Genomic DNA, 121,896 nt, shown 5'->3' with positions numbered 1-121,896 from the left:
CAGAAGCTGTCCAGGACGCCAGGTGCCACTCACTTGAGCCTTAGGAGCTCAGGTGAGCACTGCCCCAGCCATCTCACAGAGGGGACAGTGAGGACCTGGCACTCAGGGGCCACGTGGAGGCTTTAAACTCCCTCTTCCTCCTGCTTCTCCCTGGGGTGCACTTAAATGTCCACACTGTGAACCGGTTTCCAAAACACCCTCACAGCATGACAGCCGCAGGCTGGACCCGTCCCACCCTCTGGAAATCCCAACCCTGGCGGAGTCTGCAGGACCGAGGGAGCTGATGAAATCCCCTCGCAAGAAACAGCCTCAGTCTCATGCTTCACATGCAAGCCAGCTGGGCTTGGGGAGGCCTGGCACCTTCCTCCTCCTGTGGAGGAACGCAGCCTGCAGTCCCCAGGACACCACAGCTTCCATCCACTGTCAGTAGGTAAACCAGACTTAGCTGCCCGCACCCACACAACCCAGGGGCACCAATCCTGTTTGCTTAACAGAAACGTCCAAAAGTGAAACCCATCAACTCCAGAGGAGACACCTGAAAAATTCTTTTGGGAAGTCCCTGTATGTATCTAATCTTGGCCCTTTATGCTTCATTTTCTGTTCATTTCTCCTTCTGATCTAGAAGAACAGAAAAACAGTCTCATTTCATCGACGCTTCTCTTCTCAGATCTAAAATAGCTGGGGTTTGCTATCAGCAACCTTCCTTGCCAACTTTCTCATTCAGAAGCAAAAGGTTTTTAAATCTAGGTGCAGCTCTGCTCCACGCTGTCATTTCTTTCAACTAAAGCCAGGGAAAGGAGCCCAGGAAAAGTCACGTCCAAGATCGCACATCCAGCAGGCTCTGGTTTTGCCAACAGCAGTCCCATGACACGGGAAAGACAAACTCTGCACTTCCCCGCTGTGCGCCCTTGGGCAAGCGGCGGCTCCTCTCGGGGCCTCAGTCCCTTCGTGTGTACCAAGAAGTGACTGGCCTTAGTTTTGCCGCTGGTTCCAGTTCCTACCGCTGTCGAGACTGCCCACCGCACGCTAGGCCTTGCTCTCCCTCCCTCCCGCTGCCAAAAAAGAGGAAAGGAAACTTGCGTTAGGCGTCCCGGGAGTGCGCGCTGCTCGGAGGCGCCAGGCTGCTGCGCGGGCTGTTGCCGGGTGAACCAACCTCACACAAATCCCGGAACAGCAAAGCCCCACCTCCCCAGTAACCACAGCGACCCGGGCCACGCCTCCAGCCCCCACAGTCCCGGCCCCGCCAAGGACCAGCCCCGGCTCCCTGGGGACCCCTTCCCTTCCCGCGATCAGCTCCAGCGGGAGGAAAACAGCCAACGCCCCCACTATGCGGAGGTGGAGACTGAGGCCGGAGGGTGGAGAGTGAGGTCGGAGGGTGGAGGCTGAGGCCAGAAGGTGGACATAAGGCCCCGCGCGGCGGCCGGGTCTGGTGCGGGCCCGAACGCGCGTCCCGAGCCTGCTCCCATTCCCGGGGCCGCAGTCCGTCTCCTCCCGGTGCGCGCGGGGTTTCCACGTGGGGAAGACCCAGAGCAGCGTCGGCCCTGGGGAGCGGAGCCCACCGCCGCCGTCCGGCCTCCCGCCCCATCTCCAGACCGAGAAACTGAGGCCCGCGAGGGGCCGCACCCCGCCGGGAGCCCCCGAGCCCCTCCCAGCGCCTCACCTGCTGGGCCCCGCGCAGGAGGTTTCCCGGAGTTGAGCGGCAAACAAAGGCCTCCAATCCGCGCGCGGGGTGGGGCGGGGCGGGGCGGGACGGGGCGGAGCAGCCGCCTCCTTGCTTCTTGCCCGAGGCGGCGGGAGGCGGGGTCATGGGGCGGGGCCTCGTGGAACTCCACCAATCACCGAGAAGCGGCTGCTGCGGCCCGCCCCCAGGGACTGGGACTCCAGGGCGCGGGCTCCGGCTGGGGACTGGAGAAGTTCCCTCCTGCTAGGCTGCTGCCTCTTACTGGAATCCCCTAGGAGAGACTGAGGCCCAGATCGCCACCGTGAGGAAGAAATCACAAATTTATGGCTGAAACAGACGACTTAATAACAGTAGTAAGAAACTTTTCTGGGCCGGAGAGGGACAAGAGCTGCCCAAGATCTCACAGTGAGTTCAGGACAAGAATACTGTACTGTTCACCAAAAGCACACCTTGAACAATGGCCGTATTGTGGGGTGTCAAGCGAACCTAGGATCTTGTGCCACTTGCTGCCACTAAATTGCAACAAATGGGACTCAACCCCTGAGACTCTCCACCATCCCCTCCCCGCCGTTGGATCATGAGTAAAGATGTCAGGACCACTGGTGCATGTGGCCTGGGTGGACCTCTGACACCTCCTGCCTCCCCAGCATATTGGGTCCCTTCAGAGACACCGGCGCAGGTGTTCGTTCTGGGACTTTGTGTTGTGGAAAGAGCAGGCCTCGGCCTCAGGCCACCAAGTCCAGACTTGTCCTTTGGAGCTGTGTGACTGGACCTTTCCAAACCACTTGAAATGCAGCTTTTTGGGCTTAGAGACCCACAGCAGGGGGAGACCCACAGGACAGAGGGTTGGACCAAGTGAGGAGCCAGTGGAGTCAAGGTGGGGTATCACCACCCAAGTTGGAGCTGATGGAGCAGGTCAGTGACCGCCCTCAAATTTCCATTGCTAGCCAGTGACTGCCCACCTTACAGCTCTCCATTCAGATCAGGTGGGCCAGGGCTTAGACCCTGGAAGCATGGCATTCACAAGGCCAGCAGCTCCGAAAGTGACCTCCCCAGGGCTGACCTCGGTCTAGCTGTTGGAGCCCCACACAGCATGCCACCTGCCCTGCAGGGAAGTGGCCGCATCCTCACGGAATCAGTTTCCTTCGGCTGCTGTGACAAACTACGACTTTTAGTGACTTGAATGGTACACATTTGTTCTCTTACAAAGACAGGTTAGAAGTTCAAATCAGGTCCTCTGGGTGGGTTTCTTGTGGCGTCGCTGCAGAGAAAACCATCTGGCTTCTGGCTTCCCTGGGGCCCTCAGCACCCTGTGTGCCCGAGCCTGCCCTTCATCTTCACAGGGTACCGCTCCACTGCTCCCCTCAGCCCTCCCCTCTCCTCTTGTGATGACATCGGGCCCACCTGGATGCTCCAGGATCTTCCCCCAACTCAGGACTTGAACTTCCTCATATCTGCAACTCCCTTTGGCCATCTGACACTCACAGGTTCCAGGAGTGGGAATCTGGTTCTTGGGCGGGGGAGTCTATTATTAGGCCACCATATATGTTGTAGGTGGGACACTTGGGGCTCAGGTGCAGTCACTTGCCTGTGACCACAGGGTGGGATTTGGGTCTGCAAAGCCCCTGCAGTGGGGCGGGACTACTACCGACAGTGTAACAGACCCTGTGGGGAGGGAGTCTTTGGCCTCAGGTGGTCTGCCCAGGTGGAAAGGGAACAAGGACAGCTAAGAGCAGGATTTAGAACAAGACCCTGGAACCAATGCCCCATAGCCCACCCCTGGCAGAGCTCTGGACAAAGGACTGGGCAAAGTAGGACTTCTCACACCCTTCCTTCAGCAGACAGTTCCTGGACAGGAGCGGTGGGCACTGGGCTGGCCCTGAGCCCCGACGCCATTTTCTTCGTCCTCCCAACCTGTACTTCTAACACCCACTGCCCTTGACTGCTGAACTGCTGGGCCTGAGCGGGTAGGGGAAAGCAGAGGTGGTTGGGGGCTCACTCTCTGGCCTTTAGGCCTTGCCCAAGGACCGCAGGCATGGAAGCCCAGTGCCTGCCTTGCGTGGGGACCACACCAGGTCTCCGCACACCAGGGGCCTGGTGGATGAGGTTGGAGCTGCCCTCTGGGGACTGATATGTCCCAGTCCCCTGGCTTCCTCCCACCCCTATCCGGCTTCCACGCTCCCTCCTGGCCTCCCTGCTCCTGGCCTCCCCCGGAGCAGCTCCCTAATGAATCACTTGCATATAAATCCTCGCCTCTGAGTCAGCTTCCAGGAGAACCCACCTTCGGCTGGCCAGTCTGTTTTAAAACTCCTGCTTGCTGGGTTCCGCATCGTACTATGCCTCGGGTTTATTCTGAAAACATTTCTCTACGTACTTAAGTTTTATCCTCAAACCTTCAAGTAAGGTGCTTCACGATGCGGTGAGGCTCAGGCGCCCCTGCCCACCCCACCCACCCCGCTGTCTATCCCAAACTAAGGCATGGGGTGCGGGGTTCCAGGGAGGCGCCGTGTGGTGCTTTGGGCACCCCGTCTGTCCATGCGCCCCTCCACTCTCCACATCAAGAACTCAAGCCCCAGCCGCCCAGGCAGACCACACAGCACGCTGGCCCTAACCTTGTTCAGATTTCTTTATTGAAAAATTAAAGTCATAAGCTCTGTATATAAATACACTGACACTGCTGGTCATCTGCAAGGCCTCCGGGACAGGCTGGGGGGGGAGCTGGGGCCGTGGGGTCCCCCGAGTGTGGGGAGGGAAATAAATAATAAATACTGTGGGGTAGGAGGCAGGAGGAAGGGGTTGAGTGGGGGCGAGCTTGATGCTTGTTTGTGGCACTGAAGGTCCTGCAAGATGCCCCGGCAGGACACCGTGTCCATGAGTCTCATGTGTCCTCACTCCAAAGGCTCAGGCACCTGGGGGGGTGGGTGCTGGCTGGCTGGGGGCAGGAATGCAACCCACCAGCCCATGGAAGCAGGCTCTGCCCTTCCTCTTTCCGTCTTCCCTTCCCAGAGCCCTCCAGCCTTGAGCGCCTACTGTGTCCCCGGCACACAGATCTGACCTGACCATCTGTTGGCCTTGCCTGGTTCTCTTCTCCCAGTTCTGTGCAGTGGGCCGGGATGGAGTCGGGGTGCCTTCCTGCTACCCTGGCCGGGCAGCTCCAACCCCTCGAGGAGCCTGAGAGTGCGAGGACAGGGGAGGGACTGGGACCAGGGGCTGGGCAGTGGTGGGGGGCCCGTAGGCCTCGGCCCCTAGAGCATCACATTGAATTCAGTGACCAGGAAGTCGACGTAGTCACGGTCCTTGGTCTTGAAGGCCTCGGCGATGATGCGGGCAGCTTCCCGATGCTCCTTGCCCCGCAGGGTCAGCCCGTTCACTTCCAGGATCACGTGGCCCACCTTGAGCTGTCCACAGTTGTGGGCCGACCCGCCTCGCTGCAGGGTGAGACACAGGGCAGGGGTCACAGGGCACCCAAGTGACCCCTGCCCGGCTCCGACCACCCCCTGGGCAGCCTGACACTGCCAAGCAGACAGCCACATCTGGGCTTCCAGGGTCACCAAGCACAGGTGAGATGAGCTTCCCAGGCCTGGTCCAGTGGTCAGGAGGGAGGGGTCCATGTCCTCCTGCTACCCTTCCCACCGCTGGAGACCTGAAGGAGTCCCAGGGCCAGGACCAGCGTGAGGGGCCCTTCTTGGATGCTGTCACTTCGAGGTAGCAAACCTGCAGGCATCCTGAGACATGGGCCCTTGGGAGCGGGGAGATGGTCAACAGGGACCCTCGGGTGTACCTGAATGGTGACAATCCTAGGCAGGGGCTGGCGCGTATTGGCGCCACCCTCGATGGCGATGCCCAGCGTGGCTGCGCTTTTCTTCACGCGGACCAGGGTGGACGTAGGCTCCAGGAGTCCAGGCTGCAGGCGGAGGAAGGGGACCACAGGCCTGGCCAGGGGACAGGGCTGGGCCAGAACACGCCCCTGGGCCAACAGGGTTCATCTCCATCCTGGGCGGGGAGCCTCAAGTGTGCACTGCGTGTCCCTCAGCACCTGAGTCCCTACCAACCCCGGGGCTGACCTCAGACTGCCCAGTGAGGCAGGGACTCGAATCCAGGCTGTCTGACTCCAAGGACTGTCCCACCTCACTACAAGTCAGAGCGGAGGGGCTCCCCCTCCAAGACTCCCAAGACCAGCACTCGGTCACCCAGGGCCGGCGCAAACTGGGCCTCCAGCTTCCTGCGATGGGGTTCACCGCTTCCCCTGGTGGCCACTGCGAGCTGCGCCCTGCTCTGCCTGGGCCCCTCCTCTTGACCTCTGCCCCCACTCACCGGTTTGTTGGCCCCCCCGGTGGCTCTCTGGGTCCCAGGTGGCTCCTTGCTGCTCTTGTTCTTGGTGGAGGGGGTCTGCCTGCCTCTGCCTGGGGCACTGGCCTCCACCTCACCGGCATCCACACCGCTGTCCTCGCTGAGAGTCTGCCCACTGTCCGAGAGCTGGGAGAGCGTGGAGGCCGCTGCGGGTAGGGACAGGAGGTTGGCAGCAGTCAGAGAGGGCTTCCCGAAGGCGGGGGGATTCCCCAGGCAAAGCTGGAGGGAGGAGCGAAGGGATGGAGGGGGAAGGACACGTCTCCCCGCTCCTCCTGACCCTTCCCACAGGCCTGGCCTGAGGCTGCTGCTTGGGGACATCTAGCCTGACTTCCTGGTTCTATAATGATTAAAGTAGAGGTCAGCAACAAATGCAGCCCTCGGACGTGGGTTGCTGGCTTGGTTTTGTTGTTCAAACCCACACAATGCTGTCAATTTGTAATGACGGACAACACATTCAAATGAGGAGATTTCAGCTGGGTGCGTTGGCACGCCTGTAACCCCACCGACTTAGGAGGCTGAGGCAGGAGGATCGGAAGTCCCAGTCCAGCCTCAGCAACTTAGAGAAAGCCTGTCTCAAAATAAAAATTTATAAAAAAGATGGGGTGGGGGGCTAAGGATGTAGCTCAGTGGTAGAGCACTGGCCTAGCATGTGCAAGGTCCTGAGTTCAATCCCCAGTGCCTCAAAAGAAAAAAAAAATTGGGGCATTTCATGTTAAAAATATAAATGTTGTGAGCTTCTCAAGAAAAAAATGGATGGTTTGCCACCCCTAGCCTGCATCCCTGCAGGACCCCGTGGGGCTTGAGCTAAGTGGCAGGAACATGTTCTCGGGCTCTTCAGGCCACCAGGCTGCTTCCTAGGTGTGCAATGCCTGGGCCCCGAGTCTGAGACTCCGGGTTAAGAACAGTGTGCTCTGGAGTCTGGCAGGTCAGGTCTGAATCCCAGGGACCAGCTGTGCAAGCGGGGGCCAGGATCCGAGCCTCTCTGAGCCTCCGCACTCCCATCCCACACAGGAGAAGGAGGCCTGCGCTAAGGGTTATCAAGAAGACTAAAAGACCCGGTCAGCAGAGTGGGCGGCCAGGAGCCAAGCCTCATGCCAGACTGCCCAGCCTGACGGCTGCTGGCTGTGCCTCAGTTTCTCCACATGTGACAGGGGGTGCCAACAGTACTCTCCTGCGGGCATCGTGGGGGCTGAGCGAGTTGACAGTATAACACTGCCCCAGAACGGCGCCTGGCGCAGGCAGAGGGCTCAGGAGCAGCCGTGGGCTCCCATCCAGCTCCGTACCAGGTCCCGTCCGAGCAGTGAGGCCACAAAGTTCCCGTTCCTCTCCCCACAGGCCCCGTTCTTCCTGAGCCGCCTGCCTGCCCAGGTTGCTGGTGCAGGGACCTTGTGCCTCACTCACTGGTCTGTGTGCTGCCCCGGACAGGGGCCCTCCAGTCCCCTACCTGGCCGGCCCCCTGCCCCATCTGGAGCGTGGGTTTCTCTCTAGCCACAAGATGGCAGCAGAGTCCGACAAAATGTGCCCCAGCTCCCTCCTTCTGGAGACCCAGAGCTCTCCGGAGGGGAAAGCCTGCTCCTCCCTGCCTTTCCCTCCTTGGCTGGATGTCCCTTGGAAAACTGGGGTCTGTGGCTGTCACCATCTTGCACTCTGACTCTTCAGGGCCAGGTCAGGAGCCCTGTCAGGGTCCAGAGACTGCGACACACACGGGGACTCCTGCACCTGCTCCAGGCCCGGCCCTGGGGACAGGAATAATAGAAGCCACCCCGTCCTCCACAAGCTGGGAGGTGAACGCAGGCAGCCCGGCCCTGGGACCACCCGGCAGGGCTGGCGGCAGCTTGTCCAGTCACACAGGGGCAGCAGCAGGATCCAACCCCAAGTCCCACACCACCAGGGCCACCTTACTACTCCCCGGGAGCCGGGGCACGTCTGGGCTCGCAGGCACCCCGGCGGCAGAGCACCAGGTGCTGGAGGGCCGGGTACTCACTGCGCGTCTGGGGCAGGGCCCGCACTTCGTTCACGTCGGGCTCGCTGTCCGGTCGGTGCACCTCCACCATGACGAAGTGCTGGTTCGCGCTCGTCTGGTCTGCGTGGTCCGAGGGTGAGGCTGGCGGGAGGCCGCCCCCCGCTGCTGGGGCCTCTGCAGAGGGGCTCTTCAGCTGTGGGGGTGACTGGACCCGAGGAAAGGGGCCGATGGGCTGCTGGTTGACCAGGGCCAGGTGGGCGTCCAGCGGCCTCTTGGAGCCGGGCTTGGTGGGGGAGACGGAGGCGTAGATGGGCGAGGAGGGCGAGTCCTGGGTGGAGGGAGGCCCTGGGGTGGGTGCAGCGCCCAGCGGCGGGCTGCAGGCCTGGGGTGCCGAGAAGACGATGCCTGAGTGGGGGTTCGCGGAGGAAGGAGGCTGGGGGTCCTCCCTCCCTGGCCTCCTTGGCTGGCCGAGCGGGCGGTCTTGGCCTGGGCCCAGAAGCGGTGGGGGAGGCGGCAGCTTGGCGTTAGGCAGCCCCTCGGAGTTGGACTTGACGTCGTCCTGCCAAAAGACCCAACAGGAGTAGAAGGAGTCAGAGCCCATGGCGGTCAGCTGAGGCGGCGGCCGGAGCAGTGAGCGGCGCCAGGCCCCTGCTGGCATTGGGTCCCTGCGCTCCCAGCTCCTGGCCACAGGGCTCTGAATAATGCAACGGCCCAGTGGAAAACTTCGCCCCGCATCTCGGCAGCTGAGGAGCGTGGGGACCTTGGCAGGCGTCTCTGGGGACTGCGCTGTTGCCTTTGGGAATTGGAGTTCTTGGCACCCGCCAGGGTTGTCACAGGCAGCAAGACTTAATTAGAGTCGGGACAGGAGGACAGAAACACACAAGAATGGTTTCTTTGGCTTTTATTTTTAGGGGATTGTCTTGGCCACTGGAGATGGAAGGCGAGATAGGACCGGAGAGAGGGAGAGGATGGACAGAAGGAGGGACACATGGGCTGTGGTGCTGTGTGGCCCTGGGCAAGGCGCGGCACCTCTCTGAGCATGTCATTGGTAATAGCAGAGTAGGCGGGGATGTGACCAGTGTCAGCATGGCGAGCAGCAGCAGTGGACGCCATGATTACCATTCCCCCTGCCTGGGCACCACCCAGCACTTGCATGGCACTGTTCCAAACATCTGGCTTAAGTCAATTAATGTCGCCACAAACTGATGGGGAAGGTACTGCCGTTATTACCTCCATGTTACATGTGGGAAAACAGAGGCACAGAGAGGGCAATAAACTTGCCCAAAGTCACCCAGTCCGTGGAAGAGGTGGGATTCCAACCCAGGCAATCTGGGTCCAGAGTCCAGGCCATTCAAAAGCCACCTGGGTCAGACTCACACCAGGTATCACGGTATATTTAGTGTCCATGTCCACCTAGGCAGAGGGCTAGGAAGGAGCACTCACCACGCTCCTGGGTGCCTGTATGTGCCATGACAATGTTCAGGTGACACTCAGAAACAAGGCCCCACTGGGCAAACCCACTCGCTCTGGCCAGTGACCACCCTGCCCACGGTGACCATGGTGACCCACCCTGGCCCTGCTGGAGATGGGAGAGGGGCACCCATGCACAGGCCTGCAGAGGTGTGAGGGCTCACGGCAGAGGCCCCGTCCTCCTGCCTTCCCGGTGTCCTCTCCCTGTGACTGTCACTGAGAGGAGTGGGGGGACACCTGAGAGACAGGCGGGGCAGACCCCGAGTCAGGGCCAGTGGGGCCTTACCACGGACACGTCTGGGAGGGTGTTGACGCTGCCCTGGACTGCCTGGCCCGTCTCCTCCAGGTCGAGAGTGTTCTGGAATGGACAAGAGAGCAAGCTGAGCCACCAGGAACCGGGGAGCCACGTCCACGGGCCTCAGTGATCTCGAGGCACCTGCCGGCCACATCCGTCTGACCCATGGTAACCGGGGCTGATTTTTCCACCAGTCACTTTGAAGCCAGTTTTCCTTGGGGACCTTCTGGTCATTTCCGGCCTCCCTGGAGGTGCTGGGGTGTACTGCAAAGCCTCTCTCAGCACCACCGACGGACAGAATCCCAGAACGGCGTGAGAGGGCTCGCTGTCAGCAGGAAGGGACGGGAAGCCTCTCTCCTTTTTATCTTTGTGGTTTTAATCCTGAGGGGGTGGCTTAAGGTTTAAATGGACCTTATTTAATTTCTTCCTCCCTTTCCTAATGCTCCCTTAAGTGACACTGTGCTGTCAAAAGGCCAACTCTGGGGGCCGAGCAGAGGTCCTCTCTGGGCTGGGCTCAGGGGCCTTTCCACCCACAGAGCTCAGGAGGGCCATGTGCCTCTGCCACCAACGAGTAATGTGGGCTGTCAACCCGCCTGGCATGGAGGACTGGTGGTGTGTTGGACGTTTCTGGAAGAGATTAGCTCTGACTCAGCGGGCTGAGTGCAGATCCTCCCCAGTGTCGGGGGCACCGCCAACGTGTTAAGAAGGTGGGGAAAGGCCACATTCACCCTCCGGAGCTGGGGCCTCCACGTTCTGCTGGCCTCACGCTCGGCTTCTTCCTTCGGTGCTGGGGTGGAACCCGGGCTCCTGCACACGCGAGGAGAGGCTCCCACGCTGAGCGACCCCCAGCCCTACCCCTGCCCTCAACAGCGGCATGCGGCACTCCTGGATTTTGGGCCCTTTGACTTGAGGCTACATCTCCAGCTCTCCGGGCCTCCAGCTTGCCAGAGGGCAGACCCTGGGACTCACCTCCGTCACGAGAGCCTAGCTTAGCAAGTGTCCACAAGTGCCCTGAGTAACACAGCCACCAACACCCGTGGTGGCTCAGGTGGCCGTCAATGCTGAGTAGTCTCTGAAGCTCAAGACCGACCCCTGGCTGGGCACAGAGGAGGTGAGCAAGAGCCGCTGCCTCGGGAGTTAGGAGACTGGGGTAGGAGGGACAGCAGAGGAGCAGCAGGGGGTGACCAGGCATATGACACCCTGAGGGAGAGCGTGACGGAGGAAGGCTGCCTGGAGAAGCGGGCAGGGCGCCAAGCCGGGCCCAGAGGACTTCAGACAGAGGGATGGGTGGACGCGGAGCAGGAGGGAGAGGGAAGGCGTTTGAGAATCTCGCAGCTCCTGAGTCAAGCACGGATGGGAGCCTGAGGGCAGTGGTTGCCATGGAGACAAGGTCAAGTTTGCCTGCTCTGGAGGTGCCCCCACCCCCTCAGCCACAGTGCAGCACCAGGGGCGGGCGCTGGCCCCTGCCCCTGCCTGGCTGTCATGAGGCACGTGCTACCCACTCACCTCCTTAAGATCCCACTCCCAGGTCCCCTCGGAAGGGTCTACCTGACCACCCAGGGAAAACTGCAGCCCACCCTCGGCCCTCCCCACTGGTCAGTGAGCTCCGCCCAGCAGCTGGACACCATCCTGGAAACACAAGTCAGGCAACGTCTCTCCTCACTCACGGGCCCTGGGCCTGTCCCCTGTGCCTGGAGGAAGCCCCAAGCACACTCACGCGCCCACCAGAGTGGCCCTTTGTGCTGCTCCTCCCGCACCACCAGACCATCGCTGCCCCCGGGTCTTTGCACTAGCTGCTCTCGCTGCCTGTGCCGCGAGCAACAGCTCTTCACTCAGCTCTGACCTCATGAGGCCCTCGCAGAGCGGCCCTATCTACCCGCTGGCTCTGTGGCTCTGCCTAACTCCTACCACCATGCGATTTGATTTTCTGTCTCTCCTGCTAAATACAAACTGAGAAGGCAGAAGTTCCTACGACCCGTCTCCCCTCGGTGTTCAGAACGGAGGCTGCTTGGTAAGTGTTCACTAGATAAATTAATGAATCGACGGGTGAACAGATGAATCGATCACTCTCGGGAAGAGGCCCCAGGCTGGAGTGGAGGCCGCCCGTGCTGCCGCGGGGAGCAGTAATAATGGCCTGAACGTGGGGAAGGCACCCCGACTCCCCCCGCGGCAGAAACCGCTGGCCGGGCCTCGTGGACTCCCTTCTCCAATGGTCTCCCTGAACCTCGACCCTTCTGGGGCAGGCCAAGGGCAGGAGATCACAAAGGCCAGTGACGAACCCACTGACTGACGAGACGCCGGGCCCTCCTGCCTGGGGACAGCAGCTCTGCCTTCGCCACCTGGGGTTTCTTTGAGAGGTCACTTCCAGTTCTGCCACTTGGGGCCCAGTGGTGGCAGGCGGATCACTCCATCTCTTCGTGCCTCAGTTTCCTCCTCTGCAAAGTGGGGTAACAGGGGTACCTGCCTCACACAGGCGACCTGTTAACACCTAAGAAGCTCCCATAACGGGGCCTGGCACAACATCCTGGGGAGGTGGCGGCCTTGCAAACGCAAAACACGCCCTGGCCTGGCCGGGTGAACGGCTCAGAGAGAAAGGACAGGTGGCCCTCTGCCTGACCCCTCCCCCAGACCAGCCCGTCCCAGCTGAGTGAGTTCAAGAGGTGTCAGCAAGGACCAGAGGAGCCTCTCCCTCGTCACACAGAGCCGCTGCTATTGGCCCACGGGAATTCAACCTGCAGGCCACCCTGGGCTACGTGCTGCGACCAGAGACACGGGACTGTCCAGCTCTGGTGCCCCAGGAGCCCTGAGAGTCACTCAGTCGCCGGGCAGACATTTTCCAGGCATCCCAGGCTTATGAGGGAAGCTGAGGGAGGGAGACTTCTGGAAAGGACACCAGAGAACCACAAACCCCGGAGGACCCCCCACGGGCCAGGCCCTGGGCTCTCTGCTACTTGCATTATCTCATCCACTCTCCCAAGGACCCTGAGAGGTGGCCCTGGCTCTCCCTCTGGTCACATTTGCTACACTTAAAGTTCAGAGAGGGAAGTGGCCTGTCCAAGGTCACGTGGACCATTCTACGGCAGGTCAGGCTTCTCAGCCAGGTCTGGGTCAACCCACAGTCCACGCTGCCCAGCACCCCCGGAGCATCATGGGAACAGAGGGTCTCTGAGACGAGAGAGAACACAGCCACTGCGGGCCCCTGGCCTCGGCCTCATTCCCTGCTATAAATGGCATCCTGGAGCCAGGACAGAAGGTGGGGATGGGGAAGCGGGAGGGGGAGGAGCACGGACGCCCAGCCTGGGAGGGAGGCGGAAGTGGAGCAAGCGGCAGACAGGTCGGAGCCCAGCCCTGCCAGACTCCATCTGCTGAATCCAGACGCTCAGGAGCCCCAAGTCCCCAAGCCATGTTCCTTGTGCATCTGAAATAGCTGCAGACAGCAGGCTAAGAACTCGGGGGAGGTGTCAGCAGCCCGGAGCTCAAAACAGGCTGGAGTGGAGGCTCAAGGTCGGAGCTCGTGCCTGGGCCCCAGGCACCCCCAACCACCGCCGGGGACCCTGCCCCAACGGCCCCTGGGGCTTACACCAAGAGGCACACTGAGTCCTCCCAGGTGGGACTCTTCACACACTCTACAGCTGAGGCAACTGAGCAGGGAGCGGAGGTCATCTGCCCAAGGTCACACAGCAATGGCAGGGTAGGAAGCCAATCCTTTCCAATGCCTGTCTCCACGTCCCAAAGGCCCTGCTTCCCACCAGGACCAGGACACCTCCAAGTCCTGTGCCACAGTCCCCCCCCACCTTGGCCAGTGGCTATACGAGGCTCCCTCCTTGTCCCAGGAAAGAACTCCTTTGTGCCCGACTTGGCCCAGTTAGAGCCCAGACCCTCAAGTCTGGTGAGGGGCAGCTGAGAGGGGACAAGGGCAGGTGAAGGACAACGGGTAACCCCTGCTGACCCTGCTGTGTGCACTCAGGGCCCCGGAACTGAAGCGGGGTAGGCCTTGCTTGGACAACGTCCCGGCCCCGGGGCTGCCAGGGGCCACCGCAGCAAGACGAGGCTGCTCTCCCCAGGCAGGATCAGCACTCCCCTCCACGGGGGCTCTTGGGGCCTCATACATGAAGGCGCTGTCTTCAGCTCCTTGTTCTTTGGTGTCATTACTCTGACATCAGGTCAGTGGGAACCCCCACTCCTACCCAAGGCCCGAGACTTGATGCCCTCTACCCCAAATATGGGGAAACTGAGGCACCGAGTCACAAAGTCTCTGGAAGGTCATCAGTGGGGAGCTGCTGACAAGGGACCAAGGAGTGGATAGGAAGCAATCAGAGAGGGTGAGAAGGGAAAGAGGGAAGTGGGGGAGACCCAGGAGAAGGTGGGGTGCGGGGTTGAGAGCAGCAGAGGAGAAGAGCCAGGTTGTGCCTGGGAAGAAGAGCCTGTTGCTGGGGAAACACGGGGTAGGGTGGCAGCAGGGTCACTCAGGGAACTGGGTAAAGACCTCCAGCTTCTGCAGCCAGCCGGGGGAGGCTGAAGGGCGAGGCTGAGGAGTGGGCAGGGGACAAAAGTGCCCAGAGCAGGGACCGGGAATACTCTGGCGGAGCTGCTGAGGCCACCCTGGGGACCCCCACGGCCAGCACCTTGCTCTTCTGTCACTGTCCTCCCTGCCATCACAGTCCACCAGCAAGTCACAGAGGCAGAAGGCTCTGCGCAGCCTCTGCCTGAAGCCTGGAGCCCGGCGGGCAGTGCCAGGGCACCGCGGCTGTGACGCTCAGACCACCTCCTTCTGCTGACCTGAAACCTGCCCCGCATGGCCCTCCCCGCGGCCTCAGGGAGGGATGTCGTCAGTGGAAACGGGGTGACCCAGAATCTCCAGAGATCAGGGCTGGAAGAGCCCCAGGCCAAGAGCTGGGAACCGGTCTCGGGAGGGAGGGGGCGCGGGGACTGGGGCCCGGCGGGGACGACAGTCCATCTTATTTTCACTGACCTCTAACCGAAGGGCAGCCTTCCTCCATTATGCATGGAGGCCACAACGCCTCATGGAACAGGCCACTGTCACCGCACAAGTCACAGGTCTGTCCCTGCAATCCCGGGTACCGCAGGAGCCACAGCCCCCGCTGGCCAACATGCGAGAAGCTTGTGCACAGTAAACCAGCATTTTTCCCGGGGTCGTTTCCGCGTGTGCTCACACTGAAGTAGGCACAGCGTCTCTCTGAGAAGGGCCCCAGCCAAACAGTGAGAGCCCCGTGCAGCGCCCCAGAGCGAGCTGGGAAAGTGGCGCTCGGCCGCAGGCGGGCTCAGCCACCCCCAACGGGCTCTGACCTGCCCAGCTCGGCTCTGCTGTGGAAACGGCTGCACCCCAGTCCTCAGGCAACCAGCCAGGTCACCTGCAAACCCCTGAGATCAAAGCGGAGTACTGGCTGGGAGCGACCGTCCCACGCGGCCCGAGTTGCCGGGTCACGGGTGATTGTGCCGGGGGCTCGGGGAGGGTGCGGAGATCCCCCGGCCAGGAGCGGTGTGTTCCCCTCGAGAGGGAAGAACACTGCAGCCTCGCAGGGCTGAGGCCGGCACTTCCTGACGTGGGGGAGGCAGACTTGGTCTACCTGACAGGGCCCTGCTCACCTGGATGGCCACCATGGTCTTTCTGGTTGCCCCATTCCCCAGCCGTGGGCACACAGGGGAGGCATCGCTCTCCTCCTGGAGACCCTTCGGGTGCGTCTCATCAGAATTCGGCTGGGACCCCAGCCCCTGCTGTCCCCACCTCTGCCCGTCCTTCCCCATACCCGGCCCTGACCTCTTCCAGTCTTTCCAGGGGCCACACGCCTCCTGGCCAGCTCCAGCTCTGAGCCTGCCTGGCCTCAGCGACTGCCCGGCTGATGCCCGTTTCCGGTCCTAGCTGGGTCCCCTGTCCTCAGGCTCCGGGCATCAGGCCAGGCTTCGGTCACACCCTGGGAGGAATCCAGGGGCGGGGGCGGGGAGGTGCTGCCTCAGGAAGGAGGGGCGAAGAAGAGGGAGCAGGCTGGACGGTCAGAAGGCAGGAGGGAGAAGGCCCTGAGTCGGGATCCCCGTCTCTGGGAAGACCTGGCGTGACAAGCAGGAGTCCTGCAGCTGCAGGGGTCTGAGGCGCCACGTCCTCGTGGTGCCCCAACTAGGAGGGTGACTCAGGCCGCGAGGGACCCAGCCAGTGCAGCCACGCCCAGAGGGGAGCCAGGACCAAGAGGGGAGGGCAGCGGGGCTTCAGGGCAGAGGCCCCACCCAGCACCTGGCAGGCCAGGTGGAGAAAGCCTGAAGTCCAGACCAGGGCTGGCCCCAGCTGCCCTCCCTGGCCTGCAGGGGTCTGCTGGGTGGTGCAGGGCTGGCCTTGACCTCCACAGCCCTCTGCAGGCCCTTTCCAGCTCCTGGAGTGGTAAGAGGATGTGCTCCCACGTGCTCCTCCCTCGTGAATCCACCTGACCTCACCCAGCAGCCCACAGGGGCTGGGTCTTCCTAGCCCAATACACAGATGTGGACACTGAGGCTCAGAAGGCTTATGTCACCTGCCCAAGGTGATCTGGCTACTACCGTGGAGAGCCAGACCTGGTTGGTAGCGTTCCAAAAGTTTGTGAGATTAAGCCCTTCTGCTAAAGGCCTGTTTGCCCTAAATGGAGAATTCTAGAAATGCTGGGCAAACTTCCTTCTCTCACTCAGCTCTCCTAGCCAACATCCTTTTTTTATTTTTTACATTTTCCATACCAGGTATTGAATGCAGGGCACTCAACCACTGAGCCACATCCCCAGCCTTATTTTGTATTTTATGTAGAGACAAGGTCTCACTGAGTTGCTCAGCACCTTGATTTTGCTGAGGTTGGTTTTGAACTTGCAATCCTCCTGCATCAGCCTCCCGAGCGGCTGGGATTACAGGCGTGCGCCAGTGCACCTGGTTTAGCCAACACGTTTATGGGGGAAAATGATATTGTTTGGAAGTTGCAATAAAATGCTCAAGGCTGACTCTCTCTTGACAAATGGAAAGTAAACACGATCCGTCCCTGGGGCAGCAGCATCTGATTTCCTGTGATCAGCGGCCTCTGCTCTGAGGGTGAAGGGCTTCGAGTGAATCACGTTTAACCCAGGATCGATAACTGTACCACACGACCCAGGGAAGGCAGGCTAAATGGAAACTGGCTCCACGTGGGGCAACTGTCTGGGCATCTGGGTCACAGTGGCCAGACACCCGATGCTGCCCTGTGCCTCTGAACACCAGAGCAAAGGGCATTGTCCTAGGATGCGGGAGGCGGGTGTGTAGAGGGCAATCCTGCAGGTGACCAGGACGTGAAAGATGGGGCCCTGCCTGCACTCCACGCTCTCCCTGTCCCCGGAGAAGGGAAACGTGCAGAAGCTGAAGCAACACGGCAGCGATTCAGCAGAGGCAGGAAAAGCGTGCGAGGGCCCCGAGCACAGGGGTCCGGACCACGAGGGAGGGGTGTTCAGCTGTCGTCCGTTGAGATCTGGGGTGACTTGTTAGTCAGCATTATTGCAGCCAAGAGCTTACCGGTACACAGTGATGCTGCAGACCGGAACCTGGCACTTGAGGAGGACTAAGTACGACCCCAACCTCTTTCTCTCCCACAGCAGAGCACGGAGAGCTGATGGGGTGCAGCTGCCACTCCCTGCTGAGCCTGCTCTGAATCTTTTCCAGCACCTCTTGACACAGAGAAGACTCTCAGACTAGAAGGGGCCCTAGGGTCTGCCTCGGCTGTATGGATGGGTAGTGAGTGGGTGAGGGGCTTTCTTGAGGGTCTAATGCACTGCAGGGACGGCGTAAAGTGATGCTCTGGACACCCAGGACAGGCCCTGGGTGCCTGCAAGAGGGGCTCAGGTGGAGGGAGCTTCCTCCCTGTGACCCCACGTGACGATGGCTGGATGTGCTGGGTATCCAATCTCAGGTTGGCTCTAGATGTGTGTGTGGTGGGGGGATTTTCCCAGGAAGCACCAAGGCAGGGACTGCCCAGGCAGCAGGAAGAGCTGGTGCCTGCAGAGCCCATGGTCACATCTCCTGGGGACTCGGGCTGCACAGCCTCCCAGCCCTACATGACCCACAGACCTCTCGGCCTGCTGGTTCATGGGAATGAACCTGTTCGTCTTGGGACAAACCCATCCTTGTCTATTCCTGATCCGAGAGATCTGGTTGAAACTATGTCAGGCCACGTCGGTCCCTGCTCTTACCTGCTCAGGGCTCTCATGTTGCTCAAAGTCAAAGTCGCCGGCGAACAATCTGCCCCTCTTCTTCCCTGCACACGCTGCTCCCACCTCACTGGAGTATGCTCGGTCACCCGGGCTCCTTAGGGCCCTTGCACATGCACTTCCTGCTGCTCAAACTGCTCTTCCTCCCGATGCGGGTGTGGCTCTCCCTCACCTCGTCTTACTCATATGTCACTTCCTAGCCCCACTGAGCCCCTTCCCTGCTTGAAGTCTCTCCTTAGGACTTATCTCATAACCTGCTGTGCAGTTCAGTTATCTGTCTGGTCTACTCTCTGCTTGCCTCTGAATTCTGTAGTGGCAAAGATTCCTTGGTTGCTGTCTACTGTATCCCCAGCAGCGAGGGCTGCATGTAGCACATGACAAGCACTCAGTCAAGATTTAACAGAAAGGAAGGAAGAGGAGGAGGAAGGGAGGAGACAGGACAGACGGACAGACAGACAGCTGGTGAGGCTGAGCCAGTGGCTGGCGAGATCCATCAGCGAAATGCCTCAGCTGGACACCAGGGCAAACAGCGCCACTCAGAGGCAGGCGGTCCTGGGTTCAAATCCTCACTCCACCTCTCGCTAGCTGTGTGACCTCAAACAAGTTGCTTTTCCTCTCTGGACTTCACTTTCCTGCTCTGTAAAATGGGGATCACAGTCATACTGGCCACTCTTGGCTCTTGAGAGGATGACAGAAGATACAGATGGAAAGCCTTGTACCACAGAGAACTCTCAACAGAGGTCAGTTACTAATATTAATAAAAAAGCCTTGGATTATTTACATGGGCCAGGCTCTGTGCTGGGCGCCAGGGGCTTAGTGGTGACCTCAGTCATGGCTGCTGCCCTCGAGCAGTTGGTGGTCAAGGGGATAATGGGAGACACCTGCAAAGATTAGAAAAAATACACAAAGGCCCATGACAGACAGAGGTGGGGGGCTGCAAGCCACCCTCTGGAGAGTATCAGGGAAGGCTTCCTGGAAGAGGTGGCGCCTGAGCGATGGGCTGAAACATGCACAGGAAACAGGCTGTGTGAGGTGGAAAGGAGAACATTCCAGCAGACAGCATCGCCCTGGGCAAAGGCTGAGGGGCGTCTGGACAGCAAGACCTCGCGGGGTCATCCTCACTGTTACAGACCTAAAGCTGAGCTCAGAGAGGCGGAACCACTTCCTGAGGTCACACAACGAGGTCGGGGTAGAGCTGGGATTTGAATGGAGGGACCCTCACTCCAGAGCCTGAGGACACCTGGTGAATGGATGACCAGGAGAGACAGTGAGCACCAAGAAGAAAAGCCGGTCCCCACCAGGGACGGGTGAGACAGAGGAGTAGCAGGAGGGGCCAGAGCCCCCTACCTCTGCCCCTGGCTAAGGGACTCCCACAGTCCCCACCCGGCAGGAAGGACGGTACCTCCATCAGGTCTATAAGCCACAGCAGCCGCTCCTAGGGAGGAAGGATGGGCAGGAGGCAAAAAGAAAAATACATCAAATAAATATGAGGGAACCAAGCGGCCTCGGCCACCACCCCCGGCCCCAAACACACACGCGCATGCAAACGTGATTCTCCCAAGCCCTTTCTGGCTCCCCGGACGCTCTGGGCAGAACGAAGGAGGAGAGGCGAGGAGAGGGCACAGCGCCCCACGCCCCTGCGCCCTGCCTTGAAGGCGTCCGGGACCACTGCTTTCAAGAAATACGCTTGTCCCTGACCAGGGAGCCGCTCCTTCCCCTGGGCAGAGCGGGTGGCTCTTCCCTTCTGGCAGATGCAGACACAGGCTCAGAGGAGGAAAGTGACTTGTCTAAGCTCGACCTGCTCATGACAGGCAGAGCTTCCCAGTGGACCCTGCCTGGGACCCCGGATCAGAGGAGGTCAGGCGGCTGGGGAGCCGTCAGAGGGGAATGGCAATCCCTCGCCTGCTGCCTTCCAGGACCCAAGGGTCGGCAGGGGCCTGGGTACGAATCCCTTGGTGGCTTTCTCCAGCCAGGTAGGGGGAAGAACCAGGTCGGGTCAGAAAAAGTCCTGGCTTCACCGGCCCTTGAGCGTGGGGGCCTTCCCGCCGGGACCTGGCAGGCCATCTACTCCCGTGGGCCCACGGGCGGCCTTTTGCTGAGTCCTCCCCACAAGCCGGGGGTGTGGTCTCAGGACCCTCTGCAGGGAGGACGCTGAGGCGCCGGGAGGTGAGGTGGCCCTCCCATGTCCGTGCAGCCTTCCCTGGACTTGGGCACTCGGCCTGGTCTGGGTGGCACGACCCTGGTGCGCCCACGCTCCCTGGCACGACACGGACTCAGAGTAACAGTCCCCAGAGTCATTCCCTCCTCCAACCAGGGAGGGAGAGCCTCCCGTTCACCCCTTCCATATGGTCCCCCAAACTCCCTGCCCAAAGCCATCCTGGGGCCTGAGATCCGCCAGCCCCAGGGTGACCCCATTGGCAGTGAGTCACCTTGTGGCAGGGAAGGGTCAACTGCCCCAGCTGGGGTCCAGACAGGCCGAGAAGTGCTTCGGAGTCGGGGACACACCCAGGCAACCACAAGGTCCCTGCTGGGTGGTGCTGGGCCGGGGCTGGGCGGGGCTCCTGACCCTGCAGGGCCCTCAGGCTCTCCTCCTGCCCTCCCGGTCTCAGGTTGCTATAGCCAGAGCCCCAGGACCTCAGGCCATTTATCCAGGGGAAACTGAGGCCCATGACAGCCAGGACCTAAGCCCACATCCCCTGCCCCCTGGACTTGGAGACACCCCCAGCCAACTCAGCGGAGCTCTGGTCCCTTTTAGAAAAAGGGACCACCATGGAACGATAGCCTGTGGTTCCCAGGTGTAAGAACAGTGGCTCAAAGCTGCCGAGGGCCTTGGTGACCATTTGTGTGGCTCATCTCATGGAGCCAGACTCAGAGGAAGAACGGCCCCACAGGCTGAAGTCTGTCTGCTTGAGGACACGTGTGCTCGGGACCAAGCTGGCAGCCCTGCCCCACCCGGGAAGGGCTCTGCTCCTCCAGAATCACACAGCAGCCACGCCAGAGCCCTAGGGGGCTGCGTGGCAACCTGGGGTTACCTGGAAAGGACCCTGGGGATGAGGCAATGAGGATGTTAAAGGTGGGGTACAGGAGCAGAGATACCCCAGAGCCCAGAGCTAAAGAAAGGCCACACTGGGCATCCATGAAGGACAGGGCTGATTCCCGGCAGCTGCTCACCCATGCCCCCTAACCACCCACGTCTACGACCTCGGATCCACTCCAAAGGGACCCATGGCCCCCGTGTCCTCGCGGTCTGAGATCCCCCCGTAATGGCTCCCAGCTCAGCATCTGGGAGCAACGGAGCTTAAGAAACATTCCTTTCCCTTCCGTTCCTAGAAGAGTGGGGACAAATCACCCGAAGGCAAGGAAGGCGCCTGTGGAGGAGAGAACGGAGTCACGCGGCCCCTGACCTGGCCTGCTGCCCCTGCCTGTGGACAGCAGTGACCGGTTGTCTCTGGGAGGGACAGAGACAGAAGGACTCTTGCCGTTTCTTGCAAAGGCCTCCTGGGAGTAATCTGCTTCTGAGCACTCTGGGCACAGAGCCAGGCCCTGAGGGGCTCCGGATGCTGTCCTGAGGGGCAGGCAAGTCTGTAAGCAGGTGGAGCTGGGCCTGGGGCTCCAGACAAGAGTGGCCCCTTGATCTGAGTCACCATGACCACTACCATTTATTGACTGCTCTCCCTGAGCCAGGGCACTGAGCTGAATGCTGTGTTGTCTCATTAGATCCCCCACAGATTGTAATCATGTACTTTTTTCTTTTTCTTTTTTTGGTACTGGGACTGAATTCAGGGGCACCTAACCACTGAGCCACATCTCCAGCCCATTTTTATATTTTCATTTAGAGACAGGGTCTTGCTGAGTTGCTTAGTGCCTCGCTAAGTTGCTGAGGCTGGCTTTGAACCTGTGATCCTCCTGCCTCAACCTCCCAAGCCGCTGGGATTACAGATGTACGCCACCATATTTTTCTATTTGCCTAAGGGCACCCAAACCGAGAGTCCAGTTAGGCGTGTCTCTTGTGTATCGGCTCCAGAGTGGCGCCTGGCATGCAGTATGCGCTCAGCAACCATCAGGCTCTATAGACAAAAGACCGAGGCTCAGAGCGCAGGGTGCAGCCGGGAAGCGGTGGGGCTGGGAGCGGAACCCGCCCGGTTCCCGCCCAGGCTATTGCGGCAACTCTGCCCTGAGCTTCGAGCCCGGCACGGGCAGGGGCAGCTCACCCTGGCCGAGCTGACGGTGGTGGAGGTGCCATGGCTGCCTGTGGAGGAGCCCGTGTCGCTGTAGGAGACCATGGAGTAGGTGTCCCCGGCCCCAGGGCCAGGGGGCTGGCGTGCCTTCATGGACTCAATCTCCCGCCTCAGCACCAGGTGGTCGAAGCGCTCCAGGTCTTGTGGGGAGATGGTGCCTCTCACCTCAGAGAGGACAGCAAACTGGAGGTGGGGACAAGGGAGCACTCAGTGGAGAACTCCACCGGCAGGTGGCACCAGTACCCCTAAGACTCTCAAATGGCCTGCATGAACCCTCCGTGGCTCCCCAGTACCCCCAGAACCCAGTCCAGACACCTCTGCCCAGACACCCGTCCAGCACTGTCTGACCTGCGTCCCTGTCTCCTCCTCCTCCTCGGCAGGCACACATGACTCTGCGTCCCTGGACACACCACGATGTTCCAGGACAGGAGGCCTGTGGCTGGTCCCTTTGCCTAGAGCACCCCCCACCTGCACTTCACGTCTGTCTGCCAATCACACTTCTTCTGTTACGTCTTCTCGAATGTACGCCCCCCACCCCGTGGACGTCAGCACGTCTCCTTTGTGCGGCTTCTAGGCCTCAGGCAGGCTTCCACCGGAGCAGGGCTCGCAAGCCCGCTGCCCGGCACGGTCACCTGCCGCTTGCCAAGGCTCCTGGCAGCTGGGAGGGCCAGGCACTGCTACGAGCACCCCAGGACACTCTAGATGTGCGCTCAGCCTTGCGGATCACTGCGGTGGGTCCCAGTCACAGGCCCTTTGTCTGTGTCCCCAGGAGCCTGTGAGCCAGCAGGAGTGGGGCTGCCTTGGTCACCAGTCTCTGTCCAGAGTTCAGTTCGGCTGGACTCCCGGTGGGTTCTGGGGGAAGGAGTGGGGACAGGGAGGCAGGTCACCTTGGCGTGGGTGTTGAGCAGCTCGAACAGGGCCATGACCAGGGCCTCCACGGAGACACTGCCGCGGCGGTACTCGTCCAGGTAGTAGGTCATGGTGGCGCGCTCCTGCTCCGTCAGCAGGTGCCGGGCCTGTTCCTCCAGCAGTGCGCGGGTCTGGTTCCCCAGGCTGCTCAGGGTCACCTGGGAGCCCGCTGGGCCCTTATAAAATCCTGGCTGAAAGACAGAAAGATGGAGGCCTGGGGATTCTGCAGCGCCGGAGCCAGAGGCCCCCGCCAGTGGTCTGCGTGCACACAGACACCGCGACAGACTCCCGGGGGTGCCCCGGTCCAGTGGTCTGCGCGCACACAGACACCGCAACAGACTCCCTGGGGTGCCCTGGTCCAGCTGCAGAGCCTGCAGCCCACTTCCCCTCGTCTCGCTCCTCATGCACGGCCCCCCGGGCTCCCATTTTCTTCTCCGGGTCTCAGACTCTCCCTGTATACTGGGGATGCCGGTAGTGCGTGTATTTCTAAAACGTAAGTCGGGTCTCCCCCGTCCCCAGTGAGTCCACGATGCTGCCGTCTCCACTCTGGTCCCCTGGGCGTCACCCTCTCCTGCTCAGAGCAGCTGGAACAGCCCTGCCACTGTGTCACTCCCTGCTTAAAAGGTTTTCAGGAGCTTCCCGTGACGTCAGGTGGGAAGCCACACCTCTCGCCATGGCCCAGATGCCAGGCAAGCCCTGGCCCGCCTGCCTGTGGCCATCTTGTCCCCCTCCCTTTCCTTCTGGTCTTCAGGCTCACCAAGCCCGCTCCCTGCCTCCGGGCTCTGGTGCTGCTGCTCCCTTGAGCCGAGTGCCACCCCTCCCCGCCGTCTGAGTTCGGAGTCTCGTCTGCGGCTCTCACGGGCTGTCCACCTCCTTGCCCTCGCGGTACCGGGCATCTCTTCTAACTAGGCATTCGTTTGAAGGTCTGCTTTGCTTTTACGTATGTCCCTACTCTGGTGTCCCCCCCTGGATGGCAGAGGCCTGGTCTGCTCCATTCCCTGCTGCTGCCCCTGGAGCCAGGGCAGGACCTGGGGTCCTCCAGACAGTCGGGGATGCCAGCTGAACTCGGCCTCCCCGATGCTCAGTGCAGAGGCTACTCAGCACGCCTGCCTCGCCCGGAGCTGCAAAGACGCCTGGGACCCCCCACGATGAAGAACACCCTACCTTGTTTGTCCCTTCTGTTGTGAGATCCCCAGGGAACCTGCAGAGAAAGACAGCCATCTTCAGCTGCACGTCCGAGCAGATGGGTCGGCCCAGCCAGGGCAAAGCTCGGAAGGGCGACGCTTTGGAGCACCGGGCATCATGGATTCTGGGGGCTACCCAGAGAGATGGGCAGCTTCCAGCCTCCCCATCAACATGGGCGCACTTCTAACCCCACGCAAGGTGGGCTCCTGATCTGTCCCTGCCCCTGCGGGACTAAGCGCTCCCAGCTCAGCATCTGGGAGCAACAGAGGAGAAGGAAGGGCTGGGACGTGCAGCTCAAGGCCCTGGCCCCAGGCAACTCGCAGGGCCACTCAGTTCTGGTCCGTGTTTTCGGGGGCGGGGGGAGAAGGCTCAAGCTGACATGTCCTGGTTTTTAATAGACAGAAATTCAGTTTTTTATGTGAAACCTGATGTCGTTTTGAACGTTGGTGACTGATTTTAAAAAATAAATAGAACATTAGGCAGGAAAAAGAAAGGAAAGGAGAGAGGAGCGCTGGGATGGGTCTGGCCGGGGGCTACCTGCCACCAGGCTGAGACTGCCCACGGAGACCAAAGGTGACGTGCCGCCTTATTGGCACCTCTGCAGCCACCTGGCAACTGAACCCCGTGTTGTGACCTCTGGGTTCCTGCACCCAGGTTAACTCGGGTATCCTCATTAGTAGACTGGGAGGGGTCGGGGTCACTGCTCGGATGAAGTACTAAACCAGGGACTGCCCCCTGGGTCTGCATGTCAGCTTTCCATGGGGAAACTAAGGCCGGGGGAGAGGGGTCTGCCCAAAGCCACGTCCTGGAAATACAAGGACCCTGGTGCTGGGAAGCCGGGTTCCAGCTCCAGCCGGAGCGCAGAGAGGAGGTGGGCGGGACGTCCCGACCGGGAAACCGCCCAGGGTCCCCGAGCCCCGTGTGCGCGTGCGCAGAGGCCAGACCCTGCCGAGCTGGTGGTGCTGTCCCCAATCCGGGAACTGGCGATCCACTTGGTCTCGTCCACCGTGGTGCGGGCGTGTGGCAGCCTCCCGACGTCCCTCACGGTCAAGATGAGGTGCCGAGATGACTTGAGCAGCTTGACCGCCTCGTCGTGCAGGATGGTGAGGAAGCTCCGCCCGTTCACCTCCAGAATCTGGTCCCCAACCTGTCAAGACCCGCGCACGGCTGTCACCTGGGCTGTCTGCAGGATGGGGACACATCCTGGGGGCCTCCCAGCTCTCTCCCAGTCTGCCGAGGAGGTGGTCGAGGCACAGAGAGGTGTGTGAATGTCTGGGGGTCACACAGCAAGGAATGGCAGAGCTGGCTTCCAATTCAAAGCCTGAGCCCAGGCTCCTGCTACTAGAGGGGCACCTGCTCACCCCAGCAAGGCTTTGAGGGGCAGGTCTGCAACCCCCAAAGTCTCCTGGCTGGGATGGGAGTGGTGGTGGGGGTGAATCTAGTGGTGAAATAAGGCAAGAAGTGTGAAGGCAGTCGGGGGTTATTTTCCTACCATGCGTCCACACTATTGAGATTTTCACCTTAACATGTAAAGAGCATTTTAATTTAAAGACAAAAGCAATGAATGAGACAACTAGCCTTTCACTGATTTTATATATATTTATATTATATTATTTTATGTATTATATATATTTATATAAAATCAGTGAAATATATACGTCTATATTTTTTGGGAGGGGGGTACAATGAGCCAGCAGTTTAATTTTGTGATATGGGAAAAAATACATTTTTTTGAGAGAATTAAAAAATAGAGGCAGAAAACCTAACCTTCAGATAAAAAATGCCTGACAGAACAGGAAGAGGCTGGTGTGTGGTGGGAAGGGGCTGCCTAGGGTCCCTGCGCCCTGGCCCCAGGGCAACTAGGATGCTGGCTGTTCTGAGCTGTGTCTCTTCTCCCTGGTGCCCCCGCCTGCTGACAGCACGTGGCTGACTCCTCGGATTTTGTCGGCATTTTTCAAAGTGAGGTTTGACCAGGGGAGCCGCGTGGGAGGTCCAGAGGAAAGATGTGAGGACGAGGCTGGAACCAACTTGTGGCCCCAGTTTCCCAGCACGTGCTCTGCACTGCGCGCCCAGCACCCCCAGACGGTACCTGCTCCCCATCCTAGGCCACATGCCATGCTGGGAGGCCACCTGCTCCTGCTGGTGTTGCTCATAGGTCAAAAGCAGGCCCAGAGCCGGACTAGGTGGTGCACACCTCTAATCCCAGCAGCTCAGGAGGCTGAGGCAGGAGGATCACAGTTCAAAGCCAGCCTCAGCAAAAGCAAGGCACTAAGCAACTCAGTGAGACCCTCTCTCTAAATAAAATACAAAATAGGGCTGGGGATGTGGCTCAGTGGTGGCCTGCCCCTGAGTTCAATCCCCCTACAAAAAAAAGCAGACCCAGTTTGGTGCTATAACTAGGTTCCCCATCAGTCTCTCCGCTCTGGATCCCCAGGGTGCCCACAGTGGAATTCGGTAAAGTCGTGGAATGAATAAAAGTGATACTGGTCTTGGAAGTCAGGATGGGGTCCTCCTTGCCCCGTGTGAAGATCAAACACCTGAGAAACGTGGAGGCAACGCAGAAAGCAAGTTTTATTTAAGAAAGGGACAGAGACAGACTTCTCGGTCCAGAGTATGTCTTGCTCTCTTACAGACCCGAGATTCCCGCACCTTCTCTTTCTCCTCTGTGTGTGCCCAAGGGCAGGACGGAGCGGCCTGGGGTAAGGGCCAGCCATCCCTGGAGCAGGGAGGTGTGATCCCGAGAGGTGGTGGCAACCCGGCGACGACCAGCCCTCGTCTTCTCTCGACCCCCATCATTCGTTATCCACGCTGACTGCCAGGCCTTCTGCCCCTGCCTCGGTTCGTTAAGGAATGTGACATTTCCTGTCCCCTCAGGCCAGGTGAGGCTGCGAGTGGGGAGCCAGCAGAGCGGGGTCATCTTACAGAATTATTCTCTTCACCTCGTGTTCCCACCATCCTCCATTTGTCCTCTTACGAAAGGACCCTCACTCCCATCCAGTCCTAGCTCCACACCCACCTCTGCCCCAGTCCTGCAGGACAAGCACATTCGCCAGTCGTGTTTGTCCCTTTATAAGCTTCTCCTCACTTCGGATCCCCAGCTTCCTACAGAGGAGCTGCGGTTACTCTTCATCCACTGGAGAGAAACAGGCTCAGGGGTCCTCAAGGCTTATCCAGAAAGCTTGGGACCAGAAGCGTTTCTGATTTTGGAGTTTTTCTGACTCTGAAAGAGTTGCGTAGATTTTCTGGCTGAGAACATCTGGAATCTGAAGTGCTCTGAGATCTGAGACCTTTCGCGCATCGTGTCAGGTCTCAAAATTGACAGGATTTCGGAGCACTTCAGATTCAAAGGGTGCTCAACCCGCTGCTGGTGGTCACCAGCTAAGGAGGAGGAGGAGCGGGAGGCAAGCCCAGGTCAGGTGGCCCCATGGCCTCTGCTGTCTACTAGTGAGCTGCTGCCAGGAGCTCTGTTTGGGAATCACAAGGTATCACTTCAAATCCAGCATGTTCGAGGTCCACCACCCTTCCCTGCCCTGCCTGCAGTGGCCACGTCTGAAGCTCTGACCTCCCATCAACTCTGCCCTGTTTCTCTGAGCAGCTCCTCTAGCAGATCCACCCTGCTGGTCGCCTCTCCTGGGTGCCCTCCGCCTGCTGACTCCTAGCGTCCCAAGGTGGTCACCCCTGAGTGCATTTACATCTAAACTGGCCACAGACACAGGGCCAGATGAATTTCATCAACTTCTTGCTTTCATGACATCTCACCCACTTGAAAACATCCAACGACCTCCCATCATCCAGGAGACAGCAAAGCACTATGGTGAAGGGCTTCACACCCAAGACCTGGGTTCAAATCTCAGCTCTGCTACTCGCAGGCTGTGTGAGTCCCCAGATTCCCCTGCTGGCTTTTGGGTTTCATTTGCCTCGGGGGTAACAACAAGCCCCTAGTCCAGGATCATCCTTCTCCAAGATTCTAGTCGCCAGCACTTGTCTTTCCATGCCAGATGCCACAGCCCCGACCCCTCCCACCCCCTTGCCTACAATTCTTCCTCCCTTTCCATGTCCTGGGCACCTGGTGGCGAAGCCCAGGCCCAGAGGACTTAGGCAGCCCCAGGATTCCTCGGGAAGGGCTTGAGATGGGAACAGGTAAGACGAGAAGCCTGGCTCCGGGCTTGGCCCCAGGCGCGCAGGGCTTTGCACCACGGTGTGGATTCTGCCAGTTCTGCCTCGCCCGCTCCTGGCCACTCTCCGGTCGTCCTTCTCTGACGCTCAGAGCAGAGCTGCAGCCAAGAACAGCTTCCCCAGTGACGCGTCCTGCCTGAGCCAGAGGGGAAGCTCACTTCCAGCCAGGCCCACTCGCACCCAATCCAGGCCGCCTACCCGCCGCAGGCCCACCTCGGTCTCTGGCCGCGCAGGCCTCGCTGGCTGCCGCCGCTGCTCAGGGCTGCAGCCAAGGGTGCACTTCTCATCCGCCCAAGTGCTCTGTTTTCTTAAGTATCTCCCTCAATAGCTCTGGCTTTTGTTGAGCTCAGGGAATCAATTTTAATCTAACTTTAATACATTTGATTTCATCCCCAGCAGTTTAATTAAGGGAACTTGTGTCTGACAGGCCAGATGGATAGGAGCATCCTGTGAGCCAGCCTCTCTCTATGGGTCCAGGACAGAGGGAAGGGGAGGGAGGGAACAACTCAGTGCCACCAGCATCTGGTGGAAGGTTGCCGGAAAAATACAGGCTGTCCAGTTAAACCTGAATTCCAGATAAACAGCAGACACTTTTAAAATACGTCTATGTCCCAACTATTGCATGGGACATACATTTACCGAAACAAGTGCTCATTGCTCATCTGAAACTCCAATTTCCATGAGCATCTTATATGTTCATGACCTAAACCGGCAGCTCTGGGGTAAGGGTGTCGTCATCTCTAGAACCAGTGGCTCCTGATGGGGGGTGGGGCGGGGGCAGATGCAACCTGGGCCTGTGAGCGACCAGCACACCCCCACGCTCAGCTGCAAACTGTGCCCTGCTACCCGCGAGATCTCGTCTCCGCTGGGCGAGCCCCGTTCCGCGTGCCTGTTAAATAAGTCTGTCCCTGCAGGACAGCAGATGCTGCCTGGGGCCTCTGTGCCGTACGGCTGGGGAACAGCCCTGAACTGAGCTGACCACCTCCCTATCTCTTTCCCAGCCCCTGCTGTCCCTCTTCCTCCAGGCCTAGGCCGGGTTGGTGTCCAGGGCTGCCACTGTCCCCCAGCATCAGAGGTGCTCTGAGCTACATCTACCGGGCCCGGCTCGCTCCCCTCCTCCACTCGTGGGAAACTCCCTGCCATCCAGGAGCCCTGCCAGGTCACTGGCCACACACCTTTCCCAGCAACGCAGGTGTTCCCTGCTGCACACGGCAGCCCAGGGGGCCAGCAGGGCATGGAGTTTTGAAATCTGGCAACTGTGACATTGTAGCCAAGTGGTCCCGCACAACCTTCAAGGAGGCTCAGTGTTCTCATCTGAGGCGGGTGTGGCAGGCCATCACTTCCCGGGAGCTGTGAGAACCCATGGGAGCACGCCACACAGGCCGGAGACGCGGGGAGGCTGGCCACAGCTCTTCATTCACTTCCTGTCCAGAGAAGACGGGTTCAGAGATGTCCAGCAGCTTGCTCAGGGTCACACAGCAACTCGGTGAATGAGCCGGCACTGGAGTCCGCCCTTCCGGCTCTCTTCCTCGCTCCTGTGCCTCCCTTCTCTAGCTCAGCACAGGTGGCAGGTGTTCAGTGGATGGTGAACGGATGGGGAGACTGGTGTCGGCTTCCATTCGCTTCCTCTTTCCCTTGGTCTGTGCCACCCAAAGTTGGTGGTGGCACGTGTACAGGTCTTAATCTCCCTCCTTCCCAGAGAAAGACCAGGAGCTCTTTGTTCTCTGAAAGGTGACTTGTCCTCACCCCCAAGGCCAGCTCGGGCTGAGGCCATGCGGACAAACCAGGGGGAGGATGAAGAGGTAATACAGCTGTCGCTGCAGGACCTCCGGGCCCTCCTGCAGACGGGAGACTGAGGCCCAGAAAGGATGGGCTCGCAGGGACAGGATGCAGGGCAGCAAGGACAGACGGGTGCCAGGTGTGACATGCGGCTGGCATTGCTCAGCTTGCCGCGGGTGCTGCCGGGAGGACAGGAGGATAAACAGTAGAAGTGGCTTACTTTATGTGTCACCACGATGTCCTGTTCATCGCCGTGACGCGGGAGTGGAGGCTGGACCACAGCAGTGCCCTTCATCTCCAGGCAGAGCCAGGAGTCCATCGCCACCCCCACAGGGTGACAGGCTGGTGTCCCGATGCCGTGAGCGTGGACATGGGCTGATGGCCCCGAACCTGGCTGCCCACCTGAAGGCTGGGGCTTCACACCCGCTAGTCCGAGGTGATGGCGGGTACCCAGCCAGTCTCCATGAGACCCAGGGAGAGGATGTTATTCTGAACCCTCTTCCCTCAGAAGGGGAACAAGACCACCACCTGTGCCGGCTGCAGGAGAGGCCCGGCAGGAGCCAAACCCAGGAGTCTGGGTCTACATCCAGACCCCGCCACTTATTTGCTGTAGAACCTTGGGGAATTTACTTAACTTCTCTGGGCCTCAGTTATCTCCTCTGGAAAAGGGAGATACTATCAGGACCCACCTCACAGGTGAGTTAATGCCCTCACTGGATCCCCAGCACCTAAAGTGGAACACAGTAAATGCTCAACAAATATTTGCTGAATGGACACATATAAAGCAGACCTAAGCCAGGTGGGGTGGCACAGGCTTGTCATCCCAGCAGCTCCAGAGGCTGAGGCAGGAGGATCGCAAGTTCAAAGCCAGCCTCAGCACCTTAGTGAGACCCTGTCTCAAAATAAAAAGATTTAAAAAAAAAAAGGCTCGGGATGTGGCTCAGTGGTTGAGCACCCCTGGGTTCAATCCCTGGTACCAAAAGAAAAAAAAGAGTGCCTAACATACAATAGGTGCTCAATAAATGTGAGCTGCATTTTTGGAAAACCATGCTTACCCAGAAGCCAGCCACTGACCACTCGCCAACCAGACCTGCCACCCCCACTCCCTGGGTCTCAAGGCCACATCCACCTCCCCTCCTCCCAGCTTCACTGACCCACACACTGGCCATACCCACGAAGCTCAGATACTGTCACCCCATCTTGCAGAGGAGGAGGTTGAAGCCAGGAGGGAGGTGACCAGTGGTGGCCTTTGTTCCACCAGTTGTCAAAGTCCCTGCTCAAACAAGTAAGTCCCCTTTAAGAAAAGCCAACTGCTCTTCCAGCTCCTCTTACCCTGCTTGGCCCTGGGATTTGGACCGTGCACACAGTAGGTGTTCTCTTCATGCCTAGTGATGGGAACTGAAAACAGACTAGCAAGAAGACTCTGTGCGAATCAAATCCAATGGCAGGAGCTCTGAGCTCCCTCCCCTGAGGCTGTCGGGAGAGAGATCTGAAAGAGCCAGATCCCTCCAGGATCTGGGATCTGGGAACTCATCCTTCCCGGACTCAGGTTGAGCCTACGGGACTGGAGGGGAGCCTGCTTCCTGGCCTCCTTCCCCACCTCCCCGAGGCTGTACTGAAATGGACTCTGTGGCTTCAGGCAAGGACCCGGTGGTTGGCAGCGTTGCCACAATGAAAATTCAAATTCTATTAAAGAGGTTTTTTTTTTTCAATTATGAATCTTTAATAGTTTTCCGTGTCAGGTATAAAACTTTAATGGTTTTTTTTTCCCCTTTCAGTACAAATGAACAATGCGGTTTTAATGAGACAACATTAGTTTTTCCCAACAGTTCAGAAGTCAGTAAACCTTGCCCATGTTTAAAAAAAGTAAAATCAGGAAGATCCAGATAAATGTCAAGACGGTTCCAGAACAAGCTCGGGGCCAGAGCTGGGTGGGGGACTCTGGAGGAGCCCTCTGAGGCTCAGCGCTCCCAAGGCAGGACCCAGCCAGAAGACCAAGGTCAGCACCGCAAAGCCCCCCACGCCCACCGTCAGTGCACTGCCCTACCCTTTCTGGATCCTTCTCTGGCGCCGGCAGATCTGCCGTCAGTCCTGCCTATTCCCAATGTGGGCAGCCCTCTGCAAGGGCTTGTGAGTGGAAAAACTGAGGCCAGAGGGGAAAGGACGTGCCCAAGGTTGGACCCAGAGTCAAGTTCAGAGCCAGGCATGTGAGAGGTTGCTCTTGAGTTCTTCCCACAGGAAAATCTAGCTTCCATAGTAAACATCCAGCAATGACAGGCATCATCAAACACAGGACAAATAATAACTAGAGACCCCAGAGTGCTTCACTGAGGCCGCCCACCTGGTAAAATTCAGTTTTAAACTTAGCACTAAACCAGGCAGGCAAGGCTTCCTGTTTTATAGATGAGAACAGTGCGGCTCAGAGAGGTGAAGTCACTTGCCCAAGGACACCCAGCGTAGAAGCAGCAGAGCGGGATGAACCCAGCCTGGCTGCTCTTCTGGGCCCCACCCAGACTGGCACCTGCCACTCAACCTTTCAACTCAGATGACTGAAGGTCCATTTTGATGACCAGAGGTGAACGAGGACTACTCTGCTGGACCATCTTTCACCCTCCCTAACCAGCCCCAGGGGCTCCCAGCTCCTCCTCCAGGGGTTCAGGGCCTGAGCTGCCTGCCCACCTCGGCCCCTCCCACTGACCCGGGCCCTCCCCCCTGGAGGCTGCGCAGATGCTGCTCCTCCCCCCACACACTTTCCCTCCCTTCTTCACCTGGGTGATGCCCATTCCGCCTTCAGCTCCCGACTCGAAGGGCACCTCCTCCTCCGAGACGGGTGTCCCCAGTCCCCCTGGGGTACTGTCACTGAGACCATGCTGGAGGTCAGCACTGAAGCCAGCCGGCTGCGTCCCTGCCAGTGGCACACAGAAGCGCCCAACAAATACCCGAGTCCACGAACAGGCAGTGAAGTGAACGGGGCGGCAGGGGCACCCTGAGCAAGCCGTCCCCGCGGACAGGCGGGACGCTCCGTTTGCGTGAAGATCGGGTGTGCGCGGCAGGGCGGGTGCCCACGGTCCAGCCCCTCAGAACGCCAACAAGAAGGAGCGTCCTACGGTTAGAGGATGCAAAGGGAGGGAAGCCCCATTTGCCACGGGGACAGAGGTGACAAGGCCCTTGGGAGTAAGCAAGACATCCCGGGTACGGAGAGACTCTGAGCCTCCAGAGAGAGGAAAGCCTGTCCTTGGAAGGGGCTCGGCATCACGGCTTACCGTTCCCTTCTGCGCTCTTACGCTCAACGTTGTGTCAGACGAGACCAACTCCCGCAAGCGGGTGTCAGACAATATGGGAGTTTGTGCAAAAGAAAAAAACAATCAAAATGTACTTAGAGGAGCCGGAAAGGCACATCGCTAAGCACAGTGACTACTGGACACAACGATCTGTGATAAACTGCAAAACAGCAGAAGCCTCAGCAAGCTCCCGGCACAGGCAGAAGTCAGGAGACGCAAGCCTCCCTTCCCGAGCTGAGGGTCACACTGTATGCGCCATCATGCCGGCCCCATAAAGATGTCCCATATGATGACTCGATGCAAAGTGACGTCAGAGGAAATGCGTATTGCTAGGGAGGAAAAGCCAGGCAGGAGAGCCAGCAGCCCCTGTGGTCCCAGCTCTGTGACATTCAGGAGGATGGAAACAGCCTGAAGATCAGTGCGTGCCTGGGGCTGGGCGGAGGCATGATGAGTAGGGCACGGGAATTTTAGGAAGTGAAACTACTCTGAATGGTGACGGCGTGCTGGCTCGGTGGCCTGCATTTATCGAAACAGAACCGTCCTGGGGCTTGGTGGCACAAGACTATGATCCCAGCGGCTCAGGAGCCTGAGGCAGGAGGATCGAGAGTTCAAAGCCAGCCTCAGCAACTTAGAGAGGCCCTAAGCAATGCAGCGAGACCCTGCCCCACAGCAAAGAATAAGAAGGGCTGGGGACACGACTCAGTGGTCAAAGGCCCCGTATCCAAAACAAACAAACAAAAAACCCCACGGAACTGCAAGCCCTGATGTCGACCACAGCTGTTAGTTAGTGATGTTACCAGTACTGCTCATGAATGGCGACAAAGGTACCCCTCCTGTCCCCACACGGGTGACTAGCAGGGGCGGCCCGGGGCGGGGGAACCGAGGACGATGGGGCCACTCAGTGCTGCCTGCTCAACTTTTCTGTAAACCCAAAACTGCTCTGAAAATACATCTATTAACTTTTAAAATAAAATAATTTTACTATCTAGGAATAATTTTTAAATAAAAATTATTTTTATTATTTGTGAATAAAATTAATTTTTGTTTTAATCTACAAAGCCCCATGAACGGTCCTGCAGCACCAGCCGGGAGGGGTCCCCGGGGGAGCCCTGGGGCCTGAAGCCGGGCACACCCAGCAGTTCCGCCTGTCGGCAGGGTAGCACTGCCTGGGGTCGAGCCCAAGGACACAGGAGGGTAGCATGGACAAGCTCCGTGGCAAAGACAGGCTTTCAACAGGCAGTACCGTGGCCACCCAGCTGTGTGCACAGAAGGATAGAACAGCTCCCGCCCTCAGGGAGGAGAAACGCCCACAGACCCGAGCTCCGGAGTGTACACGGGCGTCCCGGGGAAACGGGTACTTCCTCTACTCCCCGGCCAGAGAAAGGTATTTTAGCTAGTGCTCAAGTTCAAGGAAAGATTGACAGTTCATCTGGACACAACCAGACTTCGGCATTGAAGAAGACTCTATCGGGCTGGGGTTGTGGCTTGCCTCCCACGTGTGAGGCACTGGGCTCCATCCTCAGCACCAGATGTAAATAAATAAAATAAAGGTCTAAAGACACCTAAAAAATATCTTTAAAAAAGAAAACCATCAGCCAAAACCAGTGTGGTTCCCTGCTGCCCACCCACCCTACCAACCCTAAGCCGAGCGGAATGGAACCGTCTGTGTTTGGAGACAGGGCCTCTGGGGAGGTTACAAATGTTACTGAGATCAGCAGGGTGGGGCCCTGACCCTAGAGAGCTGGTGCATGGTAAGATGAAGAGACTCCAGAGTTCCCTCTCAGCCCTCGAGGGCACAGTGGGAAGGAAGCTAGCAGGCTGCTTGGTCCTGGCCTTCCCTGCCTCTAGACCTGGGGGAGAATTTCTATTGCTTAACAGTGGTCAGTGAGCCTGTGCTGAGAGACATGGCAGAGAACATCTGTGGTGTATGCCACAGATAAAGGACATTTTTAAATGTTATGGAGGATAAATCCAAAACACTGATTGAAAAAGATAACAAGAAGTCGTGAACAAGTTACAAGAAAAGAAAGACAAAAATGATTCTACAACATATGAAAAGATGTTCAAGTTGATGCATAGTACAAAAATTGCAAAATAAAGTTACAACAAGTTGCCAATTCTCACCTTTCAGATTGGAAAGAAATTTTAAAACTTCATGGCACTTGTCAGTTTTGGGGAAACAGCAGGCTCACACATGGCGGGAATTCAGGATGGTCCACTTAAACGTACCATGAAGATATACTTCCCAAAGAAAAAAAATGCATAAACACAAGGTTATTCATTGTTTTTAATTCAAAAATCTTGAAAATAATCTAAATGTCCATACAGAAGAGAAAGTTCAGATAAAATATGGTAAAAAAAAAAAAAAAATCACACAGTGGAATACTATATAGCTGTGAAAAGAATGGCAAAGATCTGTGTGTAGTGACATAATGAGATTGCCAAGATATTATGTTGAACAATTACATCCAAAAAATACCTATAGCATGCTTCTTTTTATATAAGAACTAAGGAAAAGTATACCTGAACCTGTTGACTTTGTAAAAAGAAGCCAGAAGGAAAAACCAGAAACTCATTTCTTTGGTTGCTTGTGCTGAGGGAGTGAGAATAAGAAGGGTAGTGGGGAAGCTCCGCCACTCTGAGTGTGACTTTTTGTATGGTTTTGATGCTTGAGTTACTCAGAAAGTAAAATTAAATCAATAAAGACAAGGGGAAACCCTATTGAATTCCAGCAGAAATACGTGAACCAGTTTCATATACATCACCACAACAGTAAAGGGGAAGAGGAAATACCTGACCCAACTCTCAGAGCACTCTGAGGATCAGACCCTCAGGTTAAAGACCAAACACCAACAAATCTCTCCCCAGCAGGCATTTGTCCCATGGTACACATGTGACCACGCCCAAACTACTTTTGTGTCTGGTAACACTGAGTACATGAGTAACTGTGTTGAAATTGGGATCTTGATCTCTCACTGTCGAGGAAATGGAAGAAGGCGGGAAGGACTCGGGGGTTAGACCCAAGGAGGGGGCCTTGGGGAGTGAGCTCGCAGCCTACGGAGACATCCAACTGCATGCACTTCATGTGTGTGTGCATGTGTATACTCACATGCACACGTGTGTTGCAGGATGGGACACGCAGGCGGGTGTGCAAACACGCATGCCTCCAAGGTTTGCCACTCGGAGGCCTGCAGGTTGTGACCCCCAGTAGCAACGAGCCCACCAAGCCTGCACATCTTGATTCCTAAACCCCACTCCTGTAGGTGAGGAGCCAGGGTCCCAGGAGAAGGGCCCCCGGGATGAGCCCGAACCATTTTCTTGAGCCAGAAAGTATGGAGATTCTCGAGGAACGACAGGCGCTTGTCAAAAGGGCACGGGAGCCGGTTGGAAGGGGCCACTATGCCTAAATCTTTGAGCATCAAAATAAACAGGGCTGATGATAAATGATAACTCCACAAATACAGCGAGAATACCTGAGCACAGGTTTACACTAAGCAAACAAGAGGACAAAGCTCCCCCGTGGGGAGATGCCCGCTGGGTTTTTACACTTTTATGAAACAAACTGAATCAGGCAAATCTCGGAGGTGAAGAGTGAGGAGGAACAGGGTATTCAGAGTCCCAAAATACCACCCACAAGCGAGTTACTAATTACAAAAAGGAAAACAGTCATTTCGTAGCCCAGGAACCTGGCCGACGTTACTTACTCTGGCGATCAAGGTTACCCTCCCTGATAACGGCACCAACTGACGTAGCAGGACCCAGCCAAGACCCGGCCACATGGCTGGGGTGTTCCTGCCAAAACAGACCCCGCCCCCAGCACTGGAGAAGACAGACAACCCAGAGAGAGGGACGCGTGACGACAGAAAGAGCCAGCGTTCTCCAAAAGTGTCCGTGTCACGGACGGTGCAGGAAGGCCGGGTAGCTGCTCCAGATTAAATGACACTCAGCAGTCACCTGAGCAAACCGCAAGGTGCGATCCTGGATTCGCTCCTGGACCAGAAGAGCAGCGGCTCTAAAAGGACAGTCCTGGGACAAGATGCAAGGCTGGGATGAGGCCCGCGCGCTGGACAGATCGGCACCGAGCCCAGGTCCCTGATTTTGATCTCTGTTTTGCAAGAACAAGAACGATGTCCTTGTTCTTGGGGCAAAAAGTATACTGAAGTGCTCAGGATTAAAAGGGCACAAGAGGTACCACTTCAGTGCATGGGGGAGGGGGAGCGGTGACAGAAGGGTGACAATGTCATCATGGCACATCTCGGAACAGCGGTGACGCAGGTGGAGTCACCACCTGGGAAGACTGAGATGACTTCAAAGAAAACACGTGAAGACGCTTCTTCCTTCCCAGCCTCAGTGGGGAGGTCAAGGCATCCAAGACAAGAGTGGCTTTCATTTCTGTAGTTGTGGTCAGAAAGGAGGAAGCCGACCTGCCTTCCAAATGCGTTAGCATCCTCCAGCTGTCAGCAGGAAGCCAGCAACGCCATCGACACCGATGCCAGATGATGGAGACCCGGAGGCGAGAACCAGTGCCTGCCAGGGTCAGAACTAGAAGAGGTCCAGGCGATACCACATGCCCCGTATGAGTATGCTACAGCTGCTGTGACAAGTTACCCCAGCTTAGGGGCTTGAGGCAACACAACTTATTTTCTCATGGATCTAAAGGTCACAAGTCCGATATTGATCCCATTAGGCTAAAATCAAGATGTCAGCATGGCCAGGTTCCTTTCTGGACAGTCTTGGGGACAATCCATTTCCTTGCCTTTTCTAGGCTTTTCAAGATGGCCCACATTCCTAGGCTGGTGGTCCCTTCCTCCATCTTCAGAGCGGGCAGCACAGAGCCACGTCTTTCTCACACAGCTGGAGTATCTTGAGTTCTTCCTGGTTCCCACCCCCACGGGGAAGAGCTCCCATGATTACACAGGATCCACCGGGTTAATCCAGGATCATCTCCCCAGCTCCAGGCAGCTGAGCAGCAACCTGAGTCTACCTTTGCGAGTCACCAAACATATTCCCAGGTTCTGGCGATTAGGCTGCAGATATTTTGGGGATCTGTTATTTTCCCTACCACATCTGAGGCGCCAAAGCCTGGCAGACACTCACGGTGAGCCAAGTAGAGCTGAACACAAGAGGGCTTCCACGGCCCCATCTGGGTGAGAAGGGATCGCAGCACCTGCCAAGGCTGCTGGCGCACCCCATGGTGACAACTCTTTCAGGGACACTGGACAAAATGATGTAAGAACATTTGCAACTTTACTTCTAGAAATTATCCCTAGGCAAACAATTATGTGTAAGCAAAAGGTAAATTTACAGAAAGAGTTTGAACCCCCTCCTAGAGACCAAGGAAGTGGAGAACAGGCACACACTGTGTCACATATCCATACAGCGAGTGCTGTAATGCCATTAAAAATGATGTTATTGAAGGACACATAATGATTTCTTTTAATCAAACTTCTTAAAAATTATAAAACCAATAAATCAACCATAGTACAAATAGTCAAATAGTAAAAAGCAGTGTAGACTGACTGTAAAATGCTTCTCCCCCACCCCTACCCGACCCCATCCTTAAAAATACATCTCAGGTCCAGAATTCTAAGTGTCAGGGCGGTGGCCAAGCAGTAACCTTGGCGGGTCATTTCTCGATTCGGGAACTGTCTACACAGATGTACCTACACACAGACGAACAGACCTCCCTCTTCCAAAAAGCGAAGCTGGAATTATATAACAGCACTCTGTGCCCTGCTTTTTTTTAACCAACATTTTGCAAGTCTTTCCGACATGGAAGGATCTAAATGCTGCACTGTTTCAGAGTGAAGGAAAGAAAATAGTTTAATCCCAATTTTGCTAAAATAAGTTCATCCTTCTTCTCCACCTAAGCATAATGTGTTAGAAATACATACACTGAAGTCATTGCACTAGTTTCCAAAGTGTAGGATTCTCTACGTGGTCTGTGCCGGACACATTTCATGTTTGAACTTGGACTTTGGGGTCATTTCCTATCTGATGTGGTCTTCAACGAGGCTGAAAGGACGGGGAAGAAATACGCCCAGCCATTCAACGGAGTTGCCCCAAATGGTAAATTCCAGGCAATTTTGATTGCAGGCTCTTCTTTCATTTTCTGTTTGCTCCAAATTATTTGTGAAGATCAGATTGTCAAGGACAAAAAGAAAAAAAATAATAATTCTAAAGAGAAGTGTAGAGCTGGTCATGGTGGCACACACCTATAATTCCAGCGACTAGAGAGGCTGAGGCAGGAGGATTGTGAGTTCAAAACCAGCCTCAGCAACTCGGTAAGGCCCTAGGCAACTTAGGGAGACCTTCTTTCAAAATAAAAAATAGGGCTGGGGATATAGCTCAGTCGGTAGAGTGCTTGCCTTGCAAGCCCAAGGCCCTGAGTTCAAATCCCCAGCACCAAAAAAAATAAAAAATAAATAAATAAATAAAAGGGACTGGGGATGTGGCTCAGTGATTAAGTGTCCCAGGGTTCAATCCCTGGTACCAAAAGATAAGGTAAAATAAAATAAAAAGAAGTCTAAAAACCTGCAGAGGTGTGACAGAGCATAGACTGCCATTCACATGCCCTGTGTTTGGGGGTCCCAGGACGAGGGGTTGGGCCTGCGGCTGATCTTTCCCCTCGATAGAGAAGAATCTTCACTAGGTCCCACCCCTGCCTTGCAGTCTTGGGAAGAATCACGGTCATGGTCGGTCGGGAGGGGGCTTATGATGCTCTGGAAAGGTCCTCTGAGGTTTCTCCCATTTGTTGCTCCTTCGAAAAACCTAGTTTCAATTAGAAACAGCTGAGCACCTGACTTCAGGGGAATGGCTGGTAATTGAACTCCAGCCCCAGGATGGAATGTTATTTTGCAACTATTACAAATTGTGCTTATGAGAAGTTTTTAATTACCGTGCAGGAGAAAATGCGAGTAGAGATGTGGAATGCAAAACAGTTGACACTGTATCCTACCGATCATGGGATCATAGAGGAAAGAAAAGAAGCAGAAGCTATAACAAGACGCGAGCAGATGGGAACGACCCGACGTCCATCAGCCAGCCGCGGAGCCAAATGTGGCACAGCCCACAGCAGAATTATATTCCACTATAAAAACAGATTTATCGATAGAGACGACATTATGTCAAGTGAAAGAAGCCAGATGAAAAGGCCACACAGTCTGATTCACTAAAATGCAATGTCCCCATGGGTCAACCGGCAGAGACAAGAGACTGAGTTTTCAGGGAGTGGAGGGCGGGAATAGTGCAGGGATTTAAGGGGCGCGATAAAAACATTCAGAAATCCCATAGCAGGGATAGCTGCAGAGTCTTGTGAATTTGTTCAAATGCACGGATTTGTAGAGTGAAAGAGGGTGAATGTTAGGGTTGATGAATTATGTCTCTAAAAAGCAGCGACTCCTGCTGTCTGCAGGTTTGGGATGTCTGCCCGGGTGAGGTCCTAGGTATGGAACTTCTCACTTGAGTAGCTGGAAAAAAATCAGACTAAAAAGAAACAGCTTGCTCAACACCCCAGTTCTCCTGACACCCCAAACTCTGAATGTCGGGGTGCATCTGCTTTGTAACCGCTGGTTCCTTGACATTGGAATTCACAGAAGCCATTCCAGTGCCACGTGCCTCTGGATCTGCCCAGCCAGAAGCCAGGTCTCGGGAAAGCTGCTGGGACCAGGGTCCTTGCCTGCCCCATGCCGCTCCCTGCTCCTGCCCCCCGGGCCCCCACTGGCACCTGGGCTCCTGCCTGGGAGGTGGCTGCCTGCACTTTCTTGCCCGTGTCATCGTCTACACTCCACTCCGACCACACCGCACGCCTCGCAGGGGTAGAGACCATGTGGTTAGGGGCTCAAGCCTGCACTTCAGGCCCAGGAAGATTCTCAGCAAGTAAATGCTACAAGAGAGGACACCCCGAAAGGCCAGCTAGCCACAGCTGGCCCTCCTCAGAGGGGGTGAAGGCTCCCCCCAAGTCCCCAACACAGGCAGAGCGTGCAGTGGTTAACACGAGGATTCGGAATCAGTCTGCCTGGGTTCACGGTCTGGCTCCACCACGTCCTAGTCCTGTGACCTTGGGCCGGTCATTTGACCTCTCTGCACATTAGCAGTAGAATCGTAGGTACCTCTTTGAGAGTCTGGCTCCATTACGGCTTACTCCTCCCAATGCCCCACTAAACTATCTGCAATTTAACCGCAGAGGCTGAAGCCAGGTGCAGAGGTGCAGACCTGTAATCCTAGTGGCTCGAAGGCCGAGGCAGGAGGATCACAAGTTCAAAGCCAGCCTCCGCAAGGGTGAGGTGCTAAGCAATTCAGCGAGACTCTGTCTCTAAATAAAATACAAAGCAGGGCTGGGGATGCAGCTCAGTGGTTGAGTGAGCCTGAGTTTAATCCCCAGTACCAAAAAAAAAAAAAAAAAAAAAGGCAGAGGTTGTGTTTGTAACTCCAGGGGCTGTCCCAGGCCCAGGAAGCTTGCTAGGGTTTGAAGAGCTTGCAAAGCTCATGTTGCGATTTAATTGCCGTTGTCACAGTGTCAGGAAGTGAGGCCTTTAAGAGGGGATCCGGTCACAAAGGCCTTCCCTTTCCCTCTCTCCTCTCCCACCTCCAGAACCGTGAGCCAGCAGAGCTCTGCACTGACTGTGTCCTCCACAGTTGGAAACGTCCCTGACCTGAGCCAGGACCCCCAGGACCGGCGGGTGTGACCATCAGGAAACAGCGTCTTGGTGGATGTCTATTAGTTACTGTCTCACATGAGATCCCCTGGATCCAGGGTGGGCCTAACTTCAGAGACAGAGGGGGGAGCCGAGACAGGCAGGAGGAGAAGGAGGCCGCGTGGAGGCCCAGGCTGTGCTGCCACTGCTGAGGTCCCCGGCAGGAAGAGACAAGGAGGGGACCTGCCACCTGGATGTCAGGCTTCGGCTCCCGGAGCTGCGTGCTTCCTATTGTTCCCAGCACACCGTCTGTGGTCCCGTGTCACAGCGGCTCGGGGACACTTGTGCAGGAGCGAGGGGTCTGCTCTCCTCCCTGTGACCCTGTGGGGACTCGTGACAGCTCTGCCGGGTGGTGCCACCTGCCTTGGGGGGTCTGTGGCATTGAAAGGATGCAGCCTCCAACGCCGTCCACTGTCTGGCGTCTCCTACGCCCCGTCTTGGCAGCCCACAGTAGCCCCATGGAAAGAGGACGTGAGAGGCCACGTGAAGGAGGACCAGGGCCCCGCCTGGCAGACAACATTAACGTCCAGAATCAAGGGACAAGGAACCCCGTGGGTCCGGCTCTCACTCTGAGGCTTCCAGCCGTGGCCCAGAGACCAGCTGCCCGCCGGCCCTGTCCACTTCCTGGCCCACTGTCCGTGAGCAGGACCTGCAGGTACTTTGCAGCCGCATGACCCGCCTCTCGAAGCCCTTCACGCCACCCCGTCCCATGGCAGTGGCTGAGGCAATGCCGCTGGCAATCAATCCCTTGTGAAAGGGAATCCGGGTGACGTCAGACAGCAGACACACGGGCCTGAGCTCAGCCCAGCCACATCTTAGGCCAGAGGACAACTGACTCCTTCTTGGATCCATGACCCCACCCTAGGCCCCTGCTTGGCCACATGGGAACAACAGATTCCACGGAAAGCCCGAAGCCAGCCTCAGCTGTAGGCTCCCTCCAGCGGCCGGAAGGGTCCAGGGACCCCAGTTCACGAACAGGGGCTCTCGCCTTTCCCTGTGGCCAGGCAAATCTCAGCTGGGCTCTGCTCTAACGGGCCTGCTGGACGAGCCAAGTCTTTCTGGTGGCGGCCTGCCTGGGAGCGATGACCACCCTAGGAGGGCTGGGGAGAAGGACCGGGCACCTCGAGTGTCTGCAGTTTAGTTAACGCCTGCCCAGCTAAGCGAGCAGCCAGCTTCCACCAGCCACAGGAAGGACCAGGATACCCGCCCACTGGGGAGCCTGCCGCCGTCCCGCAGGCCTCTGCTCTCTCAGAAAGACACCTCCACGCTTCTTAGGAAGGATGTCTGTCATCACAGCCGGAGGATGGCAGAGGCCACGGGGCCAGGCTCGCTCTAGGGCGCACCCGTGTCGGCTGCTGAGCATGTCCAGGCACTGGGCTTCACACCAGGAGCTCGGGCTGTCCTGGCAGGACCCGCCTAGGACAGCTGGCACTATCGGACTATTGTTGGCAAGTACGCAGGCACCTCCACAGTCCCTGGGAAGGGAAGCCAGATGCCAACTCAGCTCCAGGGCTGTGGACCCCAGCCGGGGAGAAAGAGGTGGCCACTGCACCCCAGCAGTGGCCCCAAGGAACTGGCTCCTCACAGAAGTCCCTGCTGCAGGACAGGCTCGGGAAAGGAGGCAGCGCCCAGCTCTCCAAGCGCAGCCTCAGCAACGACAGGGAAGTTGTCACCCCGCTTCTTGAGGAAAGAGCTGGGGGATTCTCCAGACCCCAGGGGCTGGCAAGGATGCGGCTCTGCCCTGGGTCCTGCTGCAGGGCATGGCGGGCAGGAGTTGGCCGGCTGGAGAGGGCCTGGCGGGACGGCCTCGGGTTCCTTCTCACCTGGAGGGACAACCGAGGCAGTCCCCTTCCCTGGGAGGCAGGCCACATTCCTGGAATGTGACCCCGGGCAGATCACTCCCGCTGCCCGAGACCTCACAGGACTGCACTGAAATCTAAAAAGAAAATGAAAACCCGTACTTTAAAAATATTTTCATCTGCACTGAGTGCTTGCCAGCGACTCTTGGGTCACCCTGTCACATGGATCCCTATGACTCCCACTTTACAGATGAGGAACTGAGTCCTGGGGAGACAGAGGCCACACAGCCGGGAGCGGGGCCGCAGAGCACGTGCCGTCAGTGGGTCGTGCCTGAGACGGGAGCTCCCTCAGCTGCCGGCTGGCCTGAGATCGTGACCCTCCTGCCTCCGCCTGCCGGGCGGCAGGGCTTCATGGAACGGCCCGCACCAGCGTGAGCGTCTCTTCCCCACCTGGCACTGCCTGGTGGCGGCATCGCCGTGTCTGGCGGGGGTTAACAGCAGGTCTTAGCTCCCCCAATGCAGCTCCACCACAAATTTCTGTTTAAATGATCTTAAAAGCGAGGCGGGCCACGGCCTCCCCTGGGGATGGCAGGCACTACACTACCGGACCCCGCGGTCCTTGTGCCAGGGTGGCACCCCCACGGCTCTTAGCATAGCCAAGCTGGCTTCCCGGCAGAGCAGGACGCAGCCACACGGTACAAGTCCGTGGAAGGGCGCGGGCGTCCAGTCGGAGGACTTGCTGTCCCGGGAGTGGGCTGGCCTGGGCCGACACGCCTTCCCACCTGAGGCCCTGCCTCAGTCGCCCCTTCTCTGCCCACTCGGAATGTGCCCGGGAGAGCCGCTTCATCCCACCGACACTCAGGACCTCCCCAGGGGCTGCCTCGAGCACCGTGCAAGACAAGGGGGCCACTGGCGGCTTCTGCGTCACTGTCGTGTGACGTTGGCCATACCACGTGGGTGTGCAGGGCGAGAGCAGACGTGCCACGCGGGTGAAGGCGGCTCTGCCCACTCCTCCCCCACTTGGCGGGGCCTGGGGAGACCAGGCTGCATGCAGGGGAGGCCCCAGGGCTCCATCCCTTCTTGGCTTGCCTGAGAAACACTTCTAGAGAGTCAGGGTAGGAGCCACGGGCACTGGCAGGAGAGGAGTTAGGAGAGGGAAGGGAGGGGAACAAGACTTTTGTGACTAAGCACCAGACTCACCTGGGTCCCAATTCCAGCTCCCCCTCCTAGCTGTGTGACCTTGGGTAAGTTACTTAACCTCTCTGGGGTTTAGGCGTCCATCTTTAAAATATGATAATGCTAGTGCTGCCTTGCAGTGTTAAGTGACTCACTGCAGAAATAGCACTCACTAAGCACCACGGTTGGCTCAGAGGGAGCACTTCCCAAATACCGGTGACTAATATGTCATTACCTCCATTTTAGAAATCAGCAGACCACTCTGCTTTCCTTCACTTTGGTTATTGTTGGTCCCCGTTATCATCACTGCCCTCGCTCTGCCAACCCTCCTGCCATCTCACAGGAACACATCCTCCACATGCAGAAGAATCCTCCAGGTTTCAAATCCAAGAGCAGAATGGGCAGAAACATCTGGCAAGAGTCGCCAGTGTGGGGACAGCAGAGGACAGGACAGGGGTAGGGAGGGCTGAATTTAGTTTTTCCATCACACAAATTCAGGGTTACAGGGTTAACAGAGGTTCTGGGGCCAGATCCCCAATCCAGCTCCACCACTTCCTTGCTGTGTGTCCTTGGGCAAACGCTGACCTCTCTGGGCCTCAGTTCACTCATCTTTCAATGGCATCTGCCTGGGAGATTGTTTAGGGTTTCATTGGGGCGGAACATAAAAAGTGCTCAGCAGGGCGCTCTGCCCCATGGATCACCAGCACCTGGCGCCCTCCTAAATGCCCCCAGGACTCCACCAATGAGAACGACAGGTGGCCGTGGTCGTAGGGAGAGACACAGCCGGCCCTCCCCACCTGCACACAGGTCTCTCCAGACCCAGCTCAAGATGAGAGAGCATGCTCAGGAACACCTGTGCCTTCTTCCCATGGTCTCTGACGGCAGAGAGGACATCAGAAATCAGCTCAAAGTAGGTAAAAACGGTGACAAGGCCACCGTGACACGGTCACATGAACGCTGACTTTTTCTTTTTTTACGGTGCTGGGGCTCAAACCCAGGTTGCCCTCGAGCTGGGCAAATGCCCCACCCCTGCGCAGCACCCGGCCCTGTGCCTCTCCGTTGGAGGAAGCCCATCTTAACACTGTGAAGTGGGGACTTCACAGCTCGGAGACATGGGTTCTGGACTGCGCAGGGAAGCCACCTCCTAAGAAGCCGATGGGGGTCATAAACGGACCAGAACGGGCATGTCACTGTGACCAAAGTCACTGCGGATGGCAGGCCAGACCCCAGGGGATCTGGAAGGCCGTCAAGTGCTCACAGCTGTCCCGTCCCTGGGGTTGGATGGGGCAGGAGAGGAAGGCCTTGTCCTGCCAACAGGGCTGGGAGTTGCAGTTCTCCTCTGCAGTTTGCAAGGATCCGTTTTGCAACTGGAAAACGCAGTTAGGACTTTTAAAAACACACTCGGCTGAGGTGGGTGACTGCCAGGACTGGCCACTGCAAACTCACTTGCCCTTTATATTTGCAAGACATTGGTAGAGCCATGGCGAGGCTACCTACGATCCCTGTTTCGGCTTACACTCCACCAACTGGCCGCATTCCATGGCCGCACCTTGCCTGCAGGACATGGCAGTAATGTGGCTCACATGGTGCTTCCCTTCCCTCCCTACCGACAGGACTTCCCTGGGAGGGGCTGCCCTTCTCCGATATTTCTGTCATCCCGTTAGCGCGGCTTCCGCTTACTTGACCCTCCTCTGGCCGCGGTACACGCCTCTGGGCTGGCCCTGTGCCTACCGGATCTCCCGTGTTCATTTTTCATTCATTCATGTTACGGCATCTCTTTACTTTCCAGAACAAGAAATGACGAGCTCATCTTGCACCTTCCCTGCCCAGACCTGGAATCAACCGGTCCCCCGAAGAGCCCTGGTTTTGTGATTTGGAGGAGTGTTTGCAGACCAGGACCAGGTGCTAGGTGTTCCCCTTCCATGGCGGGTCCAGGAACCGGTTCTATTCGACGGGTGGAGCTCTGCGTGGAGAACTCATGCGTACACATACGTCTGCTCGGATTTCTGTATCTGTTTATTTCTCTCTGTGTGGATGTATGTTTTTTCCTTTTTGGTAATGAGTCCCATTCGACTGACTCTTACCCAGCGCTGCAGGACTTTGTCCCTCTTCCCCCTTTCCTTTAAACCTGGTGCTCCTTATTTAAAACAGACTTATTTTTTGGAAATGAAGTAGTTTCAGAATCCCTAATCTGTACCCCTTTGGGGACGCGGGGAAAGCTTTGCCCTGGACACATGCTGGGTCTGGTTCTCATCTTTTGCCTTACGGTGACAATCACATCTGTGTTCCAGTGACCTGGACAGCACCTCTTCTCTCCATGCCCTCCTGTGCTTATAGAGATCACACGTAGTGAGATTCCTTGTCTCAGTTGGTCTGCACGGTCTCCCTCCCCCAACACACACACACACATGCCCCAGTGAGTCTTAAAAACTTACGTACAGAATTGCACTCAGCGACAGACACCTCTGTGGGTTTTGACAAGTGCAGAGTCAACGTTCACCACTACAGACCCAACACAAAACTTCCCCAGATCCTTGGCCCAAAATTCGAGCATGTTTATATGTTTATTTTTTATGGATTGAACCCAGAGGCACTTAACCACTGAGCCACATCCCTAGCCCTTCTTCAGATTTTGTTTAGAGACAGAGTCTTGCTGAGTTGTTTAGGGCCTCGCTAAGTTGCTGAGGCTGGCTTTGAACTCGAGATCTTCCTGCCTCAGCCTCCTGAGTCGCTGGGAGCACACCCATGTGCCACCGTGCCCGGCCACTGTATATGTTCTTAATACAAGCCCCTCATTAGAAAAGTAATTAGGAAATACTTCCTTTCTGCGGATCATCTTTTCTCTTAGAAGGGTCTTAGGTAGAACAGAAGTTTTTAATGTAATGATGTCCAATTTGTCAGTTCGTTCTTTCACGGATCACGCTTTGCCTCACCTAAGGTCACACGGATTTCACACTTAACATTTCAGTCGGATTCATTTTGAGTTGCTTTTCATATAAAGTGTAAAGTCTGGGTTGAGGCTCCTTTGTTTGCACATGGACTTTCCATTGCTCAGTGCTCTTTGTTGAAAGGACTATCCTCCCTCCACCAAGTCCATAGCACTCGGCTGGGCTTACTGGGCGGGTTTGCTTGTGGACTCTTTCTGTTCCCTGGTCTGTGCGTGCAACCTTTTGTTAATACCACACCATGCTCTTTACTGTGGCTTTACGGTAAGTCCTGCAGTTGGATCGAGTCCTCCAACTGTGCTCTTCTGTTTCAGAATCATTTCGACTCCTCTCGTCTCTTTGCCTTTCCATACGATTTAGAATCAGCTTGTAAAAATCTACAAAACAAGCCTCTAGGAAGCCTCTGGGGTTCTGATCCATCGAAATCAAATGAGGAACACTTGGCATCTTCATACTCTTGCCTCTTCCTGTATTTTTTTTTTTTTTTGGTGGGGGGGTTGTGGGGATTGAACCCAGGGGCCTTAACCACGGGGCCACATCTCCAGCCCCTTTTTATTTTTCATTTTGAGGCTCTCATTGAGGCTGGCTTTGAACTTGTGATCCTCCTGCCTCAGCCTCCCAAGTCACCAGGATTACAGGCATGTGCAATCAGGCCAGTGGTATTGCCTCGTCTGTCTGTGAACACATTTATTTAGGTACTTTTTGTTCTGTAGTATTTAGCATATAAAAATTGCACATTTTTTTTGTTATTTATACCTAAGTATTTTGGGTGCCATTGTAAACTGTATTGCTTTCATTAACTCTGAGTTCCAGTTGTTTATTCCTAGCATAGAGAAATATAATTAATTTGCATAGGCTGCTGTGTACCTTTTTCCCCCTGCTAAATTCATTATTTAGTTCTGGACTTTTTTGCAGCTTGCTTGGAATTTTACGTGGAGACGATCCATCTCTGTAAAGTTGTATACTTCTTTTCTTTGTAAAGAAGAAGGCTTTATTTCTTCTTTTTGAACTACATACCTTTTATTTCTTTTTCTTGACTTATTGCACTGGCTACAAGTTCTAGTATGACACAAAAATGGTGAGGACATTTTTGTCTTATTTCAATCTTAGAAGAAAACACTTGGTTCTTCACCATGAAATATATTAGCTGTAGGCTTCTTTTGGAGATGACCTTCATCAGATGAAGGAAGTTCCTTCCATCCCTAATTTGCCGAGAGTTTCCATCATCAGTGGATATTGAATATCTTATACTCCTGGGATAAAACTCACTTGGTTGTGCCATATTACCCCTTTCACAGGTTCTTGGATTGGTTTTGCTCATGATTTGGTGAGGATGTTTGCATCTATATTCACAAAGGATAGTGGTCTATCATTGTCTTGTACTGTTTGGTCTTAGTATTACGTAAAGCTGGCCTCATGAAATGCATTGGGAGACAGTTCCTCATCTTTTATTTTCAGGAAGAGACTGTAAAACATTTCTTCCTTAGAGATCTGATAGAATTCATTCATGCAAGTGTCTGGACCTAAGTTTTCTTTTTTGAGTGATCTTTAAAATAAAAACTCAATTTCTCTTACACATATATAGGATGTTTAGATTATCTATTTTTCTTTCTAGTGTTAGTAGTTTGTGCCTTTCAAAAAACTGGTCCACTGTCCAAGTTAAGGGTAAGGAGTTGTTTGTAAGATGTCCTCATACCTGTGCTATTTTTAGTTGTTTCGAATTACGTAAACATTAGGCCATTACTTTTGTCATCTTCGTGAGGACTGTCATAAAATCTGCCACAATATGCTCTCATATCTGAGCTTTTTGAGCCATTAGGAATTATATAATTATTAATTCTACGGTATTTTTGGTATCTTCATTAGGACTGACATAAAAATTGGCCGTAATTGCCATCATGGTGATTTCTACGAAGACTCCATGTCCTTTGTTGCCTCTTTCTCCATTCCTTTCGTACTTGGTCTAGGGTCCTGGGGGGGGGGGGGGGCTGTAGAACCTACTAAATGACACTGCTTGGTGACCTTTCCACAAGAATGACCAGATGCAGCGTTGGGAGCATCGGGCTTGTTGCCTCCAGCAGAACTCCTGCGGGGCGTGTGGACAGGTCAGCAAGCAAGGCCCTGCTGGACCAAGGGGCTCTGTGCCGGGGTCTGGACAGCAGGACCCTCCTCTCAGCCAGGGGTACGGGGTGCTGGAACCTGAGAGTGTAGCCTGACTGCGGCCACCTGCCCACCCTCCCTCAGAGAAGACGCAGCGCTGTGGCGAGTACTCCTCAGCCTGACCTGGCTGCTCCCCTTCCACAAAAATGCCGGCTCTGAGCTGTGTTCAGGCCAGGTTCGGCCAGGCAGGGCTCCAGCCAGGGCTTTGGAGTCAAAGGCACCTGGTTCAGGTTCCACCTCAGCCACAGTCCCGCCTTCAATCGGGAACTATTTCCTAGCTGGGCGCAGAGGTGCACGCCTGTAATCCCAGTGACTGTGGAGGCTGAGGCAGGATGGCCAGTTCAAAGCCAGCCTCAGCGACTTAGTGAGCCCTAAGCAACTCAGAGAGACCCTGTGTCTAAATAAAGTAGATAAAAGGGCTGGGGATGCGGCTCAGTGGTTAAGTGTCCCTGGGTTCAATCCCCAGTACCCAGGAAAGAACATAGCAAAGAACTATTTCCTGAGCACTGATTATGTGCAGAGGCTGTCTTGGGCTGGGGGACACAGTGTGTAAGGGCGCCCACCCCCATGCAGCCCTGAGCTGGGACACCGTCATTAAGCCAACACTGGGATTCAGAAGGGCCTCCTCCCCGAGCTGCGAGGGGGGTTCTGGGAGACGACATTGTCAATCTGCGCTCCTTCGAGGGTGCTCAGCACAGGGGGGCTTCAGAGGCTCAGTCCAGACAGGCCGCGTGGGCAGAGCAGACGTGGCAAAACCCAGTCTGCAGAGGGTTCACACCCAGCCCAGCCAGCGTCACCATCAAGGTGGCAGCCTGGGTGGCAGGTACAGACCAGCAACCGTGACAGGTGCGCAAAGCTGCAGCTGTCCCCACGGCCACCGGGTACTATCGCTGCACCAGACACCTGCAGGGCTTGCCTATGACGTTCCCGGGAACTGAGGTCCTGCGCCAGGGACCCTCAGCCAGGATGGCAGCCTGGCTCTCCTGTCCACCCTTGGACAACCTCAGCAGAGGCCGTGAAGCTGGGCAGGATGCAGGACAACCTCACCAAGCTCTGGGAGCCTAGTGATTTCTAAGGGGACTCAGTGTCTTTTTTTTTTTTGTCTGTTTGTTTTTATTTTAAGTATGCGGTCAACTCAGGGCCTAGGGAGTTGGCCAAACAAAGCTTATGACCTTCAAAGGGCCTGAGGGTTGGGCCCGGATCCCTGTGTGATCCTGGGCAGGTTACTGTACCTCTCTGAGTCTCGTTGTTCGTCTGTTAAATCATGCTGTTAATGCCCACCCCAGGGCTATGGAGAGGATTAAATAAAAGCCTAGCTAAAGTTTTCAGCCCAGCGTCTGACTCATAATAACTGGTTAATAAATGGCAACGGCTATCACTGTGATTATTTTTAAATGCCACTCAATCTCTGCTGTCCTTAAAGGAACAAAAGAGCTTTCATGGTCTGTTCTTTGGTGGGACTTTAAGGGGGGAGGGTCAGCACAAAGGAATACGAGAAGCCCAAAGATAAATTCTGGAGGGGGCTCCCAGCTCCGCGGGCCACCCTGGGGTAAGCGCTGGGCGCCTGCTGAGCTCCCGAGGGCTTCCCCACTTAGGCCGTTGTGGTGCTGCGCACTGGCCGGACTCAAACTGGGCCTGCAGGAGCCGAGTGGGCCGCGCGGCTGGCGGCCAGGCAGAGGCAGAACTCCCACCCCAGGAAGGCTCCGCAGAGCCGCCAGGAGCCCTATTTACAAATAAAGCCTGTTCTTGGCTCTGCCACCCACACAGCCAAGCCCTTTATTCCACTTCAATGTGCCTAATTCCACTGAAAGTGCACTGGTGATACACAGAACGCAGCAGCCCGATGCCCCAGAGAGTGTGGGCAGGTGGCAGCACAGCCCAGGGGCCCGGGAGGGGAAAGAACAGGGGAAGGGGCTGGAAAATGCCTTACTGGGCGGGGACTGGGGACGGGGAGGCCTCTGCTGAAGGTGGGCATCGCTTGAGCAAATAAAGGCCCTGCGTGTGTGCCGCCACCCAGGGCCACCGAGCACACCCCAGAAACTTCCACAGGTGCTTCTGCTGGTGTCAAAATGGAAATCGTTTCCCTGATTACCAGAGTGACGCTTGCTCCATTCACACACTGCACAGGACGTAAAGGACACGGTGGAAAGGGTCCACATCTAACTGCTGGCGTGTTGCCGTGGGTCCCTCGGAGCCGTCTCTGTGCGTGTCTTCACATGCATGTCAACACAGAAGGGAGCCCCCGTTGTGCGGCTCCTTCCACACGCACAGCTGCAGCTCTCCAGCTTCAACTTTCCACATCTGCATGTTGAGCGGGGGACCCAAACTGTGCCCTCGGGTCCTGTTTCCTTGCCGGTCCTGGCAGGCACCCTGGGCTCCCTGGATTCTGCGGTCAGCCGTGGCCACCCTCTTGGCACCCTGGAACACGTCGTCCCCCTCCAGGGACTTTGCATTTGCTGTTCTTTCTGCCTAGGATTCTCCTTTCCTCTTTCACACCATTAGGTTTGTTCTCTTCTGGGAAATTTCAATGGAGACACCTCCTCCAGGGAGCCCTCCCAGATAGGACCGGGGCTGGCCTCTCTGTTACCTGACGTGCCATCTTGCTATTTATCACGGTTGTAATCAGAGTCGAGTAACATGTTGCCCGTGACGGCCCACCAGGATGTGAGCTCCGGGTGGTCACTGTGTCCGTCCTGTTCAGCTCCGAAGCTGCGAGGCAGCGTGTGGCAGAGGAGTCGTCGGCATCCTTTCACTGACACATGGAGAGAAGGAAGGAGGCGGCCAGGGACCCCTGCCTACATGGAATGTCCCTTTCCTGCTGCCACACAAAGGAGGGATCTGCCTGCTTGCCAGCATGGGCATCTCTCAGGGACTGCGGGAACCTACAGGTGAGGAAGATAGAGCACATTCCTGGCCTCTGGCCCCTCTGGCTCCCTCAGGCCAGGAAAATGTGCAGAGGCAGGAGAAAACCCTGGAGACCACCCAGCCCGACCGTTCCACTGCTCGCTGTTCCAGCGGAGACAGAAGCCCAGAGAGGGAAAGGCCACGCCCACCTCACACAGGACTCAGTGGCAGCTCCCGGGGCACAAAGCAACCCCAGGCTCTCTCAGGCCTGGTCTTAAATCCCAGCTCTGCCATTAGGAAGAATTTGACCTTGGGCAAGTCTGTTAATTCTGTGAGCCTTGGTTTCTTTGGCTGTACGCTGGGGAGAGCCAGGAGCAGGTGTGACGTGGTGGTTAAGAACATGGACTTAGAGTGTGCTGCTGCGTGTTCACATCCTGGCTCCAGCACTTCCTAGCTGGGTGACTGTGGGCAAGTTCCTTAACATTGCTTCTACACCTGTCCCCTGTGAAATGGGGACAAGAACATTCCTGTCTCATACGTTGTTGTAAAAATGAGGTAGGAGATCAAGTAGGAAGCATCCAGCACTGTGCCTGATACCGTCACTGCCCAGCAAGAGGATGACCTTTAATAAAGGTCCTGCCCACCAAGAACCACGCAGAGGTGCTCAGTGCTCTCAGGCCGAGACGGACGCACGGCCGCTCTTGCACACTCCTCTTTCCCTATTTATTAACATGGGTCCAGCCAGAATCCATTCACCACCAACGAAGCACAGAACCTGTTTGTGACATGCCATGCGTCACGCGATGCCCTCTGGCAGAGCGACCAGAGGGAAACTGAGGCCCCAGGCTCTTTTCACCCCACCCCTTTCCCATCTACCGCTCCTGTCCTGCAAGGCCTGGCTCAAATGCCTCCGTCGGCGTCACTGCTACTGTGGTGTCCCTGGCATCGGAATTGAGTCCAAGCACTTGCTGCCACTTACTTCAGTGACCTGTGTCCTTGATCCAGTGTCCTCATGAGCAGTCTCTGCCTCTGCAAGTAAGTGTGGCTCTCCCCAGCAGGATGTTATAGGGGAGACCATGGGTTTTGGAATCCAGACTCCCTGGGGTTCACACCCCGCCCTGCAGCCCATGGCTGTGTGACCTTAGACAAGTCCATTTAACTCTCTATGCCTCCCTTTCCCCACCTGGAAAAAACGGGAAATACCAACCCACCCCTGGGGTAGCGTGATGCCTGTGAGGATCACAAATGCTGGGCACACAGCTGGTCCTCTTTAAAAGGTGAGCTAATCGTGTCATTTTAATAACTGGCCTGGACCGAATGCCAGCCTTGAAGCTGCCCAGTGCTGCCCTGACCAAGCTCATGGCTTCTCTCCTCTTCCCTCCCAGGCACTGAACAAGCCCTAAAGTCAGGGCCATCACGGGCCATCAGCCGTGTTTGCAAAACAGCAGCCAAGAAAAGCAGGGCTGGCCCGAGGCCCAGCACCCCGCAGGAGGCCACCCTGCTGCTGCTCAGCCTGCGACACGGAGCACAGAAGCCAGGAGGGCTCCCCAGCTGGAACCCGTCCTCAGGTGGGGTGCTGATTGCTCGCTGAAGTCTAAGTAAGATCAGCTGCGAACAGCTCCCTGGGCGGATCCCACCCTCCCTCGCCGCGCATGCGGCCTGGGGCCCCGTCCCCTCACCTTGAGCCCGCTGCTTTCTGCTTCCGAGCCGGGGTCCACACCAGTGATGTAAATGCCGAGGCCGTACTCAGCGCCCCCACGGATGGTGAGGCCCAGGGACCGGCCTTCCCCCAGTACTAGGTTCACCTGCAGGAGGGAGAGCGGGTGACATTAGCCAGGAAGCCACACCTGGGGTGGTGGCCGCTACAGAACCCTGCCCAGCCCTGGAGAGCACCATGGGCTTGCGAGGAGGCCCCAGCTAGGCCTGCAAGATCCCTGGAAGGTGCCGTCCCGCAGCTCTGCCTCTGACCCGCCGGAGTCCCCGTCCTGTCCATCAGCGGGACGACTGCTGCAAAAGGGAGGAGAGGGGACCTCCCAGGGTCCCCTCGGTGCAGACGTCCCACAGCACGCCAGCACTGCGGGTTTCCACACTCTTCGCCACGGTCCCCTCGGCCACCGTCCACCTGTGCTTCATTCAGGGGGCGGACTTCAGGCCTCTTCCTTCCCTGCTTAGGATCAGGGCTCCCTGCAGGCTTGGGGCCCCCATCTCCCTCTCACCCCGGCCCCAGGGTCTCTTGCTCTGTGGTCACCCTGATGGACCTTTCGGTCTTCCTTTCTGCACGCAGGGAGCTCCCACCTGGAGAGTCCCCAGACACCATCCTGCTCAGGAGGGGCTCACATCTGGGGGGCAGCTCAGGGGCCATGGGCCTGCCTGGGAGAGGCAGCCAGGGAGGAGGAGGCTTCCTGGTGTCTCTCTCCAGCTCAGAGTCAGGGGCTCACAGGAGTTAGGTGGCAGTGCATCCCAGGGACAAGGGATGGCATGGGTCACATGCAAGAAAGCAAGCCTGGCTCAGGGACTTGGAGGTGGGTCACAGAGAATGGCCAGGGTGGGGGAGGGTCACACACAAGGGCAGGTGGAGAATCTAGAGGTTCTGGAAGGTTTCCTAACCTCTGAGGAGGCTGCAGGAATGCAGGTCAAGGGAGCCTTGGACAGAAAGGGGGTTTATGGGAGACAGAGGCGGGGCCAGCAAGTTCAAACCTGGCCCGGAGAGACAAAAAGGTTGTGCAAGTTAAGACCCAGTGACATGTAAGGGACCCAAAGAGCACAGGCAGCGGGGGGGTGGGCAGACACCTTCAGGGCAGCCTGTACCAACAGTCTTCTGCTTCTGAAATGTTGTTCAAACAAGTTACCCTGCGTTCTACGCCAAGCACCAGGAGAAGATGACTCCTGCTTAAATCTGCAACTACCCCAGGCAGAGCGGTGAACAGGACACACTCAGACCCAAACTGCCGGTGGAGGGCCCAGCTGTGTGACCTCAGGCAAGTTGCTAAATTTCTCTGTGTCTCAGCCTCCTTGTCTGCAAATGAGGATGAAGATTGTATCTGCCTGTTTACTAAGGTCCTGAGAAGAGGATCAAATTAAGAGACAATTAAGAATGTGTGCTAGTCTCCCACCCGTAGGAATGCTCGATACACGTTAGCCATCGCTGGTTCCATTTTGCACACGACAAAGCTGTCCCATTGAGAAACCTGACAACATCCACCATTGCAGCTGACTTGTGGCCCACTCAGACCTGGTTTCTGCCCAGCTAGAACCCAAGCTCTTCATCATTCTGTTTATCTGCCCCAGTGAGCAAAGAGGGGCGGCTCGGCTCCTGTCATCCAGCTGACAGCGGCTCTCTGGGATTTGGCAAGATTGCCCAGTGGCAGGGCCCAGCCCCGTTACTCCAAGCTGGTTCTGGTTTGCTCCCCAGAGAGAATGACTGTGAGTAAGGAGTGTGCCCACGAGGTCCCCATAGGCAGGAAGGGAGACTCTCGAGTGGCTGGCAGTCAGCAGAGACGAGCCTGCCCCTCCCTGCCCGATACAGGACCAGCTGCAAGAAGAGTGCAGGGTCGAGGTGACTGGGGCTTAAGGCCCTCCCTGGTCCCTCATCACACGTGGGTCGGTCTGTGTATTTAGAAGCCGACTGTGGGGTCACACGTGCCAGCCCCAGGGCCAGGCTGTGGAAGGTTAACCTTAATGACACTTCCTAGGGATGTGGCCGTGGCAGCTTGCCTCACCTCTGTCGTGGTCTCCTCATCTGGACAATGGGCTGATCAGCCACACCCACTCAGGTGGCTGTGGTGAGGGCTGAATGGGTCCACAAACGTGGAGTCCTCCGGGTCCTGCCTGGCACGGGAAGCCTGGCTGTCTGCAAGGGCCTCTCGGGAAGCACCCTGAGCTTCCCCCGGTGCCACCTACGCAGGACAGCGACGCCTTCGTCGGGAGGTGATGGATGGGCTGCTCTGTGGCGGGCAGGCCGGGTGGCTGGGAGCCAGGGCTGGTACTCCAGCTGGAGCAGCACCAGGCGAGCCCCACGCAGGGTACAGCCAGGGAGGAGTCCCGCGGGTCCCTCCAGATGCTCCGGACCTTGCAGGTGGCAAGACAGTGCCCAGAGGGAGCATGAGGCTGCGTGTGCCTCCTGGGAAGGTGCAGAGGGTGCCCAGGGACCAGGGCTGGGGAGCAGGCTCCTGATGGCTTGCAGAGAGACTGCCCTCACCCGGCACTGCTGAAGGCAGCTCCCTACCAGCGACTGGTGACACCTGTCCAGTTCAGCACGGCTCTGCAGGGCCCTCCCAGCTCCAGAGCTCTCTGTGGGACCAGACAGACCTCTGCTGTGACGGCCACACGGCCCACTCCTCCCTTGCCCAGGATCATGTCCCCTGCTCCATCACAGCCTGGGCCCCAGGGCACGGCACCTGAAGCAAACTCACCAATGTAAAGCCCTGAAACGGTACGGACTTAGGCTCCTGAGTCTGGAAACCACAGGAGTCTGCGGGTGTGCAGGGTCGCTCCCCTGCAGCCTGCGGGGAGGGGACCCCAGGTGCCGGGCTTCTTGTTTTCAGAGGTGCCTCTGCTCCCTGGCTGGCTGCCACCATCCAGCACCTTCCTGTCCCTCTCTCTCTTTCCACTATCCTGCCTCCTTTGCTCTGACCTCCAGCCTCCTGCCTCCCTGTTCCAAGGACACACTGGGCCACCCTGATAATCCAGGATAATCTCCCATCTCAGAAGCCTTCCCTCAATCACTCTGCAAAGTCCCTCTGCCACCGAAAGCACAACTCACAGGTCCTGGGGAGGAGAAGTGGACCTCTTTGAGTAAGGACAGTGCCCTCCTATAAATTGGCCTCTTCCCAAGTCCATTCCTGGGAGCCCGGGCTGGGGCAGAGCTCCCAGACACACAGCCACAGGGCCTTGAAGGCTGAGTGAGGTGGGGAGGGAGGGAGGAAGGCACCCCAGGGGCTCTGTTTGCTGCAGCCCAGCACCAGGACAGAGCACAGCCTGGGGTCTGGACTCCGGCCCCGCTGGGCAGGACGGCCCCCTCCATATGAATGAGCACGGATGGAACCAGGTGGCCTGGGGTCTCACACATGGCTCCTGGCATCAGACCCCAGCCCAGCCCCTCTCCAGGTGGCCCCCTTCCAGCACCAGGGCACCAAGATGCGCACAGGCAGAGCGGAGGAGCCTGCATCTCTGCGGCCAGCCTAGCACACGCAGGAGGCTGCGGTGGTCTGTGCAGCCCCCTTCGACGCTGAAGATGAAAACCAAGCTCCCTGCCCGTCACCTCCCACCATCCTTTACATGGGAATAAAATGGTGTTTATCACAGAACTGAAATAACAGTTCCATCAGCCACAAGGCAATCCACCTCAATCACTCGCTGGCAAGCGTCTGGCAGGATCAGAAGTCATCTCCAGGAAAGAAGATGATGCTGAGCGGCCCCCTGGCCCAGGGAAAAGACACTGCTACTGCTAACAGCTTCCCCGGGACAGCCACAGCTCGCTGGGGGTGGGGGGTCACCAGTCCTTCCACATGCTTCCTGTGTCCTGGGTACTGTGCTCAGGGCTTTGCATGCAGCAGCCCACTTGAATGCTGCCCGCCCCGAGTCTGGCTTCCCTGCGGAACTGCTCTGTTCTAATGCCTCTGCATCCTGTCCACACCCTAGAATGGAGCCCAGGGGAAGACCCCTTCATCTGTTCTCTGCGTATCCCCAGAACCCAGAACAGTCCATCAGAGGCACCTAGTACTCCTCAGCATCTGATCACCGATGGTCGTTTCTAGAACTAATTGCTATGTCCCACGCCTGTGCTCCTGTGTTATGTGCATGGCTTATATTTATTATTTTTATATTTATTATATTTATTATTTTTCAGAGCTGGGGCTCAAACCCAGACCCTCACGCATGGTAATCAAGAGTTCTGCCCTTGAGCGGCATCCCCAGCCCTTTAAATTTTTTATTTTGAGACAAGGTCTGGCCAAGTTGCCTAGTCTGTCTTGAACTCAAGATCCTCCTGCCTCAGCCTCCTGAGTTGCTGGGGTCACAGGCGTGTACCACTGTGCCCGCTCATAAGCATTTAACCAGCTGGTTTATGTGCATGATTATTAATCCGGAAAGAGCTTCACACCTCTGGAAGGGCCATCCCCATAGTATGGATAGGGAAGCTTAGGTGACTCTCCCAAGGTTAAGTGACTTGCCCTGGGACACAGGGTCAGGAAGTTCTGGAAACAGGCTTCTGTCCAGTCCTGCTGAGTCCAAGGCCCCCTTCCTTCTGTCCAAGACTGGTCCTGTCTTGTTATTTCAGCTGCTGAAGTCACACGGGCTAGAAGAAGCTGTGGCAGCTGCTGCAGGGTCTAACTGCTCCCCCCAGTATGGGGTTGTGGGTGGGCAGAGCTGCCACAGTGGAATGACACTAAGCAGGTCACCAATAAGGCACATGACCAGTGGGGGTTCACGTCTGAGTCCTGCTAACAGCTGCCCGCCCTCATCCCCTGAGCAGATTCAGATGCTGATCAAGGAGACGGTAGTGAGCAGCAGCCCGGGGTCCCTGGAGGGAGCCGCCACTGGCTGTGAGACGCTGTCCCCGAAGGGACACCCGGGGAGCCAGGGACAAGCCAGAAGGTGCGAACACAACCTGTCTGGCCACTGGCTCAGGCACCTGCCTCCATTCTCTCACCTGGAGATGGGCACACGCTTTGCTGGCCTCCTGTGACTTGGCCCTGGAATCTGGGAACAGCAGCATGGGCCGACCTGCTGGGAGGCTGCAGCTCCACCTCCCTGGACCCTGGACGCCGGTGTCCCTCAGCAGGTGAACGGCCCCCTCCGATAAAAAGCGGTGATGCAGATACAAGGGGGCATGTGGCACAACCAAAGAGGGAGAAAGAAAACTTCTCCAGTCTCTGAGAGGCTGTGGGGCGACCTTGAGGGGTGACCTCGTGGGGCGACCTCGTGGGGCAACCTTGCCTGCCCAGCTCAGGCTCAGCCTGCGCCTTCACCTTCGCAGTCAGAGCCCAGGAATGGTGGCCGGTGCTGGAGCGGCTGGCTCCCCAGCCAGCTCTTCCCTCCACCCTGGAGACCCCACAAGGACACACCTGTTCCCACCCATGCCGCCGCCCCGTGCCCGTCCTTCTCTGCACACCCCACCCCGCGGGCACACGCAGACCTCCCCCACCACGGCCTCACCCTGAACATGCCTGGGGAGGGCACGCCAGAGAGCCAGGGCTTCCACAAGCCACCTGACGCAGCCAGCAGCACCCCGACGGCTCCAGAGGCCCTGCTGACTCTTCCTTAACCCTCCCCACCCTCCTGGGGGTCTCTGCGCACCTGGCATCCATTCTGCCCTCCTTCCCCCACCGGCCCAGAGAGCAGCCTGCAGGAGAAAGGCTGCTGGGCCTGCAGGGCCGTCCCCACGCTGCCCCTCAGCTCATCCCGCAGTCGAGCGACTTCCTACTCCCCAGCCCTGCCACTGTCATGTCCTCTCATCCTGCAGCCCCATGGCCAAGCCCCCAAAGCTGCCCCTCCAGGAAGCCTTCCCCTGCAGCAGGGTCTACCCCCGGGCACCCCTCAGCACCCCTCCCTGTCCTCTTCACAGGACACAGATCACACTGAGCCTCATGGAATGTGCCAGAACAAGTCCTCCCCTGCCTGGACGGAGTGTCCACGATGGGCACCTGGAACCCGCCTCCTCACCCTGGGGAGGGGAAACGGTCTTGGCCCTGGACTCCACCAGGTCCCCACTGTGGCCTCGGCACTACCAGGGCTCTGCTAAGGTGCCACAGGAGGTTCTGACTTGAGGACCGGAGGACCTGGGAGGAGACGCTAGGACTGCCTCACACCCACTGGAGCAAGCTGGCGAGGTCGCGGGGACGCTGGAAAACAGCACCGCCGCGAATGGCAGCTGCTCATGGGGTTAAAAGTGGCATCTCCACATGCTGCAGCAGCCCCGCTCCTGCGTACAGACCAGGGAAGGAAGCAGGGTCTCCAAGGCGCGTCTGCCCGCCATGATCGCAGCAGCTCCCGGCACAGTCGCAAAACGTGGAAGTCACCAAGCATCTGCCAACAGTCAGGGATGAACACACGGGCCTGTCCAGGCCAGAGATGAAGGCCTGTGTCCCCAGAGTCACACGCTGAGACCTAGCCCCAACGTGAGCGTATGAGAGGTGCTTTGGGGTGCTTAGGTCCTGCAGGCCGAGCCCCGGTGAGTGGAAGAGCCTCCTGTGACGGAGGCCTTGGGAGATCCCTGGCTCTTTCTGATGTGCGAGGACCCAGCATGGACACTCAGACAGGCTGCCCACACTGGGGTCTTGGACTGCCCTGTCCCCACACTGGTGTCCCTGAGCCACTCAGCCTGTGAGGTTTTGTCCCAGAGGGCCTAAGACAAGCTGCAATGGGGTAGTGGTTGGCCTGCAGGAGGGGAAGTTCTGACAGGCCACACAGAGGACCTTGACACTGGGCTGAGTGAAGTAAGCCAGCCCCAGAAGGACAACTACCTTCCCCTCACCTGAGACACCAGAGGGGCCCGAGTCACAGAGACAGAGAGCAGTGGTTCCCAGATGGAATTTGGTTTGGACCTTAATGTCCCCCAAAGCTTGGTCCCCAGTGGATGGTGCTATTGGGGGGCTATGGGAACTCCAGGACGTGGTGAAAAAGTCTTGCAGAAGAAGTCAGGTCACCAGGGCTGTGTCCTTGAAGGGGACATCAGGATCCTGGCACTTTTTCTCCAGACTGAAGCTTCTGAAACCATGAGCTCAATCAAGCTTTCCTCCTTTTTAGCTGATTTTTCTCAGGCATTTCGTCACAGCTGCGTAAAGCTGACTAAGGCGCCAGGGTTGGTGGAGGGGGAGCAGCAAGTTGTTATTTAAAGGTTCTTAGTTTTCCAAGGTGAGAAGATGTCGTGTCCCTTGCCCGCAAGAAAGCACGACACAGGAATCTTCCTTCAGCAGTTTAATCAGGACCTTATTATTATAAAACCATGGTTTTTCTTCTTCTATCTCTTGAGCCGAATTCATACACTTTTATACTCTTACAATAGCCAATCTACTTCTGCCACTTGGCCTATGTTCATAGGTGCTCCCATTTGCAACAGTTAGCTCAACCAAATATGGGCTTGTTTACCTAGAAAGCACTTCAGGAAACCAGTGCCATCTTATCATGGTGGCGAGGCGGCTCACCACAAGAAGAGTTCTGGAGGGTCACTGTCCATCCAGCAAGGTCACTGCATTTGACAACACAGAACTGCACACTTGAAACGGTCAAGATGGTCATATGGACTCTCCCATTGAAAGCTCAGAAAACTAAACCCACCACGCTGTCCCCAGGTGATTTCTCAAAGTTTTCAAGATAGGAGGGTCCCAGGGAGCCCCAGAGCAACACGGGAATTCTCTCCCACTCATCGAATCTACTAACCAAGAAAGAACCTCAAGGTCTCAGGCCTGGAGATCTGCTGACCTCGCAGGAGCGTCGCCTCACTCGTGGGTGAGGCAGAGGTGGCAGAGGTGAGGAAGCGCTTCTCCCTCCGTGGAGAATGGGGGGTTGGCACCCACATGAAGCATGAGGAGGACAGCTGCTCAGAGGCCACAACGAAGAACGTCGACTCAGGAAGTCCACAGCCACACGTCGACTCAGGAAGTCCACTGCCACTCTCTGTACTTCAGCAAAGAGCAAGGAGCACCCGGGTCTGCTCAACAGGGCGCAGCTCAAATGCTGCCAACGTCTGGGGCTCCACCGCATTCTGGGACGAGGCGGTGATTCCGCTTTAACTCAGTCATTCATGTAAAAAATACTGACTGAGCATCTACACTGTTCCAGGCACAAAGAGGGTACCAAGAGTCAAGACCCGGATCCTCACCACCACTGAGCTTGCACGGGGGCGGGGATGGGGGTTGGGTTCATTCCACAGAAGAGGAAAGAGTTAATGGAGGCTCCGAGAGGTTATGCAGTTTTTCCAATTTTACACAGCTGCCAAGATTTGAACCATTCCGGCCATGCTGACACTATTCCATTTAATCACCGCAACAAACCCAGCAGTGAATTGATGACGACCCCTCTCTGGTGTCATCTGGGAGAGTCCCTGGCTCCTTTGGTCCTCCCAGGTATAAGATCCTCTCAACCTCTACATTCTTACATAAGTTACTCCATGACGTCCAGAGGGAAACGTATCTACCCCCATCCTCCCACCCACATAATTCTAGCACCAGTGTCATCAAAGACACCGGACTTAGGGGCTGGGGATATAGCTCAGTTGGTAGAGTGCTTACCTAGCATGCACAAGGCCCTGGGTTCAATGCCCAGCACCAAAAAAAAAAAAAAAAAAAAAAAAAAAAAAAAAAGACACCAGACTCAGTCCTACCTCAGGGCCTTTGCACATGCTGTCCTTGGCTGCCCGCGATTTTCAGCTCCCAAAATGGTATGCAGAGGCTCCTTCTCCTTCTCTAGGTCTCAGCTCAGAAGTCATCTCCTTGAGAGGACATCCCTGAGCACCTCCCTTCCTGTCACTCTCTACTCCTTCCCACTGTTACTATCCTTCAAATTGCATACATGGGAAACCTAATCCCCAAATTCATATGTTAATGGTATTTGGAGGGGAAGCTTTCCAAGGAAATAGGATTAGATGAGGTCGGGACAGCCAGGGGCAGGCAAGAGGGAGCTCCCATGGGGGCACTGGTGGCTCTGAAAGAAGAGGAAGAACAATCCGAGCTGGCGGGCTTGCTCCCTCTTGCCATGTGATGTCCTCTGCGTGTCTCGGTGCAGCAGGAAGGCCTCACCCTCAGAGGCCAGCACCGCGCCTGTGGGCTCCCCAGCCTCCAGGTCAAGCCCAGCCTGTGTATCTGTTGCAGCGACAGAAAACAACTAAGACCCAAGTCGCCATCGAGCTCCTCTGTGCTCCTTCTGGGTCATCACCTCCCGCGCCCGCCTCCTCCTCACTAGGTGCTTCAGAGCAGGGCCGCCTCTCCTGTGCCCGCTTCACCCCCCTCCTGTGATGTGTCACGCACACGGAAGGTGCTCCTCAAGTACTGGGTGGCCCACGGAGTGCCTCCCAGCTGCCCTGTGCCGAGCCTCTGTCAGGGGGATGGTGACCTGCACCTGGCTCAGGGAGGGTGCCAGGAGGTGGGCGCAGAGCTCCGCCCTCGGGGACTCTCCACCAATGACAACGCCCTGCTCAGGAAAGGGCTGGAGCAAGACAAGCAAGCTTGCCGCCCAGCACTGCAGGGCTGGCCTTGAACATGACCCAGGCCACGGGCAGTGCTCTGAAGACGGCGGGCAGGACAGCATGCTTCCCGCTGGGGAGGGCTCAGGCGCTGCCCAGCCTGGCGACCTTGAGGAAGCCCGGGTGCCGGGCATCCCTTCCAACCAGTGACCTGCCACCGCCTCCCCAGAAGCCGCTGTCATCTCCTGTGTCCTGCACGCTGACATTTGAGCAAAGAACACAAATGCATTAAATAAATGTTACAGTCTTATCGACAGGAAAAGGAGGGCGGAGAGGTGTCCAGGGGGAGGGCGCTTGGCCCTAAGCCGGGTGGCCTCCTGGCTGTCAGGATGAGGTCCTAAAACAGCAGAGAGCGGCTGGCAGGAGTTACACGTTTGGTCCCAGAGAAATGCAAACAGCTCCCAGACAGGAGGTTAAGACATTAGGGGACCCAAACCGTCTTTTTCCTTTATTTTATTTTATTTTTTGGTAATAAATAGTCTACTTATAGGGAGAGGAGGGCACTGTAGGGGACATTTTTTGATGCCTCTGCCTCCTTCAGGTTACCACACGCACCCATGATGCACAGCCCTCCCCTGCAGCTAGCATCTTGGTGAACCTGTCAATCAAAACGCCTGGCATCCCGCCAGCCAATCAGGTGTCCCTCCCTGGATGAGGCCTCCTGAGCAGAAGGACACGGAGATCATAATGGTGGAGATGCTGCTCCTGCAGGCTGTACCCTGAGTTCCTCAGCCTCACTGCTGGGACTGCCCACACCCTTCCAGCACGTTCCTCCTTGCAGAAGTCAGTCAGGAGTTTCTGTTGTTTTCAACCCAAAACCTACGCTGCCGAAGCTTCCCTGAGAGCAAAGTCCAGGCGGTTGCTGGAGGCCACGTGCCTGGGTCTGGGCCAGTGGGAAGTCCAGCCACCTCTGATTTGAAGGCAGGCCACCAGCCCCCTCTCTTTCCTTTCCTGGGAGCTAGATCCAGGACCTGGGGGACCCAGCTTCAACCATCACAGGGGCCACACCTAGGGCATTGTGGATGGCGGGACTCTAGATCCCAGGGTAAGTCCTGGGGCTGAGCTGCCCAGCAGACCGACTGCCCTGTCCATTCGGCTCCCTCAGGGAGAGAGACTCGCATGAAACCCCAGTATGTGTGGCACCAGCCTGTCCTGTAACGTACACTGCACAAGCAGAAAGAGAAGACGAGAAACAAAGCCCTTCAAAAGGAACTCGGGGCGAGGACAGAGCCACCGCCGGGTCCGCTGCGCCACCCGCCCTCTGCCTCCATGTGCAAGCTCACCTTTTTCTCGTCCCCGCCTTGCAGGAGCCGGAGGCCGCTCCTCTGGTCACCCTCACGCTGTCTCAAGGCGCTGCCGCCATGGGGGTTGGGCGGGCCCGAGGGTGGGGAGATGCTGCGGCCCTGCGGGTCCACCCAGGTGTAGATGTGGTTGGTGACATAGCCCCCGGGGATGCGCCCTGCTGAGTACACAGACAGCACCAGCTTCTTGGAGCCCTTCAGAGCCTAGAAAGAGAGAGGGGGACACAGAGTTAGAGGGAGGGGGGCACTCGTACCTTCCAGAGGGAAACTTGCTTCCTCTCAGGACCCCACATGTGGAGGAGGAGCCCAGCCCCCGTTTGCCTCCCCGACCCCCAGCCCTTAGTTTTGGCCTGTGGAAATGGGGATACCTGCCTCTCCATATCTTCAAGCCGACCTAACACAAGAAATTTGATACCCTGGGATACCTACATAGACAAGAGCGAGGCCAGCAGTCCTGAGGCTGCTGTCCTCAGCAGGGCCTGCGGCAAAGGTGGCCTCTGGCTGGCGCCTGTGCCCTTGGACCCTATCTGATGCACAGACTGTGCAAACTGGGGTTTCTGCTGAACACCCACTTTTCCTCTGGGAGTCTGGAGTGTGGGTGCCCAGCCCCCAGTGAAACCTCTCTAAAGAGTTTCCTGGATAGACAGCATTTCATTCGTGTTGACACAATCTGATGCTGGAGGAAAGCTGCGTGACTCACCGAGGCAGGACCCTCGGAAGCCTGGACTTCCTCTGGACCTTGCCAATGTCTTTTCCTTATGCTCATTTTGGTTTGCTTCCTTTCAATGTAATAAACATTAGCTGTGAGTACACTGCAGTCAGCCGCCCGTGCCCACAGCTGCTGCATCCACAGATTCAACCGACTACACGTCAAAAGTATTTTTTAAAAATTGCATCGGTACTGAACATGTACGGACATTTTTCTTGCCATTATTCTCCAGACAATACAGTATAACAACTATTTACACTGTATTTGCACTACATTGGGTAGTGTAAATAATCTAGAGATGACTTAAAGTATATGCAGGATGAGTGTGAGTTATATGTGTGGAAGTTATATAAAACAGACTTAAGCATCAGCGGATTTTGATATCCAGAGGGGGTCCTGGAACCAATCACCCAGATACTGAGGGACAACTGGATATTCTGAATCCTATGAGCCTTTCTCGTTAATCACTGAGTCTGGGGATGGTCCTGGGGACCCCAATAAAATACCAGATAAGAGTCAAATGAAAAAAATGTTGATAATAACAACAGCTTAATATTGATAAAAGGCCTGTGGGTGTCAGGTGCTCAGTTTTGCATCTGACATGTATAATCTCATGCAGTTCTCAAGGAATCCTATCCTGGGAGTGGGGAGTGATCTATTACTCAGATGGATATGGAGGGAAATCATCTGCCCACACAGCTAATAAGGGCTTCCTTTCCTATAGCTACTCATTTTGAGTGTAGACCCCATCTTTCTTTTTTTTATAGGCTGGGTTGGAACAACCACGCAGAGTGATAATCCCAAACTCTGTATGTCCTGGGTGGAAGACTTGGTCAGCCATATTGCTTTCCCACAATGCACCTGGAGCTGAGCTGAAGATGCTTATTCTGAGAGGCAGTCACTTTGTGCTAGATTAGCTGCAAACCCATTCCACGTTAGGGACTGAATGTGTCTCCCCCCAAATTCAAATGTTGAAGTCCTACCCTCAAATGGTGGTAATTTGGAGAGGGGCCTTTGGGAGGAATTAGAGTTAGTTGAGGTCAGGAGGGTGAGGCCCTCATTATAGAATTAGTGTCTCTGTAAGAAAAGACAGACCAGAGTTTGTTCCTTTCTTCTCTGAGGACACAGCAATGTGACCATTTGGAAACCTGGAAGTGGAGCCAACCACACTGGCTCTCCAGTCTCAGACTTCCAGTCTCTAGAAATAGTGGAAAATAAATTCCTACAGTTCTCCCATCTCTGGTATTCTGTCACAGCAGCCCTAGCTGCTCATACACCCTGCGACTGGGGGTCTTTGAATCACTGAGGACAAATATACATACTGAAATTTTATGGTGCCACAGAAATCATACTGACAAAGCATTTGTAATGCCATGGACATGTGATATATTTTAAAGTTAAGTGGGGTCAACAGGCTACAAATCATATCTTCATGGTATGATCTCAGCTGTTGAGAGAAAAAAAAAATCATACAGAGAAAACAGAGAAGTACGGTGCCAATGCTCAGTGTTTCCCTCTCTAGTGGGATGGTGGGTGACTCATCTTTTGCTTTTCCTACCTCTCCATATTTTCCAAATGTTCCACAACGAGGACACACTGCTTTCAATATCATAAAAATAATATGCCTAAAAAGGAAGGTCCCTGGGCTCTCTGGGACACCCCTGCCCTGCTGCACTGAGCCCTCCAACCCCCCAACCCGAGGACAAAGGGACCAAGGGCTAAACTTTTGGAGTCAGCAGGGAGCCCTGGCTGCGTGCAGGGGGCTCTGACGTGCAGAACCCTCCCAGAGGAGGAAAGGCAGGCCCAGGGTACTGGGCCTCCCGGCTCAATGCCAGCCCTGCTAGAGATGGTAGCTCGCCAAAATGTTGCTTTTAAAAAAATTTCTGAGAAGATGAGCAGGGAAAGATTCAGTGTTCTTCAGGCTTTCCGCAGGCTCCCGACGGAACAGTCAGGAAATCCAGTCTCTGTTAGGATGGAGATGTGGGATGGAGGAGCCTGAGACCAGGTGTGCTCCTGCCACAGCAGAGTGTAAAGGGGGTCCCAGGGCGCAGGTGTCAGCAGAAGCCGGAGGCCACGCGTCTCTGTGCCCCACACATCTTCCTGGTCCCTCTGAGGGACCCATAGCTCCCTCCTCCACAAGGTTGTGACTCGCTGCTCTGCTGCTACTCCAAACGGCTTGCCTCCTCTTCTCCCTCTGAGGGACTCAGAATAAGGCCCACGAATCATTCAACAAGGGCTGGAGGGGGGCCTACTGTGTGCCAGGTCCACAGGGAACAAAGCAGGCAGCCTGGTGAGGGACAAATACCACCGGGTACATAGTAGGTCCTGATGATGCTTGCAGTCCCTGAGAGGCAGGCATTGCCCAGCACACAGTAGGTCCTCATGACACAGACTGGTGAGAGACAAAGTTTTACCTGTCACACAGTGGGTCCTAAGAAACGATGGATCTGATTAGATAAGAAAGTAAATAAAACCCCCAAAGAAATCGGAACCTCCAGAGATGTGATCCTGCAGCCACAGCGAGCCGGGAAGGTCGTGCTGGAGTTAGAGCAGAGGAACGTGGTGGAAAGAACTGACCTGGGCCAGGGAGGCAGGCAGAAGGTGACTGAGGTCGCACTTCCGCCACGTGTTGGCTGAGAGGCCACACAGGCAGCACTGTGAGGGGGGAGGTCAACGCCCACCTGTCAGGGTGGGGAGGGTTAAAGAAGACAGGCAGGAAATCCAGCGCCGTGCATACAGCAGGCGCTCAGCCGAGGGCAGAGCCTACCGGCCTCTCTCCCGGGCGTGTCTCCACGGAGGAGGGAAACGGTGATGCCGCAGACAAGCACTGTCCAAGGAGTTAAAAGGGACCGGGGGAGGACGCGACAACACGGCGGCATCATTTGTATTCCTCATCGCGGACGTAGAACCCTCTCGGCCAGTTCTATAAATAGGCCAGCAGCAACCTTGAGAGGAGGGAGGTTAATGCCTCTGATGAGAACGCGTGGAGAGCCCGCGCTGTAGAGGACCCGGCGGGTCACGCAGCGCCAGCGTGCTGCCGCCCCCGCGATTTTACAAAAGGGGACCCTGGAGCCCCTGGAGGGGAGGGGCAGAGGGGCACAGCCCAGGACCCGGGAGGCCAGCCTGCGCAAGCCCTTCCCCTCTGCACCTCAGTTTCCCCATCACAAGAGGTTGGAAAACCTGACGGCCACTCAGCTCAGACCATTCTGGAAGGCTGCTGAGCACTCTTCTTGGGGGATAAATGTGGGCTTTCGCGGAGGGCGAGAATGTTGTCGCCCGCCGTTGCCTGTTTGGTTTTTGCTGGCGATACCGCAGGAGGCAAGGTTCCTGAGGCAGCACTTTCCATACCCAAGCGGGCTCAGGGAAGGCGGTCTGGGCCCATTAGAACCCGCGGGAAGGGCTCCTCCCCTGCTCTTTAATTGAACTATAAGGTGTTGAGCCGAGTCGCAGGAAAGCAAGTGAGAGGGCCCAAGGAGTTGGAGTCTGCCTTCCTGACACCTCTGGCCGCTTCATATCCATGATGGTTTATTTTAAAGGCATCAGTAATGGAGAGGAGTTCACTGAAAAGCAAGCTGGCTGCGGCCCCCACCCCCGCCTGCCTCTCTGCCAGGCCTGCACACCTGGGCCATCCGGGAAATTCAGAGCTCCTGCCACTGGCTGTACTTCCCTTGTCAGTCGGGCCTCCATGGCAGGCTCTGCTGTGCCACTGGCTTGCAGGTGACCTGGGGCTGCTAGTTCCCCTTGCCAGGCTTTGCCCGCTGGCAATGACCAAGCTGTACTTAGTGATCACTAAGGTCCTTCCCCAAACAAAACTGCTGTATCTCTCTGGTTCAGGCTGCCTGGTGGTCGTGGTCACGACAGCAGAGAGATGGGGTCTTGGAGACACATGGGATAAATCTCGGACAGGCGTGCCGGCGGGGCCTGAGAAACCACCTCCGTCCTCCCCAGTCCAGGAGTGAGCTCTCGGGACTGTGCAGGCTGCTGCTCCCAGGTCATTGACCCAAATCCTTGGACCTTGTCCAAGACCCGGGACTCTGAGGTTCCATATCAGCTGGGAGGGGCTGGGAGGTTTCAGAAAACAACAGGGAGACGGAGCTCTCAGGGGTAGCAGGATGCACACCCCAGCAAGGCACCATCAGGGCAGCAGGGGACCTTCAAAGGCACCTGAAGGCTAGGAGTCAATGCCCTCAAATAGCACTCTGGCTGTGTCCTTGCTCTCTGCAGAGAGCCACCTGGAGATGGTAAATCACTCACAATACCTACATTAAAGCAGCCTGCGTGCTCTGCCTGCGCAGGTGGCTGACCTCTGTCACCACATCCTTCTCCCACTTTCTCTGTAGGTACAGGAGCAGGTGAACAGGAGAGATCCGGGGAGATCCCCCTGCCAGTGAGGGCGGCCACCAGAGCGCGATGTTCCCCCACAATGTCCAAGGTCGGTGTTTACTGGTAACACCGACCCTTGGGCTGGCCTGCATTCCACCAACTCAGATCGCAGAGTCGTCTCCATCTGACCCGGCAGACGGCACGGCTAAGACGCTATCCATCACCAAAAGGCTACGGGCAGCGTGCTGCGAGGATGGAAATGTACATTACACGCCTGCGTCTTCCAAGTTAACAACTCACTACTCGGCTCAATACTCTCAGGAGGCAAAGTGCGTCATTGGCTCTTTAGGGCCAACTCTGAACCCCCCAAAGCAGAGGCCAGGCTGACACCATTCTCTGCCCACAGAGGACCGTGGCCTGGCCTGGAGGCCACAGTGCAGGGATAAGAGGATGTGTTGGCACAGCTCATGAACATGCACCAAACAAGCCTGGATCAGACCTCAAGGGCACAAGACTGTCGCCACTGAGCATGTGCAGAAGAAGGTCACCAAGAAGCCCCAAGAGAAGACGGTAATGTGAGTCATCCAGCTCACTCAGGGCACAGACCTCAAGGGGCAGACTCTTTTTTTGGGAACGGAGAGTCGGAACGTCAGGAAGGAGAACTGTGTTGAGCTGGAGTTCATGATCTGGAAGGCAGGAAAGGACGATGCTGGCCTGAGCTTCCGGACCCGGGTTTGGGTTCAGACGCACTGCATGATGGTCCCAGCTCTGCTGACGACTTCCTGTGTGGTACTGGGGAAATCACCTAAGCTCTCTGTGCTCGTTCCTGCATTTTGCAACCGTTAGCCAGGTGAGACGGTGCACACCTGTAATCCCAGTGACACGGGAGGCTGAGACAGGAAGACCTTAAGTCTGAGGCCAGCCTCAGCAACACAGGCCCTGTCTCAAAACTAAAAAATTAAAAGGTGCTGGAGATGTGACTCAGCGGTGGCGTGCCCCTGGGTTCCATCCCACGTACCAAAAAAGGAGCACCAGTTGTAAGGATAATGCCCACCTCCTGCACAGTACCTGGCACACAGCAGGTCCCAGGCTCTCACTGTAATGAGACCTTCCTGATCTGCCGGCTCCTTCTCCCAGCACAAGCTGAAGGCACCCTGTGAACCTTGGTCTGCAGGGACCCCAGGGCAAAAGCACCTTGAGCTCCTCACCCAGCCCCCAACTTCTTCCTCATAGGAACCACCCCTTCCTTTAATCCACACTTCCTCCTATCTGCCCTCCTTCCTCCTTCAGCTTCTCTCCCTCCACCTCCAGGAAGCCCTCCCAGATTGTGACGACTCTTCCAGAGGCACCAGCCTACTTCTCTGTTTCTGCTGCCAGCTATGCCATGGGCTCTGGGTCCCCTTCGTACTCCTGTCTCTAAGACCACCGGGTAAGTTCCCTGAGACACACTGGAGTATGTTTACTCTGTTACCTCCCCTTGCTCCTTCACATTCATTCATTTACCCATTCATCCATCCATCCATCCAACAGGCAGTTAATGAGTTTTCCACATGGCTGGGAGCCCCCAGAAATCTGTTCCAATTAGGCACAGAGAGCAGCACACTAGGCTTGGAGTCAATCAGACTCAGTCACCAGCCACAGTCCACACTGATGTGAGCCCAAAACACTCAGACCCATGTGGACACTAGAGGGAGAAGCAGGAGTGGTTGGAACCTCAGCTCTGGAGCCAGGCTGGGGATCTGCTACCTGTGTCCTCGGGCAAGCACATAGTATTATCTCACAGGGTGGCTGTGAGGATTGAATCAGCATGTGTGCATGTGTGTGTGTATTTCATGTGTGTGTGTGTGTGTGTGTGTGTGTGTGTGTATTTTCCCCCCAGTACCTGGAACATAGGAAAGAGCTCCAAAAGGGTTAGGCATTGCTCTTTAAAAGAACACAGAGCCCAGAGTGGAGCTGTCGGCGTTCATAGCTGTGAGGTCCTGCTGTGTGTCCGTCCTGGCCTGTCCTGGCCTTTCATACGCATGCCTGTGTACCTACACAAAACTATCTTCTTGGCGTCACATAAATTGACTTGCATTGCACATTTTCTGATTCATCTTTTTATTTTAGATGACGTTTACCTTGAGGGTCTTTCCTCACCGATTCAATGACACTGGACTCATCTCTTCCCACTCTGCACGCAGGGGCTCACTACCATGGGATTCTCACTCTCCTATGGATGGACACCTAGGGCGCTTCTCAGTTTTTTGCCAGCACCAACATCTGCAATGAAAACCCCTTTTGGTCCCATCTTGAAGCACACGTGCATTGGCTTTCTAGAACGCAGTGGAAACCCTGACTGAGGCAGCCGGCAGAGCTTCATGTACAGTAAGATGTTGGAGGAGCCCTCTGGCTGGCCTCTCCCCCGTTGTGGTTCCTGGAGCCACCTGCAGGGGGCAGCACTGTGCCATCTCGTCCTGTAGTACGCCTGGCTTCCCAACTTTGGAGGGGACTGGCCAGGTGCTTGGAAACAGTATCCCCTTCCTCCCTATTTTCTTCCACTGGCTAGAGAAATATCAGGTCTATTTTCCAACTTCACCTGGGGCTAAATCTTGGGTCCTAACGCACAGCAAAACACCAATATAAAAAGGGTAAGCTGGTGCTGGCTTAGGGTAGAGATGATGGCTTAGGGTGGTTTTCCAATGGAGGGTGCATTTGCTGGAAAGCCATTTCCAAACAATGTTCCACCCTTCCTAGCTCTGAGACTTTAGACAAGTTGCTTCACCTCTCTGAGCCCCTGCTTCCTCATCTGTTAAATCAGGCTACTAATGTCTACCCTCAGAGTTATCCTGTGTGCCAAATGAGCGCTGATGAATTATTCTGCACTGGGTGTGATTCACGGGAGGCCCTGGGCAATTAGAGGTTAATACTGTTAGTAGCGGCAAGATGATGATGATCATTTTGGGGGGCAGTGCTGGGGATGGGCCCCAGGACCTCACGCATGCCAGGCAGGTGCACTACTGAGCTACATCCCCAGCCCTTTAAAAATTTTATTTTGAGATAGGGTCTTGATAAGTTGCCAAGGCTGGCCTTGAACTTGCAATCCTCCTGCCACAGCCTCCAGAGGTGCTGGGATTACAGGTGTGCACCACCACGCCCAGCCTGATGACATTTTATTCCTTCCATTGATGAGGAGAGGGATGCTTGGTGGTGAAATGTCCCATGTAAGGGCACAAAGAGGATAAGAGGTAGGGCTTGGATATGAACCTTGGACTCTCCAAACAGATGCCTCCCCTCCCACAGCCCTCAAGGGGGTTCAGAGAACACAAGGCTGGACCTACACCTTGTCCCAAGACAGACAAGTGGCAGGTACATGTGAGAGCCCCTGACTCTGGAGCCCTGCGCAGATGTCAGGCCCAACCATAAGTCCTGGACTACTGCTGCCTCGGCTCTCAGCTCCCCAAAACCAGCCTCTGCAGAGCAGCCAAAGAATCATCTTAAAATATAAGCCAGCCCTGTCCCTTACTGCCCCCAAAGGCTCCCTGTTGCTCCTGATGCAAGATGCAAACTCCCTGTGGGGCATCTCAGGCCTGGGCAGCTGCCCCACACCTGACCAGCCTGGTCCCCGCCCCCGCCCGCCACCTGAGCTTTCTTGCAGTATCAAGTCACGGGCTCTTTCCACTTCGGGCCTCTGCACGTGCTGCTCGCTGCCCCTGAAAGTACACATGGCAACTTACTTATCCAAGTGCTCGTTCCATCTCCAGCCTCTCAACGGACAAGGAAGGCATCACAGGTGTGTCAACAAATAGAACCCGAAGGTGGCAGGTGACTCCACTTGAAGCGACAGCGAGGACATGCAAGGAAGCCCTCCACAAGGAACGCTGTCTCCAAAGTACCAAGGATTCCTCCAGCAGGATCAAAATAATCTATTCATTTCTCTTTCTGCCTTGGTTCTAGGATGCTCAGAATTCAATTTAAAGATGAAATACCCTTTTTATCAAAGACAGCACACGCACGAGCTCTCGCACACTTTCTAACATCAGTTCTGATCCCTTTCCCTTTTCAGTAATGTGCTTTTCAGTTTAAGCCACTCAGTTGCTTTTGACCTAGGAGGGATCTTAGTTATAAACATATGAACCAATAAGCAGATGAGATGCGTAGATGGTGACATGCATTAAATTATACCAGTCCCAGGGCAGGTGCTCAATAAAGCAATTGTTGAGCAGATGAATAAATGCTAAAATCTAAGCCCATGTCTAGGATCAGACACCCCTTCTGAGTAGCTGGAGGCAGAGATCCTTGCCACGGATACTTGAATGATAACTCTGCTTTCTTGAGACTCCTGCCCCTCTCCCATCCCTCCCAGGAAACACCTAGCAGCTGCTGAGTATGGTCTAAGACATGTGTCATTTGCAAACATTCCCTAAATCCAAGTCCCCAAATCACAAATTCCACATCCTTTTGGAATGACAACATGGGCAGGCAGGGGTGATGAGGAGCCACTTTTTCTCCAACACCCACGGATACATGGGACCATCACTAACATCTGTGTGCTGGCAGGGGCCAGGACCTGGGGCACAGCTGGGACACCCAAGGCCTGTCCGTTTGCTCCAGCTCAGTGTAGCCATGGCCCCGGCTGAATCCCTGGGGAATCAAGCAGGCTGCAGAACAGCTGTGGGAGCCCTCCAAGACCCCTCCCTAAAGATAGCTAGACCCTCAGGAAGCAGGTGATCGAGGAATGTGGCTGCCCAGGAGCAAGCCAGGGGAGTGGGCAGGGAAACCCCTGGCGAGAGGCGTAAGAGGGGAAGGAGGCAGGAATCTTCTCTCCCTGCAGACTTTCTTTCATGCTATTTAAATGTGCCTTTCATTGGGTCTCACACAGTAGTATTTTAAAAACCAATGGTTCAGTCCCTGCCCCTTCTTTAAGGAGACTTTGACCTTGTCCAAAGGCTCCATAAGTTAGAGGAAATTTTCACTTTCATCCTGGGAACATGGGGATCCCAAGGGCTGGGCTGGAGACCTGTCCTTTGAAAACTCCTGTTCTCCCCTAAATGTCTTGGGGCTCCTAAATGTCTTACTGAGTTTAGGCTGTGTGAAGACACACCAACAAAGAAAGGAAAAACCCTGACCTTGGGGATAATGCCACAAAGAAATTTGCAAGAAAGTGACAGAGTGACCACCCCTTCACATAACAACTCACAAGATGAGGTCAGAGCAGATCCCAGAAAGATATGGATTCCTTTTTAATGCAATTCTTCAATTACCCACTCAGCCTGACTTTTAGCCCCTTATAATTTAAGTAAATCGCTTTACAAATGTTCTTCTCTTTATTCTTCCTTGCTTTTAAGGAAGAACTAACACGATTCTAGAAGTCATAAATATTATCGCTCAAGATGAGTCTTGAAGGGCTTGCAGCGGAGTATTTTAATGTCTGGATGAATGTCCAAAGCACACAGGTCCATCGGGAATATCCGTGTGCATCAAAGTCATTTTCTCAGCTCATGAGTAGGGTAACTTCCCTCCCAGACTCTTTATATCCCTGTCCCTCAACTCTTTCTGACCATTCTCAGTTGAAAGAGCGATGGGCTTCCCACTGAATTCAACTTCACACTGAAGAACCAGAATTCAAGGTGGAGGGATCACCATGTTTTAAAAAGACTCAGCAAACATCAGAATGGAAAGGACAGATGATGTTGACATGTAAAACTTTACGATTAAGTGGGCATAGTTTATCAGTAAGTTATACACCAAAAAAATGTAAATACATATACAAACAATAAACATGTAAAGGAGTTCAACCTATTTAAATTATGCAAATTTAAAACAGGATCCTTTTTTTTGTCTGTGAGACTGGGGGAAAAACCCATAATACCCAATGTTGGCATGGTTAGGGGAAAATGAAAGCTCTTGCAGGCTGCTAATATTGGCAGGAGGGATTATGCAAAATAATTCCCTTCCCAAGAACTGTTTGGCAACTGTTATCAAAAGTCTTAAAATTATGCCTCTCCCCTGAGCCAATACCACCTCCAGACAGACAGCCCAAGGAGTTATTAGAGACATGCTTAAGGATTAATGTGCACGGATGTGAAAAGCAGCAATATGGATAGCACTGAAAAAACAAGCTGTCCAACAAGAAGAAATTAGTTAAATAAATCATGTATCTCTTTGCTGCAATATATTATGCAATCATTAAAAATCACGTTCTAGAAACATTTATCAAAGTGGGAAAACAGTCATGAGGCACGGCTTGGCGAAGGAGACGGCTAGATAGCTACGTCCAAACTGGCAGGTGTGTGGAGAATTCCCAGTACAAACGCACGCACGGGCTCCAGGAAGGCTGGGATCAAACTGCCAAAAGCGATTACGTCGGGGGCAGGCGAGCGAGCCACGATTTTTTGTTTGTTTTCTTATGTGTTCTTCTGGGCTTTCCAAGTTTTAAAAATTGCTTTCATATACATTAGTTTACTAAAGTAAATACAGAAAGAAATACGCGTACATACACAAACACACACATTTAATTTTAAGTACTTGTTTCTTATTTGCAGTGCTAGGGATGGACCCAGGGCCCCACGCGGCGGGCAAGCGCTCTACCACTGACTTCACCCCCATTTTCCTATAGGCCAAACACAATGGCCCCCTCGCTTGTCCAGTCTGGGGCGGGGCTGAGGATGGGCAGCCTGGACACCAGGCCCAGGGATGAACTCGGGCCTGCCGTGAAGGACAGGGCTTCACCAGACACCAGTTTATTCTCAAGGCAACCGGTTAGTTGAGGTCACAGTTCCCTATCAGGGAATTTTCACGGACAATGCACAAAATAAAAACCTGACAAAGGTCAGGGCATGGGGAGGACAGATAACAGAGACGTCCCTGGAGTCTGGTAATCACGTGCATACAGCCTGTCCAGGAAGGGGCAGGGCGGCCAGGCCTGGGTTGACTGGTTCCTTGGGGGTTTTCTCATCCAATGGCTGCAGAGCCATTTCATAAGGACAAAACCTGGGGAGGAGACAAGACGAACTGAGCCCCTACCATCGCCAGCACCCACTGCGTTGTTCATCCCGCATCTTTCCAGAAGCAACTGAGAGCCCACGCGATGAGCATGCGCTTTGGAGGCAGGCAGACCTGGGTTCCTGCTTCCTCCCTTCACGTGCCTGCGGCGGGTCACCATTGCTCTGATTCCAGTTTCCTCTCCCTCGGGGCTGTAGGGAAGAGTCCCAGGGGGGTGCAGGGAAGCCCTGGCAGAGCTTCTGGTGGCACACATAAACCTCACTGGTGGTGACATTTATCAGTGTGCTCTCTGTTCTGTCCTTCTCCAAGTGCCAGGACAAGCCTCGTCCAGCCCCAGCGCAGTGGTCTGAACACAGCGGGCAATCACCACATGCTCAGGTTCACCCACGTGCCCAGTGCATTAAGACATGACCTGCGTGGCATCAGTGCCCCTGGTTTAGAGACAAGGAAACCCTGCTTGCCGTTGCCCTGCCAACTGCATCACACTGTGTGGCGGAGGGATCCCAGGGTCAGAGCTAAGGAGCTCGTTCAAGACCCCACAGCTACCAAGCAACAGAGCTGGGCTTGGACCAGCACAATGAGGTGTCCCCTCTCTCTGCAGTCTCTCAGGGCCACAACACCTGGGTGTGCAACCAGGCTCTGCCACTACCTGTATGTGTGACAAAAGGCAAGTGACCAACTCTTTGCAAGGCCTGCTGTGGGGTTTAAATGAGTTTATACTTAAGCCAGGGCTGGCTCACTGCAGCCTCATGCAGGGTAAAGGTTATCATCACTCAATGGGCAACAAAGAGAAGGGGAAGAAATATATCTATGTCATGGGAGAGGTGAAGCAGGCTGCTAGGCTGAGGGAGGAGAGGGTCTCCTGCAGATGGGAGCAATGGCGGGTGGGCAGGTCTGCTAGGGAAACGAGTGAGGTCCGGCCTAACAGGACTTGGGTGTTCAAGGTGGAGAGAAATGAAGCCTTGTTTCAGAGGAGGCTGTTACTTGTTGGCCAAGTGTGGTTCCATTTGGGGAACAGCTGGAGAAGAGAATTCCCTGTAGGTAAAGGGGGTGGAACCCTGAGGCCAAGTGGAAGAGCTTGGTCCCTGCTCTGTGGGCTCCCGACTCAAGAGTCAGGTTCTGTGCAGGCACTTCAGAGGGTTCACCCTGCCCGCAGGATGGAGGATGGACAAGACTATGAGGAGACCACTGCAGCTGGGCAGCAGGGACAGCAGGGAAGGGGACAGGCTGGGGAGAGGGCCAGCCTGGAGAGCCAGCCACACTGAAGCTGGTGTGGTCCCTGGAGAGGAAGAACAGGTCAAGGTGACCAACTTGGGACATGTCCACAACCTGAGGGCAGGAGAAGGGGCCATCAGAGGGCTGGAAATGTGCAGGACTTACAGAGCAAATAGAAGTTATTCTTAAAGCTGGAGAAGAGCTGAAAATACAGATAGAAAATAGATGCACTAAAAGGACGCACGAACCTGCTCAGAGACAAGGCTGGTCAATGGGAGAGGCAGAGGCACTGGGGAAAAGACAGGAAGGAAGCTGAGGGAGATCTGTACATGCTGACCTTTGAAATGACTTAAAGTCTCAGAACTGGAAGGGCTCTTGGAGGAGGAAGAGGGCTCCAGAGAGTTGGGAAAGCTTTGGGACTCCCTGGAGAAGGATGAAGGAAAAGGGAGACTGGGTCCAGACACCCCAAAGCCTGCCACCCCTCCCTTGGGGCCAGGAGGATGGAGCGGTCAGCAGGGCTCACCAGAGTCCTGAGTGGAAGCTTTCAAACCTCCACAGGAGGTGAATTTCTGAAAGCTGGACCACATTTCGTTTCTTAATCGGAAGCTCTTACCAAGGCTGGCACATCATTTCAGATGCGGTTCAAATAAATTACAAGTTGTCTTTTTTTTAAGTGCAGAAGCTGCGTTATCAAAGCGCCACTCTTACCTGCATTAATTGCTTTAATGGGCTCTGGAAACAGCCCTCTCCTTTTCTTCCTCTCCAGGGTCCCTGGGAACCCATCAGGGAAGGATGGAGGGAAGCAAACTTAGGGATGCACTGGTCCAGGGGACAGCACGGTCACACGGTGGGCCCCTGGGCCATGCATCCATCTTGTCTGCCTCCCCTATTTTTAAAGGCCTCACAGAAAATCAGAAGGGAGGTGGGGACATGCAATTCCATTCATCCACTGGGCTTTATTACTTCTATAAAGTAAAGATGAAGATACCAAAAGCCAGATAGGAGCAATTACATTTTTAAAGAAACTCTGTCTATGTGGGAATATTGACCACATTTAGCAAATGACTCTGCAATTCAAACAGCTCTGACCAATCTCACAGGCCCTGAGTCCTGGTATTTTCTTCCAATGACAATTTAAAAAAAAAAAAAAAAAAAAAAACTAGCAGGCACACAGAAGGTTTTCAAAGCCAGCTGAATAGAGTCGATAACATTTTTCATTATAATGCTTGCAGTGGGACCTCCACAGACATATTTTTCAAACTTCTGATGTGCAAGGGCCAGGTTTAGCAGAAGGGATATCTGAATCAGAGCAGCAAAGGGACTTGCCCAAGGTCACTGCCAAGTAGCACAGTCAGGTGAACCATGTCCACCTCAAGACTCCACCATGAGCCTCCTGGGCACAGACCTCCCTTCCTTGGACTTTCCCATGAATCAGCTGACCTTGCACATCTGGAAACTTGCTCCCAAATCACTAAGGATGGGGACAGGGTGGGTTCAGCTGTCTGGTCAAATCTTAAGGTGGACACGCTTTATTGGGGGGTGGCAGGGCTTCCCAACCCACAGTGGGGTTCGGACTTGCTTGGAAGCTGGTTAAATCTCCCTTGAGGGCTGTGGCTATGGCTCCGTGGCAGAGCGCTTGCCTCGCGTGGGTGAGGTACTGGGTTCGATCCTCAGCACCACATATAAGTAAATGAGCAAAATAAAGGTCCATCAACATCTAAACAAAATACTGAAGAAAAAAAAAATCTCCCATGAACTAACACTTGTGAACTGCCACCTTTCAGCAGCCCCAGCACCTGGGCATTTGGAAACACCCTTTCTGATGCCCCTTCACTGCATTCCTCCTCACAGCCTTAGAACCTAGGAAAGAGGGCATCTTGGGATTGCGTTGGGAAGGCTGTGCGTTTGCTGTGCGTTCGGAGTTGGGAGGATGCTGTACTGGGAAACTCAGGTAGGGAGGGAAGAGAAGCTTGAAACCATCTGTCAGCTGAAGCAAAGCCACAGCCAATTTAGCAGGAGGAACAAGAATTCCCAAAGGAGGGAGGAGGCAAAGGTGCTGGGATTGGAAAAGAGGAAAAAATAATCCCGGTATGCATTCTCCGTACAGAATAAAGCAGCTCTTGAACATACACGTGGTTAGCGGGGGCTTGGCCTTCACATAAAACATGGGGCTTCTGAATACCTGAGGGTTTTTTTTGTTTTATTTTATTTTTAACAAAAAGCCAGAAGGTGTATCCTACCCCATATTGGTTCACTGATTGCTTTGGGATGCATAAATGATTCTATTTTGGAATCACAGACACTATCAAGCTGCTGCAATAACCCACTTCTGGGAACCTGGTTTTAAGATGGAGGGCAAAGTGGCAGATGAACTTGCCAAAGGGGTCTCACAGGGTGGGTCTGGGCTGCAGAAGACGGGAAGAACTGCTGCCATGCTCAGGTACAAACCTGAGCAAAGGTTTTTTTGATTTTTGTTTTTTTTTTTTTAAAGGCCTTTTATAAAATAGTGGAGAGGGTTTCACATGTTTTCATCCCTAACAAGACATTTGGTGACCACAGCCCATTTCACAGCTCCAAAGACTGGGGTTCAGAGATGTCATGGGAACTGCCCACAACCACACAGCCAGCTTTGTGGTATGCACACACTACAGATTTGGGCTTTCCTCAGTTTTTCCATTCAGTCCCCACTCCACGGCCACACACGCAGGAGGTGGGGAATCCTGAATTCACCAACACTGGAATAAAAGATCATTCTGGGGTGGCGCACGCCTGTAATCCAAGTGGCTGGGAGGCTGAGGCAAGAGGATCACGAGTTCAAAGCCAGTCTCAGCAAAAGTGAGGCACTAAGTAACTCAGTGAGACCCTGTCTCTAGATAAAATACAAAATAGGGCTGGGGATGTGGCTCAGTGGTGGAGTGCCCCAAGTTCAATCCCTGGTACCAAAAAAAAAAAAAAAAAGATCATTCCAGACCAGGGTAGTGATATATATCTGGAATCCCAGCAAGTCGCGAGGCTCAGAGAGGAGGATCACAAGTTGGACACCATCCTCAGCAACTTAGTGAGACCCTAAGCGACTTAGTGAGACTGTCTCGAAATAAAAAATACAAAGGGTTGGGGTTGTAGCTCAGTGACAATGTACCCCCGAGTTCACTCCCCAGTACCAAGAAAAGAGAGAGAGAGAAGGAGGAAGGGAGACATGAAGGGATCATTCCATTCTTTTGGTAAATATTAATTTATTTATTAAAGAACCTACTATGTGCCGGGAAATGGGCATATGGGAGTGGGCGAGGCATATCCAATCCTAATTTCCATGAAGCTTATTTGTAGTGGGAGAGGAAGGCAAAAAACCAAGAAAGGTCATTCTGGTAGCAAAAAGCATGCTGAAGGAAATCAGGGAGGGTAAAGGGAGGGGACAGGAGGCGAGGAAGAGGAACTGCTTTGGAGAGGGTGGTAGGGATGCAGGGGCATGTCACCCAAGATTCCAGTGACCTGTAACCACAGATGGTTCAATAATCCCCTCCCAAACTCCCGTGGGCAGGGACCACATCCAGCTCACTTCTGCAGTGTGGTAAGCAGAGCTCAGAGAAGTAGGGACAAGTGGCTCCAGACCAAGAAAGGGTGGAGACACGCTGCTCTCCCTTGATGACAGATCTCTGACTCCTCGCTTAGCAAAACCAAGTTGTGGGGTGGCTCTCAACAGGCTCCCCATGTCAGGCACAGAATGGACATCTGCCCGCTTCCTTGGGGGCAGACCTTGTCCTCCAGGAGGCTGGCTTCACAGCCCTGGGGCTGGGTTCCAGATGGGGAGGGGGGGTGTGCTGGGTTCTTAATCCTAGGGGTGACCTGGGACTTACCGATTTCATGATATTCCTCCCCTCCCCGATTCCCTTGGGGAAATGGAATGGCATAGGAGGGACCAAGCGCCTCACCCACAGCTGGTGCTCACTAAGGCTAGACGCCTCTCTTCTTAGTAGTGTTCCAGTAAAGCAAAGCTAAATGTCAGGTGCAATGTCAACTTTGGGTGACAAGGATAGGTCAAAGCAGGTTCCTCAATCATGACAGATGCATCATTCTGGCAGGAGATGTTGATAATGCGGAAGGCTGTGCATTTTTGGGGATGGAGTCGGGGGAAACCTCTGTCCTGCTCAATTTGACTGTGAACATAAAACTGCTCTCAAAAATAAAATCTATTAAAAAAAAAATCCACAGAGCTCCAGTGCCATGGTGCTGCTTCCTCAAGTGGCACCAGGGAGGCATGGGACAAGGAGAGAGCTTGCACCCGCTCTGTGAGCCCTCTCCACCAGCGAGGCTGCAGAAGGATAAAGGAAATGTTGTAGCACAGAAACTTGACGGGCAACACCCCACCCTGCGGCACAATTAGAAGGCTGCGTGAGCTTGGAGTTAATACCAGGTTCTTGCTTGGGGGTTGAAAACAAATGAAAGAAAGAAAAAGAATCCATTTTGAAAGATTTCTATTTCAGCCTCCAGCTACCTCCAGACATTTAATGTCATGCCTTCTAATCAGATTCACTGGTCTTGCTCGGGAAGAGCCTGGGGTCCCCAAGCAGTGCCGACCAAAGGCTGCCCCTTCTAGGTCCCAAAAGAACCCTGTAGAAAGCCAGTTGGAGCCTAATCCCCTGGGAATGCCTGCTTCAGTGCAAAGCCCTTTGCAGGATAGAGGGAAGATTAGGACCGGAAGGAGCTGCGCACGTGCTGCGGGCATGACAGGTGCACCGTGCACCCGCGGTGCGTGCGTGCGTGCGTGCGTGCGCTCACAGGTGCACACAGGTTGCCTTCAGTGTACGTGGCTGGAGGTGGGCAGAGGCAGGGGGTGAGCCCCTGCGCACGAATCCCATTGGTCAGGGGTTAAAGGAGCACCTTCTCTTTCCAGCTCCATCAGAGTGATGAATCTATGCCAAGTAATAAACAACCCGGGGTTCCTCGGCAGAGGGGAATGAAGGAGAAACACAATGCTGAGCCGCACGGGGCTCTGCTGCATCTCTTTAGTGTCCAGCTTCAAGTCAGGAGTCGAGAACCTTCTACTACAACAATATCAAGTCTTAATGGCAAAATAAAGGCATTCCCATTCACCCTATAGAATGCTTCTTTGATCTGAATGGTAAATAACCAGTGGGAAGAGGATGTGGCCCTACACAGGCGTCACGATTTTCTAGAACCTTGTGCATCATCTTGGACAAAATGAATACACAAGGCTACATTAAAGAACCGGGCGCTCTCGCTGGACTGCCAACTCTGAATTTGCTGCAACCAAATATCTACTCAGTCAAGAGTTGATGACTAGTGAGCTTCCTGTATGTCACTGTTGACAGGACCCACAGATTGCAGAATGAATACAGGGCCAGGGAAAAGCCTGTGCCCACCATGGTTTCCAAATGGGAGCCCAGGAAAGAGACCAGGGGGAGGAGCCCCAGATCAGACACAGAGTTGGAAGTGGGGATCATCTGTAATGGCTTCAGCTAACCATGTCCAATGCTCGAGTGACAAACGAGTCACTTAGAAGGTGCTGAACCAAACGTCATGACTTAGATTAATTCAGACAGGTTCTTCCTGGGTTATTTTGCAAAAGGAGGAGAGTGCGGTAACTCTAATTAAATGAAAGGGCCAGCGAGTTTTTAACTTCTGGAACATTTCAGAGTCTAATAGGGTTCCTGGATGTGGGAATGCTGAGACTTGCAAAGAAGCAATTTAAATTTTACCCAGATGAAATACACACCCGCATACCCACATGCCAGTAGCACCTGGACACCCGAGTTCTACCCACAAAACCAGGGGGCTCAGAAAACAAGTGGGTAAGTGAGTCAGATTTTGAGCGCTCCCAGGCCAGTGCTCTTTGTGCCAGAATCCTATTGTCGGTCTTCATTTACTCTGGAATGGCACCAGGGCTGGCGTTCTCGGTCGAGAGACAGCGTCCAGCTCTCATCAGTACAGAGTGTAGCCCATCAATTTCCTGATTTAGTACGATGCTACACAAGAATGCCAAGACTCCCGTCTCCCAGGCCTTAGCCAACTTTCTTTGCCTTAAACGAAGGCAATTCCAAAAGAACAAGGAAACATCAGATTCGACATTTTACATGCCTTCTGTGTAGCACATAGCAAGCAAGTCACAGACTGTCTGAGCTGGAAGGGGCCTTGGATAGCCCCAACCCATTCACCCTGGAACACAGAGAGGGTCAGTGACTTGCCCAAGGTCACACAGCAAGGGCATAGCAGAGCTAATGCAGCATCGCTGGTCTGCAGATTCCTGGGTCGATTTATCAAGCACATCTGGCTGAAAATCTCTGAACAACTATTCTTTTATGATTATTAGTTTGGCTCCTGTTCATTCAACATAGACTTTTCAAAAAAAATCAAACATTTCAATCTAATTGCAAATAGTAAATGACTTGCCTTATCAGGACCTGTCACTGCTGATTTGGCAAATGGGCTTTAAAAGAGGCACGGAAGCCCCACTGGATGTGGAATACAATCCTCAGTAAACTGCTTTGAGTAACAATGGATGCTCCACTTGTCAGAAAAAGAAGAGGAAAGAACTGCCTTTGCTTAATCCCTTCTTGAAAAAGCTGTGACCCTCTCTGATTTGTAAACTCTCAAGTAATTTAACCCCTAAAATTTATTTTCATTTTATTTTTATGTCACACACACAGACATACCACTAACTTCTTTGGGGAAGCCCAGAGGATCTCTTCCCCTCTCTTTGTCCCAGAGAAGAAAAATAAACATTTGAAGACTGAAAAGACACCCACTAAACACAAGGTGGCAGAGACAGGAGCAGACGAGCCAGAGAAAATGTGCAGGCAGTGTGAAGTCCAGGTGCGAGAGCGCACCTGTACCGCGGAGCCCCTGGTGGGGGCCCTCCAGCACCGTGGCTCACAGGCCTGCAGGCAGAGCTGGCAGGCAGGAGCGGCTGGTGCTTGGTGGAGAAGCCAGGCCTCTCCAGATTCGCAGTTAAGCGACTTAACCCTCCTAATTTGTGGAAATGCATCAACAAACAGCTCTTCAGGAATCTTTTAACTGCCCTGAAACCATCTGCGCACGGTGCGACCCTGCTTTGGCCTCCTCTGTTGTAAATTCCACCCACCAAGAAGTCTGTCCCCTTCTGCCTCTGGAGTTAATATGACACAAAGCAGCATTTTGACTTCTGCTTCTTAAGGGTCCAGAGGGGTCCACCCCAGGCAGATCATCTGTCTGACATTGGTCAGAAGAGGGACAACCCTGCCTTAGTGGCTGCCTTGCTCAGCTCACACAGGCCCCTGGGACACAGGTGCTACACTTCAAGGACAGTTCTGCTCCTATTCCGATGTCCCCTGGTGGCAGCAGGTACTCTCTCTTGGGCTTCAAAAACTATGCAAGGAGAGCTGAGGTTTTTCTCTGAAAGCAACCAAAGTCAAGAGCTAAGGCCTGGTGCTGCTGTGAGTCACAACTGAACAACCACAGTGTAAAGGTGGTTCAGAGAGAGGTTCAGAAAGAAGGTCCTCAGAGTGATCGAAGAAATGCCCGGAAATGGAAATTCACAGCCAAGCAGCGCGACCCTATGGCCCACTGGGTCTGGGGTGCAAACTGAAGGGAGAGAGTGTTTTTACTATTCAGAGGAACCCACGGTCTTTCCAAAGTCTATCACCTTGTGATGATTAAGTTAGTCCAGTCTCCTTAAATTGCCTCTAAAATTGAATCCACATTTATAAATGACCATTTGAATCAAGTATCTTTAGAGCACAAATTTATCATCTCAGAACTCTGATCTTTTAGGGTCAAGGCTAATGGACTATTTCTTTTTAACTATATGGAATGCTAGATCAAGGGAAAAGATGGATGTGGGGGGAGGAGCCAGGGAGGACCGTTGCATGGAAACCCACAAAGAGCTTTGCCCGCTATACCCTGGAACAATTTAAGCTGATCTGCCTTTTTCCAGAAACTGCAAAGAAGTTTCCAAAAGCACTAGGAGCCTCCTGAGGGTCCATGGGGTGGAAAGCAAAAGAGGGAGGTGAGGACAGAAACAGTTGCTGGTGTCCCAGGCACACAGTCAGCTCAACTCACCTGGCCACAGGTCACTGGACAGTCAGCATACAGGAAGTAGCCCTGGAGCTCTGCTGCCCAGGAGCTTCCCTGCAGCCAGCAGGAATAGGCTGGAGTTCAGAACACCTGTGCTAGAGGCAGGGGCATGGCATGGCGGGGAGAGGGGCCCACAGGCCAGCCCAACCCTGAGCATTTCTCTGCTAAAGCAGAGAATGTGTTGAGGTTTCTTTCTCCGCAAACTCTTCGCTTCTTGCCCACAAAGGGACAGGGGTGGGGGCCAAAGGCTTGCAAGGGCTCCTTGAATCCACAAGGGAACACACACTCTCCATCTCACACTCCAAATGGTTTGCAACAGCCCTGGGCCATGAGATTAGCAAACACACATACTCTTTAAGAGCATAATTAAATCCCCAGAAGCTGGTTGTCATGAGGTATTTTTCTCAATTAACAGTCACAAAAAGCACAAATACTCTCATGGGGATAGGGGACTTGTTTTTGACATTCGGGCAGTAGACTCATTCTCAACAAGGTGAGGGACCACTTATCTGGTCCACTTGCCCCATTTTCCACGTGGAGAACCAAAGGTTCTGGGAGGGCAAGCAACCTGTTCCAGGATCCCCAGTCTGGCCACAAGCAACAGAGCCAGCCAGGAGCTCTGTGGTCACCTCAACAAGTCTCCTTGGGCCACTGATGAACTAACAAAACTTTCAGAGACAGGATGATGACATCAGCAAAAGCAGCAGGGCAGGCCACCTACCGATTACTAACGCTATGCCAAGCAGAGTCCTTATTTCTTTGAATGCTCATAAGAATCCAAAGTCCCTTTCCCATTTTGTGATCATACATTTGCTTGAGTATTTGACACTGCCCTATCTTCTGCACTAGCAGGTAGGCCCCATGAAGGCAAGGCATCACCATATGCCCAGGGCCTGACACCTATTGGTTCCACAAACTAGATGGTCCTGCTTTAAAGTTACCAAAAATGAAGCCCAGCACGGTCAAGCGATTTGCCCAAGGAAACACAGCAGGGTGATACTGAAGGAGCGGCCCCACTCTGCTGCAGATACTTTTCCCCTTTTTCTTCCCCAAACCTCAGCCCTACCTTGACTGCCTCCGCATGGGTCACCCGGGCTAGGGATTTATCGTTGACACGCAGAATCTGGTCCCCGACCCGCAGCCCTTCTTTCTCAGCCAGGGAGCCCGGCTCCACCAGCGAAACGTAGATACCCACACCGTGTTCGGAGCCCCCTCGTATACTGAAGCCCAAGCCTTCGTGGGCCTTAGCGCGCCGCAGGCTGACCAGGCGCACCTCCCCGGGCCCTGCGCCGTCGGGGCCGCCCCACGCAGGCTGCCTGTAGGGGGTGGTGGCAGGCAGGTAGAGACCCTCGGCTGTGTACTGGTCGAAGAGCAGCTGGTCTGAGCGCGGGATGACCAGACGCAGCATGGGCAGCAGGCGCCGCTTGACCGGGCTGTCCAACAGGACGCGTAGGGTGCGCACCAGGTCGAAGACGTTGCGGCGCGCGTGGTATGCGTTCAGGCAGTGCGTGAACTGCTCCCGCTCCGCCTCGCTCAGCAGCGCCGTCAGCGCCTGGTGCAGCTGGCGCACGTTGGCAGACAGCAGCCGCAGCCCCGCGCCCCCGCCGCCGCCCGCCCCGGCCGCCGAGCCCAGCGAGCCGGTGGAGGACGAGCTCACCGACAGGCCGTCCAGCTGCGCGTTCATCTCCCCGCCGAGGCCCGGCCAGACTTGAGGTGCGCGGTGGGGTGCTGCTGACTTGCGGGCACTGGCGCGACAGCTGGATTCCGGGGAGCGCGGAGATCACGGCTGGAGTCTGGGTTTCGGGGACGTGGAGACAGAGCCAAATCCAGGGAGACTCGGACACAGCGGCTGGAGTCTGGGTTTGCAGGAGCGTGGAGACGACGGCTGGACTGTGGGTTTGGAGGGGTGCGGGTACAGTGGCTGGATCCTGGGGGGTCGCGGAGACGCTGCTAGAGTCCCGGAGGTGCGAAAACGGAGGGGGTCGCGAAACTGGAATCCGGAGGACGAAGAGACGGCGGCTGGAATCTGCGGACGCGGAGACAACGGCGGGATCCTGGGGGACAAAGAGTTGGCGACTGGAGCCGGGAGGTCGCGGAGACTGCGGCTGGAGGCCGGGGGGCGCGGAGAGCACAGCTACATTCTGGAGGGCTCAGAGACGGCTGGTGGCTGGACTGGGGGGCGCAGCAAAGCTGACCGCCCCGTCACACCATTCCCGGGGTTCCCCCAGCCGGGCCGCCTGTTCTTCTAAGGCTGGGGGACCCCAAAGTCAGAAGTTGGGGCGGGGGTCGATCTAGTGCCGGAGCCCCCGGAGTCGCAGCGGATGGAGCCACGCGGGCGTCCGGTAGGGGGTGCGGGGCATGTCCGGGGCAGCCCCGGGATGCAGCAGCCCGGGGTCCCCGCGCCCCCGCGCCGCCCGGGCGCAGACGGAGCCGCGCCGCCGCGAGCCCGGACTTTGCGAACTGTTGAGCAACCCCGGGCCGAGTCTTCCAGCGAGTTCCGACGCCGTCGCCGTCGCCAGCCCAGCCTTGGCCCCGCCCCCTTGCCCCTCCCCCTCCCCGCCCCCTCCCCCCGCGGGCTCTTCAGGAAATGACGTCCCGCCTGGCGCGCCTGGCGGTTGCCTGGAGACGGGGTGAAACAGTCCAGCCCTGGGGAAGAAAGGGGTGAAAGTGGGTGTAGGGGCAGGAGTCGTCCTGAGGGCCCTGAGAGCCCGGTGCTGGTCTCTAACGCCGGGAGTGGAGTCGAGGGGGACTCAAAAACTGCTCTTCGGGGATCGCAGCATGTGCACCAGGATCGCTTTGAAGCAATTAGCCAGCTAGCTAATTCACAATTGCGGAGAAAAATAACCAACTTTTTGCATTTTTCCTCTAAAATACTAGACGCCGCAGGTTCGGTTTTCTACCTTAAAATGTTGCACACACAACCCCCCTTGCACACGCACTGACATGCAAGTTTAAGTGTTTATGTGGACGATTATTGATCACCTGCTGTGTGCAAGAAATGAAGGCAGGCATATACAATGCCTGTGGGCACCAACTCCTGTGAACCCATAGATCAGACTGGACCCCTGCCCGGCGGGTCACCAACGGGGAGGAAAGCCATTTTCAGAAATATCCAACACACACACACACACACACACACACACACACACACACCCCTCATGAAGTCTGAATAAGGTGGGTGGATTGTACTGATGTCAATATTCTGGTGGTGATCTTGTCCACACTGGGGGAGGTTGGATGAAGGATGCATGGGATGTCTTGTTCTAGTTCTTGCAACCGTATGTGGATCTACAGTGATCTCACAAAAATCATAAATATAACACATGCACATATACACGCATGTATGAAATGGGTTGTGAAAATAGTATTCTACGTCCTCCTATCCCAAAATAAAATGGAAATATACTCCAAGGCGTAGCCTAGGCCTTGTCATCGGGTACCCACTACCCCAAATACAATCTAAGGAAAAGCCCTGTGCTTTTATTCAAAGGTGGTTTTCTTTAGAAAACACACACACACACACACCTGCCAACCTGAATTATCTCTCCTGCTGTTTTTTTGGGGTTTTTTTGTTTTTTTTTTCCTTCCTAAAAGTGTTCTGGAATTGCCATTGCAGAGCTAGCTGATGCCTACCTGGAGAGGGGAGGTTGGAGAGGAGCCAGATCCAAAAAGAACAGATCACACACTGTTCATTCATTTTCCTATTTGTTTATTTATTTGGTCACTCTTCGCTCAATATTTGCCAAGCACCTATGCTGTCCTGGATCATGTGCTGGGTGCTGGAGACCCAGGTTAAGGAGACAAAAATCTCTGATCTCCAGGAGGGCACAGTCCAGCGGAGAGAAAGATCATACAGTGAAGTTAAAAGCCAGGACAAGTGTTGCCATGGCTGAGGGAGCCCAGTCTGATGGGAGGAGAATATGATAAGGACTTTACCCAAGAGGGGACCCCTGAAGGGAGAGCTCCTGAGAAGGAAGTTTCCTCTCTGGACAATGGGAAGCTGTGGAAACAATTTCAGTGCTATTGGCTTAATGCATTCCCAAAACCAAGGCTAAGAAATGAAGCTCTATTTTCCCTAAAGATCTTGAGTTCTTCTCTTTAACCTAACATAGAATAGGTTAAATTAATGCCCAATGGACATATTTGGCAGTGACTGAGGAGGATTTTTTAAAATAGCCAGTTAGGCTACCTTTGACATCTATCTTCCAGCTCTGCACTTAGCCATACATATTATGTCTCCTTACTACTTCTCCTTGACTCCAGCTGAATATGGTTAATGCAAGTCGATCAAGATAGTTAAGAAAAAAATTAATCTCCATCCCCAAAATGCATTAATGGAATACCTCAAAATGCCACCAAACACAACTTAATTGTATGCAGTTCAGGTTTTCTGCAAATGTATCTCATGCTTAGCTTTCACTTAGTTAGTGTTCTAATTATAATTACTGTGATTGGCTTGATAAATGCATCCCAGGAGCTAAGATCCCCATTCCCAACATTTTATTTCTGTGCAAAGGATGTTTTCGAGAAGGTATTTTGCTTTAGGCAGCAGAAGCCTTGATGCACGCAGTAGAAAAAAGAAACACTTTCTCCTGCAAGCATCTGAGACCATCTGGGATGCTGTGCTATTGTTTAATTTCAGAGGGGCCGATTGGAGAGGGCAGACGAGTGTGAGAGCACAGAAAAAGAAATCGTCAGGGATCCTTCCAGCCGTCCTGCATCACCTCGGTATCAGTTTGCAGTGTGTACCTTCAGATGAGAGGCAGTGTGTAGCTGCACTTAAACCCCAAGAATCCAATTTCACGTTTGAAGATGCGTTTGTCGTTCAGAAATAAGCTCTTGGAAACCCAAGCTGCCTGGGCTCCTGAGGGCTGCGCTGCCTCTGGCCTTCAGCACCTGGAAGGAAGCCGTGAGCAATGACTTTGGCCTTGGTTGCATACTGCCCTCTTCAGAGGGAAAATAGTACTCTCCTGTGTGTGCTGCACACGGCCCTTTGCTTTCTTCACCAAAGCCACTTTTCATTGTTCGGTACAGCTCCTCAACTCAAGCCAGTCAATGCCCTTCCCCCATGGATGTTTCTGGAAACTTGAGCATGCTGGAGAAGTTGAAAAAACAGGGAAGAAGTGTGGATTGTGTTGTTATTGCTCAGTGCTTGGTGTTGAACTGGATGTTCGCTTGTTTGCTTCACCGAGTGGTGACATGTGAAGTTGCGCTCCGGATACCAGGCTTAGAAAGTCATTACTGCAGTCTTGGAGCTTCCCTTTAGCCAGCCGTGTGACTCAGAGCAGGTGACTTCACCTCTCATCTGCGAGATGGCCTCCTAACGTTTCCCTGTCCCTGCTCCTCCAGAGGACAGTTGCGATCTGCTTGTTTCATGTACTGTGCAGTAAAGGAAAGCAAGTTGTCATGAAGTTGCTGGTTATGTCCCCTCTTTTTTTATGGCAGTCTTAAAAATTCTTCCTCTGTTTCATAGTCATTTGGAGCTTCTCTCCATCCCTCTTAACTGGAAAGTAACTTTAGAAGATGCTAAAGATTCATTTAAGATGCACTTCCCATGAGACATATAAAAATATAGCTAATGTTTATTGAGTGTTGCTGTTTAATTTATTTGCTTGTTTGTTTTGGGTACTGGGAATTGAATCCAGAGGTGCTTTACCACTGAGCGAAGTTCCCAGTCCTTTTTATTTTTAATTTTGAGACAGGGTCTCACTAAGTTGCTGAGGCTGAACTGGAACTTACAATTCTCTTGCCTCAGTCTCCCAAGTTGCTGGGATCACAGGAGTGTACCACCATGTGCAGCAAACACTGCTGTTTAACTTCTTGCATCTTAAATCACTCAGTCCTCCCACTACCCAAGAAAGGAGATACCACCATCATCATCATCATTCTCCAGGTAAAAGAGAGAGGATGCTGAGACATATGGAAGCAGCTGTACTTGAGGTTACAGAGGCTGTTAAAGGAACAGTTGAGACTTAAACTCTTCCTGTCTAACACGATGGTATGCAGTCTCCCAGGGTTTAGTTCAGAGACGCAAAGCCGTACCAGCATCCCTGGTGGAGATGGTTGAGAACCACATTTTCCCGGATGGGAATAGTATAAGGACTGCATTTCTCTAGAGAGTTGGACTGGAAACTCAGGGCTAAAATCAAGCCATATACAGGTCAGTAAGCTGCTAATTTGTGGTAGAAGAAATGAGTAGGGATGGAGCAAAGACCACATCCTTGTGAGAGAGGTGACCCGGAGGATTTGGGAACCCACTGGGTTTCTCAGTCTGGACACGGGATGAGGAGACTCAGAGCCATCTGATGCTGGGTGTCAGAAGGAACTTTTTCCAATCGGAGATCCTTACAGAAAGGACGTCAGCAACTGGAGTTATCACTTCTGCTTCAGGACCACAGACTGTCTCTTCCCAACAATGTCAGTGGGGATGGAGGGTTGCAGCAACAAAAGGGAGAACTGTTACCTCTGTGACTGGTAGATAAGGCAGACAATATTGATGGAAATGCAGGGAGATAAGAGAGGTGAGAGAAAGAGAAAGCACAAAAATAACCAGAGAACAGGAGAGATGCATGCATTTATTTATCCTGGCATGGTGTGATCTGCAGACTGTTCTGTGGCCTCAAGCCTTGTGTGACGTGTGTCCAGGAAGGGTGTTGGAGCCCAGAGCTGATCTCTAGGTTTGAATGCTTTCTAATGCTATTTGTTACCTTGTTGACCTTGAGAAAATCATGGAGAACTTTTGCAGCTGAATTCCCTTACCTATAAAAGTGGGGCAATGGCATTGTTGCAAATATTGATTGTGTTTATGTATGCAAATTATTTACCACTGTGCCTGGCATGTGCCGGGAGCTCCTTCAATGTTTGATATCCATCTCAGTTAAAGCTCTAGGCACAGGGGAATCCCTCATGGATAGGGAGCCTTGACTCTTGTCTCTCTTGTCTGGTGCTCAGCCCAGAGACGGGCACTTAGGAGGTGCTCAGTAGTATTTGTTGTGTGACTCCTTGGATGTCCCGCGTCCCCACCTTCATGTCACAGATAGAACCACCAGAAGCCAGAGAAGACTGCTGTCCTGCAGTAACCAGTGTTTCTTGCCCCAGCCTCTTTCATTAGTAACTGAAGGAAAATGTACCCAACGCTTGCCAGGGCTAAGTACTTTAGAGGCATCGCATCCTATGAAATGGATACTATTATTACTTCCGCTTTACAGATGAGGAAACTGAGTGTGGGGCTCCAAGTGGTTTTCCCCAAATCTGTGCTCTCACTGCATTTCGTAGTAAGACAGATGGAATTGATGCTGCCTTCTTTTACACAGCTTTGGGGGAGATAGCAAACTATCATGATAGCAAAAATAAATCACAGGAAGCCAATTTATGACCTGGGAAGAAGCAGGGCCCTAGGAGCCACCTTATCAGGCATGCTGGGCTGTAATCCCATTGCTGAGAGCTCCTTTAATCACGGGATTAGGTATTGATTACACTGGGACACTCACTCCAGCACCAGCTAGGTTCAGATTAGAGAAGCCTCTAGAGAAAACATCCTGGCCATGCCCACCTCGCAGGGCTAACTGGGGCATCCATTCATGCATCCACTCCCTTAAATTCATCTCCAGACGGTGCTTAGCTCCTGCGCTCTGCCAGACAATATTCTGGGGATTTAGGAGGAGCAAGGTTACTATGGTCCCTGCCCTCCTGGAACTGACAGAGGGTCGTGTTGTTTACGTCAGATGTGATCATAAGTGACTGGATGGGAACCTTGTGAGATGTGAAGTGAGGGTGCCAGGCAAGGACTCCCAGGTGGCGACCCTTCTCTGCACCTCAGTCCCCATTTATTGCAGCATTACAGCATCTTGGTCAGTGCTGCAGACAAACTTGGCTAAATAATTCCTGGTTACGTAACCCTGGAGAAATCGCATCATCTCTGAAGCCTCGGTTTCTTCACCTATATATATATAAAAAAAAAAAGTGAGCTAAAAAAGAGACAGGGGCAAGGGGTGGCTGGAAAGCGAACAGAGACAACATGGTGTGAAGCATGTGGTGTGGTGCTTGGGACCCATGAAGTGCGAATGAGGGGTGGCTCCCACTCCTTAGCTTTGCTGATTTATGCAGGTGCCGTCAAACTCCTTTAAAAGATATAAACGAGGTATCTGACTTTCCGGATCATTGACTCATTTGCTCACTAGAGGAAGTTTTTTTTGGGTTTGGTTTGGTTTTTTGCTTTGGTCACTTCCAAGCGTGAATGCTGTTCCTGGGACCCTCCGTGGACCTCGTTCATGACCTTTCTTTCTCTGCCCCCGTCTTGCCGTTTGCACAAGTAGGGACTTGGGGCTGATGATCTGCAGACCCTCCTGGCTCCAAGGATTATGGTTTCATTTCTGTGGCAAGGAGGTGAGGAGCAGCAGGGAAGGGTGGGACCAGGGGGACGTGAAGAGTTTTCTGGGGTTCTCAGCCAACGCAGATTAGGAATTCTGTCCCTGGCTCCACGGCTGACTGATGACTCTTCTTTGACTGGTTCCAGGCTCTTAATGTCTGTTTGCCTCCGGGTTTCAAATAGCAGCTAATGATCCTAGCTGTCTTTCAGCCAGTTTTGTGATTTTTGCCTTTGCCTTTGACTCTTTTCAAAGGCACTCGGCAGACATTATTATTACATTTACGGGGCCCAGTGTGCCCAACTACTTGGCAAATTGTGTCAAAGAATCTATAGCTGTTACAGAAGAATGCTTGCTCTCTGCATTCTTCTTTATTCCTCGGAAATTTGATATTCTCATTGACCTTCCATGAAGGTAACCGTAAATGGACTTTGAACATCCTAGAATCATAGTCATTTTAAAAAACCAGATGGAACCTTAAAAACTCACGTTTATTTTTTCATTCAAAAATGCATTTGTAAAGTGCTCACTGTGTTCCAGGCCCTGGGTGGGACTGAAAAAACTGATCCCAAGTCTTGTTCTCATGGTTCCCGTCTAGTTGGGAATAGCATATAAAAAATGATTCTGTAATCCCAGGGGCTTAGGAGGCTGAGGCAGGAGGATTGTGAGTTCAAAGCCAGCCTCAGCAAGGACAAGGTGCTAAGCAACTCATTGAGACCCTGTCTCTATATTTAAAAAAAAAATACAAAGTAGGACTGGGGATGTGGCTCAGTGGTCAAGTGCCTCTGAGTTCAATCCCTGGTACCATCCCCCCCAAAAAAAGAATAATTCTAGTCAAGTTCTTTAGTAGACTTTATTAGTTATCGATTGCTGTCTAAAAGTTATTCCTCACTTGGTGGCTTAAACAATGCATGCTTATTTTATCACGATGTGCAGGTGTCAGGAGTATGGGCTTGATTTACCTGGTTGCTCTGCTCGGGGTCATGCCAGCCTGCATCCAGGTATTGGTGGAGCTGTGTTCTCTTTTGAGACCTTCACTGGGGAAAATGTACTTCCAAGCCCACACAGTTGATGTGCCGGTCATCTCTTGCGAGCATGTGGCTGTTGGCTAGAGACTGCTCTCTGTCCCAAGAAGTCATTCACGAATGTTTGCCATGTAGCCTGCAGAGATTAGCTGACTTCTTTTTTTGGTATTGGGGATTGCACGTAGGGGTGCTTAACCACTGAGCCACATCCCCAGCCCTTTTAAAGTATTGTCTTTAAAGACAGGATCTCCCTGAGTTGCTCAGTACCTCGATAAGTTGCTGAGGCTGGCTTTGAACTCAATGATCCTCCTACGTCAGCTTCCCAAGCCATTGGGATTGTAGACATGCACCATCTTGCCCAGTTTAGCTGATTTCTTCAAGTTCAGAGGGGTCTCCAGGGAGAGACTAAGATGGTACCTTATATAACATGATGCAACCAAAGGAAGGACAGTCCCTCACCTTCATGCAGTGACCTAAGCAATGGAGCAACATCCCATCCTTTTCACCACATTCTATAGGTGAGAAACAAGACACAGCTTCTGCTTGAACTGAAGGAGAGGAGAATATACACAGGTGTCTGTCACTCACTGGGTCACCTTGGGGCATGTCTGCCACTGAGAAGATGGCAATGTGCAACAAGTGCCCTCAGAAAGAAGCCTCTGACTCTTCCAGAAAGAAGCCTCTGACTCTTTCAAGATGACTTCCCGAAAGAGAGGACATTTGAAGGCTGACACTTGCATGAGTAGGGGTCACACGCTGGGCCAGGTGGGACGGACACTAGGCCGAAGGCACAGCACAAAGACGTGGCTAGAGGCAGGTGGACTGGGCTCTCTTGCCAGTCATGGAATGCCGGGCTAAGCCACTCAACAAGCAACAGAGAGCCTCCAGTTTGCAGGTACATGTTCCTATTTTTCCTGGAGAAGCACCAGGAACCTTCTCTAACAGGTCACCAAAATTCATAGACACACTTGAACTTCATGAAGACCCTCAGTGAGTATGCTGTTCTTTCAAGAGTATGATAGACACCAGGGCTTGCTAAAAACATGTCTGACCCTCCAGGGCTGTTCATGTTGGAAGAGACTTGCAAACACCATACTGGCCAATGACAGCCTTTTCCCTGCTCTGTGTTGGCCTGATGCAACTTGACAGGGTGTAACAGGCACCAGAGTTGGACTGACCTGGGTTCAAATCCTGGTTCTGTCACTTGCCACCTGTAAGATCTTCAGTAAGCGACTAATCCCTCTGGTTTCATGTCTTCATCCATTCAGCAGAAATAATAAAGGATGCCGTGAAGAATCAACACAGTTGTACATGCTGAGCACTCACCTGGCATAGAGTGTCCATATTATTGCCAAGGCTGCCATAATAAAGACCGCAGGCTCTGTGATAGAGATCACAGATGCATTTTTCTCACAGGTCTGAAGGCCAGAAATCTGAAATCAAGGTGTGGGCAGGACTGGTTTCTTCTGAGTCCTCTCTCCTTGGCTTTTAGGTGGCTGCCTTCTCCCTGTATCTTCACGGGGTCTTCCAGTTCTTTGTGTGCACATGTCTGTGTCCAAATTTTTTCTTCATGTTGGACTAGGGCTCACCTGAAAACTTCAACTTAACTACCTCTTTAAAGATCTTATTTCCACACATGGTTCTATTTTGAGGTATTGGATTTTAGGACTTCAACAAATAGATTTAGTCCGATCAGCGTCAGATATTCTCAAAGTTACATACTTACTCCTGCACTTCCAGCTGGTGAAGATCCTTACGTCCCAATTCCAGGTACAGTTTCTCAGACTCCCCCATCCTTCCTGCTCCTTGAGAACTAGTTTGTCTCATCGGTAACCTTCTAGCAGGATGTGCCTCTGTTCCTCACTCCCTAAATAACCGTAGCAGCAACAACAGCCCCACCAATGTTGAAATATGCCTGGCGAATCAGTTGAATAACCCTCCTTTAATGTAATCCGATGGCAGTAATTTTCTGGAACACGCCATTACAAGGGAACAGTATGATCTCCAGGGCTTCGTGATGCCTAATTAAAAAGCGCTGTAGCAGGAAGGAGGTTGCAGTTATACTTCAGAATCACATCATTCTGATTTCAGAGTTGGGAAGGATGAGTTTTTACTGAACTGTGAGGAGGTTGGGAAGGATGGCCCAGGGAGACCATAGGAGTCCTCGCTGGTCATGTGGCGCAGGCCTTGGGCCATTATCTTTGCTTGTCAGAAAAAGCCAAGGTCACCCCCTGGCTGAACGTCCTCCTTCCTTACAGGCGATAGGCCAGGAGGCTTGACCATGGACTGAGACTCCATTGGCTGAGGAATTTCAAGGGAACTGATCCATTTTCTGAATTAACCCCTTCAGCAGCACCCTCTTGTTAAACTTCTATTAGGTGGTGCTGATAGCGGACACAATACAAATAATTAAAATTTATAAATATCTCTAAATTATAGATTTTTAATTTGGGTCTTGTAGCTTCAGAACCTCTGTGAAGTCCTTAATCCAAAAGGATTAAGATCTCCATATTCTAAGTAATACTTGCTTTGATTTGTTGAGAGCTTATTATTTATTGGTGCATTTTGTTCCTTTATTCATTTAACATTTGTGGCCACTCTCAAGATCTCTGTATCATCCTCATTTAGCAGATCAGGAAACAGGCTGGGAGGCTGTGCCTTAAGAGGCGGAGGCTGGATTCCATCCATCCACACAGTAAGCGTTTATTGAATAATCTACTCTAGAAAGAGAGTGGGATGATCACAATTTGAGGTGGCCACTCTAGGGGGCAGCAAGTGGGCACAGAGGGCACCTGACCCAGCCTGGGGGCTGGAAGTCAGTCAGAGTTCCTGGACTTTGGATGGCATGAGAGAAAGCCCATGCTGAGTCTTAGAGAAGGCACGTAACAGAACTGAGGGCCTTCCAGAAGTGAAGACTTTTACCATATGAGGCCTCATTATTTATTATAATTATGGGTGCATATTAATAGTACAGATTAATGGGTTTCATTGTGGCAGTTCCAGTCATGCCTAATACACATCTTGAAGAAATCATGGGACTCTTCCAGATCAAGAAGGTGGAGAAACACAAATCAGAGCGAGGTTGTTTCTCTTGTAAAACTCTCATTCAATCAATAAACTTTAGAGAAGATATTCAATGTCACTTGAAATCAGAGAATTGCAAGGTAGAACAACAATGAGATACCATTTCACACATACCAGTCGGGCAAAATCAAAATATCTGACATTACCAAGCACCGACAAGATTGAGACGCAAGAGGAACATGCTTGCGGGGCTGGTGGGAGTGTAAATTGGAACGACCACAACTGCTTGGCAATACTTTTTAGACTTGAAAACATTCCAGTTTGATCCTCAGCAGCTCCCTATCCTGAGATATTTCCTGAAGGAACTCTCACACATTTGTACCAGAAGCATGTCAGTGAGTTGCTGCTGCGTAACAACCACACCACAATGCAGAGTCTTGAACTACCGTCGTTGTCTGAGCTCCTACTTCTGTGGGCCCACTGGGCAGTTCAGCCTGGCCCTGCCTGACTGATGTCTGCCAGACTTTTTCACGTATCTCTGGTCAGTGAGAGGGGCCAGCTGGCAGCAGAATGATCTCAGAGAGCCTCGTCTGTCAGTTCACTGGCTGTTGGCTAGCATTACAGGAACAGCCAGGTCACACGTCCTTTGCCCTCCAGCACCATGGCATAATCAACACCCTCTGCCTGGGGTATAGGAGAGGCCACCTTTCTTATCAGGCCACTTGCCATATTGGATTAGGGACTCATCCTACTTCAGTATGACCTCATCTTACCTAATTACATCTACAGTGACCCGCTTTCCAAATAAGGTCACATTGCGAGGCCCTGGGGATTAGTATTTCAGCATTTTTTTTTTCTTGGTGGTAGGAGGCATACTTCAATCCATAACAATGGTATTACATTGTTTTTTGATTACTGATAAAATTGAGCATTTTCCCACATATCCCTTTGTTTTTTAGAGGAGTGTTTGTCCTTTCCTTATTTACAAGAATTCCTTATGGAATAAAAATATTCCCATCTAAACCCCAGGGTTCTTTCCCCTTTCACTCAAAATCAAACATGGCAAGATCAATCCAGACATTGGAGGGTTTGTAAATTGTGAGAGTGTTTTTTCTCCTGGGTTTAGCATCTATCCACTGGTACAGTGAGTGAACAGTCTCCTTTCAACCCCAGGTGGAGGACAATGTGACTTTTGTGACTTCTGTATCAGCCAAAAGAGGCTAGATGATGATACCTAAAAAAGTAATCCCAGAAATCTTGGTGGGTCACAAAGGTTTATTCCTTACAAAGACCACATATCCACTGCCGTTGGATCAAGACTCTGCCCCACATCACTATTCCAAAACCAGGGCTTCAGGAAGAGTTCCCATCGGGGACATCAGCATTAGGAAAATAGAAACCACATGGCTACTTTCACAGAGAGAATTTAATGCAGGGGATTGTGTGAATGAGTAGCAGAGAACTGAAAAGTGAAGAGAACAGTGAGATAATACTGAGAGAGTTAACTGCAGGAGGATATGAACACCGCTACGCAGAGACCACACCTGGCTAGGAGGACAAAGAGGTTACCAGAGCCCAGCAGCCCAGAGGCAAGACAGCCCACCGAGCAGAGGATGCTGCTCGGCTGTTGTAGGCACCACGTAGGGGGTTCAGGGAGGCTGCTCTGGGAGGGCTGGAAGACCTGAGCGCTTAGTGCCAGGAGGAGGGTTGCTGCTGTGGAGACACCAGCAGGTCACCAGGCAAACAGGCCTGAGCAAGACCCTTCCCTCCCCCTGCCTTGCAGCCTCTGCCAGTATTCACACAGCCAGTACAAAAGGGACCCTCTGGCTAAGGAGCTGCAGTGGTAGCAGGGTACAGAGGTGGGCTTGGGGCTAGTAACTGGTGGAGTCAGACTTCTGGCAGAGAGAAGAAAGAACAAGATGACCCATGCAGTGGTCTGCTGGGTGTCTTCCTGAAGTGAGGCCACCCACGTCTCCTCGGCCAGAGTAAGTCAGAGGGCTGAGCCCTGAGGTCAGTGGGGCAGGGACTATTATCCTCCTCCGTGAAGGACCGTCTCAGAGCATGGAAACTAAATAGAAATCCATCTACTATGACTTCCATTCAGCTCCAGAGTCCAGCAAGCTTTCACTGGTGAGAATCCATCCGGTGGAGGGGAAAGGCACTGTTCTCTTAAACCTACACCCAGCTCCAAATTTGTCTAAGGTCACGTTCCCCAAACACTTGGTTCTACAGATCTGGCCACTCTGATATCCAAGGCCTGTCCAGCAGCGTCTGAAGTACTAGGATGTCCCGAGAACAGCAGGCTCACAGTCCCACCTCCAGATCCGGCAAATCAGAACCTGCCTTTTGCCAAGGTCCCGTGGTGAGTTGTGAGTACTGGAGTTTGAAAAGCTCTTCTCTGGGGCTGCAGATGTAGCTCAGTAGCAAAAACCCTTGTCTAGTATGCGTGAGACCCTGAGTTCAATCTCCAGCACACACACAAAAAGAAAAAAGTGCACTACCAGAGGTGGCCCCTTCATCTTGGATCAGAACCAAAAACAAAAATAAACTTTTCTTTGCAACTTACCCAACCTGTGGCATTGTGTTATTAGCAACAGACTAAGAAGGCGGGCACGGTGTTGCCTGCCCATAATCCCCAGGATTCAGGAGGCTGCCACAGAAGGATCACAAATTTGAGATCCGTCAGGGCATTTTAGCAAGAACCTGATGCAAAATAAAGAGGACTGGGAGTGTGGATCAGTGGTAGAGAGCTTGCCTAGCATGCACAGGGCCCTGGGTTCAATACCCAGCACTGAAAGGAATTACAAAAAAAGGAAATGAATGGACTCAGACACCTTGTAGACTTTCCCACTCACCTGTATCAGCAGCCTTGAATTAGTGTCCTCCTAGATTCTGACCTTCACTGGAGAGCCCATCTTAGTTTCCCACATTGATGAGAAGTTTTCTCTCTCTCCCTTTTTCTGCCTGGTCCTAGGATCTAGTGAGAAGTTGGGAGGGGCCACCCTGACAGTCGCTACCAGTTGCCATCTTTTTGCAATTTCTTGCCTCTCAGTCCCTGGCGCTAACTTCCCTGGCCTTGGTTGGCAGCCTCATGTGAAGGTCTTTCTGTACCCCTCTAGAGAGGTGTGCCGCTTACTAGTGCTGCTTTAACAAATGACCACAAACTTGGTGACTTAGAGCAGAAATGTATTCTCTCACGGTTCTGGAGGCTGGGAGTCCAAAATCACAGTGTCAGTAGGGGCATGTTCCCTCGGAAAGCCTTGTGGGGAGAATCCATCCTTGCCTGTCCCTCCCTGCTGGTGGCTCCTGGCAACCCTGGCTTGCAGGTGCGCCCCCCACCACCTCTTCTGGAACTTCACATGGCCTCTTCCCTATGTCTTCTTGCCCTGCATCTCCGTGTGTGTCCTCATCCCTTCTTAAAAGGACACCAGCGATTTGATTTAGGCCCCCACTAAATGCAGGATGATTTCATCTCTAGATCTTTAATTAATTACATTTGCAAAGACCCTATTTCCAAAGACGGTCATCTTCTGGACATAGGTTGGGGGGCCACTTCAACCCACTATATGTGGTAAGGCGTCCCTATGACTTATAGTAAGCAATCCCTTCGTCGGCTCCTTGGTTCTTCCATACTGATGTCCCTGAGTACCCTGTCCTCTCGTGCTAAATCTATGCCAGGGTGCTGCAGTGACAAGAGGCAGTATCGCCCTAAGGCTGGGATTGCATTAAACCTCAAATGCAAATACTGTAAGATAAGTTAATTAAGAGCAAATCTCCTTGCCTTTACAGATTGCAAATCCATGAATGTCTGCAGCAATCGACTGTTCAAAGCCAATTATTTTTTAAAGTGCTTTTAATTTCCCTGTGCTGTGGATGGATCCCCCTACCCCCAGGCAGCAGCTTTGGGCAGCGGAGCAGGAAGGCAGCGGAGGCCAGTCATTAGGGTATCGGGGGCACTTCTCCCTGTCTCAGGGCAATGCCCAGAGGTGGCAGAGAGGTCTGCAGACAGAGGGCCCGGAACCATGTGTTCCTTCCAGACCATAAGTTCTTGGTGGGGGTGGGGAGGCAGAGACCACATCTCATTCTTTTTTGTACACACAGAAGTTTCCAGAACACAGCAGTTATCCAGTCACCTTCAGGGAGTTTTTCCTAACTTCACCGACACGTGGTCTACTATTGAAATGCTCCCAGTGGAAACCCATGGGGATAAAGAGGAAGCAGATGGGAAGATGAGCAGTGAGCAAGGTTAGGGCAGGGGACAGGGAGGTGCCCATAGTATAGTGGAAGGGGCTGGTGGTGAACCCCAGAGTGCCTTCTTAAATGTGCCCCCGTGGTCTCACCACCACGGCCTAGCACCAGCCCTCTGGAAGAGGATTTCAGATACGACCCTGCAGAGGGCAGCTCCAGCCGGATCCTGGGGGGCCCTGGCAGTGTAAGTTACACCTTAGTGTTTTCCTGGGTTGAAGTCAGAGGTCTGTGTTCCTCAGTCCCTCAGAGGGAGAGGATGTGAACAGTCCTCTTAAAAAGAACCCCAGGTGCTGGTTGTCAGAAGGAAAGCACCCCTGAGGAGGGGAATGTGGGGGACAGAATCAGTAAGAAGGGATCTGGGCAGAGCATCATGATATGCCTCCCAGATGTTGAGTGAATGAGTGAACTGAAGGAAGGAAGAAATGTATAAAGTCCATCAATGATGGAACCAATGAAGGAATGCACCAACACACAGTTGAGAGTGCTCACTAAAATCGTGTCCTTCAGTCAGTCCCAGCTCCGCTCAGTCAGTGGCTTGCACAAAGGGGTGTCTGTCATGGTGGTGGCTATCCTTGTAGCAAAATCCCTCTCTGGCTCTCCAGGAAATCTCCCATAACTGGTAGGTGCACAGATGCCCATGGACACGATCCAAACATGGTAGACACAGCAGAAGAGAGCAAGGCAGCATGTTTTCCTGCTCCCAGGGAGAAGTCCCTCAGAGAGGGACGGATGGAGGAATGAAGTCACTGAGTGATTAGTGCCCTAGCTCTTGTCCTCCCCATTCCTCCATCCACCCATCAACGGGAGCTTCTGAAAGCAGCCCTGCATACTATATCACCTTTTAAATCCTATCACATCTCCCTACTGACTCTCATTACGTTCCAAAATATTTTTTCATCAGCTGACTCAGAATAATCGTTTCCATCCCCAGCCTCTAGAATTGGCAGTGCAGAGCAGCGAGAAGCCCCATCCTTGCCTGGCTCACCCCCTGTCTGGGGAGAAGTGGTGGTATCACCCATGGTGGGGGAAACAGGATACACATACCCCACCCAGCAGGGTCCCTCTTACCCGGGAGCCACTGTCTCTGACCAGTTTCATTTTCTGTCAGAAGTACCATCACTGTCCTCATGTCCTAGGGTTAGGACTCAGAATCATGTATTAATTCATTCAACACTGAGCATTTACTTTGGGACAAACTTTATGCTAAACCCTGATCCTGTCCTTCAGCTGTTTGATAGATCACCTGCACAAGAATGCCTTATAGTGCCCAGCACAGAAAAATCATCAAAGAAATGCTTGTTAGACGGACAAATGGACAAATGGACAAATGGATAGACAAATCCACGGATGGATTAATGGTTGGGTAGATGGGTGGATATTTGGGTAAATGAAAGGATGGGTAGGTGAGTGGTCAGATGGGTAGATGGATGGGCCAGTGGGTGGATGAATGGTTGGTTGGATGGATGGGTGGGTGAGTGGATGGATGGGTAGATGGATTGGCTAGTGGGTGGATGAATGGTTGGTTGGATGGATGGATGGATGGGTGGATGGATTGGCTAGTGGGTAGATGGAAAGTTGAATGGATGGTTGCATGGATAGATGGATGAATGGATGAAGTGCTGGGATTTGCTGGTTCTGTTCAGTATCCTTTGCCCCATATTGTGGAAACAAAATCCCTCTTTCCTAAGGGATACACATTTCCTGTGAATAAATGGGTCTGAACTTGCCATGCATCCCACCCAGATCAAGTGTTCCAGGCCCAGCCAATTAGACTACTCCAAACTTTTGACGACAGAAATTGGTGTCAGTCAAGGACATGTGACCCAATCCAGACAAGAGTCCTCCCTGGGACGTTTTGACTGGTGCCAACAGTGCACAAGCTCTCTTGCTGGGATGACTCAGCTGCCAAGAGGTTTACTTGAGGTTATTGGATGCTCTATCACTTGCCCCTGTAGAGAGCTTGACTGAAATGGGAAGCTGAAAGGTGAGAGAAGGAAAAAAGAAAAAGAAAGAGGAAGAGGGATAGGAGGGAAAAGAGAGACGGTCATAAGTTAAGCCTCCAATATGGGGAGCCCCTTGAACCCTTGAACTTCCCAGCTATATTTGCCAATGAATTTCTGTGATTTATTATTCCCTTTCTCTTGAGGTTCTCATTATTTTTTTAATTTATTTTTTATCTTTCTTGTAACCAAGAGGATTTTTGTCAGTGAAGACTGCAGGAGTGAGTAAAGGAGCAAATGCCTGACTGACTGAATGAATGAACCCCGTAAATATCACACTGGTTAATGTATTTCCCCCCTTGGGAGCTGGCCCTGCAAATACAAATTCTTAATGAGATATTCCTGGTTTCTGCTGGGGCCTCTCTGATAGCTTCTATTTTGTCCAGTGTTGACTCTTAGTCTTGAAATGAAAAACGAGAAGCAAAAAGGAGAAAAGAGCTCACTAAAAATAACAAATTTCTGGGGCAGATGTTTGGCTACAGATATTCCAGACTGTAGTAGTTATTATAAAAAAAAGGACCGAAATGAAACAAATAAAATTTTAAATTTTTCTAAAGTCCTCTTTCCCATCCCCTCAAGTCAAGTGGGAGTGGGTGGGTTGCAAATCCGATCACACATACATAGCTCCTTCCCCATTTTCTAGAACTTTGTCTCCATCAGAACTTGCCAAATGCTCCCTAGTGACTGACAACAAGCACAGCAGGGGGTCATGGCAGTCTTTCTAGATGAGGCCAAACTGCATCCTACAGATGGGAAAGGATCCAGGCGCCAAAAGATGGAAGGACCTTCTGGACATGGAAATAGCATGAGTAAAGTCATCAAGGTAAGTTTTGGGTGAGCACAGCAAGGGGAAAATGGCCAGAGATAAAGTTGAAGAAGTTGCAGAGGTCACTTAAAAAATTCCCTATAAATCCAGCATTTGTGCATTTCTTTAATTGTCTAATTGTGATTTTCAGAATTTGGTGTTTGTCTCATTGTCCTCTGTGGAATATCAGAGCTCTCCCAAGTGCTTATAAACAATACCAATCACAGGACCCACTGCAGATCCATTTAGAAGGAAATCTGTTGGTGGGCTCCCAATTCTGAGTTTATGTCAAGTGCCCCAGGAGACTGATGCTGGCTGAAGTCTGCGCTGCTCCTATAGTTGACGGGAGAATCTATCAGCTAAGACGGAGTCTGACTTCCGTGACGGAAACCAAGATGCCATTACTTAATCAAACCGTGATTGCATTTCTTTGCATAAAAAGAAATCCAGCCAGTCCTGGGTTACCGTGGCTACTCTAGGAAGTCACCAAGGAAACAGGTTCCTTCTAGCTTCCAGCTGCACCCTCTGGGTGTCATCATGAGGATTCCTCCTGCAGGCATCAAGCTGTGTGTCGGACAGAAAGGAGGGAAGAGCAGAGGGTCTCCACCCCACCCTACAGACTTCTGCTTCCATCTCGCTGACCAGAACCTGGTCACAAAGTTGTAAGGGCAAAATCGTAACTGGGCAAAATTAGGGCTGTATTAGAAAAGAGGAAGGGGAGGCAGGATAGAAAGGGAACAGGAAGGAGGCTCCCTAGGGAAGGCTTTTCAGCAAGGTAGACCCGTTGGATTTCAGTCATCGTCACTGTAGAGCAGAGAAGGACTGACCACAGGTGCAGCAGAAGCAGAGGGACCAGGGAGGCTGCTGTAGCCCGTCATGGGAAAGCCCACAGTGACCGGCACAGAGCAGGGGCTGGTGGACAGAGCCGGGTGAAGTGGATGGATGGTGTGGGATCGGAATGGGGCAATGGTCAGGTTGGGGGACAATGTAGGGCAGAGGAAAGAAGGGAAGGGAGGCATTTGGATGTGGGTCAGGTTCTAGCTTCAATCCTGGGAAAATGGGGCCATTCCTGAGTGAGTTTGCAGTCAGAGAAAGAAAAAGTTGGGACAGCTGTGTGGTCCAGAAATAGGAAATCTTAGATCTCAGGTGGCAGTTCAAACTACAAGGTGGGTGTGAGTGTCACAGAGCACAAGGTGAAGAGGGCAGTGGGCCCCAGAGCTGAGCGCCCCCACGCTGAGGCTGCTCAGGCCTCCTGAAGGGGGGAGCACACTTCAAATCTCCTTGAAAGAGCCGGGCCCAGCGGCCCACGCCTGCAATTCCAGAGGTTCAGGAGGCTGAGGAGGAGAATCACAGGTTCAAAACCAGCCTTAGCAGCTTAATGAAACCCTGTCTCTAAATAAAATATAAAATGGATGGAGGATGTGGCTCAGTGGTTAAGCGTCCCTGGGTTCAAGGAAAAGGAAAAAGAATTTCCTCAGAAATCTTTGTCCTGCAGGAAGAAGTGGCAAAATGCCCCAGCTTTCAAAGCTTCACCTGCTCTTTGGCCCAAGGAGCCACCAGGAGGTCAATACCCTCCCCCTGAAAAATCGCCTGAATGATGCTGGCCGTGGGCTTAGCATAGGTAGCCTTTACAATGTTAAGGAATGCTCCTCCCATCCCTATTTTTTCTAGTGTTTTAAGCATGAGGGGTGAAGAGAGAGCCTACAGAGTGGGAGAAAATCTTTGACACTTCAGATAGAGCACTAAGCTCCAGAATCTATAAAGAACTCAAAAACTTTACACCGAGAACACAAATAACCCAATCAACAAATGGGCTAAGGAAATGAGCAGACACTTCACAGAAGAAGATCTACAAGAAATCAACAGATACATGAAAAAATGTTCACCATCTTTAGTAATAAGAGAAATGCAAATCAAAACTACCCTAAGATTCCATTTCACCCCAATTAGAATGGTGATTATCAAGAATACAAGCAACAATAGGTGTTGGCGAGGATGTGGGGAAAAAAGTACGCTCATACATTGCTGGTGGGGTTGCAAATCGGTGCAGCCACTCTGGAAAGCAGTGTGGAGATTCCTTAGAAAACTTGGAATGGAATCACCATTTGACCCAGCTATCCCACTCCTCGGCCTATACCAAAAGGACTTAAAATCAGCATACTCCAGTGATGCAGCCACATCAATGTTCATAGCTGCTCAATTCACAATAGCTAGATTGTGGAACCAACCTAGATGCCCTTCAACTGATGAATGGATAAAGAAACTGTGGTATATATACACAAGGAAATATTACTCAGCCATAAAGAAGAATAAAACTATGGCATTTGCAGGTAAATGGATGGAACTGGAGAATATCATGCTAAGTGAAATAAGCCAATCCCAAAAAACCAAAGACTGAATGATTTCTCTGATAAGCAGATGATGATACATAACTGGGGGTAGGAGGGAAGCAAGAATGGAGGAATGATGGATTGTGTAGAGGATACAGAGGGGTGGAGGGATGGGAGAAGGAAAAATAACAGAATGAGACAGACATCATTACCCTATGTACATGTATGATTACACAAATGGTACGACTCTACTTTGTGTACAACCAGAGAAACAACAGTTGTACCCATCTGTGTATAAAGAATAATAATAAAAAAAAAAATCTTCTGGGATCTTATCTCCTTGGAGTGAAAACGAGAGCTAACGCTGACTGAACCTGACCCGGAGCAAGGTCCCTAATACTGATCTCATCTGGCTTAATTCCCACAACCGCTCTTGAAACTCCATCTTACAAATGAGGAAACTGAGGCTCGGGAGATAAGAAGAACTTTCCAAGATACACAGTCAGGCGAGGTCAAAAGCAGCTAGGCAAACCCAGGTCTGACTCCCAAGTTTTAAATCACTGCTCTGCAATACCACTTCCTAACCCGTTCTCTACACAGGGTAGAAAACACTTATTGTATATCTCCCATTGAACTGCACCTTTCTGAGAATAGGAGCTGACTTTAGACCTCTCCCCAGTAAGCACTGAGTAAGAGAATTAACGCAGGCCCCAATTACGGCCCCCGCTCTGAAGTGCAGACCAGCTTCCTCCTCCCCTGGATTCTTTCGTGTTCCACCAACTCTAACACCTTGCTCAGGACCTGACTTAGTCCTGTTGGGTGTATAAATACTTGTGAAAGTTCTGCTTGTGATCATCTGGGCTTCAGAGATGAAAAAGAGTAAGTGCCCGTTTCATGACCTGCAAATACCACTGCGAGAAACCAGGTACCTCGTGTCTGCTACTGAACTGAGCATTGGATTTCACTTCTTCACAACAACAAAACTCCTTTTCTTCAACAAGAAAAAGCAGTTGAATAAACACGAGTGGGTTTCGCCTTCTAAGGAGGATATTGGGGACATTAATCAGTCCCTGAGACACCGCTGGGGTGGAGAGAGACCTTGGGAAACAGACCCTGTTGAGTGAAGCAGCCAGAGGCAGGTCTTACAAGAAAACTAAAGGGTGGCTGGGGTGTGGCTCAGTGGTGGAGCGCTTGCCTAGCACGCATGAGGCACTGGGTTCCATCCCCAGCACCACATAAATAAATAAACAAAATAAAGGTATTTGGTACATCTACAACTAAAAATATTGAAAAAAGAAAAGAAAAAAAAAAAAACTAAAGGGGGCCCTGTCTGAGCTGCTGGGGAGCACGCCCTACTTGTTCAGGTGACACACGGTTGCCTGCCTTGAACCTCTGCCTTTCCCCCATCCACCAGGAGGACTGTGAGATGTCTGGACCACAAAGATATGTGAATGTTGCATCCGATACCAACCACATCCTCACTGAGGGAAGATGCCTGAGCAGAAGCCGGACATTAAGGAGACTGGTGGCCTGGGACACTGTTTCCTTCTTTCCAATTGCACATCCCCAACAGGTTCCTTTCCTTTGTAAGGACCGAGCTCTCTATCCCATTTGGCCAGGCGGTTCCTTGGGAAGGACTAGGATGTGCTCTTTCTTTCCTGCCCTGAATTCCTCCAGCAAACCCAGAGACCAACCTCCAGACTCATATGAATCAGACTCTGGTTTGCTCTTCAGAATACCCTTGTTACATTAATTTAGGGAGCATAATAAATCTGGAGTGAAATATGTTTGCCGTGAATGCTAATTTGCTCGATGAGAATATCAATTAGATCTCCGAGGCATAGAAATTAGGGCTATTAAAGATCTCAAAGGTCATTCTCAGCCTGTTCTAAAGTAAGATGACGAGTGATTATCTGCCAGAGGGATGGGGAATAGATTGAGCAGGTGACGGACAAACACCACTCAAATGTCAGGTACTATGCTGGGAACCAAAAATTCTGGAGTCTCAGAAACCCACCCTCAGATCCTAAGTCATCTCTAACAGTGACAGCAACAGTGAAATTTAGGTAGAGAATATTATCATGGATTAGATAGGATATGAACAGTTTTACTAGACTAACTTATTTAATCCTTGCAACAGCTCTGTGTAATACTAGGTACTACTGTTATTCTCATTTTTATAGATGAGGAAACTGAATCATAGAGGATTTCAATAATGTTCCTGGGTTCTACTTCTGGCTAAAGAGGAGCAATGGTAATGATATTTAACCTTCCCTCCTGAAAAAACTGAAAAGTCAAACAACAGCCCTTGAGACATTGGGCATGAGTCAACGGAAGACAGAGATCTGGAGCTTGCTCTGGCTACTGCCTTGGGGAGAGGGTCTAGAGAGATGGGGGGTCCAGGGAGAGCCCAGCATACTCCTCAAGTCTAGGGTACAGAAGCTGGAGTCCCAGGAAGTTGAGGTGGCAAGTGTTTGTAGGGAAGAGTACCAGAGAGAAGCCAGCTGAAGAGAGTAAGAACCCAGGACTCTGCAGATGTCACTCACAAGCATTCAGTCTACATCAGTGCCCGTGTGTGAGCCAACCACCGAGGCCAGGAAAGGACCCACCTGGAAGAATCAGGCAGAACACACAGCACTGGAATAGTGTCTATTACCAATAGCCAGAGTGGAAAGCTCTCTGACATACGGGACACTGGCTGGAGATGAAGGAGTTGCTTCATTCGTGGGGAAAATTAATACCATGCTACATGTGCAGATCTTGCATACCAAGACTTGAGCCCCGAAAGCATTGAACGGCCTCCAGGTAACTTAACCACATCCCAGAAAAACAGCTGGGAAATAAATTAGAAATACAAACTGTGCTCTGAGTAGGTAAAATGTTCAGGTAGATAAATGTGTACAAAGTTATAAAGCTCGATCACTTCTGGTTATGAATATACTGTCTTGGTCAGTTCAGGCCACTGCAGCAAAGCACTCTACCACCCAGGCATCTGCACACGCAGCAATTATTCCCTGGAGGCTGGTCTAGGCGTCAGCAGGTTTGGTGACTGGTGGGGTTCTGCTTTCCTGTTCTCAGATGACACCTTCTTGCTGTGTCCTTACATGGAAGAAGGGGCAAGGGAGCTCTCTGTGGACTCCTTCATGAGGGCACTAATCCTATTTGTAGGGTTCTTCCTCCAAGACCCAATCACCTCCTAATGCCATCTCCTTGGGGTGAGGATTCAACAGGTGAATTTGGGGAGTGTTGAGGGGCGACACAAACATTCTGACAATTAAAATAATCTCTATTCAGATTTATGTGTTTGCTTGTTTGTTTGTTAGGAAGACAACAATGTCCACCATACAGCAAATAAAATTTATAATCCCTAAGCATCTGATAATAAAGATCAGATATGTAGAAGCAGGATATTAAGAAGTCAAATCAATCAAGCCTAACCCCAAAATGACATAGATGATAGGATTAGTAGATAAAGATATTATAACAGTCATTAGAGTCTATTCCATATGTTCTAGAAACTAGAGGAAAGATTGAGCATTTTAAGTAGATAGATGGAAGACCTTAAAAAATTAAAACAATCAAATGGAAGTTCTAGAGATGAAAACGATAAGGTCAGAGGTGGAAATATATCAGATGGGATTCATGGAGGCTTAGAGATGAGTGAACTTGATGACGCAGCAGCCGAAATGATCCGAAATTAAACACAGAGGAAAAAACTTTTCACCATGAGCAGAACATCAGGAACCATGAGGCAATTTCCAGTGGCAATATGCACATGAAACTCCAAAACCACAATGAGATACTTCATGCCCACAAGATGGCTACAAAGTGATACTTCAAGAGAGTTTATAGCCTTACATGCCTATAGTAGTGTTATGGTTTGGATGTGAGGTGTCCCTCAAAAGCTCACACGTGAGACAATGCAAGAAGGTTTGGAGGAGAAATGATTGGGTTATGAGAGCCTTAACTGAGTGGTAACTGAAGGCAGGTGGGGTGTGGCTGGAGGAGGTGGGCATTGGGGGGCGTGGCTTTGGGGTATATATTTGTATCTGGCCAGTGGAGTCTCTCTCTGCTTCCTGATCATCACATGAGCTGTTTCCCTCTGCCAAACTCTTCCACCATGATATTGAGCCTCACCTCCAGTCCTGAGGAATGGAGTCTGCTGTCTGTGGACTGAAATCTCTGAAACCATGAGCCCTCCCCAAAAACTTTTCCTCCTCTACAATTGTGCAGTGGCGAAAAAGCTGACTAAAATGGGTAGAAAAGAATAAACGACTCAAAAACAGTACAAGAAAAGAAGACTACAGGGTCAGGGTGTAGCTCAGTAGTGAAGTGCTAGTTTAGCATATGTAAGGTTCTGGGTTCAATCCCTGGCATGAGGAAGGAAGGAAGGAAGGAAGGAAGGAAGGAAGGGAGGGAGGGAGGGAGGGAAAACTATAGACCAATATACCTAGGAATATGGATGCAAAGATGCCCAATGAAGTTTTGGTAAACTGAATCCAGCAATATATAAAAAGGATAAATATATCACGATCAAGTGAGGTTTATTCCATGATGGCAAGATTATTTTAGTGTTTAAAAAGTCAAGCAATGTAACTCACCAAATTAATGACTAAAAAAAAAACTATATGATCATCTCAATGGAAGAGATGTGAATATTCCCAACCTGAAAAAGAATATTAAGAAAACCTTCAGTGAGCTTCAGAGTCAATTATGAAAGCATAAATTGTCTCTCCTAATGTCACAACTAAGGCAAGGATATCCATTCTCATCACTTTTATTCTTCAATATTGTTCTACCCAATGCAGTAAGGCTAATAATGATAATAGGCAGTCCAACTGGGAAGGCAGAATTAAGACTGTCTTTATAGACAGTTACTGTGATTATTTGGAAAATCCTATGGGACCTAAAAAATCTACAGAATTCATAAATGAGTTTATCAAGGATGCAGAATATAAGATCAATATAAAAAAATCAATATTTCTACATATAAGCAATGAAATATGAAAAATTGGAACCTTAAAAATTACCATGCCATTACAGCACAAAAAATATGAGATAGTTAAAGATAAATCTGAGCTGGGCACAGTGGATCATGCCTGTAATCTCAGCAACTTGGGAGATGGAGGCAGGAGGATTTTCAGCCAGCCTCAGCAACTTAGTGAGACCCTAAAGAAATTTGAATGGCAAATGGGCACACAAAACATCTTTAGTATGAGGGAAATGAACATTTAAACCCCAATAAGATACCAGTATGCACCTACTACAATGTTTGAAATCAAAAGCAATGACCATATTGCTATGGTATTGCACCTCCCCAAAATTCACGTGTTGAAAACCTAATCACCAATGTGTTGGTCTTAGGAGGCGGGGCCTAAGGAGACCACTGGATCAGGAGAGCAGAGTCCCCATGAATGCTTTAGTGCCCTTAGCAAAGAGGCCCCAGAAAGCTCTCTTGCTTCTTCCACCATACGAGGACACCACTAGAAGGCGCCATCTCTGAACTAGAAAGCCAGAGTTCACTAGACTGAGTCTGCCCATGCCTGAACTCGACCTTCCCGCCTCCAGAACTGTGAGAAAGAAGTCTGTTGTTCACAAGTCACCTGATTTATGGCATTTTGTTATAGCAGCCCGAGTCTAAGATACATGGGATGAAGATGTGTGATTGGAAGTCTTGTAGGCTGCTGGTGGGATGTAAAAAGGTACAGTCACTTTGGAAAACATTTTGGTAATTTTTTTTTTTTTTATTCAGAGCTGGGGATCAAACATTGCACATGTAGGCAAGTGCCGCATCCCCAACACTTACTGATCCTAAAATGTTAAGCACACACATATGATATGACCCCGCCATTCTTATTCTAGATATTTACCCAAGAGAAGTGAAAACCTGTGTCCATACAACCACTTATGCATACATTTCATAGAAACATAACCTGTAATAGCCCCAAATTGGATATAAGTCCAAATATTGATTGACAGGTGAACAGGTAAACAAATTGTTATGTCCATATGATGGGATATTACTCAGCAATAGAAAGCATCTATGGATGTACAACATGGATGAATCTCAAAATAAATTATGCTATTGTATGAAAGAAGCCAGTCTAAAAAGAGCCATATGTATGGTTTCATTTATATAACTTTTTAAAAAAATGTTAGGCACAGTGATGGATACCAGAAATCCCAGCTGCTTGGGAGGCTGAGGGAGGAGGATTGCTAGTTTAAGGCCAGCCTCAGCAATTTAGCAAGACCCTGTCTCAAAGTAAAAAAGAAAAAGGGTTGGAGATGTGACTCAGAGATAGAGTGCCCCTGGATTTAATCCCTAGCTGAAAAATTTTTTTGGAAATTGCAGATTAGAGCTTAGGTTGGGTTCAGTGGTAGAGCACCTATCTTGCATGTGTGAGGCACTGGGTTCCATCCTCAGCACCACTTATGAATAAGTGAATAAAATAAAGGTTCATCAACAACTAAAAAACATTAAAAAAAGAAAAATGCAGATGAATGTATTGTGGCAGAAAGCGGAGATGAGGGTCACTAGAAGTGGGTGGTTAGGAGCACAAGAAGACTTTTGGAAGTTATGGGCACATTCATTAGCCAAGAATGATCAAATTATACACTTCAGAGCTTGTGGCTTACTGTGGGTCAATCCACCCCACTAAACCTGTTGCAAATGAAAGACAGTACAAAAACAGGCAAATAGAAAGATTTCTAAGACCATCCTTTTACTAAATAGCAGTCTAGCTCCAGATACCAAAGGTGCAAGGATTACTTTATGCTGCAAGGTGGACGTTATCACTCCCATTTTATAGACGAAAGACTGAGAATTCAAGGGATGGTGTGACCTTGAGACTCCATGACAGAGCTGAGGTTGCATCGTGGTAAGTGACTCAAGAGCTGGAATTTACACCCACGTCTGTTTTACTGCAAATCTGGTACACTTACTATCATGCACTCCAAGATCTGCTGTTTATTTGCAGTCTGGGGACACCATGCCCACAGCTTCTGCTGTCCTGCAGGCCCTGAGCCCTCCTCCTGACTGCATCCCTGTTCCTCCACATAGGCACCCACCCCGCAGTCCTCTCCACACAGCATCACCTAGCTGCTTACCTGGAGCCAGGGGACGGATCAATTTGTAACTGCCTAGAAGAGAGCAGGACTCTGAGTAATTGCCAAGACATCTCTGTGAAAGCAAGAGCCTGCTGGCCATTTGGAAGGCAGCCCCTGTCTGTTTTAAAGAAATAGGCGCTCCAAATGCAGACAAGTAGCCCAGGACCCGGGCAGCTCTTCCCAGTGAGAGAGCCCTGTCTTCTCTTACCCTCTGACAACAGCTGGTGGGCTCAGTGTTTTCACACCCTCTCCCCTCTTTGATTCAGATAAGGCTGCTGGTGCTGGTTATGAGGCCTGGGAAAGCTAAACAGCTGAACCTGCGTTCGCACTTGTTTTTGTTGGGGGATGGAAGCTGCTTTGAAGCCTAGATCTCATTAAGTTCACAGCAGAATGAACATCTGACCACTGGGTTCAATAGAAGCATGAGCTCTGTGTAGTCAGTGGTTCCAACACACAAAAAAGGCAAACGCCACTCAGGTTCCTGCAGAGGGAAGGGGCTTCTATCATAAGAGGTCCACTCGGTTGCCAAATGACTGCCCTCAGGAGTTATGCGGAGGTGCCCCCCTACATTGGGGGGAAGCTGGGGCTGGTGACTTCCGAGGTCCCTTCCCTTTGATTAAGGCCACTTGTGGAGGGGGAGGGGTTACGGCCACTTGTGGAACCCTGGAGCTCTTCTACCTGAGGGTGAGGCATTGCTGCCTTGTCCCCTGTCCTAATTCAGCATGCTCAACCGCTGGGCTGCACTTCCAGGTGTGGTGCAAAGCTCTAATTGTTACAGAAAATCATTGTTATAAACGAGAAAAGATGCCGGTCTGCATTGTTGTTGGAGGAACACTGAATGCAGCGGTGACCAGTGGAGGGCAGAGCCGGGCACACCTCTCTGCACTCCAAGGACACGTTTATGTAAGTCTGAATTTTGTGAGCTATAAATATTGTGATATAAAACATACTAAGTAAGCTTTCATTGTGTGTAAAATTGGAAATAATGCAAATTCTCGTAAATTGAAGAAATTGCGTTGTGAAAAGGATAATTTCCAAATTGGAAAGAAGCTGGAATGAATTATGTGCCAGGCTCAGTTTGAGGCCAGGGTTGTGCCTCCTCACCACGCAGGCTGGAGTACCACCCTCCCTGGGGTGCGGTTTGGGCGTCCCCCACAGTTTCTTGTACTGAAATGCAAGCCCCATTGAGAAGTAGTAAGAGGGTAGAAGTTTGATTTGACTTTGGTTAGAGACAGGGCACCAGAGTGGAGCCCCCATGATTAAATCCTTTGACTTTATAAGGAGAGGGAGAGCCACCAGAAGAGACACGTACGTACACCTGGATGCTCCCTGTCCCTTGCCACATGATGGTCCATGCTGCCTCAGGAAGCTGCCAGCAAGAAGCCCTTCACCAGATGCAACTCCTCGACCTTCCACTTCCAGAACCCTATGAGCCAAAAGGAACCTCTTTTCTTCATAACTCACCCAGTCTGTGGTATTGTGTTATTGCCAATAGAACAGACTAATGCATACCATCTGTCTTCAATCATGCCAATCTTCTGGAAAAACATCCCTCAAACTGCCCTGTTAAGAGATAAGAAATGAAGGGCAATATCCGCCTATGAAGTGCTGTATATTTTCTGGAATATGGAAATACTTGGCCCTAAAGTAAGGCAACTCAATAGAAATGTCATGTAAACTACATACATCATTCTAAACTTTCTAGTAACCATGTTTAAAGAAGTCAAGAGAAATGGGTGAAGTTAATTTTAATAATATATTTTATTTAAACCAATATAGCCAATGTTATTTTAATAAGTGATCAATAAGAAAAAAATGTTTTCGAGTTATTTTACATTGCCTTTCATACTATATTTTCAAAAAATCCTGTGTGTATTTTACACTTACCTCTCAATTCAGGCAAGCTACATTGCAGGTACTCAATGGTCACACTGGTTCAAGAAGTTTACAGGTGAGGGGCATAGTTGGAGGACTGTGATCCTGGAAACAGTGTGACAACTGCCTCCTTTAACAATGCTCTAGAATGTTCTTCCATCCTAGCAGCCATTATACCATAATTACTGCTCCCTTTATCTTATTGTTTTAGGTCTTCTAATCCGTCCAAGTGACCTGTGTCCACTTCTGTATTCAAAGGCATCTGCTCACTAGAGAAGACTGAGGACCACTGGGTATTTGATAGGACAACCACAGGTTAGTTAATTCGTTTTGACAGTAACTCCCTTCTGCAGAATGGTGGTCCACAACACCACCCCAGGAGAATAACCGGAGAAATGTGAAAATATTCCAGGTCCTTTTTAGGCCTCTGCATCCATCCTCTTGGAAAGGTACAGTTAACATAATCTGATGAACGGTTAAAATGATACCCCTTGGTTAGACTGTAGTGCATGTCTGTGATTTTGTGTTCCCTTCTGCTTTCAAAGCAGGTGTTGAACTCAAGGTAAGCATGACGAACAACCAGAAGCCCCAACTGCACTACTTGTGCTTGTTGAACCTCCAACAAACCAAATCCAATTTTTTGAAAGTATAACTAAAACCAATCCCAAGGACGGGGAGATAGCTCAGTTGGTAGTTGCTTGTCTTGTATGCACAAGGCCCTGGGTTCGATCCCCAGCACCGCAAAAAAAAAAAAAAAAAAAAAAAAAAACCCAAGAAAAACAAAAACACAATAAAGACACAGTGAGTTTTTTCCCCCTAGTCGGATAGTTTTTTGCCTCCCCCTCCCCCACCTTTGGTCCTCCCTTTGGTGCCTGGCTTCAGCCTCAGATTTCAGTCTTCAGGTTCCTTCCTCTAAGGAGAAGTCAACCTATGTTGCTCAGGGAAGTGGGGGATGGAGTCATGGCGACATCCACTAAATAATCATCATTTTCTTATGATGTGGATGCAAAGGCAATGAGGCTTGGGTGTTTATTTTACAGAATGTGCAAAAGGGAATCATTTGAGGTGAACTCCCAAGATGCCAGGACAGGGCGTTCTGTCCCCAATCAATCATCACGACACGTCAGGGTACCCAGATTGAGAACTTGCGTAAAGGCAATCACCCTGAGCAAGAACCCATTCAGTAACCAGTTCCACTCTGTCCTGCTGGAAGCAGGCTTTTTTCTCCTCAATCAAATGACAGGTTATTATTACGCACCTGGAGAAAGATTTGAGGCTACTGAACGTGGGTGTCATATAATCTTTCACTCAAAGCAGTTAATGAGGAACAACCAAAATAGCTGTGTTTTGAACAACCTTTGCTTAAACAACCAATGGCACATCTAAGTACTAAGTCATTAAGGACCAGTCTGTGTACACAGTGGAAATTTTCACAGGTTATCAGAATGAATCAAAACTACTTCACATTCTGCTTTTGCTCCTTACATGGTATCTTAGTTTTTCCATCAGCTAAATGGGGATAATCATGGCTGCCCAACAAGAAGTAAGATGAGATCATACCAGTAATTTCTTGGCACATAGAAAGTGCTCAATAAATACTTTCCCGACCCAGTTGGCAAGCCAAATTACCTTCCATGCAGATCTTTCAAGTAATTGCTGGGCCTTTTCCAAATGGGACAGCAGATAGTGAACTTGTTGACTCTATATAAATCATGACCAACTCTTTTCTAGAAATGTTCCCATAGGCTGGTGGCCAACAATCAAACCACCATCATGCTGGACGATTTTCTGCTCTTGTCCCTAAGTGAGTGGGTCAGAGACTATCAGCTCCTGTGACTATAATGGTAGTCTATTCTTAGAGGTAGAGAGATCAATCAGAAAATAATGAGGCATTAATGAATGCCGTCTTTGAAGATATGTATGTACTACTGAGTAACTCCTTGGAATAAAAATTCTAGAAGTACCATGGTTGGTTAGCAGAGCCTGCACATTTTAAAGGCTTTTGAACACATCATACATTAGAGCTCAGAATAGGGCCACCAGCAGGGTTAGAATGACTCTTTCCCCGGCAAGAGTCCCTTTCCACATAACCTCATTAAAACCAAGTACTGCCATTTCTCCTTATTTTTGCTAATATGAAGTATGAAATTGTGTACGTCTCATTTATTATGCTTTGTTAAACATTGCCCCCATATGTTTATAGGCAATTTGTGTTCATGTCGTGAGCCCATTATTCTTTGCAGGTTAAGTTTTTGTTCATTGCTCTATAAAAAAAAATCTTAGTCTTGATCACATATATAACAAGTCTTTGGGGTTTTTTTTTGCTTGTGTGTTATTTAGCTTTTCAGGTTTATAATTCTGTTTTTCAGAGTTGTCTAAAAAGTAATGAGCAGCCATTTATTGAGCCCATCAACATTTACTGATTGCCAACTATATGCCAGGCATTGGTATTAGAAGAGAAAAAAGGTAAGATCTCTGCCCTCCAAGATCCCAATCCAGGGAGAAGCACATACAAAACCCAGTACCATCCACAGACAGGTTCAGCAGCCTTCCTTTAAAAATCCCAAATCCAAAATGCTCTGAAATCCGAGTGTCTTGAGCACCGGCATGATAGCAGGCTGTCACGTGGCAATAGAAAAAGGGAAACATTGCCTAGTGGGGGTGGTGAGCTTTGACTGGATGGCGGAATTTGGGCCACCACCTGCTTGGCGGTTTTATTGCACCCCTGCAATGCCCATTCATGCAGGCATGCCTTTGATACTTTTGTGTGGCAATGGCAGAGTTGAGCAGTTGTGACAGAGACCATATGGCCTGCAGAGCCTGAAATACCTACTATAAGGTCCTTTACAACCATCGTCTGCTGACCCCTCTCTATTACCTTAGAAAGAAGCCCAGAAGGAGAGAGTACTCCATCAAAGCTATGCATTGGGACAGAATCCAAAGACTCTGGAACCCCAGGACTGTGCTGTTACATCATTCTACTAAGATTCATTAGGCACCCACAGTAAGGGAGGCCTGGAGCTACAGGCTTAAAAATGATAGGGCTGGCAGCTGCTCCCTGAGAGAGCATAACCAGCAGGGAAGACAAGCGGGTAAAGAAATAACCATCCAGAAAAATCTATCATAGACCTGAACACAGCACGGGAGAGAGACCTGAGCAAATACTTTCCATTTCTGCTGTGGTGGTGGGAAGAGCTCCCAGGTGCCTTCCCCGCATCTGGCCTTCCTTCCTCTGGTGGCACCCGGATTTCCCCCAGGCAGCCAACTCCATCACGGTGGTTCAGTGGCTGGAGTCAGGCTGACCTCGCCCTTCAGCTCTAGACTTGGTACTGTGCTCAGGGATGCCCGTGAGATTCCACCCTCAGAGTCCTTCTGGATGTCAAAGATGAAGGGGGATTCCTTCCCTGGAGTGGCCAAGCGAATGGACCATCAGCCTGGAGCCTTTGGTAGTCATGTGGGAGGGACTGGTCAAGATGGAAGCCCCATAAGAAAGAGCAGAACCAGGAGCTGGAGAGAGATTCCTTAGGAGCGAGATGTAACTCCATGACCACAGTACATTTCCCTTTTCCACCTAGTGTTGGCACTCTGTCATTGGAACTAAACAATTCCAGCCAATATCCTTGTTTTCCTAGGCAACCATTCCCCAGCCTGCTTCTGAGCCCTTTCCTCCCTCCACCCAGGCTCACCGCCTGCAGCCTGCATCTGCATCCTCCATCTAGGAATGCAAATTCCAGAAACCAATAGTGCCAGAGGCACGTCTGAGAGGAACAGAGCCAAGTTTGATAATGAATTCGTGCGTGCTGTGTGAACCGATCCATGGTTATTCAAAAACCCATTCAGTGTTTTTCTCCAGTGATAATAAGGACAGAGTTCTTGATATTGTGTCTGTCACTGGCTAAATAATGGTGATGTTTCCACTCGGAATCTTGCTATACTTATGTCTTGGGAAATGATGCTTCTCAGGGGAGACTGGCAACCGATGCAATGAGCTGACTGCACTCTCAACATCTGGAAGCAGGTGCCACTGTCCTGGAGTCTGGACTCCGTTCTTTCTAGAGATTCCTGGCTTGGGAAAGCATGTTCTTTCCTTTAGGATCCAGGTCTACCTCGGGAGTTGGCATCTCCGGTGTGTTAGGGGGCGGCTGAGGGAGGGGCAAAGAGCAGCATGCTGGGTGGTTCCGAT

General features: G+C 53.0%; 1 protein-coding gene across 2 annotated transcripts; it reads right to left on the bottom strand.

The window, feature by feature from the left end:
- Positions 1-4,289: 4,289 nt before the first annotated feature.
- On the bottom strand, positions 4,290-89,447 carry Whrn (whirlin). Of its 2 annotated transcripts, XM_047525712.1 has the most exons (13): positions 88,000-89,447; positions 65,615-65,836; positions 54,832-54,957; positions 25,241-25,443; positions 24,276-24,312; positions 23,090-23,302; positions 22,176-22,385; positions 19,367-19,399; positions 9,751-9,822; positions 8,016-8,553; positions 5,996-6,177; positions 5,463-5,585; positions 4,290-5,109 (listed from the first exon to the last, which is right to left on the bottom strand). In XM_047525712.1, the coding sequence occupies exons 1-13, from the start codon at positions 88,615-88,617 to the stop codon at positions 4,927-4,929; spliced, it is 2,760 nt and encodes a 919-aa protein (XP_047381668.1). In that variant the 5' UTR covers positions 88,618-89,447; the 3' UTR covers positions 4,290-4,926. The 2 variants fall into 2 exon arrangements, with proteins under 2 accessions (XP_047381668.1, XP_047381669.1); XM_047525713.1 differs by lacking the exon at positions 19,367-19,399.
- Between the last annotated feature and the right edge of the window lie 32,449 nt (positions 89,448-121,896).

This window comes from Sciurus carolinensis, chromosome 14 (genome assembly GCF_902686445.1).
Source record: "Sciurus carolinensis chromosome 14, mSciCar1.2, whole genome shotgun sequence".
NCBI classification, from domain to species: domain Eukaryota; kingdom Metazoa; phylum Chordata; class Mammalia; order Rodentia; family Sciuridae; genus Sciurus; species Sciurus carolinensis.
This window is presented reverse-complemented; position numbering and strand designations above follow the sequence as displayed.

Excerpts from the sequence above, each read along its gene's own strand:
- Whrn (XM_047525712.1), bottom strand. The coding sequence starts at position 88,617 with ATGAACGCGCAGCTGGACGGCCTGTCGGTGAGCTCGTCCTCCACCGGC. Across the intron at positions 24,313-25,240 it reads AGCACCACCAGCTCGGCAGG|GTTCCCTGGGGATCTCACAA; the intron begins GTCTGGCCTCTG and ends CTTTCTCTGCAG. Across the intron at positions 8,554-9,750 it reads CCCTCCCAGACGTGTCCGTG|GACGACGTCAAGTCCAACTC; the intron begins GTAAGGCCCCAC and ends GTCTTTTGGCAG.